Genomic DNA, 144,179 nt, shown 5'->3' with positions numbered 1-144,179 from the left:
CTTGCATTTGGAGCACTGCAAGTCCAACCGTATCACAGTTTTCTGCAAATCAGTCAGTCAACATGTCAGCATTAACGATCAAACAAAGAATCAAAACCTAAATCTCCCCCACATAGTTACTTACATATGTCATCTTCCCAACACTAGCGATGTAAGGACACTGTAATTCCTCTGCTGAGATCGATCTGATAAATAATATGAATGGACGGCTCGAAGAAGAAACGAAGAACACTATTGTAAAAATATAGTAAGTTTCTCCGACAATTTTTTTTTATAACTGAAGAAATTCAGTCTGGAATAATCTTGTCCAGGATTAGACCACAAAAACTATTAGAATCAAACTTCCCGAATTCAGTTAGACCACATCCATAAGACTGCCTGCCGCTCTGACCAACTTTATCTATGGCCACGAAGGATGGAGGAATGAATTGTTTTGCACAACAGAAAGTCAAGAAATCATCGGACTGACACAATCCCAGAACAACCTTATAAATCCAAAGCTCTGTTGGCATCTAATCCGTAATGATTATTGGAGTGTACATCTTCGCAATCTGGTAAGAGTTGGCATAAAATGAATCATTCCATGTGCATTGTACGAGATGAAAGCATCATGCCATTTGCATTGTACGAAATGTCCACTTTAAGGTTGGTTTTTGTCGCTGCTTTTTAAAGTTATTTGAAATTAAAAGTTTCTACGAAAGCTATCGAAAAGCTTTTTACTTATTTAAGTTGTTTCAGTGATTTTTATAAATTTATTTAATTTTTGATGTTTTTTTAAGTTGTTTCAGTGATTTTTATAAATTTATTAATTTTTGATTTTTTTTTAATTTAAATATATTTTGGAAATTTATGACATTTAGTTTTCAAATTAATAGTGAGATAGTTAATATTAAGTAGATAGTTATTTTATTTTTAAGTGTAATTTGATTTATTATTTTTATTCAAGTAACATAATTGGTAATATGTAAAGAGCAAGTTTTCACTAAGGTTAAATACTTTAAGGTGTTAGTATTTTTAAATGTAAGATTATTAACCAAATTTTTTTAAATATTAATCATTAACCAAAATTTCTAAATCAAAGAAAACAAATTTTTAACCAACCAAAATCAAAATTTGAACTCAAATTTTTAACTAAAAAATACAATTTTAAAACACTTTATACCCAATTTTTTAACTTATAATTATTTTTTGTTTTGCATAATATTAGATTAATATTTATTTATTTATTTTAACAATTTTATAATATTAAATTAATATTTATTTATTTATTTTAACCATTAAATTACCATAAAAGAAAATCACAATAAATTATTTTTTTATTGAATAGATTTAAAAAACTAAAATTTAAAATTCGCGTACAAGTCATCCAATAGCCTACGAAACATAACCAAACCCTTATCAAAGAATTCATTGCATCGTGCAAACGAATTCATGGGTTAAATTCCACAGTTTTTTAATGAGTGCGTATATCAGTCAAAAAAAAATGGACAACAGCTTTAAACTTGAATTGAAAATTGATCTCTGTATTCAGATTCTGGTGATGTTTAATTCAATATTTACTTTATACAAATGGGGCCTCGAAGGCGGCATCATTATCGTCGTTACAGTGTTACTGGCTCGGTGTCCGTATAGCATAATTAAACACAGAAGACTAAACACTTGACGTCAACCGAACAACAGATGGCAGCTTGCTAAAGGGTACCGACAGACCATGACAGATTCCCAGAGAACTTCCTCGGAAAAAAACAAGTTGGCGTAAAATTATAAAAGAAGTAAACTGTGATTATTAAATGTCGATGCCCTAAAGTCACGAATTTGCCCGGAAATTTTTTATTTTTTTTATAAAAAAGACGGATTATATTAGTGTTTGTATTGTTATCCAAATTTTTTAAAATTTAACAGAGGTAATTTAAATTTTCCAAAATATCTATCAGATTTTAGAAAAAATCTTGCTATAATTTCCATTATTTTCGAAGAATTTCTGACCCTCTTAGACTACTCCACTGCCTTATACTGTGCCTATTCAATGGGCTTTTCTTAACTCAAATAACTTATACTGCAGGGTAGTGTAATTAATTAATCAGAAAAAGTTTTAGTTCTTAGTTTTGAAAAAGATTAAATTTAAATATAATAATAAAAAAAATTTAAAATAATTTTTTTTTAATAAGAATTAGCTGAATCATATTCATAAAGGTTGATATCTGTTTATCTATGTTATTTTCATTTGTCTTTTTAAATTATCCACATAACATATGAAAGGTGGAAAATGATGTTTATGGACAACTTTATTGCTATGTTATTTGACAATGAATATCAACCACTTTATCAGTGTTATTTGAAAGCGAATATCAGCCACTTTATTATTGTGTTATTTGAAAGCAAATATCAACCACTGTACTGATGTGCTATTTGACAGCACACACTCATTCCCCATAAACTAGCAACCAACAATTTGACATCAAGCACTTTATTGGTGTGCTATTTGACAGCACACACTCATTCCCCATAAACTATCAACCAACAATTTGACATCAAGCACTTTATTATTATGTTATTTGAAACCATATATCAACCACTTTATTCATGTGCTATTTGACAGCACACACTCATTCCCCATAACACACACTCATTCCCCATAAACATGGAACAACAAATATTCTTCTTACTCATTCCCCATAAACATGGAACAACAGATATTCTTCTTACTGTAGCTTAACCTCTTTCCTTATAAATTTTTAGATTTATACGTAGACATTTTGGAATACTATTTCGTTTTGGATTTTATTAATATGTAATTTTTCTTTTTAATATATCAATTGATTCAATTCTTAAAAACTTGCTAAATTTTTCAAACTTTTTAAGTTCTTGGTAAACTACACCACCAAAACTTATTATTTCGAAATTAGTTTTAAAAAACAAAAAATATTTAAAATATAAAACAATCGCACTACGTTTATTACACTAAGACCATCAAACTACGTTTATTACACTACTCCAGTCCCCCTAGACTGCTCCATTGCCTTTAACTATTCCACTAACCCATACTGAATACAGTTATTCAGTGTCCTTTCCTGGACTCAATTAACATACATGGTATTTGTCATTAAATGATGGGAAACTGTTTCAAGTTTTAATTTGGAAAAGGAAGCAAGCTGAATTTAATTACGGTAATAAATTTTCAAATTAGAATAAAAATTATTAAAATAATTATTATAAATATATTTATAAAATGATTGATATATATTTATTTATGTTAATTCTTTTTTGATATAATATATGAAAGTAGAAAATAATGCATATAATTATATATTAATCTCTTTATTATTATGCTATTTGATATGGAACAACAATTAACATAATTAATAAGTGTGAACTAATAAGTGTGGGGCATAATAATTATAATTACACTAAAAGTATTCATTTCAAGTTTTCTATCATGAACCTTAAAGCACTTTGCAACTTAATAGCCCACTCAGATTTGTCCCTCCAATTTTATCTGAGTTGCATTCCTCATATGGTATTACTTTGAGATTTAGCATAATAGCCCACTTAGATTTGTCCCTCCTCCCAGTTGTATTCCTCATATGGTATTACTTTGAGATTTAGCATTGTAATTAGAGCGTGGATAGGTTTACAGTAAATATCAGAAAAAATTGATGAAAGTAGCCCCAAATTTTCAGCTTTATAAATTTTTCCTTAAATATATACACAAAATTTACATCAATAAATATATAATAACAAAATACAACAACATTAAATATGTCTTAAACATAAACTTTTCAAAAATGTGGGACAAAAATGTTTTATTGATCTTTTAAATTTTTAAATTTTTTAAATTCTTAAATTTTTAAACATTTTATTCCTAAGAGTATTTCACTATGCCTTGAGTAGTCTTGTTCCGAAGACAACTTAACCCCTCAAAATCACCCTAAGATAGCATATGTCTTGAGCCACAGGAAACTTTACCATGGTTGCATATTTCCCATAAAATTTTGAACCAGTCACATTTATACCAAAAAATAGCTTAACAAAACACTCTTTTCAATTTTTTCCTATCACCTTCTAAACTCCAAAGTAATGTTAGTAAATAGGTAAAAACAATAGGAGTTGTCTATGAGGCCTTCCTTCACTGTGCTTTTCATGCATTTTTACCCTCCTGTTTTGCTATGTTTAAGGTCCAATGTGATATTGACTTAACAAATCAGAGGTCGTTGTGCATTCAATGGCAAAATATGGTTGCCCAAAAGATTTTGTAAGATTGTTAAGGCAATGTCTTTATTTCTGTTTTCGACTGTGGCTACCCTTTGTTTGTTGCAGGAGCTTTGGTATATTTCCACCATTCATAGTAGCGGTCCTTTTATATCCCGCCGCTGGGCTAGGGTCGGGCATTGGATGTATTTCCACCAATGGTATTCATTGACAAATCATATAATAACTTTGCGTTTAGTTTTCAGTAGTGTCCTGTATAAAATGTTTTGAACCATCGATGAATAATTTAATGGGGGAAATGAAAAATACAAGAAATGAAAACTAATGCAGGCTCAGCGTAATGATCATCACAGACAGCTTCTTTTGTACAACCTTGAAAGCTAAACTTCATTTTTTGCTAGCATGAGTTGGGTTCTCTTATGGACGTAGTTCCAGCAATGGTCTTCATTCATAGATCATATAACATTGATGCAAGTAGGAAACTAGAGAATGCCATTTTCTAGTGGCTATTCTTTGCTGGATTTCAATTTTCTTGGAAGTTTGACATTTTTGAATTGTAGGTACCCAGATCCTTACCCTTTACCGAATCCTTACAAAGTGGTTTGGCTTAAACCTTACAAATGATTTTTCATATTAGATTATCACATGCATGATAGATTTTGATATTTGAGCTGTATATTTGTTTAGTTGTATCTTTTAGATGTTATATGGTGCAATTCAATTGGTTTGGATTTTGATTATCTGGTCCTTGATTATTCTGTATGTATATTGAACAGTGGCCAGTAAAGTAGCTGCGAAAGATTTGGACCATATAGATATCTTGTTTGGGAAATATGCGGACAAGGATGCAGAAGGCATAATAGGGTTAGTGATTATGATATTTGTTAAAACTTAATAGTAAATACATTGTGATTTTCTTAAATTATTAGTGATACTTGCTTCAACTGGTTATTGCTTTATACAGTTGCTAGCTCTCTCAAATGTCTATTTAATGAATTTAGATTTTGGTTTGCAATTGCTAGGACTGGAAAATATATTTCATCAGGCCTTTTATCCAAACCAAAGTATAATTCAGTGGTTTAGCAAGAGCTAGACGCTGTCGTGTTTCACAAGTCCTTTCATAGTCTCGCGAAAATAACAAAGGAGCAGTAGGGCTTCCAATGCATTGTTGGAATGTTTATATTGAGATGACAGTTTTGCAGAAACATTAGTCTCCTTGGCTGTTAGGATATTCCGACACATAGGATATAGTTAAGTTCAACTTGGTCTAGTATAGAGTTAGGTAAAGTGTCTTTCTTTACCGTTGTACATTTTTTAACTTACAATCCGACGGTCACGATATGTAGTGATCCGACGGTTCACTCTCACCTCGGTATTACCGACACTTGATCCGTGGCTTGACACCCGATTGGTCCATGAGTTCTATTTAAAGCGCATGGAGGGTCATTGTTCGGGTAATCCGTGCATGAGAGAAGCTTATGTAAATTTTCATTCTTTGATTAATAAATTGCCTGTAGTAGCCACGTTGGCGCAGGCCGTGGACTGTTTCCCTCCTTGCACTTTGAGGGTTTTAACCACGTCAAAAATACTGGTGTATTGATTTGAGATCTGGTTGTGAGCGGTGTCCTTTTGGTGTTCTTTCTGAGGAACTTACCCTGTAAATTCCTACATGGTATCAGAGCTATTTGAGGGCCGCGTCCGTTGGTGATCCAAATCTGAAGCCGGTAGAACTGCATGCGGCTGTCGTTTCCTAGATCTGCTGTTTCTGACTGCTTTCGGGCCGAGAGGACTGCTCTGTTGCGTTCGGAGCATCTGTTCCAGTGAGGAACCCCTTTCGTTTCACGCGAAAAGGTTTCCGGTAGCCCTAGCTGCGTCATTTTTCAGATCGGGAGGTATACAGTGTTTTTTTTGCAGTTTACTGTTATTTTCTCTCTGCTTATTTCGGTCTCAGTTTATTTAGCCTTTTTTTTTAACCGGATCTATACCTTTCATTTCTGCGTATGCTCTTTGCCCTGCGACTCTGTGCGATCTGGGCAAATCAGAAACAGAAAGGAAGGATTTTTCTCATGCGTATGCTCTTTTCCCTGCACCTTAGTGTGATCTCGGAAAATCAGAAACATTGAGAAAAATATTTAGTTTTTCGGCTAAAGCTAACTTTGAGATTTTTTTAAAATTTCTAGTTTTTTGGCTAAAGCTAACTTCGAGCCGCAAGGTTCGTTTTTCTTTGCATATTCGTGTTGGGTTTTGTGTTTTGTGTTTTGTAGGGAAAAAGAGCTTTCTCAAGGCAAGCACGCAAACCAAGCCCCCCCCCCCCCCCCCCCCCTCTCTCTCTCTCTCTCTCTCAAATTTTTTGTATAGATCAATTGGTTCAAAGCTATTTTAAGAGAGTAGAGGTCTTGGGTTCAAGTCTCCATTTTGTGGGGGCGGATTTTTTTCATTCCCGCACATTCGCGCACTTTGCCGGCAACGTCAACAATTTTTTTTAAAAAGCCATAACTTCTTCATCCGGAAGCCTTTTTCAGAGCCGTTTTTTTTTAAACCGCCTATTTTTTCGAGATCTATCCATTGGAACACTTACTTTCAGCATCTTCAGCTTCAGTTTTTTTTTTTTAAATGGAAAGTCCATGCCAAGTCATTCTTGACAGCACTAACTACTTCCAATGGGTAGCCTACATGGAAGATTTACTTAGAAGTAAAGGTCTCTTCAGAATAGCCACAGACCAAGAGAAGAAACCAAAAGATGAAGACAAGGCTGCAAAATGGGAAAATAGACAAGATCAAGCACGTGGTTTGATAGGGATGTCTATTTCTCCTGATCTTAGATTCCACATTGCAGAACTTGAGACTCCTCATGAAGCATTAGAAAAACTCGCTAAAGTTTTTGGGATTAAAAATGAAATTAGAGCCCATCAACTTGAAAATGAGTTGCTTACTTTGGATCCTAATAATTTTTCTTGCATTGAAGATTTCTTGTCCAAATTCAAGACCCTTAGATATCTCTTGGAAGGTGTTAAAGTTAAGAAAGAAGATGGTAACCTTATTTATTCCATCCTTACTAAGTTGGGACCAGCCTACTCTGTATTTGTTTCCACTTTCCATTCTACAAGGGAAGCTTTCATTTGTCAAGGAAAAGACTACAAGGCCCCTTCCTTTGACTCCTTTTGTGATTCCTTAATAAGAGAACAAGAAAAACTCTTACACCTTGGTCTTCTTAATCTTGGAAACTCTTCCACGAAAGCGTTAGCCGCCCAGCAGCAACCAAATTCAAAGAATCCTAAGAAGTCATATCCTCAAAAGAATGGTCCTAAACCATCTCAGCCTCAAAATGAAAGATCATTTCAGCAAAATGATAAGACCAATAAAAACAAATGGAAGAAGACTGATAGACATTGTAACTTTTGTAATCGAGATGGCCACTTAGAATCTAAATGCTTTAAGAAGATGGAAGCCTTGGAAGCCGCAATGAAGAAACATAACATCCATGTGGAGCCTACTTCAACTTCAACTTCCGGAATGGCACTTTCTGCATGTCATTGTCAATCATCTCAGTCTGGTTATGCATTAAATGTATCTTCTTCTTCTTCTCATTCTCATGAGTGGCTCATTGATTCTGGAGCCTCTTGTCACATGGCCAAAAACCAAGCCATGTTTTCTTCTTTAAATGATTGTAACACCAAAAATATATATGTTGGTGATGATAGATCTCTTAATGTTGTAGGGACTGGAACTGTTCATCTAGACAATGGTCAGTTTAATGATGTATTATGTGTTCCAACCTTATCCTGCAACCTTCTATCTGTCTATCAGATAACTCATTCAGGTGAAGGTAAAATTGTTGAATTTTCACCTCATGATGTTGTAATCAAGGATCTAAAAGATCCTAAACAGATTCTAGCTACTGGTCTTGCTGATGATTCCAAAAGGTTGTATAAGTTTCACAACTTTGGGTCATCAAATCTTCCCTCAGTATTTGTTGCTCATAATGATGAAGTGAGCAAACTTTGGCATGAGCGATTTGGTCACTTAAACTATCGCTCCCTTCAGCATCTATGTAAAGAAAATATGGTGACAGGTCTTCCTATGGTATCTTGCAGAGATGGTGTTTGTTCCGGATGTGTACTCGGAAAACATCATCGGGACAGTTTTGACAAACGTGCCTCTTGGCACGCCTCAGCCCCTTTACAGCTTGTGCACAGTGATTTATGTGGTCCTCTTCCTGTTGCTTCATTCTCTGGCTGCAAGTACTTCTTAACTTTCATTGATGATTTCTCCAGACGCACTTGGGTATACTTCTTAAAACTCAAGAGCGAAGTATTTAACACCTTTTTGGCCTTCAAAGCCTTTGTTGAAAAACAATCTGGACATCAAATTCTTAAGCTAAGAACTGATAATGGTGGAGAATATGTTAAAAACACATTCATCAACTTTTGCACCGAAAATGGAATTCAAATGCAACATACTGTTCCATACACTCCACAACAAAATGGTGTAGCTGAAAGGAAAAATCGCACCTTAAAGGAAATGGCTAATTGTATGCTGCAATCTAAAGGACTCAGTCTTAGTTTTTGGGCCGAAGCAATTAATTGTGCAAATTATATAATCAATCGCACTCCTACTAAGGTTCTAGAGAATATCACTCCAGAAGAAGCTTGGAGTTCCATTAAACCAGATGTAAGTCACTTTCGTGTGTTTGGAAGTGAAGCATGGGCCCATATTCCAGATGAAAAGCATAAAGCTTTAGAACCTAAGAGTGAGAAATGTACTTTTGTTGGATATTCTGAAGATGTAAAAGGTTATAGACTTATTCCATTTAAGTCCAAAAATGTTATCATTAGAAGAGATGTAAAATTTGATGAAAATAAATCGGCCTGCGAGCCTAGTCCGGCGGATGTGCCACCTCTTCCTATCTCTTCTACTTTTGAAAACATTTCTTCTTCAGATGATGAAAGCGAGGATGATAATCCTCCCCCACCTTCTCAGGATCCTCAACTTCCAAGATGGGTCCGTGCTACTCGGGATGCAGCAGGTGATCTTGCCGGTGATCCTACAGATCAGCGACGTACACGTTCTCAGTTTGAAAGAGCCTCTTCTTTACTGGCTCAAGCTCCAGTAAATCATGATCCTGACACTTTTGCAGAAGCTTCAGGCCATCCACATTGGGAAGCAGCTATGAATGAAGAATATCATTCATTGATGACAAATGATACATGGGATCTTGTTCCTCTACCAAAGGGACGCAAACTTGTTAGATGTAAATGGGTTTACAGAACCAAGTATGGACCAGATGGGAAAGTTGATAAACATAAAGCTCGTCTCGTTGCTAAGGGCTTTTCACAGGTTGAAGGCATTGACTACACTGAAACCTTCTCCCCTGTTGCCAAAATGAACTCTATCCGCCTTGTTCTTTCCCTTGCTGCCTCTTTAAAATGGGAAGTCCATCAGATGGATGTTAAATCTGCCTTCTTGCATGGGGACTTGCAGGAAGAAATCTATATGGAACAACCCATTGGCTTCATACAAACAGACTCCAGCCTTGTTTGTCGACTTAAGAAATCCCTTTATGGCCTCAAGCAAGCTCCTCGGGCTTGGTATGCCAAAATGGATAGCTTTCTTTTAGAATCTGGCTTTTCTAGGTGTCATTCTGACAATACTGTCTACACCAAGAAAGTGGGCAACTCTCTTATCATCCTTGTTCTTTATGTTGATGATCTTATTCTTACTGGTAGTGATCCCAACCTTATAAACCATGTGAAGTCCAGCCTTAAAAAGAAATTTGAAATGACAGACTTAGGACACTTACACTATTTTCTCGGTCTTCAAGTCTTGCAATCCCAGGAGGGTATTTTCCTTTCCCAGTCCAAGTATGCTTGTGATATTCTTCGTCATTTTCACATGGAAGACTGTAAGCCAGCCCCTTCTCCCTTTCAGTCTGGAGTCAAACTTTCAGTCTCTTGTACTTCTCCTGAAGTTGATGCTACCTTATACCGTCAACTTGTCGGAAAACTCTTGTATTTAACCCATACTCGTCCTGATCTTTCCTTTGTTGTTGGCCTTGTTGCTCGTTTTATGCAAAACCCCCGTGAAAGTCATTGGAAAGCAGCTAAAAGAATACTTCGTTATGTTCGAGGTACAGTACAGTTTGGGATTCATTACAGTGCCAAAGCAGCTCCTCTGTTAGTTGGTTTCACTGATTCTGATTGGGCTGGTGACCCTGATGATCGGAAGTCTACTGCCGGTTATGTCTTCACTCTTGGTTCAGGACCTATTACATGGGCTTGTAAGAAACAGGCTGCCATTTCTCTTTCGTCAGCAGAAGCAGAGTATCGTGGTGCCGTGGAAGCTAGTAAGGAAGCCTTGTGGCTTCGTCAGATCCTATCAGAGTTTGGCTTTGAGCAGCAGCATCCAACCACACTTTGGTGTGATAATCAAAGTGCCATTCAGCTATGCAAAGATCCAGTCCAGCATCAGCGCAGCAAACACATTGAACTACACATGCACTTCATCAGAAAGCTCATTCATGACCATGTTCTTGAAGTGCAATATTGTCCAACAGATGATCAGGTTGCAGACATCTTCACAAAGGCTCTCACAGAGGCGAAGTTCACTAAACTTCGATATATGCTTGGAGTTCAGGAAGTTGTCACTAAGGGGGGATAGGCTCTAGTGCCTCCTTCCTTCTCCTATTGTGTCATATTTGTAAATCCTTCAATCCTATCCCAAGTTGTTCTTAAGGGGGGATGTTAGGATATTCCGACACATAGGATATAGTTAAGTTCAACTTGGTCTAGTATAGAGTTAGGTATAGAGTTAGGTAAAGTGTGTTTCTTTACCGTTGTACATTTTGTAACTTACAATCCGACGGTCACGATATGTAGTGATCCGACGGTTCACTCTCACCTCGGTATTACCGACACTTGATCCGTGGCTTGACACCCGATTGGTCCATGAGTTCTATTTAAAGCGCATGGAGGGTCATTGTTCGGGTAATCCGTGCATGAGAGAAGCTTATGTAAATTTTCATTCTTTGATTAATAAATTGCCTGTAGTAGCCACGTTGGTGCAGGCCGTGGACTGTTTCCCTCCTTGCACTTTGAGGGTTTTAACCACGTCAAAAATACTGGTGTATTGATTTGAGATCTGGTTGTGAGCGGTGTCCTTTTGGTGTTCTTTCTAAGGAACTTACCCTGTAAATTCCTACATTGGCCACAAGAACCCATCGCTGCAGAGGAAAATAGTTAGGGTGTACAATATGGCCTAGGCTGACAAAGCCTACTGGTAAGTTAGTAGGCTTATAGAAAGTGGATCCCTGATCACACTACCCTCCATCATAGCAACTCCACACCTTTTCAAATGTGGATACTTGAACAACTTCAATCTCCCCCAAATAGATACTACCCTTTGCAAATCTCGTGCCTACAAAATCAAGGCATTGTATGTGGTTATTGCAAAAGTGAAAGTACATTCCAATTTGGAAGAGGGTTTTATCAGAAGACATAGATTTATGCACAGCTACAAAGGCTAAAATTGACATAGCACATGAAGCTTAAATTGAACATATGTGCTCTCCTTTCGGAAACACTACAGATGTAAAAGCAAAATTTGAAAGCACTAGAATTTGAAAAAGGGTCTTTCTGTGAGGATAGAATTTTATTAACACAATGTACTTTCCTTTCTGATTTTTACTAGAATGCCATTTTCTGGTGGCTATTCTTTGCTGGATTTCAATTTTCTTGGAAGTTTGACATTTTTGAATTGCAGGTACCCAGATCCTTACCCTTTACGGGATCCTTAAACAGTGGTTTGGCTTAAGCCTTACAAATGATTTTGCATACTAGATTATCACATGCATGATAGATTTTGATATTTGAGCTGTATATTTGTTTAGTTGTATCTTTTAGATGTTACATGGTGCAATTCAGTTGCTTTGGATTTTGATTATCTGGTCCTGGCTTATTCTGTATGTATATTGAAAAGCGGCCAGCAGAGTAGCTGCAAAAGAGTTGGAACGTATAGATAGCTTGTTTGGGCAATATGCGGACAAGGATGCAGAAGGCATAATAGGGTTAGTGATTATAATATTTGTTAAAACTTAATAGTAAATACATTGTGATTTTCTTAAATTATTAGTGATAATTGTTTCAACTGATTATTTCTTTATTCAATTGCTAGCTCTCTAAAAAGTATATTTAATGAATTTAGATTTTGGTTTGCAATTGCTAGGACTAGAAAATATATTTCATTAGGCTTTTTATCCTATCTTACAGAGCCCTACCATGAATGTCTATTCTGAGAAAAGAGTGAGAGCCCTTTCAGTTTGGCAATCTCATTTTCCCAACTTCTATCTGTAGTCTACATTCATTATCGTCTGATTAGCCAAAGCCAGAGATTCATATCAAAGAGAGCCTCCAGTTCCCACTGTTGGTTTTCTTGGATTATTTTATATTAAGATATTTCAAAAAGAAGATATGCTAATTACCAAATGCCACAGAATGTCAATAGCCTACTATTGGCCAGAGGCAATATTTTTTAGGAACCTCCCATGTATGTCTTGCATGCATTCCTGCTAAGCAGGACAACACCGTGAAGCTGTATTTTCGTGTTTGATTTTGTATTTCATGTAATATAGGGAGGCTACTCCCAATTAGCATGCCAAAAGTTGGGGGTGACTTGTCATTTTCCACCACTCCATAACTTTTATTTGCAGAAAACTAAATTTAAACAATGGGTCATAAACCATTTTTGGATTCAAAACCATTTTCACAATGCAGCCATTGATTTTAGTTTTCACTGCTTTTCTTGTTCTCTCGAGAAGGCATTTTAAGGCAATCATCAAATTTTTGGATTCAAATTCATCTTCAAAATGCAGATATTGATTTTAGTTCTACTGGCTTTTCTTGTTCATCTCATAAAGTCATTTAAGACAGCGGTGAGGTTGCAGAAGGTCTTAGTTGAAGGTCGTGTTCTCGCTAGCCCAGGTACCAAAGGTTAGTGCTACTACAAGTATCCTTCTCTGCCATCAAATGCTAATGGTAAGCTAAAGGAAAACATGATATTCTCCTAGTAAGAGAATGTCCCAAGCCATTAAATCAAGGGCACCAGTGTCTACTTCTATTCAAACTCTCAGAGTTTGAAACATCACAATCTGAAAAGTAAAGCTCATGTTGACCAGTAGACTGTCTGAAATCACATAAAATTTTCAGTTGTTTATTCCTAGCAAATATTGGTCTTTCCAGAACATCTTGAGAAAAGGTAATTTCTCCTTTGTAATGGTTTCAAGCAAGTCAGTTGTTCTTATAGTCTCCATGAACGATTTCTCTGTGTATGATACATCTCTTTGTTCAATGAAAGATGCATGTGCTATTTCTACTTTGTTATGATAAGGTTTATTTTGGCAACCCTCTGACCATAGAATCAATCAAAAGGAGTGTCATCCACATTTCTTACTAAGAAGCAACCACCACTGGCTTCTATTAGAAGAAGATAGTCCCACTGGCTGAACATACTCCCTCAACTCATACACAGATAGCAAGTTGGTGAGAGTCAGATTGCTGAATGGTCTCTTTGACAACAGTCATGGGTGCAACGCATTGAGATGCTACTTACACATATATGCAGATATAGATATCAGGGTCTAAATAGTGGAGACATGTAGAGCCAGAATACTGAGCCCCCTCTGATGAAGAGTTTACCGTGTGATGAAGAGTTTACCATTTTGAGGGCTCATGTTTACCATGCCTTATCCTTCAATAGTTTCCTTAATAAATACTGAGCAGTGACAATAACATGCTCCATCGATGGTATCACTAAAGGCGAAAGACTGCAGGTACTTTCTTCCTGGACCAAGAATGGATTTAGGTTATGTATCAAAGTCCTTCCTATTTGTCATGTACAATCATGAGAAAGAACCCAAGATGGGTGTTGAAAGTTTCCATCTATATCCTCCTCAGACATCAGTAACATGGGAGAGATAGCCATAATTTGATGAGAGAAGGTGAGAATAGGTCTCTTCTGCTGAGCATGCATTTGCTCTTGAAAATAGAACAAAATCATGCATGAAATACCAAAATATCTTGGATAAGCAAGTTGAAAAACTCTATGGAAAGTGCCATATCCTAACTATATAATATGTTGTAATCATTCATCAAAGCATCCCTTGAAATCTTGGAAAAGTAAACTGAAAACAACTCTACAAAAGGTACCATTTCCCAGCCATGCAATCATTCATCATGATTACACTTGAATGAGGTTAGGGTTAGATTCTATAATTGGTAAAAATATCCCTCAAGTACTTAGCACGAGGCCAAGTTCTATGTATATGTGTAACCATATATCATTGTCAGATTTCAGGTGTACCTTGCATTACAGAGCAGAAATAGCAACTCTACCAGTACAACCAGCTATTTGAAGTAACATATCATACTCAAATTTGAGGTAAAACCCGTGTAAAGATGCATGACAGGGTAGCACAGAGTAGGGAATAATTCTAATCAAAGGAAACATTCCCGTTGTCATACAATAAACTGATAGGTCTCTTCTACTGAGCATGCATTTTCTCTTGAAAATAGAACAAAATCATGCCCGAAATACCAAAATATCTTGGATAAGCAAGCTGAAAAACTCTATGGAAAGTGCCATATCCTAACCATTTAATATGCTATAATCATTCATCAAAACATCCCTTGAAATCTTGGAAAAGTAAACTGAAAACAACTCTACAGAAGGTATCATTTCCCAGCCATGCAATCATTCATCATGATTACACTTGAATGAGGTTAGGGTTAGATTCCATAATTGGTAAAAATATCCCTCAAGTACTTAGCACGAGGCCAAGTTCTATGTATATGTGTAACCATATATCATTGTCAGATTTCAGGTGTACCTTACATTACAGAGCAGAAATAGCAACTCCGCCATTACAACCAGCTATTTGAAGTAACATATCATACTCAAATTTGAGGTAAAACCCGTGTAAAGATGCATGACAGGGTAGCACAGAGTAGGGAATAATTCTAATCAAAGGATAAGCTTCTCTGTATGTCTACAACTCTAAGTCTCCCTCTCGATTGGAAAAACCTCTCTCTTAGGTCTCTCTGCCGCTTTGATTGTCAGGTATTACTGCTATCCAATCTGTCCAATAGCCTATCTATAGATATAATTTGAAAACATGACTCTTCAAATTTGAGGGAAGAAAATAGGCTATAACGAATACTTCACTTTACTTATTTCCTTGGCTTGGCCTAGAAAGTATTTTCATGGCTCTTCCTTGACCATGTGGGCTATGGGACTGGATCTGTATCTACATCTGTAAGCTCTGCAATTGGACATCCATGGACTATGAAATTGAAGTCCTTGTACTTCTCCAATGGGTGCTCAAATTCCATGTTTGTGATCACAACATTTTAGTCCATCCACCATATCCACTCAGCTTCAGGGTGAGCCCCCATGGCTGCCCTAATCAAAGGAATTTTGGTCCAGAAAGTGTACATTTTCTGATTAAGGAGGACTATCTTGTAAAACATGTCCAAGCCATGGATCCTGTAACAATCCTGCTTGTTTTTGAAGCACATATGAAGCAGATGATGATGGGCCTTCAACCATTTTTGTCTCTTGAGGTAAAGTCAGAATCAACATAGAAATTGTCAAAACTTTTCTCCCACTCATCCATTGACCGATACAAGGATTCCTCTTCTTTGCCATTCATTTCATGGTCACTACTCTAATTCTGTTGAACAGTAAAACTCACATTTTTATTTTCTCCCACTCATCCATTGACCGATATAAGGATTCCTCTTCTTTGCCATTCATTTCATGTTCATTGCTCTGATTCTGTTGAACAGCAGAACTCACATTTTGATTTTCTTGAGTACCAACAGTCACATTGGTATCATCAAACCTCTGGATCCTGAAATTCCATTGTGCTGAAGATTGTTGTGCTTCAATTGTGACAGCTCTATAAGCAATTCCATAAGAGCAAATTCTCCATAAACTCCAACAGAGTACCAGAGCAACAATGACCAGTGCCCAAAACATGAAAAAATCACAAAGTTTCCTCTTCTGCACCATATTGGCAGACATAATTTCAAACTGTGAAGCTTTCACCATGAACCCTCTATCTCTGTAATAGGGTTTTGCTTCACATCTGCCACAGCTCATCCACTCATCTGTTCTACTCTGTAATATAAACAAATACAACCATGGGATGAATCGAAAGCCTCATTATTCTCTCCCTTGTGTAAGTTCTCATATCAATGCCAAAGTAATCATGATGGGGACTTGTGGCCAAATTATGCAAGAATTAAAATGACAGTTAAGAGAAGAATCTTTCACCGACTTGAAACTCAGCTCTCTATATGGTAGTCGATACCTTCTGCTGTTCACCTGTAACATCCATTCACTATGTGGCCAAACGCAGCCCATCTGTAAAAGTGGTTGTGCTTTTTTTGAGGTATGCTATTATATTTATTAAGGAATCATGACAAAACAAAAGTTCAGGTTGTGAAATCATTTTCACAGCGACACCTACTTCTTTGCAGGTCATGACAACATTTATGCCATCCCCACCTGCAGAATAACAGACCTTATTAGCTTCTTGTTAAAATATTATGCTTGTTCTTCTTAGTTTTAGCTTATTTCTATTTTAGTTATTGACTTCCTCTTTGAGTTTCCAGGAGACTGATATTGGTAGACAAGTGAATGGACTGCGAAAACATTCTTGTGCTGACATTCGAAAGCTAGTAAAAGAGCTCATAAGGTCAGTTCACTTTTGGTTCACGAAGGTTCTTGTTCGTTTTCTTGCATGACTTTGCAGAAGTGACAAATAGGAGCACCGATAATATTTCACTATATCTTAGTGGGTTTTGCAAATATTATTACATGGTCATCTGCTTTCATCATGAATGATCCAGGGTAGATACCTTGAGAGTTCATGATCTTCAGAATATCTAGTGTTTGCTAGTATGATTGCATATGGTCTCACCCCACTTCAGTACTAACATCACAGCCAGTTTGTTGTCATGCCTTGTGGGCTGCCTTTGGCTTGGGTTTATTTGCTTCATCTTACTTTGTTTAAACTATAATTTTATTGTGTATGATTTCACTGACACCTACTTCTTTGCAGGTCATGACAACATTTATGCCATCCCCACCTGCAGAATAACAGAGTTTCCAGGAGACTGATATTGGTAGACAAGTGAATGGACTGCGAAAAAAGAGCTCATAAGGTCAGTTCACTTTTGGTTCACGAAGGTCTGTCGTCCCAGGGGCCATGAGAAGAATGCTGCTTCCGAAATCTCGAGGTCTATGTGGGGAATGCCGCTTCAGCAGCCACTTCTCTCACTAACTCAGTCGGACTAGCGCAGAAAAGCATTCTACCCCACTCAATGCAGAGACTTGTTGCCTCGCAACTTCCCTTATTAATATGTAATTTTTCTTTTTAATATATCAATTGATTCAATTCTTAAAAACTTTCTATTTGTAAATTCTTCAAACTTTTTAAGTTCTTCGTAAATTACACCACCAAAACTTATTATTTCAAAATTAGCTTTAGAAGACAAAAAAAAATTAAAATATAAAACAATCAAACCACGTTTATTACACTAAATATAAAACAATCAAACTCCAGTCCCCCTAGACTGCTCCATTGCCTTTAACTATTCCACTAACCCATACTGAATACAGTTATTCAGTGTCCTTTCCTAGACTCAATTAACATACACGATATTTGTCATTAATTGATGGGAAATTGTTTCAAGTTTTAATTTGGAAAAGGAAGCTGAATTTAATTCAGTAATATGGTTGATATATATTTATTGTCCTTTCCTGGACTCAATTAACATACACGGTATTTGTCATTAATTGATGGGAAACTGTTTTAAGTTTTAATTTGGAAAAGGAAGCTGAATTTAATTCAGTAATATGGTTAATATATATTTAATTATGTTAATTTTTTTTTGGTATAATAGATGAAAGTAGAAAATAATGTTCATAAGTATGTATTAATCTTTTTATTATTATGCTATTTGATATGGAATATCAATCACTTTATTATTTTGTTATTTGAAAGAAAATGTGTAGACAACAATTAACGATAACTAATAAGTGTGGGGCATAATAATTATAATTATGCTGAAAGTATTCATTTCAAGTTTTCTGTCATGAACTTTAAAGCACTTCGTAACTTAAGCTAGCCCACTCAGATTTGTCCTCCCAATTTCATCCCTGAGTTGCATTCCTCATATGGTATTACTTTGCGATTTAGCATTGTAATTAGAGCGTTGATAAGTTTATCGTAAATATCCAATTTTATCCCTGAGTTGCATTCCTCATATGGTATTACTTCGAGATTTAGCATTGTAATTAGAGTGTTGATAAGTTTACGGTAAATATCAGAAAAAATTGATTAAAGTAGCCCCAAATTTTCAGCTTTATAAATTTTTCCTTAAATATATACACAAAAATAACATCAATAAATATACAATAACAAAATACAACAACATTAAATATGTCTTAAACATAAACTTTTCAAAAAATTTGGAAAAAATGTTTTATTGATCTTTTAAATTTTTAATTTTTTTTAAATTTTAAATTTTTAAACATTTTATTCTTTACTCATTATGAAATTATAATTGATAAGATAATTATATAAGAAAATTTGTTGGTTTGTGCAATAAAAGACTCTAAAAAAATTAGATATCCTTCTCATCAAAGTGAAAATTTCATAGTTATAATAATTGATTTATATGTAACTTAATTAAATTGATGTTCAAAGGCATTTTTTATTTTTAATTCTTTTGCTAGTTATGTAAGTCCTAAGAGTATTTCACTATGCCTTTAGTAGTCTTGTTCCGAAGACAACTTAACCCCTCAAAATCACCCCAAGATAGCATATGTCTTGAGCCATAGGAAACTTTACCATGGTTGCATTTTTGCCATAAAATTTTGAACCAGTCACATTTATACCAAAAAATAGCTTAACAAAGCACTCTTTTCATTTTTTTCCTATCACCTGCTAAACTCCAAAATAATGTTAGTAAATAGGTAAAAACAATAGGAGATGTCTGTGAGGAATTGCGGGGATGGCTAAAAGTGTCCAGAATCCTAGTAAAAAAATTCAAAATATCTTAGAGATGCAGTGTTTGAATTATGTTTTTAATGATGAAAATAAATTCAACCCCATCAAAAATATCTAAAACACTTCAAATTATAAAATTTAACAATTTTACTTAAATTTACAAAACTCCTTGCTATATTTTTTCAAAATATGACTGGAACATAATCGTTAGACTATGGCAAAAAAAATAAGACAGGAACATACAAAAAAGCATTTGTCTCATAAAAAGGTAGGTGAGCAGAAATAGGACGGTCGATTCAATTGTAGAGTGCCACTCATGGTTAATATAATATAAATGGCATTGCGCACGTGGAAGAATGGTCATTATGCCAAATTATTCATCCCTCGTGATTGGATGTGCATAAATAAAATGTTGATTAGGGAGTAATGTAAAAGTCACATAAGGATAAGGATTAGAATTTTTAAATGATTAATATAATGAAAAAATAAATAAAAACATTCTAAATAATGTTTAACCGTTATTCAAATTAAAGTTATCCACTGCATGACAAAATTGCGTTTTCATGCTTTTAATTAAATACCGTACAAGGAGAATGGTTACAATTTAAAAGGGGATGGAATTTATTATTAAAAAAGTAAAAGCTGTAGTTTAAATTCAATAAACGATTTGTAGAGAAAGTGGTATTGAATCAGCTGCAGGATTAAGGATTTTGGTTCGTAATATTTATATCTTTCAACTTGGGAAAACATATGGTAAATAATTTGGCTTTATGTGATTAAATTTGTAGATTATTTTAAGATATTTTTTAATTGGGGATTCTTTGCAACAATATATTTTATATGATTTCAATTTCAATATATTATTGGCCAGACTTGAATATGGATAAAGAAATAATATTAATTTTTTTAATTATTTGAAATAAATTTTATATATATATATATATAATTTTAAAAAATATTGTAAAGTAAATAAATATTTTTTATTAAATAATATAAAGTTAGTATTTAATATTAAAAAAATATATATCAATTATAAGTAAAATATTCTGTAATTTTAAAAAAAATATCTTGTAAAGTAAGTAAATATTTTTTTATTAAATAGTATAAAATTGATATTTAATATTAAAAATATATATATATCAATTATAAATAAAATATTCTGTAATTTTTACTTTGTGTAATAATATTTATAGTTCTTAATGTTGATTATCACTAGATAGATTTCACACCTTGAAATGTTTAACCCATAAAATTAGATTTGATAAACTCTCTTCAATAAAATTCTTTCTAGATTGATATGTGATTGAATATTAATTCTATTAATAAATTTTGTTAAAAGATAAAACAAAAAATAATATATATATATATATATATATATATATAAAAGTAAATTGTCTTAAAACATAAAACAAAAAAATAATTAGGCCGATAGGCCTTCCTATGCATCAAGAATTGTCAACACTTTTAATGTGAACCGTTTGATCAAGTTTGACAGTTTCAACAGTTGATTTGAAGTTGAGTGCTTTTTCCAAATATTTGAGTTGCCTTTTTTTCACGTCCAGTTCTGCTGTGCATTGAACCTGGCCCTTCGAGTTGCATTACTGTTTTTTCCAATTCTTTTGTCACTCTCGAAGATATGCATTACTGCTTTTTCCAATTCTTTTGTCACTCTCGAAGATGTTTTCACTGCTTTTTCCTTGTTAGGCCAATAGGCCTTCCTATGCATCAACAATTGTCAACACTTTTAATCTGAACCGTTTGATCAAGTTTGACAGTTTCAACGGTTGATTTGAAGTTGAGTGCTTTTTCCAAATATTTGAGTTGCCTTTTTTTCACGTCCAGTTCTGCTGTGCATTGAACCTGGCCCTTTGAGTTGCATTACTGTTTTTTCCAATTCTTTTGTCACTCTCGAAGATATGCATTACTGCTTTTTCCAATTCTTTTGTCACTCTCGAAGATATTTTCACTGCTTTTTCCTTGACAGTTGTTGTTGCTGTTCTTCAAATGAGTTTCGTTAATATTTCTCTTCTTAGATGCTTGAATGATAATATGTCTGATGATGGATTCAATCGAAAATATATAGTATCATGCACTGTGGAATCGAATTGCTCACGGGATTTTAAGGTTTCATGGAATTGTTCGTGTAGCATCTGTTAGCAAGAGAGAACACACCAGCCTAGCCTATTCTTGATTGCTCTACCTGCAAAAGGCGCAATTTTTTAGGGAAATTCTACTTTTGCCGGTTCACCTTAAATCCCTTATACAGATTGTGGGCGCCCAAAATGGAGGTCCTAAGTTCGCCCAAAGAAAGCTTCAGGGAGGTTGTGGTGGTACTGAGCAATTAGAGGAACCCATCCTCCTCCTCCCGTCGAGGATGGTAAGTCGGAGGCTCTGTGGCAGAGTAGGCAGCTCAGGCTGTTGAATCCTGTGCGTAGCACCGACGAGAAGAAAGTAGCTCTCGGTGATTCAAAATGAGATCGGGGCTTTAGTGAAGAGGAGAGCAGATTTCATTTCTGAAAATGTGCTAATTATCTTCATCCTCAAAAGGTATTTACACAGGTTAAATCTATTCATTAAATTACTTGTGGGTTTATTTTCTTTGGTTTTGTATATTGCTAAACCCTTCTATATTTGAAATGTGCAGAGAAGAGAAGTCTATTCCTACGAAGCAAAGTAAATTGTTGCTCCATGGCAGAGATGGTGATGGGTTTTTCGACTGAGTTGACCTCCACTGAGCTGCACTGATTCCTGTTTTATCTCTTTCTATTTCTTTGACTGATATTTGTTTTATAGATGTGTTCTTCTTTGTCTTTATCAAGCCCAAAGTCCTCGCGTGGTCATGCGTTTTTGTTTGGCCATTATATTGGTTTTATTTGATGGTTTATTTATTTATTATGGGGGAATTCGTTTACAGTTTTTTAATTGTTTGGATTTGGTTTGGTCGGGGAGATGAAAGGATAGTTGGTTCGGCTATAGCCTATAACCATGGCTGTGTCATACGAGTTTTTTTCATATCCTTTGCTCTCAACTTCTTCTGTGTTTTTGTTTGGCCGTTATATTGGTCTTATTTGATGATTTATTATTTATTATGGGGTATTCTTTTACAGTCTTTTAATTGTTTGGATTTGGTTTGGTCGGGGGAGATGAAATGATAGTTGGTTCGGCTAAACCTATAACCATGGCTGTGTCATACGTGGAGGTATGCACTAGCTTTATTTTGATTCCAATAATTTTGATTACAATTACATATGTGTTAATTTCAATTCTTAATATGTGTGCAGTGTATAAATATTGCGGTGGACCGTTGGCGTTTCTTATCAGATCAACTTTGAAGAATTATCATTCAGTTATTTCTCATTTATTCCATAGATCATTCTCATATCCCCGAAAAAAATTCTAGCTAAATTGACTCCTCTTAATTTTACATGACGTTGCCAATCTGAAAACATGTCAAATGTCAAAGTAAAATGCAAGCAATGTGTAGGACACTTGACTTTACATCACCTTACACATCTGAAGACATGTCAAATGTTGTCATTATATTCTTTGAGTAGTCCTACGTGGCTAACATTTAAAATAAAATGAAGTAATCCGTATTATATTGATCAAGTTTATTATCAAGATGTTTAGCTATACTAAGCTTCAAAATTCAACAACTATATTGTCGAGATGTTTGCCTAAGTGTGTGTTTTTTTTACTAATTATTTTATTTTCAATTTGCTTGGATAACAGTTAGTGTAAAGTGCTCTCTTTGTGCGGAACTGCGGCGACATAGATCACGATTGCACCGTATAATTTCAATATATTTAAATTATCCGTTTCTCTATGCACATTTTATTTTTAATTTGTGTTTTTTTCAAAATTATGCACAAATGTTAGAAGGATGCCATTTCCTCGAGGAAATGGCATTCCATAGTATAAACGATATGTTTATGTTTATATTGTGTATTATATTTGAATTATGTTCCTATATTTCTTTATTTTAAATAAATTATGTAATTAGGTCGATAGGTTTTCTTATGCATCAACAATTGTCAACACTTTTAATCTGAACCGTTTGATCAAGTTTGACAGTTTTAACCGTTGATTTGAAGTTGAGTGCTTTTTTCAAATATTTGAGTTGCCTTTTTTTCACCTCCAGTTCTGCTGTGCATTGAACCTGGCCCTTTGAGTTGCATTACTGTTTTTTCCAATTCTTTTGTCACTCTCGAAGATATGCATTACTGCTTTTCGCAATTCTTTTGTCACTCTCGAAGATATTTTCACTGCTTTTTCCTTGACAGTTGTTGTTGCTGTTCTTCAAATGAGTTTCGTTAATATTTCTCTTGTTAGATGCTTGAATGATAATACGTCTGATGATGGATTCAATCGAAAATATATAGTATCATGCACTGTGGAATCGAATTGCTCATGGGATTTTAAGGTTTCATGGAATTGTTCGTGTAGCATCTGTTAGCAAGAGAGAACACACCAACGCATTAGAAATTCATCTAACACTTTTTTTTCCCATTTTCCAAGTTAGTATTGCTTTGCTTTTTTTTTTTCATGAGGAGGTTTAATTTCTGGCTTTAAGCTCAGTGGTTTGATACTTTCTTGATTTGTATTATTTCCCGTTCCGTTACAGTGGTTGATATGATTTATTTCTTTCATAAATTCAGCGTTTAACGACAGAAAGATATTTCAGGTCCAATTCAATTTTTGTTTTCAGGATTTTATTTTTGAAATATAGCTAGTACTATTGAGGAGTTTATGAACAAAACAGATTTGAAATGTGGTTGGATATTTCTAAAGTTTTCTCTTTGACGCATCACATAAATATTGTATGTAATCGAACATGCTATTTTTTTTTGCTATTTCTAGTATTGTTGTCTTTACCTTGGTACTTTTGAAAAATATCTCCCTAAGTGTAGCCAGTTGTAATCATGAATTGGTCTGATTCCTTACATATATGTAACATTTTCCAAACCTGTCTAATGAATCGGGGAGAATATCGCTATTGATCATCCTGCAGTTTAGGTGATCCCTGGTCTATAAATGTGAGGCACAAAGTAGTGATTTGGGCCTGCAAAATGTATTCTCTTAAGGACTTGAGGGCTTTGACCAAGGCGTAGCCCTACTTCTCCATAATGGTATAATCTGGCTTTGCATATCGGAAACTATTTGAGGTTGTGTCCCAAGTCCCCTTTCTTAATGATAATGTTTGAAAGCCTTTATATCTTTTTCTATTTCATTAAAGAAATTCCTTCTAGAAATATTTGATTCCTTCTTGTAAAATACCCCAATAATAATTATAAAAAAAGAATATCTCTAACTATTTATTTCTTGATAATTATTTAATTTATATGTCTTTCCTATAATAAGGAATATGTATGCTCTTTTTTTTTTTTGGTTGTTGTTCATATTATAATATAAATTCATTGTGAATGTATCATGGTATTCAGTTTATTCCTTATGGTTTTTAGTATAACTTAAGAGTTACAATGATCTTGCCCTCATAATTTAAATATAGTTGATCTTAATGATCATTTGACTTGTGAGCTAGGGGTTATGTTAAGGTTTAAAACCTTATTCTATTGGGATATGTATTTTTGTTAGTGATTACCTTTACTTATATTCCACCAATGTTTACATGGCTATGGAAATTTTATGAAACTTTTTGAAAGGTGTCCTAAACCTTTGAGACGCACCAACAATGAGGCACTACAGGTTGTTGGAATTCATTCTACCTAGATATTCGTGAGAACCCTAGGATCTACAACCTAAGGTTTTCCATTGAAATCAATGGCGAATTTGGAGGTTGAGCAATTACATAACTAAAAGCCTCCCCTCTTTTGCACAACCTTGGCTCAGTTGTAGCCTCGCTCGTTGAGGATTTGCTCTACAATGGTGGAAAACCACTTATTCTAACTCACTTCGTTTATGAACATGAATATACACTAAGTTTTGACCTTTGCTATGGACTCACATTTATACTTATGTATCACTTATTAATTTATTTATTAGTAACAATTTTTTGTGCCTTATGAATTAATGGGACAACTCTTTTGTTGGAGGTTCACTCTTCTCAGGCACATGGAGTATAGTTCAACATATAGCACTTATTAGCCTTACCTACAGAGGATAAATGTTTAATTAAACTTTTGAATTTTGTTGTAGGTAAACCCAAGACTTTTTTTTTTTCCATTGAGTCACTTTATGAGGGAAAATAAAAAAAATTGTTAATTTGTTTTCAAAACTATTTTATGTGCAGGTAGAAGATTATTGGTGCCTTCATGTTTTAGTATAGGTAGGGTTTTAAACTCTAATGAGTTATGTGTTTTAGTATCCGCTACTTCTTGAAATATAAATGCTTTAATGCTTCTTTTCTATGACCCTAACATGTTTGAAAGCTGCACACCCTTGTGAATGGAAATGGGTTGTAACTATCATTTTTCATCTTGAGCAAAGGATTCTAGGTTTTCAATGATTCTTTATTAGTTGATTTATTGCAGGCTTTCAATCATTTTGAGGTCCATATGTGTAGTATGTATTTTAAAAGGAAAGTGTCAACCGACTCTAGGTTATCTTTTAATAAAGGGAATCATTGCTTGCATCAAAATATATGCAGGAGAATATACTCTAGCCAATCGTACAACCTGTTTTCAGAATTACCCACATGGTAAACACCACTTGCTGCAATAACCAAATTTCACATACATTTGCTTTATATTACATTTAACCTCGTATGATTTTATATTAGTTTGAAATCATTTATTTTATTTCAAATATTCAAACATAATATTTCCCGCCAAGAACAACAAGGTCTAGCATTCACTGTAATTTAGAAATTTCTTTAAAAAATCATTTATTTTACTTCAACGCTTTAAAAAACATGCTTTCGTCAAACACATCCATCGTCACTTACAATATTTTATTTTTTTATGGAAACAGGTATGGATACAGGCTATTTATGATTGTTGTATGAGTATTGCCAAGAAATTCAACATCCTGCCCCAGCAAACATTGCCTCTTTACGGTTTGCATCCAGCCATTGAATTTTTAAAGAAGGTAAAAGAAATACTCAAAATAACAATTCACATCCATGAAAGTGACACACACAGAAAAATGCAGCGTCAATTGCAGGAACAACTCTGTTGCCGATGCCATGCCCCATCATGCCTATATGATTACCTGCTCATTGTCAATTACATCTATATGTAATAAAACCCTCTTATTGTACATATGTTTAGAAGCCAAATAATACTTTCATTGTATATATGTTTAGTTATTAGCTACCAAACATGTCTCTATGTGTAGACCATATGTAAAATTTCAAAAAATACATTGCAAAGCATTTAACTATCTCCTGTATAATTGCTTGTGATAAACACAGAATACCAAGTAAAATATTTAGAAGTATTCAAGTGTAATAAGTTTACTATGTTCCACCAAACATGATGCATAGTTATGGAGTGTCATAAGTTTTTTTGTACCTACAATTTTAATAAAAACTAAGTTTACATAGATTTGGCTTTTGAGTGTGGTTTCTATTGTTCATGGAATGCTAGATGTTATGCTATTGACGTTAAGTTATCTTTGTTTTTTTTTTCAAAAAAGTTATATAGGTATATGTTTACCTTACATGGGCTTCTGCAATGACATTTATAGAGTGGTTACTTGTTTGTTTTTAAAATAAAATACATTTACATGAAATTTTCTAATTCTCTTCCTTTTTGTTTCAGTCATGTCAGCATTTTTAAATACATGTGAATGAATAGAAAGTCTTGTGGTTTTCTTTAGGTATTTCTGCTTTGACATGCTGCTTTGTTCTCTTTTTCACTTCGAGTATAAAAATCTTACATTCCGAGTCTGTTATGTCTCCTATATCTTTTACTCTATTTCATATTTAATAAACTGTACAATATCAATAGCAACCAAAAACGTGGCCCGACCTTTTATAAAAATTCAACAATTTCAATTTCATAAATCTATCTGCCTCTGTTTGTACCTTTTGGTACAATTGCTAGTATATTTATATATACGTTTTATTATATTGATGGAATGAATAAAGCACTGACCCTAATTTAGTTTATTTGCATTAATGTTTCACCTTGAGTAGGTATTGGTCTGACTTTGACTCCGTTAACAGGAGAGGAGGGCAGTAGGAACATAATGATAGTCGTGCAGCTTTGGCTGCTTTAGCCGTTTCTCTCCGTGATACCGATGGTTGATCACCATGGAGGGAATAGTGGACTGCTGCTTTTAATTTATTTTGAGGATATTCCAGGGATAGAAATTAGGTTAAACAAATAACTTTCCTTTTATCAATTGAATTTAAAGATGTTCCAAAACTAAATGCACTGTGAAGTCAGTGATATCTGCATCTCAAGAGGAAGAGGATGAGAATAATAGAGTGCGAAGTCAATTGAATTTAAAGATGCTCCAAAACTAAATGCAGTGTCAAATCAATGATATCTGCATGCTTCTCAAGAGCACGAGAATAATGGAGTTTGAAGTCAATGATATTGCATGTTTTTTAAGATTAGTTAAGATCTATTTTCTTATTAGTTTTTCAAAATGATAGATTTATTTATATATTTAAAAATGTTTAAAATTATATTTTAAATCACGCAAAATCACAATTTATTTAAAAAATCATGATCTATTTAGAATTTTTATTGTAAACTTAAAAAAACCATTACCTATTATGAAATTGCAAACCAATTCTTAACGACATTTCTAGTTATTTTTATCTAAGCTGATAAATCTGGAAACTTGGTATGATGATAAATCCAAGTGAAAATAATGACATACAGTTAAACAAATAAACAAACATGTAAGACTATTATTCAAAGTTTAATTAACTGTTTAAAATCTTGATATGATAAATCCAAGTTAATGACGATTCTATACTGTTCAATTAATGAACTAATGAGGACTGCTCCTCAAGTTTCTAGACGTGTTGCATTGCTGGAAGGGCATTCAAGCTCCAAAACGACCTGTCAACAAGGACCTGAGTATCAAGGAATGTCCTCTTAAACGATGTCATATCCCCGGATTAATGTAAATATTTTACTTACTACATTCCCAAAAGGAAAAAAAGACTATTAACTGTTGTATGAACTTATATTTTTGTTCAGTAAATGAAAATTTAAAAAACAATGATGATGATTTCCTAGTCAGAGGGATATCCTGTAACTTCTGTAGAGGGAAGTTAAGTCATGGATAAAATTTAAAAAAAAAACACGGTTGCAAACCCTATTGGCCTTTTCCCCAACCGTGGAAATGCTTTCCAGGAAAAGGAGGAAAAGGGAGCTGTGCTGTGGAGGACAGGCCGCAGGAAAAGGCTAGGGGTTTTACCAAGTCTGGTGAAGACCAGATGGTAAGTGCACAGAACGCATGCAATCTGCGTGCAATCTGAAAAGACGGTAGTCTTTGAGCCAGCTAGGGGGAGACTGGTATTGAAAGACAGTCTCAAAGTCAGGTGGATGACTAACTGCAAAAGCAGTGGTGACCAGATTCAAATACACAAAAAAAAGAGTGCTCCTACCTAAGGCGACACAGGTACGCGGCTTAACTAGAATCAAGGGAAGAAGAAAATTTGATTTCTGTAGTTTGCAGTACCTTAAAATGGAGAAGGGGTTCTAGGTATTAAGTGTTAACTGGTAGAAGTAGCTGTACGCTGTACATTTCTTTCTTTTAAAAAAAGGGGTCAAACTTGGGACTTCATGGTATCTGTCTCTGTTGGGTAGTACTTTTATTTCCTCAGAAGAAAAACTGAACATGCTCGACAGTATTTATTAAGAGCTGTCAAATAAAAATAGCAACGAAGAGATATATTTCATTCGATAACCCAATTATTCAAGAAAGTACCGTAGAAAACAAAAAGGGGTGCAGACAGCCGCCAAGGGTTCCCTGTGAAACAAATGAGCGGTACTGTGCAATGCGCAAGCCAACCCGCATGGCAACTCGACTAAAAATCAGTAACATTCTCTAGCAGTCGAAAAACCCTTGGATCCGGAAAGAGAGTAATAAAGACTTTCACAGGTTAACGCAAACGGGAGAGACAAAGAGAGCCGTCGTGAGGCACAAATTCTTGTTACCAGGATTTATTTATTTGCAAATATGCGAAACTGTGAGGACATTTCCAGAACCCAGAACTTCTGACAGTTCCCGGATTAAACCGGAAGGTGAAACCCTTTTCCTTATACCAGTATTAAAGTTCTGTTGAACGCATGAACACAGGGATCAAGCATAAGAAACAACTACAGTTCGGAGTAGTAACAAGACAAAGTAAGTAGGAGAGGGATAGTTAAGACCCAGGTAAGGGTTTGAGCTGTATTCGAAGCCCGTAGTCTCTGAGGAAGGGGCTCGACAGCGGAACCCTGTAACCATAACCCGCCTACAAAAAAAAAAAAAAAAACGCAAATCCTCCTGGCGGTGAAACCCTGGGGTGTTCAAGAGGGTAAACCCATGCAAGAATTTTAGAAAACTGAAGAGGATAAGTATTATGACCCTGTAACGCAAACCCAACTATTCACATTGAAAAGAAAACTCAGCAAGGATTTAGTCCAGAACCCCTCTGCGGATTAATGCCAGACCCTTGTAACAAATAATCAAGCTGCGAATAGTAAACGGAGCTCGGACTGTCCGTGACCACATATTCATCCGAATTTTTTTTTTCATGATGGAGACATTACAAACAACCCCTAGATATATTCAAAGCTCTCTGCTGGCATTTTGTAACTCGCTTTTCTGAAATGATAGGAAAATGATCCATACAAATGAAGAAAGAAGAAACTCATTTGATCAATCTCACATGTCACAATATGAAATAATAGAAAAGTGATCCCTACAAATGAAGAAGGAGGGAAACTCAGTTCACATTCAAAATAGAGAAAATTGATCCCTACAAATGAAGAAAGTGGGAAACTCAGTTCATATTTCGCAAGTGCAATTTAGATGGTAGCAGTCAACACCAGCAATAATAATAATAGTGCAGACACAGGATGTTGTCATAACCTCACATATAAATCATAATACACAACTATCATCTTGCCATTCTCATTTCTAGGCAGCAGCAACCACACTTCAATATACTATTGATATACAAACATAAACTTGAAATTCTTACTCCATTAACAAGCAGATCTTCTATTATAATTACATGATGGTGCAGGATTCCTGTTGGTCTTCGTTCCAAACATACCAAACCTCATCGGGAGCCAAAGGATTATGGTATTGTGGCCACATTATCTCAGATTTGTTTGGACAAGCACAGGATGTGGGGGAGCACTTTTCTAATCTGCATGAACAAGACAAGCGTGGAGGGCAACACTTGGGTGGCTTCCACGCTGGAGGACAATTATCGGGAGGAGGAGTACAGGTAAAAGTTGGTGGATGTGGACAATTACGGGGAGGAGTGGCACAGGGAGGAGGTGGACAATTACGGGGAAGAGTGGTACAGGGAGGAGGTGGTGGCGGTGGACAATTACGGGGAGGAGTGGTACACGGAGGAGGTGGTGGACGTCGACAACAGTTTCCTAGTCTGCATAAGCCAGGCGGGCAAGGAGGAATGCACTTACACGGAGGTGGTGGAGGTCGACAACAGTTTCCTAGTCTGCATGAGCCAGGCGGGCAAGGAGGAATGCACTTTGCCTTGCACGCCGCACAACATTTTTGCACCCCGAGCTCCAGACAACATTTCTCACATTTCGGGTTTGGAGGATGACAACATTTGTGTGCGCTGGACTCACAACATTGCTTTTCACATTTCGGTGCGTCGCACTCGCACTCCTTATTACATTGACATTTCGATGTGTCGCAATCATTACTACATTTCTTACATTTCGGTGCTTCGCACTCGCACTTGCACTCTTTACTACATTTCTCACAATTCGGTGCGTGGCACACCTTACAACATTTCCCACCCTTAGGTGCGTCGCATTTCTTACAACATTTCTTGCATTTCGGTGTGTCGCACTTCTTACAACATTTCTCACATTTTTCTATGTCGCACTTACATTTCTTAGTTTCATCGGGCAGCGGTCCGTACCAGACCAACTGGACGCAACAGAATTTTTTTTTCAGCAACTGGATCATGCAAACAGGATCCGCGTCTCCGATCACAATCAACGTACTCTCATGTATATTGATCGTCACAGATTCGATTCCTGTGATCAATGTAATATTCAAAAACTTGAATACCAAAAACAAATTAAATCATAAGAACCCAAATTGTTAATGACCTTCTACTTTCTTAACAGAATGTAAACCGACCAACATAAATACGGGAAACAAAGTTACAAACTAAATCCCAATAACCCAAATAATTGTTTACCTTTAATTTTTGTAACAGAATGTAAGGCGACCTTCTTGCATTTGGAGCATTGCAAGTCCAACCGTATCACAGTTTTCTGCAAATCAGTCAGTCAACATGTCAGCATTAACGATCAAACAATGAATCGAAACCCAAATCTCCCCCACATAGTTACTTACATATGTCATCTTCCCAACAATAACGATGTAAGGACACTGTAATTCCTCTGCTGAGATCGATCTGATAAATAATATGAATGGACGGCTCGAAGAAGAAACGAAGAACACTATTGTAAAAATATAGTAAGTTTCTCCGACAATTTTTTTTTTTATAACTGAAGAAATTGAGACTGGAATAATCTTGTCCAGGATTAGACCACAAAAACTATTAGAATCAAACTTCCCGAATTCAGTTAGACCACATCCATAAGACTGCCTGCCGCTCTGACCAACTTTATCTATGGCCACGAAGGATGGAGGAATGAATTGTTTTGCACAACAGAAAGTGAAGAAATCATCGGACTGACACAATCCCAGAACAACCTTATAAATCCAAAGCTCTGTTGGCATCTAATCCGTAATGATTACTGGAGTGTACATCTTCGCAATCTGGTAAGAGTCGGCATAAAATGAATCATTTCACGTGCATTACACGAGATAAAAGCATCGTGCAATTTGCATCGTACGAAATGACAAATTTGAGGTTGGTTTTTGTCGCTGATTTTTAAAAGTAATTGAAATTAAAAGTTTCTACGAAAGCTATCGAAAAGCTTTTTACTTATTTAAGTTGTTTCAGTGATTTTTATAAATTTATTTAATTTTTGATTTTGTTTTTTTTAATTTAAATATATTTTGGAAATTTATGATATTTAGTTTTCAAATTAATAGTGTGATAGTTAATATTAAGTAGATAGTTATTTTATTTTAAGTATAAGTTGATTTATTATTTTTATTGAAATAGAATAATTGGTAATGTGTAAAGAGCAAGTTTTCACTAAAGTTAAATACTTTAAGATGTTAGACCATTAATTTATTTTTAAATGTAAAATTATTAACGAAATATTTTTAAATATAAATCATTAACCAAAATTTCTAAATCAAAGAAAACAAATTTTTAACCAACCAAAATCAATATTTGAACTCAAATTTAAAAAAAAAATACATTTATAATTTTTTTTGTTTTACATAATATTAGATTAATATTTATTTATTTATTTTAACAATTTTATAATATTAAATTAATATTTATTTATTTGGGTATCGAATTCCTGTTGCATTCATTGCATCGTGCGAGAGCATTCATGGGTTAAATTCCACAGTTTTTTAATGAGTGCGTATATGAGTCAAAATAAATGGACAACCGCTTTAAACTTGAACTTGAATTGAAAATTGATCTCTGTATTTAGATTCTGGTGATGTTTAATTGAATATTTACTTTATACAAATGGGGCCTCGAAGGTGGCATCATTATCGTCGTTACAGTGTCACTGGCTCGGTGTCCGTTATAGAAGACTAAACACCTGACGTCAACCGAACAACAGATGGCAGCTTGCTAGAGGGTAACGACAGACCACGAAAGATTCCCAGAGAATGTTATCTTCTCTTAAATTTTCAGCTTGCTAGAGGGTACCGACAGACCACGAAAGATTCCCAGAGAAAGTTATTTTCTTTTAAATTATCCGCATAACATGTCAAAAGTGGAAAATGGTGTTTACGGACCACTTTATTGTTTGACAATGAAATAAACCACTTTATTGTTTGACAATGAATATCAATTACTTTATTAATCACTTTATTACTATGTTATTTGAAAACGAATATTAACCACTTTATTGGTATGTTATTTGACATCAGTTACTTTATTACTGTGTTATTTGAAAGCAAATATCAACCATTGTATTGATGTGCTATTTGACAGCACAAGTATGTAGTAAAATTAGTAGACCATAATTAACTATAATTAAATATGGTAAAAATTTACCATAACCAATTATTTAAAAACGATAATTTTTATTTAAAAAAAACATTTAAAAAAATTATCTTAACTTAAATAATAATAGATTGTTTATTCAATCAAAATATTATTTAATAAATATCATCAAAACATATATCATTTAATTTAAATAATTTTAAATCTATCCATATATACTATATCTATTTTATTATTATAAGGTGCATATTATCTACACTAAAATTATGCTGAAACATGAGTGACTTACACGTTCTATCTAATCTATATCTCACATGATTTAGCATATATTAATTATGGTTACAGTTTAATGTCATTTTCAAAAGATATCATATAAGGATAATTTTTAAGTGAATGACTCTATTCTCTATCAACTTTTTAGCACATTGGGGAAATAAGAGTTGGTTTTGATTTACTCAGGCCTGTATGGTTATGGTCTCTCTATGTGGAACTATACTCTTACTTTGTAGTAGAAGTAACTCTTCAAACTAGATATACTAATAACTTACCTTGACACAATGAGTGAAACATATCACTTGAAATTGAACTAATGTGAATAGGTTAACAAACCATGCTCCTAACCATTAAAGCTACTAATAATTTACAAATATTATATAGACAAATTTATAGAATAAGATAAAATTGTTGTCTTTCATTATTATTTTTTATAAAATTCAATAATATTATTCTATTACTCCTCTTTTGTAATTTTAACTTATTTATAATTTTAACCTGGATATAATCTATTTTAAATCATGGAATAATTTGTTATTATTTATTAATAATTCTAAATCGCCTAGTCTAACTAATAGATGAAATGATCATTTTCCAACTATTTTTTATGGTCAATTTTGTTCAAAATCTAGTACAAAGATTTAAAAATCATAAGTTTAAGTTTATGTTGTTTAATCTATTTGTGCATTCAAAAGTGAATTTTAATCGATAAAAAATCACAATCTTATTAGAAATTGTATTGATTCAAACCAAAAAACCATTTCCTCTATTAGCTACACCCCACCTTTTTTTTATTACATTAATGTATATTAAAACATTAATCTATATTAATCTATATGAAATTTAGGAGAAAGAAGAGATAAATAGGACAATGATGGAATAACATGATTATTTTTGTTTTTCAACTTTATAAGATGTTATATTGTGATTGTGAGTCTTGTATTCATGATTGATTTATTAAGTTATACTTTGTGTTTCTATATTAATATTTCATTATGTTTAGTTCTGAATTTATAAAGGTGAAACCATGATTATATTTTGTTATTATATTATTGTTGACGGTGCTCGAAATCCATCAAACAAGGGGTCTCCCCGAAGTGAAGTCCCAATTAGACCTCACACCGTTTGGAATAGGAGCCCCATCCGGAGTATCCACCTCATTACCATCGATTCTTATAGATTTTCCTTGGCTCTAACTGTCAGCAAGAGAGAGGAATGTGTGTGCACCTTCAAAAAGAAAGTATGTGTGTCTGGTAAGTGTCTGGTCGTAAGTGTGTCAAAGTTCTTCTACTTCGGAGGAAAATAGTAAAGTGAGCCTCTAAGAGAGAGCTAATAGTACCACCCAAGTAGAGACACATGAAAACAAGAAGGATCTGCCTGACATCCAACGGAATAGTCCACAAAATATGTGACAATGATTATAACCAATGAATGAGAAAGCTTTGCCTAGTATATTGTGGAATGGTCCACAAGGATGCGACAACAATAACAACCATTACAACACATTCTCAAAATGATAAGTACTAAAATAATCGAAATAGTTCAACTACTTTAGCACAGATGAAAGCAAGCATGAAATACAAACATCCACATAACAGTCTCACAAATATTCATAATCCATGCATACATGCATGAAGAATGTGTTGGCCATGAAGGATTATATTATTAAGTAAAAATTTCAAGACACAGGTATATAATGAAGATCACTAGCTCTCATAGTGGAGCATTATAGCCACTCCTTGCTCTTCAAAATAACTAGCTTATCTCTCTAATGCCTTGCAGGAGGAGCCAAGGTGAAAATTCCTTTGCTCATACAATCAGGCTCTATGTATAACCAAGAGGTGATGCTTCACCTTCCTTGTGACTCTTTGACTACCCTCATGATTGTTTGACTACCTATGACCTTTCAACTTGACATGACTCTTCATATTCTTTATGTGTCCTTTGTGCGTCCACTTTACAGTACATTTTGAATAGGTAATTACATAATACACAATAATGATGTGGCATATGATTACTTGTGATAGGACATGACATAACAATGATGAAATAGACTGCATGATGATGTGACAGTGCCAAGTCGTCCTTATTATTGCTTATTTCTTTGTGTCTTCTTTAAAAGATGGTACATGTTCTTCTTCTTCTTTCGCTTTATGGCTTGAAGATGAGGAATCTTCCATGTGATCTTGATCTTGATCTTTTGTTGTTGTCTGGTGTTCCTTCATCTTCTTGACTCATGATCATCTTATCTCTTCAACTCCATATGTGTCTTCTAGCATGCCCTCCTTATCCATCCCCTTCTTCATCATCTTTCCATAGCACGATAAAGTACCTGCATCTCCAATCAACTCATGAAAAGACAACATCAGTCTGTTAAACCCCTAGTCAAAGATGGTACATATTGATCTACTAAATAAGCCAGAACCAGGTGACAAGCTAGGAAAGAGGCTCAGTAACTGCACAATTGCGTAATTGAAGCAGTCTTAGGTGAAGCTTGGGCCTTGAGACTGTGCAATGCATAGTTTAGGTTGGACTGAGCAACAAAACTGCACAATCTGGGAGCTCATTATGACAGGCTGAGGGGATGGGCACTGGATCAGCCTATTGTGCAATTCTGGAGGATGGAGGAGCCTGGGTGATAATGAAATTATGTAGTTCAAGATCTCAGGGCTAAGGTTTGAGCCTTGATATTGTGCAATGCACAGTATTGACTAGGCAGGAGAGAGAATTGTTGATTTTTGGGAGGAAGTGAGCCAACCTGAAGGGAATTTGCACTATTTCAGGCAAATGTGCAGTTCTAGGAGGTAAAGAAAGCCTGGTGATTGCATAGTTATGCAGTTCAAGAGCTCAAGGTTTGAGCTTGAGCTCATCGATTGCATAATGCACAACTGAAGCCATGATGGAGGGTTGGATTGCGCAATTCTGGGAGTCAAAGGTTAGGCTTGAACACTGGAACTACGTAGTGCACAGTCCTGGGAAGAAGAAATTGCGCATTGCATAGTGTCAAGGGATAAGGATGCAGCTTGACGGCTGGAACTACGCAGTGCACAATTGTGAAAGATGAGATGATGCTAGGTTGCTGGGGAATTTCTAAAAATTGGCTAAGTGTGGGACCGAAGAGATTGATTTGAACAATGACATGAACTGATTATGATCAAACACATGAAACATTTTGATGACACAACAACATAGATCATCTAGAACCCATTAACAACATAATTCCCTCAATGAAAAAACTTTGTGATGACTTTACAACAAGTGCAAGAGTAAAGATACAGTTTGCAATGATCGTGAAGACACGTGTGCGACAATGCTTAAAACTTTGCGAATGAGTGCGACTGATGTTTGCATGTTTAGACCAACTCATTCACACAAATATAACCCCTTGAAACCACTAGAAGATGAGTGCATACAATGTGCGACAACTAACATGCAAAAAAACAAAATTGCTAAAATGCAAACGACTCTTGCGATATGTGAATGACAGTGAAAGTAACACATGCCAGAGAAAATATAACATGAAAACAACACTAATTAGAGTGAAAGCAAGTGAAAGAGACAACCGAAAACATGAAAAAGAAACCCGCAATGACAAAGGTGTGTGGGAGCGACAGTTTGCAAAACTCACCGAACTCGAAGTACAAACGCAACTAGAGTGTGAGAAACTATCATTTTCAGTGTGCACTGGCTGTCAGCATGGATTGGAAATTGCATAAGCACATTCTTGATGGAACATGTTATGTTTGTTCAAGCTTGAGTAAACGAATGTGCTCATGCACTTGTTACAGAATGAGCATGTGTGAGAAAGTAACTTCAGCACTTCCAATTGATGAAGAGACCTTAAAAAGCATCATTTGACCAAGAAGTGACTATAGAATGACCGATCACAAGATCCATACTAGGCTCCAAAATTTGAGCGTATGAAAAATTTTGGAGGGTGTTTGTCCCAATGACAACAATTATGCAATTGTGTAATTGAAATGCACAATTGAAACATAATTATTTTTTATAAAAAAAAAAATAATTTATCACTTTCATTTATAAATGTTAATTTATTACTTTAATTTATATTGAAGTTTGAGTACAATGTGTATCTAATAATGATTATGTGTAGTTTTACACTTTTCATTATGTTGAGAGGTAGCTTTACAACATAGATATGTAAAACATAATGTAATATTGGTGTCTCATACATTACTCAAATATTTTCATTCAAAAAATATGAAAAATGTTACATGAAATAGATTGTGTAGATATGTATGCAACCCAAATAAAACCATGTTTATAAAATCTAGATCATTTCTTTGTAGTTTGTGCAGTGTGTCCAATATAAGTCTATATCGAATATAAATACATCATCACTCATTATAGTGCATGGGGACATCAAGTGATGCAAGGAATAAATGAAATTAGCCCAAGGGATTGGCATTGAGACCTCTTGCATGAAGCTTAAATCTCTCAAATATGTGGGCTATACCATTAGGTGTGTGTGCACACACATGTAGTAGTAACTTTATAGGAAGAATGAGGCATTTTACAGAGGTGGTCATCCCAAGGTATTGATGTCACATTTTATTGCATGAAACTTAAATCATTTAGCAACTTTAGCTTGCCCATTGGGGTTGGTCCCTCCAATTTTTTGTTTGTTGCATTCCTCATTTGGTATCACTTTGAGATATAGCATTATAATTATAGTTTTGATGAGTTTACATTAGATATCATCAAAAAAAGGCTTGGAAGTGCCAAAATTTCCTCCAAAAAGTTTATCCTTAAATATATACACTAAATTTCATGAGTGAATATAGAATCAGAAAATACAACAACATTAAATATATCTTCTGTTAGAAAATCAGAAATGTAGAAGGATTCTCTTATATCGATAATTACTTACATTATTCTTATAGTGTTGTTAACCTTTCTTTATGTTTTAATTTTATCTTCTCTTCATCAAGAAATCATCAAATCAAAACATGAAGATTAACGATACGAGATATAAGCACTCCGTCAGGGCTAAAACCCCTCTATAGGGGAAAATAGAGTCAAACTCTTCCACTAGCAAATTCAAATAAAACTTGAAAAAATCCAAGACCTTATACTAGACGAAAATACCTCCCTCCTCCAACAAGTCAGCCTTCTAAGATGATTATGAAAACTTCCCAATAGTCTCTTATTGTTTAGCAGCTTCATCTGAGCAACACACTACAATTTCAGCCTCCTAACTTTAGAATTTTGGCCCTACTATAGCCCTACAACTTTGTCCCTGCTGTAGTTCCACAATTTCAAAAGTGTGAATCAACTCTATGGGTATGGATTTGTTATACCTTCATAGAATCAAGGTGGATTTCTTCGACAAGGCCATTGAGTGTGTGGATGATAGTGGTGAAAAGAGGACCTTAAAGGGAAAGAAGAAGCCTACATCAGTGAGGATGGTTACTGCTATGCAGGCTAAGCATAGTTGCAGAAAATTTTGTGTGATGTTTGTAGTACACATTTCTAGTAACAACAGTAAGGAGGTTGAGGATGTGGATGTGTTGAGAAGGTAGCGAGTTTTATAGAAGTTTCATGACATATTCGGTGAGGACATTACAAAGTTTCCACATCATATGGAGGTATACTTTTCTATTGAGTTAGTCCCAAGGGTTGCTCCAACATCAAAAGCACCTTATAGGATGAGCACACATGAGTTGGTAGAGTTGAAGTGGCAGTAAAAGGAGATGTTGGACAAAAGATACATTAGACCCATTGTATCACCTTGGGGGGCACCAGTGCTATTCGTAAAGAAGAAAGATGGTACTCTCAGATTGTGCATTGATTACAGGTAGATGAACAAGGTAACGATCAAGAAAAGGTACCCTTTGCCGACGATTGATGATTTCTTTAATGAGTGAAAGGGGGAAGCCATATTTTCTGAGATTGACTTGAGATCAAGATAACATTAGGTATGCATAAAGGAATAAGATATCTCCAAGACTGCGTTGAGGACTAGGTATGGGCATTATGAGTTTGCTGTTGTTCCATTCAATTTCCCTAATTCTCTAGCTACATTTATGTGTTTGATAAATAGGGTGTTGTGTCCTTATCTGGATAAGTTTTCTATTGTACTCATTGATGACATACTTGTATATTCTAGGAATGACGAGAAACATGTCGAGAATTTAGCAGTAGTGTTAATTTTGTTAAAAGAGAATCACTTGCATGCCAATATTATAAAGTCTAGCTTATTTCAAACTGAGGTACATTACTTGGGACATGTTGTCTCCAAGGAAGGCCTTGGAGTAGATCCAGAAAAGATAAGGTCTATCATGGAATGGTTGGCTCCTAAAAATGTGGATGAGGTGTGATCATTCATGGGATTGGCAGGTTACTACAAGAGATTCATTAGGAACTTCTCATGCATTTGAGACCTTATGACATCATTTCAGCTGGAAGGTAATAAGTTTTAATGGATAGAGGAATGTGAGGATTATTTTGAGTAGCCTAAGAATTTGTTGACACATGCACCAATGCTAAAGATTACGGATCTAGACCAGGATTTTGTAGTGTGTGTTGTAGGATTTTTGGTTTTGACAAGATAGAATCAATTAGTCAAAAAATGAAAATATTTTTCAAAAAATGTTAAGATAAGATATGGACAAAAAGAATATTGAATAAAAAATGTGAGGAAATATTGATGAATATGTCCATATCAAAGAAAATGTTAGAATAGATGCCCTAAAAAATGAAGGCAAAAATAAAATGTTAGGTTAGAGAGAAAAGAAGAAAGAAATAAACTCTGAAAGTGTGCAAGTCCAAGTGCGACTACTTTTCCTTTATTATGCAAAATAATGTTTGTGTGCAGCGTGTCATAAATGCCACAACCCATGATAGTCAAATAGTTTAATCTGGACTAGTTCATGCTTTAAATTTCATGTTTATAGTTAGAGAATAAAGATCTATCCAAATTGTTTAATCTTGGTAGATTAGTAGTTAGGTAGAGAATAATAAAGAGCTCATCAGTTTAATCTAAGCCCTTGGATGTTATAAGGTTAGAATTATATAGTTTTCTTTTCAAAAGAAAAAGGAAAGAAAAGGGTGTGCTAGCCTAAATGCACCCAATTAAGTGAAGAGGAAATGTTAGGGTAAGTAAATGGGTAGGTAGAAGAAAGGTTGCAGAAGTACAAAGTTGATTGATGCATAAGCACATTTATCATGCTTGATCATGTGTTGCAGTGCGCTGGAGTAGTTATGAAAGTGAAAAGATGTTCACAAGTTGTTTTCGTTAACTTCCCCTCATTTCATTTCACCCCCCGCTACATACTTTCTAATTTCCTCATTATCCCATCATTTCCTAAGAAAATACCCTTTTCCCTTCATTTTCACCTTTTCCCGTTGGTTTTACACGTTTTCATAGCAATTTACCCTCTAAACGCATTCCCCTATGTTGTACCTCTGAAATAGTAGTAGGTCAGCTACCAATGCCAGAGCATCTAAAATAATTGTTTTGGGGTTTTTGGTTTTAGTTTTGGAAGACCAATGAATGAAGACAAATGTAGAGTTTAAATACTTGATCCTTTGCGTTATATTAATATCTCAGCAAAGGGCTACTATAAAGCTTTACACAGTGATATAGATCAAAAATAGTGGTGAGAAGAAGACAAAAAATAATATGATTATCACAGTTTCCAGGCTGTAAAACAAAATAATCATAAGTGTGAAAACCTTTTGAACTACGTTCCAAAGCTTCAAGGCAATACACTTAAGCTTACAAAAGATGCTGATGATTTATTTATTAGATGGGATTAGATAAACAGACAATTCATTAATCCATTCTCTTAATAGATGATCACTTCAGGAGCTTATAGGAATAAATTGAGACACAATTATTCCTACCTAGATGTCTTTATAAGTCATAAGCATATGAAGAAAAACATAATGATTGATAACCGGAAAAACTTACAGGATAACACAAACTTTGTAAAACCAAATTCATAATCCTCTGCTTTGTAATAAGGTTCCAGCAAAATTGAGTACATCAAGTGTTTACAAAAGCCTCCTTCAAAAGTGCAACCAGGTTCAAAGTAGAATGAACAGTCACTACTTAACAAGCAATGAATAATGAACCTTGAAATTTGAACCAATAACAACTTGAGAAGAGAGTTATTTATACAATAATGAAACTAAGAAAATATCCTAAAACTTATTAAGATTTATTCTAGGAAAGGAAAGATCTTCATACAAGAAGATAGGGGCAGCTATTGAACTGCTTCTTGTTGTCCCTTTTATTCAGGTTGCGCTGGCTTTATTGTCTGATATTTTTCCCCTTTAAGCTGCTTGATTGTTTGTATCCTTTATGCTGGTTGATTCCTTCATTTGATCTTTCATCTAATACTCTTTAAACTCTATGAATGTCCTTTGACCCTGCTGAGTAATCTTTACTGTGTTACTTTTTACCTTTACTGTGCATTTCAGGTTTTTATTTTGTTTTTCAACAGTAAATCCTTTTAGATTTTATGTCACCTTGTAGAGTAATTTGATATGATCTTCGTATTTGTCTTCAAACTGTATGCAAGCTTCTTCTTTGTAAGCCTAGAACAAGGGTTTTTACCTGCAAAACATAGAAATTGTTAAGAAAAACATAGGTGACAGAGAAGGTCTTCAATGGCTTTATTGAGTTTGAAAGGATACTGGAAGGAGTCCAGAGTGCATGGAAGGTAAAACAATGGCTTTATTGGTTGCAGAGGCTTATGGAGAGTTTACTGTGAAAACAAGCGAAACAAAGGAAAAATGGTGATTTTTGCGTTTAAATTGAAAAACAGCTTTCCTTTTTAAATATAGGGCAAAGTGAACAATGGTCATTTTGTCGTTATGCGAGAGGTGGTTTTGGTTTTCATCGTACCACTTTATGGGGCATGGGTGGTTTTGGGAGGGGTCACGCGATATAATCTAAGCCTGACATGTAGCAAGGGGAGGTCAGTGGAATACCACTTTTTGAGCGGGTAATGCTCGTATAGAGAGCCAACCTGAAATTGTTGAGGGTCGTTGGATTTGAATGCCTTAGATCGGACAGTGGTGGAGGAAAAGAGCATTGTGGAGGGTCCCAACGATTAATTATGGTGGCAATGGCTTTATCATGGGTTAAAGACTGAGATTAGTGGTGTTTTATGTTTAAACCATAAAAACATTTTAACAAAGAAATCCTTCGCAAAACAGATATGGTGGACTTGAAATAATATGAATGCGGGTGGATAAATGGCATCGAGTCCGGGTTCCCATCGCAATCACAGATCTCAATGGCGGAGGGTATATGCTTTAGCCAGGACTTGCGATGGGGGCAGATGCAAAATGGCAATGGATTATAATTTATATTTGCATCGGGTTTGAGTTCCCATCGCAATTGAAGATCACAATGGTGCAGGGTATATGATTTAGCGGGGACTTGCGATGGAGGTGGATGCGAAATGGCATTGAATTATGATATATATTGTGTCAGGTCTGGGTCCATCGCAATTTCATATCGCAATGTGGGGAGAGTGCACTCATGTTGAAAGGCTTGCGATCCGCCGATGCGATGTTTTATTAAATACATAATTTTTATAATAAAACTAACGGTTCCGGGTTATTTAATAAAGGAAGCTAATATATACGGGAAAGAAAACTTTTAGGGGTTTAATACTATAAGTTAGAGTTAATATGGAATATAAGCGGAAAGGGGAAATACACTAAGTATAAAGCTTTTTCATAACTTATTTGCTTTTTACATATATGCATCAATGCTTAGGCTAAACAATTTTTTGTGGGTTTTTGGGTAAAATAGGATTTAGCATGGGGCTTTCACTTTTCCTAGGAAAAAGGGATTTCAAACTTAGGAAAAGGGTTTTTTTATGGAAAATGAATGAATATGAACCGCACGAAGGTCGGAAGGTGAAATTAGTATATATAGGGATGGATGAGGATGAGGGAAGTTAATTAATTTATCTTGTAGACCTTAATTTTGTTTGTGTAATTGCCTCATGGACATAGAAACATATAGTAAAACATGATAAATGTACATTTTGTCCAATCATTCATCATACTTCTGCAACTTTTCTTTACTTAACCTTTGCTTATCCTATCATTTTTTCTTCACTTAATGGGTGCATTTAAGCTAGCAAACCCTTTTCATTTCTGTTTATTTAAAAAGAAAACTATCTAATTCTAACCTTATAACCTCCAGGGGCTCAGATTAAACTGATGAGCACCTTATTGTTCTCTACCTAACTACTGATCTACCAAGATTAAACGGTTTGGCCATATCTTTATTCTCTAACTATAACATCAAATTTAAAGTATGAAGCAGTCAAGATTAAACTATTTGACTATCATGGGTTGTGGCATTTATGAAAAGTTGCACACAACCATTATTTTGCAGAAAAAATAGTTGTGGCATTTAGACCTACTCACTTTCAGAGTTTATTTGTTTTCTTTTCTTTCTAACCTAACATTTTCTTTTTGCCTTGATTTTTTAGGACATCTAACCTAACATTTTCTTTGATATGGACATCATCATCAAGATATTTTCAAAAACATTTTATTCAATATTGTTATGTACATATCCTAACTTAACATTTTTTCAAAATATCATTTTTTATTTTTTGACTATTTTATTATATCTCATCAAAACCAAAAAATGCTACAATATTGGCTCCATCTGGGGACTGCTTTCTCCTGTAGAATGCAGAGAACATGTAGATCCATGTGCCTTCTCCTCGGGCTATGGAGTCCTTATTGTAACAAAGATCACACTGACATCTTGAAAAGTAAAGAAAGCCTTAGTATTTACAATGAAAACTATTTCAAGTTCTTAGTAATGAATGTAATGTTTGAGAAACCTTCCATTTATAGGATAAGTGGAATATAACCCCTCAAGATTCTACAGCAAAAAAGTGTTGTTACCCTTCACTTCAGCAATTGCTAAAGGTCCAAACCATAGATTTTCAAATTTTCCATGCTTTCCTTTCTTTTCTCTCCTAGCATCCCATCTTAGAACTAGATCACCTTCCTTAAAGTCCCTCTCCCTGGCTCTTCTATCAAATAGGGCCTTCATATTATTCTGATATTTATTCAATTTGTATTAAACTTGATATATGTTTTCATTAAGTTCAATAATCTGATTTATTCTTTTTGAAGAATCATCAGGTTCATCTGTTGAATCCTGCAGGAATTTTAAAACAAGGAAGGCCATATTGGTAGGGAAAATTGCATCTTTCCCATAGACTAACTGAAATGGAGATTTACCAGTTGATCTCTTTGGAGTAATTCTGTTTGACCATACTACATAAATCAAATGTGAATCCCAGCTCTTCTTATGATCAGCTAGAGCATTTTTTATTACCTTTACCAGAATTTTGTTTGATGACTATGCAAGGCCATTACCTTGAGGGTAGTATGGAGATGAATGATGTAACAAAATCTGATATTTCTGGCAAAAGTCAATCATTCTAACACTACAAAAACTTGTTGCATTATCAGTGACAATTTGAGTTGGGCAACCAAATCTAGATAAGATATTCTCCTCAATAAACTTAATTACTTCTGAATCAGTAGCATTTCTGACTGGAATTTCTTCCACCCATTTAGGAAAGTAGTCTATTGCAGTGAGGATCTATCTATGCTGATTACTTGAAGTGGGGTGAATCTCTCTAAAAAAATCTAATCCCCATTGAGAAAAAGGTGCTGAAACTATTGATGGAACAAGTGGAAGAGCTGCTAATTTTTGTTTACTAGCAAACATTTGACAAGGAACATAACCTCTGACCTTTTCCCCTACTTGTAAGAACAATGCAGGCCAGCCAATAAAATCCTCCCCTCAGAATCTTGTATGATGTTTCTCTCCAAGCATAATGTCCCCCATAAAATCATGTATGAAACTTATCAATGATTCCTTCAGTTTCTGATTTTCTTAAACATAATAACAAAATATTCAATGGATCTTTCTAGTATAAATTTGAATTTATAATGCAGTACTTGACTGGTTTTAACTTAAGGGTTTTACACTAGGTTTTGGAGAATGATGCTGGACACTCAAAATGGATCAAGAAATTTACAATATCTTGATACCAGTTTGACAACAAGAATCTTTCATCAATGTGTATAGGACTGATCTGCTAAGAAGGTAGAGGTTCTTATGGATTCTCCCCTTTAAGATGAAGGGAAGGTTCTTGTGGATTCTCCCCTTTAGAATGAAGGAAGGTTCTTGTGGATTCTCCCCTTCTGCAAGGAAAAAAGGTTCTTTTGTATTCTTCCCTTGTATTTCTAAAACATAAAAGATTCCAAGTACTTTGCAGTTGGATTCAACTAGAAGCTTGGATAATCCTTGACCTTTTACTAGCTTGGTAGTTTTTATAGTTAGATCAAACTCCAGAATTTGGGTGATCCATCTACCTCTTTTCCCATCAGTTTCTGGTTGGGTTAGGAAAATTTTCACAACACTGTTAGGGACATAAACAGTAATAGGTGAATGTAAGACATACCTCCTGAATGATTTTAGGGCTTGAATGAGGGCATAGGCTTGCTTCTAAATGATTTCATACTTAAGCTCAAAATCTCTCATAACCTTGCTGAAAAAGGCTATGGGTTGGTCATGGGAATCTTCATTTTTCTGTAAAAGAATGGTAGCAAGGGTTGTTTCTGAGGCAAAAGATAAAATACTAAATGGCTTAGTATAATCAGGACTGGCTAAGGTGGGAGCTTCAGAGATAACGTTTTTAATTTGTTCAAATGCATGCCTAGAAGAGGGAGTCCATTTGACTTCATGGTCCTTTCGGAGCATGTCAGTTATATATTTTACAATCTCTATATAATTTCGAATAAACCTCCTTAGAAAATTAATCTTGCCTAGAAAAGATTAAATCTCCTTCTTGTTTCTAGGTAAGGTCAATGTTTCAATGGCATATACTCATTTGGGGTCAATTACTACTCCCTACTTTGAAATTATATGGCCCAACAATTTTCCTTCTTTGACAGCAAACAAGGACTTCTTAGGGTTCAGTGATATTCCAAATTTTCTACACCTGTCAAAAACCTTCATCAAGTGCTTTAGATGTTTCTGATCAGATTTAGAAAAAACCGTTATGTCATCAAGATAAATAACCACAAATTTATTTACTTGACCCATAAAATGCTATGTCCCTAGCTCTCTGAAATGTTACTCCAACAATGGTTAAGCCAAATGGCATCCTAGCATACATGAATGTACCTCAGGGTGTAGTAAAGGTTGTCTTGTCTCTATCTATTGTATCAACATTCACTTGATTGTAACTTGAAAAGCCATCAAGCATAGAAAGTCTTTGTGCTCCTGAAACCATTTGAAGTAACTGACCCATTTTGGGCAAAGGATAATTATCTTTTAATGATGCCTTGTTCAAATTTCTAAAATCCACACCAAGTCTTATTTCTCCATTTTTCTTTCTAAAAGGAACTAGATTTGCAACCTAATTAAAATATATAAGAGGGAGGACGATCTAAGCATCTAGAATTTTATTAATCTCCCTTTCTACAGTTGGTAGAAGGGTTGGATTTATCCTTCTAAGTTTCTGTTCATAAGGTTTTGCTTCTGGCTTTAAAGGATTCTTATGTTGTATTAATGAAGTGTCATAGGTCTTTAGATCAGCATAAGTCCAAGAAAAAACATCCTTATAATTCTGCAGTAACTTAAGATATTGAGCCTTGATCTCAGGGTCTAGAGATGCCCATATTTTGATGTTTTTGATATCTTCATTAGTTCCAATGTTAATATCTTCTATGTCATCTTTTGAAGAAATGGACTGAGGGTTTCGGAGGCTATCATTTTGATCAAACAATTCTTCTAAAGGAATGAGTCCTTTTGGAGTAAAATTATTAGATATTTGAATAATGTCATGATTAGAAATTTGGGTTTTAAAATTTGTAGTATCATTTCCATCTGTATTTTCATTTATTTTAGTTCTATCTTCATCAATTTGTAGAAATGAAAAATCATCTATTACCTGTAGAAATTATTTCAAATGTTCATCATCTTCAAATATTTGCCAATGTTTCAAATTATCTGGGATAGATGGCCTATATTTGACTTGCATTTGATAGAGTACATCAGTATGATCAAGAATTTTGAAAGAGCTAGCAGAGACAGCTAAGGCATCTGCATGAATATTCTGATCTCTGCGAATATGAGTCAAATTAAAAGCATCAAAGAAGTTTTCCACTGAATCCCATACTTCATTTCGGAAAGACCTAAGTCTAGGGTGCTTGGTCTAGCAAACATTTATTACTTGCTTAACAATAAGTTCTGAATCAGTAAAAACACTTAAGTTTTGAACTTTTAAGCTTTTGGCTAATTGCAATCCTAAAAGGAAAGCTTCATATTCAGCCACATTATTTGTAACTTCGAAGTCTAATTTACATGATTGGGTTATATTTTATTTTTCAGGTGAAATTAAAACTGTTCCATCTCCTACCCCATCTTTCGTGCAAGATCCATTAAAGAATAGTTTCCAAATATTAGTTTGGTTTGGTTCAGGACTTTCAACTACCTCTTCAATTTTGACTTGAGTTTTATGTTGGTTTGAAGTGAGTTGAAAACAACCAAATTCTTGATCTATTGCATAAATTGGATGGTTCCTTAGCTAGTTAGTCTTACAAATAGTATGTACAAATCTTACCTCTCTATATAATCTTAATTTCTCTCCTCCATAAACAGGAATAGTAGCATATGACATATATATTTGAAGAGTTCCCCCTAATTTGGCACAAAAAGACCTAGAAAGGAGAATTCCAAACTTGGGAGGGATATCTGTGACAACAATATCAAGTACTACACTTTTCACTGGAATTTTGGCAAGGATAACCACTAGATCCTTGATCAATCCTAAACAAGGCACCCTTTTATAATCAAAGGTGTACAAGTCATGGTAGGATCTAGTTATGTCGAGCTTCAAATGGTCCATGATAGATTTTGGCATAAGGTTGTGTGATGCTCCTGAATCAAGCATACAATTATATAACATGGAATCATTTGTTTTAAGAGTTACATAGAAAGGAGGCACTATCTCATCTATCATGTCTGAACTAGGGCCAAAAACTACTGGTCATTTTTCATCTTGCAGACTTATGACATCACCTTCAGCATCAACCGAGGTATTTTGTATCCATTTTGTGACTTTGATTTTATAACCAGGGTTTTTAGAAATTTCTGACAGTGGAATTGGGATCTTTACCCTCTCTAATTATTTTTCAACACTAAATGTAGTCAAATGGCTTTTACCAGTTTGGGTAGTATCAATTGACTGATCTAAGCGCTGAATAAGGGTTGTTTGAGATTCAACAGTTTTGGTACGTGGTTCAATTATTGGAGTTTCCTTAGGAGGTCTCCCAAGACCAGTCCTAAGCCTAAGATCATACCTCTTGTTTAACTCTACAATTAAAAATTCAGAGAAAGCGTGATATTTAGAGACCTCTGAAGCTTCCTGATCTTCTTGAACCTGATTCTGTTGTGAGAGAGGAATGATGGCTATTTGATTGGAAGAAGAATCCATACTTTTAATATCTTCAGTAATTGTCATAGTATTATCATCAAGTTTTTGGTCATCTATCAATAAAGTAGGAACCTGTTGATCATTGCTAGATCTCTGGAGAATTTGTGGTGGTGGATTTCTTTTATATTGACCTTGATTTTGATTTTGAGGTCTAGTAACTGTTTGTTGTATTGTCCTAGGTTGGGTCTCAATCTTTGAAATCCTATTTGATAGGTTTCTAAGAAGAGATGTTATTTCATCTATTTTTGAGTCTTCTGATTTAGTCTTAGAGGAACTGGAGGCTTCTTGAATAGATTTGAGTTTTCTTTAGGCCTTTTCTTCCTTAAGTTTTAAAGAAGTTGAGGCTACCCTATTTGCTTCTACTTCTATAGCGTTTGTTTGCATATCTTCAAGAGTTCCTGAAATTCTCTCTCGTAGCATAACAACAAAGTCATCATCAAAAGCTTTAGAAAATCTAGACTTAACTGTTGCTACAAGGGGCTTACAGTCAACAGGCATTTTGTGCTAGAGTTTATTGTATCTTTTGATAAAATCTGATACTGGTTCACCAAAGTTCCTTTTAAGCTCTTCAAATTCTGTGAGTAAGTAAAGAGGATCCTTATTCACACCCCATTGATTTTTAAATATTGTTGTAAGCTCTTCCCAATTTCTAATGTATGCTGCTAGTAACTACCTAAACCAAATCCTCGCATTTCCTTCAAGTGAATGTACAAAAAATCTCATATAAATGTTTTCTTGTTAAATATTCATGTTGTCTACAAAGTCTAGGAAAGCTTGAAGATGAAGGTATTTTAAGTATCTAGTTGGGAATGCATCAAGGTTATTAGGTAAGACTTAGGAAACACATCTAGCCTGTACAATAGGTCAGAAAGCCATGACAACAGGTGGTGTATGAGGTTCTTGAGGTGTATGAGGTTGTTTAGGTGGAGTATGAGGTGTTTGTGTGTATGTTGAGGATGAAGAAGAAGTAGAGGAAGGAGATGGTGATTCAGGGGTTGATGAACTAGTTGGAGGTAAAGGAGGAGGAGATCTCTTGAAAGACTTCAAAGGAGTCCTAAGAACTAACTTTGGGACCTATAAAGGAATACCTTATTTTGTTTCAAAGAGAGGATTGGAATATATAGAAAAGGTCTCCTCAGGTTGTTCAAAAGAAGAAGCTTCAGGTCAGTCAAAAATGGAAGGAAAATGATAGGTGGTAGGGGATATAAAATATGTGTGTTTATATTCTGGTAGATTAACACCCAAATCAGATTTAGTTCTAGGTGATCCTGGTGGTAGTGTGGGTATTGGATGAGATTCTAATGAAAGAATAAGGTTGGCTGACTTAAAATCAACTCCTTTATCTAGAATTTCAGCAACCCTAGGTGATAAATGGGAGTAATCAGGATTAGATGGGATATTACTCTAGGGGTCAAATGATTGTAATTATTCAAACTGCAGGACTGAAGAGGAAGAAGAATATGGTTGGTGTCCCCTTTTAGACCTGGATTTTCTCAGAAGCCTTTCAGAATATGACAAAGGTTTAACTATTTCAGCTTTTGAACGAGATTTGGTATGTTTAAAAGGTGCTAGCTTGGGAGTGTGGAGTCACCTAGGTGAATGATTTTAAGCTTTCTAAACCCTTTAATCACATTTAAAGGAAATAATGAATGAATATCGTTGTCCCGAGGGAAAATTAAAAGAAATTTGAATCCTCGGTAGCAATGCCAGTTTGATGTTATACCTCTGAGATAGTAGTAGGTCAGCTACCAATGCCAGAGCATCTAAAATAATTGTTTTGGGGTTTTTGGTTTTAGTTTTGGAAGACCAATGAATGAACACAGATGTAGAATTGAAATACTTAATCCTTTGGGTTATATTAATATCTCAACAAAGGGTTGTTGTAAAGCTTTACACAGTGATATAGATCAAAAACAGTGGTGAGAAGAAGACAAAAAATAATATGATTATCACAGTTTCCAGACTGTAAAATAGAACAATCATAAGTGTGAAAACCTTCTGAACTAGGTTCCAAAGATTCAAGGCAGTATACTTAAGCTTACAAAAGATGCAGATGATTTATTGATTAAAGGGAATTAGCTAAACAGACAGTTCATTAATCCATTCTCTTAATAGATGATCACTTCAGGAGCTTATAGGAATAAATTGAGACACAATTATTCCTACCTATATGTCTCTATAAGTCATAAGCATATGAAGAAAAACATAATGACTGATAACTGGAAAAACTTACAAGATAACACAAACTTTGTAAAACCAAATTCAGAATCCTTTGCTTTGTATTAACATTCCATAAAAACTGAGTACATCAAGTGTTTACAAAAGCCTCCTTCAAAGATGCAACCAGGTTCAAAGTAGAATGAACAGTCACTACTTAACAAGCAATGAATAATGAACCTTCAACATCGAACCAATAACAACTCGAGAAGAGATTTATTTATACAATAATGAAACTAAGAAAATATCCTAAAACTGATTAAGATTTATTCTAGGAAAGGAAATATCGTCACACAAGAAGATAGGGGCAACTATTGAACTGCTTCTTGCTATCCCTTTTATTCAGGTTGTGCTGGCTTTGTTGTCTGATATTTTACCCCTTTAAGCTGCTCGACTATTTGTATCCTTTACGCTGGTTGATTCCTTCATTTGATATTTCATCTGATACTCTTTAAACTGTATTAATATCCTTTGACCCTGCTGAGTAATCTTTACTATGTTCCTCTTTACCTTTACTGTGCATTTTAGGTTTTTACTATGTTTTTCAACAGTAAATCCTTTTAGATTTTATGTCACCTGGTAAAGTAATTTGATATGATCTTCGTATTTGTCTTCTAATTGTATGCAAGCTTCTTCTTTGTAAGCCTGGAACAAGGGTTCTTACCTGCAAAACATAGAAATTGTTAAGAAAAACATAGGTGACAGAGAAGATCATTAATGGCTTTATTGAGTTTGAGAGGATATTGGAAGGAGTCCAGAGCGTATCAGAAGGTAAAACAATGGCTTTATTGCTTGCAGAGGCTTATGGAGGGTTTGTTGTAAAAATAGGTGAAACAAAAGAAAAATGGTGATTTTTGCGTTTAAATTGAAAAACAACTTTCTTTTTGAAATATGGGGCAAAGTGAAGAGTGGTCATTTTGTCGTTATGCAGGAGGTGGTTTTGGTTTTCATCGCACCGCTTTATGGGCCGTGGGTGGTTTTGGGAGGGGTCACCTGATATAATCTGAGACTGACATGTAGCAAGGGGAGGTCTGTGGAATACCGCTTTCCGGGTGGGTAATGCTCGTACAAAGAGCCAACCTGAAATTGCTGAGGGTCGTTGGATTTGAATGCCTTAGATCGGACAGTGGTGGAGTAAAAGAGCAATGCGCAGGGTCCCAATGATAAATTATGGTGGCAATGGATTTATCATGGGTTAAAGACTCACATTAGCACTGTTTTATGTTTAAACCATAAAACCATTTTAACAAAGAAATCCTTCGCAAAATAGATATGGTGGACTTGAAATGATATGAATGCGGGTGGATAAATGGTGTTAGGTCCGGGTTCACATCGCAATCGGAGATCGCAATGTTGGAGGGTATATGCATTAGCCAATACTTGCGATGGGGGCAGATGCAAAATGGCAATGGATTATAATTTATATTTGCATCGGGTCCGGGTTCCCATCCCAATCAGAGATCGCAATGGCGGAGGGTATATGCTTTCGTGAGAACTTGTGATGGAGGCGGATGAAAAATGGCATTGAATTATGATATATATTGCGTCGGGTTCGGGTCCATCACAATCGCATATTGCAATGTGGGGAGAGTGAATTCATGTTGGAAGGCTTGCGATCCGCTGATGCGATGTTTTATTAAATACATAGATTTTATAATTAAACTAATGGTTTCAGGTTATTTAATATAGGAAGTTAATATATACGGGAAAGGGAACATTTAGGGGTTTAATACTATAAGTTAGATTTAAAATGGAATATGGGTGGAAAGGGGAAATACGCTAAGTATAAAGCTTTTTCATAAGTTATTTGCTTTTTACATATATGCATCAATACTTAGGCTAAACAATTTTTTGTGGGTTTTTGGGTAAATGGGATTTAGCATGGGGCTTTCACTTTTCCTAGGCAAAAGGGATTTCAAACTTAGGAAAAGGGTTTTTTTATGGAAAATGAATGAATATGAACTGCACGAAGGTCGGAAGGTGAAATTAGTATATATAGGGATGAATGAGGATGAGGGAAGTTAATTAATTTATCTTGTATACCTTCATTTGCTTTGTGTAATATCCTCATGGACATAGAAACATATAGTAAAACATGATAAATGTACATTTTTTCCAATCAATCATCATACTTCTGCAACCTTTCTCTACTTACGCTTTTATTATCCTATCATTTTTTCTTCACTTAAGGGGTGCATTTAAGCTAGCAAACCCTTTTCCTTTTTGTTTATTTAAAAAGCAAACTATCTAATTCTAACCTTATAACCTCCAAGGGCTAGCAGATTAAACTGATGAGCACCTTATTATTCTCTACCTAACTACTGATCTACCAAGATTAAACAATTTGGCCAGATCTTTATTCTCTAACTATAGCATCAAATTTAAAGCATGAAGTAGCCAAGATTAAACTATTTGACTGTCATGGGTTGAGGCATTTATGACAAGCTACATGCAACCATTATTTTGCAGAAAAAATAGTTGTGGCATTTAACGCATATTTCATTAAATTGTGGATCTAGAATTTCAAAATAACCAAAAAACTCCATTCTAGTGATGTCCTTGTAATAAATTTTTTCCAATTTTAATGAAATATGTGTTATTTAGACTTGCTCACTTTCATAGTTTATTTGTTTTGTTTTCTTTCTAACCCAACATTTTCTTTTTGCCTTGATTTTTTAGGACATATAACCTAACATTTTCTTTGATATGGACATCATCATCAAGATATTTTCAAAAACATTTTATTCAATATTGTTATGTCCATATCCTAACTTAATGTTTTTTCAAAATATCATTTTCTATTTTTCGACTATTTTATTCTATCTTATCAAAACCAAAAAATGCTACAACACCCTACCTAAAAAACCCTTTTCCCTAATGTGAAACCCATTCCCCTGTGAAGAAATTACTTTCCCCTTGTTATTTTCCTATTTTTCCTAAAACCCCATAAAACCCCTTTAAGCCTAAGTTTGGTTTACCTCCACTTTCTAAAGTTAACTATGCCAATATACCCATTTAGCTCATATCCGCTATTTTTTAACCCCAATCCCACTTTATTAAACCCATCACATTATACTTTTAACCTGCACTTTATTCATTAGATTAATTACAAAACACTTGTAATTAATTCCCAGGTCTACTAATCTCCGTGCCTACTCCCTCCGTGCATCCTGACCGCACTATAGTCGTCTGATCACCTGCTCCCAGATCTAACCACACACAGCTATATTACGCTCTCCCGATCTCCGATATTTAAAGGCCTGAGAGCACACGAGATTCGTGGTTTTTCTCGGGCCCCTTGTGGTTACATGTCATTCCCACGTTAACTTGTGTGCCCTCGGAGAAAAACCACCCCATGACCAAAAGCGGTGCGATGAGCCTCTGAAACCGCTCCCCCACATACGGTAAAACCATCCATTATTCACTTTGCACCAAATTTTAAAAAGTTAGTCGTTTACCCATTTAAACGCGAAAACCCTCACTTACGCTCTTTTCTTCCGTTTACACAGTAAAACCTGTATAACCCTCCTACTCCACCCTAAGCCTCTGCAACCGATTTAATCACTATTTATGTCTTGAAAACACTCCGGAATCCATCCACAAACCTTTCAACTCCAATGAAGCCATTGTGGCCCTCCCTGTCAACCTATGTTTTTCTTAAGGATTGTTGTATTTCGCAGGTCATTAGCAGAAGACCATGAGACTGGCTAAACAATTTTTATGCCAATTAAAAACCTGTTTGTTCCAGATTCTTGAGAAATGAATTCAAATGATTTTCCCATACAAACAAAAATTAGGTCTAAACCAAAGACATAGCAGAAGAAATCATTTACACAACAAATGTTCAAACAAACAATTTACACAGTTAAAAAACAAAACAGAGGAGACAGATAAAACATACAGTTAAAAGACAAACAGATGATCAATATCCAAACTACCTCATGCTGAGACATAAAAAAACTAAATGATTTACTATTCAAATACACAGTAAAAGCTTGAAATGTATAGTAAAAGTAAAAAGGCATAGTAAAGGATATTGACAGGTCAATAAGGTCAAAAAGTATCAGATTAAAGTATATCAGATGAAAAGTCATAAGTTAATATGACTTCCAGTGTAAAGATCAAACAGACAAGCAGCTTAAAGGGAAAAATATAAAAAGGCCAAAGCCAACGGAACCTAAATAACAGGGACAACAAGCAGTAGTTCAATAGCTGCCTCTATTTCCTTGCAGGAGGATATTTCTTTTTCCTAGAATAAATGATTAAATAGTTTAGGATATTTTCTTAGTTCTACTATTGTATAAATAACTCTCTTCTTGAATTATTAAGGGTTCATTGTTCACCATTGAACTAGGTTGACCATTGAAAGAGAGTTCACCCTTGAAGAAGAATTTGTAAACATTGGATGTAATAGCTTTTCTGGACCCTTACTACAAAGAAAAGGATTCTGAATTTAGTTTTACACAGTTTGTGTTTCCTATAAGTTTTTTCCAGTATTACACATTATGTTTTTCTTCATATTATTATTTCTTATAGAGATACCTAGGTAGGAATAATTGTGTCTCATTCTATTCCTATAAGCTTATGAAGTGATAATCATTAAAGAGAATGGATTAATGAACCATCTCTTTAATTAATTCCCTCTGAATCAATAAATCACCAACATCTTATTGTAAGCATAAGCATATTCTCTTGAACCTTGTGAACATAGGTCAGAGGTTTTCATACTTATGATTGTTTAATTTTCTGTCTGAAAATTATAATAATCATATTATTTTTTGTTTCTGCTCACCACTATTCAAGCTTTATCACTGTGTGAAGTTTTATAGTAGCCCTCTACTTTGGGATTAATATTATTAAAAAGGTTAGGCATTACAGTTTTATATATGTTTCATCCATTGGTCCTCCAAAAATAAACAAAAACCCCAAAACAATTATCTTAGATGTTGTGGCTTGATAGTTGACCATTATCAACTCAGAGGTACAACAGTGTGTACAGATGCTTTCAAGAGAGGACTTTGTGGATTTTTCATGTAAGAAGGATAAGTAGTGTTCTATGAGTAATAGAAACTGAATGAGCATGAGAAGAACTACCCAAAACATGACCTTGAGTTAGCAATGATCATACATGCATTGAAGATGTGGAGGCACTATCTTCTTGGAAGGAGATTTGGACTGATGAGCGATCGTAATGGGTTGAGGTATTTGTTTGACCAACCGAATCTAAATGTCAGGAAAGCTAGATGGTTGGCCACCCTTACTGAGTTTGACATTGAGGTAAGGTACATCAAACGGAAGGAGAACTAGGTTGCAAATGCTCTTAGTAGGAAGGTACATGAAAATCATATAGCAGCTATGAGCTATTATGGGACAAAGTTATAGGATAGGATCTTGCAAGTAGGACAACGGGATGAAAAATACATGGAGATCATGCAGATGTTACAACAAAGTATAGGTATAGGTGAAGGTATATGTATAGGTGATCAGGATGCAGACTATCGTCTCACAATAGATGGTTGGGTGAGGTTTCGAGAGATGATCTATGTGTCGAATTGCAATGAGCTCAAAAATATTATCTTGAGGTAGTTTCACATCAAGCCATAATCAGGTCATCCAGGATATTAGAGGACAATGATGGCCATATAGAAGTTAAATCATTAGCCAAATCTGAAGAAGGAAGTGTTAGTGTTTGTGGCTAGATGTTTAGATTGTCAGTAGGTAAATGCAGAATGCAAACATCCAGGTGGTCTACTACAACCTATTGCAATTTCAGAATGGAAATGGGAGGTCATTTCCATGGATTTCATCACAATTCTTCCGAGGATAGTGAAGTAGAATGATTCTATTATGGTCATGGTTGAGAGGTTGAGCAAGGTAGCTCATTTCATTCCAGTGAAGACTACATATTCATCCAGTGAGGTAACATAGGTGTTCATCAGAGAGATAGTAAGACTGTGTGGTGTCCCAAAGAATATTTTGTTGGACAGGGATGTGAAGTTCACTTCCAAGTTTTGGAAGGAGCTATTTACAGGCATGGGTACATATCTGGCCTTTAGTATAGCTTATCATCCGCGAACAGATGGTCATACAAAGAGGGTCAGTAGGATTTTGGAGCATATGTTGAGGATGTACGTGATGCACCAATAGAGGAAATAGGAGGAGTATGTTCATTTGGTTGATTTCACATACAATAATGGTTATGAGGAGTCATTGAGGATGATTCCTTTCGAGGAATTGTATGGGCAGAGTTGTAATACTCCCATCAGCTGGAGTGATCTAGTGAACAGGGTGCTTATTGGACTAGATATGTTGGCATACATGGAGCAAGAATTGTAGGTTATAAAGAGAAATCTAAAGGAAACACGGAATAGGTAGAGGATTTATGTAGATTAGCATAGGGTATTCAAGGAGTTTTAGGTTGGGGAGTATGTGTATTTGCACATCAATCCCATGAAAATCTCTTTGAGGATTGGTTCATGTGCCAAGTTGGCACCACGGTATTGTGGGCCATTTGAGATCCTTGAGAGGATTGGACTAGTAGCATATCGACTTGCACCACCTCCAACAGTGAAATTGCATAATTTTTTCCATATTTCATTGCTTCAGAAGTATATAAAAGATTATTGTTCTGAGGCCTCTACGATCAGTCTTTTGTGTAGGGTTCCATTCCAAGATTATTGCATCCATAATTATTTAAATCGACATTTTGAGCCATCCACTGTGGCTCATCATCAGGATAGATGAAAACATTGATTTAAATAATCATGGATGCAATAATCCCAGAAGAAAACACTATATAAATGGTGTTTTTCATGTTATTGATTGGTTTGTATTGCACGTGGAGAAAGAAGGAGAGTTCTAGCCAAAGCCTTGGTGCATACTGCAGCGCAAACATCTCATGCTCAGGAAGAGAGCCATAGAGAATGTTAAAATGTGGTGGAAGAACTTTGAGCCTAAAAAAGCGACATGGGAGATGGTGGATCAGATGCGGGCCCTATATCCCTCATTGTTTGCCCGTTGAGGCAAAGCAGTTTTGGGTTGATGCTTGGTATATGTTTTGTTGATGACTTTGGTATATATCTATATATCTATATATATATATATATATATATATATATATATCTATATATATATATATATATATATATATATATATATTTATATATATATATATGGATGTAAATACCACCATATATATATTTATATATATATATATGGATGTAAATACGACCATGAGCTAAGTTATAAAGTTCCAATAAGCGGTATGGTTTTTATTTTGTCATGTTGTCATGATGTTTTCCTTTGAGCAGGTTTTTCATTGTAAACACTGCAATGAGCTAAGTTATAAAGCTCCATAGACAATATGTTTTCTTTTCAGTGGTTTTGTTGAGGTCATGGTGTGGTTTAATAGTGAGGACGGTGTTCCCCAAGGAGGGGGCGGGGGGGTTCTGTAATAGACCTAGTCAAAATTTCATGTAATAAAACTTAATAAAGGAAAAATAAGACCACGATTAAGGGAAAATTATCTGACACTGAAAATTGGGAAAATATATGCTAGTGGGCATCATTGGATGTGTGTTTTGGCTAAGGAAAATTGGCAAAGGCTAAGGAATTAAAAGGAAAAAAGGCATTTTTGCCACATTTATTTATGAAAATAAAGGAGATTAGGAGAAAAGCAAGGTGAAAGGTCACAAGTTGGATTTGGGGAGGAAAATGAAGGAAAATAATGGAAAATGAAGAAAATAGAGGCCTCATTAATAAAAAGGCTTATGAGGACCAATTCATGGTTTTTGTTAGTTCAAGTTTGGAGCTCTCTCATTTCACTCTCTCTCTCTCTCTCTCACACACACACACACACACTCTTGGTGACTTAGAGTTTTCTTGGAGGACTTTAGTTTGGATAAATTAAAGGAAAAGCAAGCAAAGGAAAGGTGAAGAAATCAAGAATCCAGTAAGAAGAGCAGGATCAAGCAGTTTCAGCAGGAATACTTTCAGGTAACCTTTTTCATGTTTAATTTCCTAGTTGGTTTGGACATGCATGGATTTGCATGTTGGTGTATGGTTCCCTTGCTGTGGTGGCATGGTTTTGCTAGTTTATGACAATGGTTTTCAGCCTAGCCTTTCATTTTCCCAGATGCCATGGTGTTGGGATGTTTATTTGGGTTTTGGGATTTGGGTTGCTGGATGGATTTCAGAAATTGGGGCAGAGGTGGTCTCAAGTTCCATTCCCAAAGGCTTAGGAATCCCTTGATCGATTTTTGCAGGATACACGGTAAAGCCATAGGGAGAAGTCTCGATTTAGGGCCTAGTGATCTAGGATTGGATTGCGGTAAATCCTAAGAGACTGGTCTCAGTTTAGGACATAGTGATATGGGATTGGATTGTAATAAAGCTTGAGAGACAAGGAGATGGAAAATTTCTCAAGGATAAAGATGGATTTTGGATGGCATTCCAAGTCTAGTTCGGTTGTGATCAGAGCACTAGTATTGGTTTGATCACAGTTTGGTGAGGATGGAGGTGGTTTAACCTCTCAATTCCCTTAGTTGTTCTTGGATTGGTTGTTCTATTAAATCCCACATTTATTCTTTGAATATGGCATGGGTGTGATTCGATGAAAGAGAGATTTGGTTCAGCATGTCTATGGTCGGGTGGTATGGGGAAGTCCCAAACCTCGTCGTATTTGCATATGATTAATAAAAGCTAAGTTGTCTTATTTTTGTAGTTGTTTATGTGTGGATTTAATGGCTATCAAATATATGATATTTATATGGTTTAATGTTGGTTATAAGCATGATTATGTGACTGGTTCATATCATGGTTATTTCATGTATTTACTTGTAATTGTTAAATGGATGGATGCAAGACCTAATTGATGATATAATAGTCCAATGGAGAACGAGGTGATCCTTCTGGTTATGTTTCATATGTTCTTTCTATCATTTATGCTCTGTGTTGTATCCTAGACCAGTACATTTCATTGATGCCAAGTGTTTGACATAATGTCAGTCTCGGTTGGGGATTCTCAGGCCTAATCGTAAGGTCAATTTTGAGTATTTAGTATTATTATCATGTTTTTGAATGATTCCGAAGGTTCTAATAAGTTCTTGGTAGAGGCCAGGATTCTGGACTAGAAAAGTGCTCAAATCTCAGGGTTGATGGCACAGGTCTGCTGAGAAATGTCCGCAGTCACTGGCGCAGAGGCCTATGAGAGCGAATTTGAGATGTTGGTCGTTTTCTTTCCGATGAGGGACTTTGGGTTAAAAGTCTTAAATTATCAATGGGATTATGGGACAGGCTATTTGAGTGCTTGTCATGTCTCTTGAGGGTGTAATTACTGATGAGTTCTGTCGATTCCATTTACTTAAGGTCACCAAGGGGATTGAATCACTTATAGTAACCTCTCTCATCACATGTTTTTCTGACTCGTTGGCTACTTGGGTGGACCTGGGAGGAGGGGGTGTTACATACTATGACCCAATATACTAGATCTCTCCTCAAAATTTCATTTTATCAATGGCAGGAAACAAGGCCACACACCTACCTTCATTGATGTTTCCCCTAGAGTCTATAAACATTCGATGTTTCTTGGCACTTATTATTCCCGTAACGTCTTCCCACTAAGCCTACCTCTTCAAGTGTATGCATGATTCAAGCATCACATATTTCCAACAAGCAGTCTAGTACGCCTTCCCAATAGTCAACTTCCCAAAACTTTATTTCTCAAGTCTCAGCTGGTCCTTGAGAAATAATTCCTCCAATCCATTGGAGGATTTCCTCTAGGACATCCTCTTAAAGGAGGAGCTCCTCTAAGTTAGTATCCCTTTGGTTAGGTACCTTTCTTTTTCCCACCATTAGTAATCTTTTATACTCCTATAATGGCTATGTTGAGTCTTCCTAACATGACTTTGGGGATCCTAGTTTGGTATATTGATCGTCCTACAAACACTCATCCTAACCAACTCAAAACTTACATGACTTTGAATCTAGTACAACCCATTGCTACCACTCGCTCCTTTTCTTCAGTTCCACAACAAGCACTCTTGTTGTGCAATCATTTGGTAAGAGGGGTAAAGCCTAGAAAAAGGGGGGCCAGGAGAAGGAAACTCAAGCGGAAACCACTCCTACCAAAGCACGAAAGCATACTCCTTCATGTGCTTTGTGTGATGTTCATGGTCCTCACACTAACAATTCCCCTAATCTTCCATATATTAAGAGCATGGTTTTAGAATCTCGCATTAAACCCAACCTTAATGTCCATAAGGTACAAGTCACCTTACCTAAGGAATAAATCATTATGCATGTTGGCTTGATGAGGCCTGACCCAGGTTCAACATTATCTGCACCAACTGACAAAACCCTAATTGGTTGCCCATTCAGGAAAAACCTGCATAGTGCAGGCTACAATCTCACCTAAAACAGTATTGGGGGACAACACAACCAGGTTTCTACATCTAGAGGCTTGCATGATAGGTTCTTGCAGTACTTATGGATTATATCTACCTTCGTGCACCTTTAACCCTTCTGAACAAACAATTACTATAAATGCACTTAAAAACGTGCATATCTTCATGAAGGTCCTTAATTTTCCTTAACATGCATAAGTATTATAGATATACTATTTTCATGCAACAAATAAACATTAATTCATGTAAATGATAACACAGAGCGAAGATGCATAAACTTGCAGAAGTAAGAAATAATACACATATACATCCAAATTGGCCCAAAACTGTCCTTATTGAGTATAATCTTTCAATTACAAACTTCTTTTCCCTATGCACTCAGCCTGCAGACTTACCAAGGTCTCCATGCACTTAGTTGTAGGAGCCTTCGCCTTTCTCCTAAGTATAGGAAACAAACCTTTCTTGCCTTAAATTCTTGCGCAATACAACGATTCTTACCAAAACGTTACTTCTCTATAATCACTATGACTCATCTATATATAGAATTTTTCTTACAATACCATGGTCTGATGACCATGGGCAGTCTCAAAATCCTCCTAACACCTACCCACCTAAGGGACTAAAGCCCCTTTGACTCATACTATTTCACACTCTGCTTCCACATTACGTGGAGACTTTACACTTTAGACAAAAAGATATTAACTTTTACTCAAAATTTGACCCTAAGGACCATATCCCAACACTTATCATTATGGTTCACACCTTCAAAGTGTGGCAATATTATTTGTTAGGAAAAAAATTCTTGTTGATTCTAGATCACAACAGTTTAACGAGCTTCTTTAGTCATCCCAACTTCAATGCACATCAAGCAAGGTTGATTGCATTTTTAAGTGAGCCTGACTTTGAAATCAAACATTTGAAGGGGAAGTAAAACCATGAATAAGATGTATTAAGTAGAAGATTGCATCATATCTATGAGATTTCATATAGTGGAATGGGGTTTCATTTTTCTGATCAAATTAAGGAAGCTGCCTTGAAAGACCCTGAATATGAATACCTTTGGCAACAATCTAAAATTGTGCAAAATTCTGGAAAACAAAATGTGTATAGGATGAATCATGAAAATTTGCTGATGTTTAGGGGAAGGATGTATGTTCTTAACTAGCTATCAATAAAATAATTTATATTGGAGGAATTCCACATAAGTCCTTATACCACTCACCCAGGTTATCCAAAACTATTTTTTGTGATTAAAAGACATTATTATTGACCTGGTATGAAGAAAGATAATATTTGGCTAAATGCCTAGAGTTTCAGCAGGTCAAAGTTGAGCATCAACATCCTGCTGGTTTGTTTCAGCCTTTATCCTTTCCTGAATGGAAGTGGGACACAATTACCTTCGATTTTATAACCGAGCTACCCTGATCATAAAGGGAAAATGAATCTATCATGGTAGTTGTAAATAAATTGAGAAAATCAGTTCATTTCATCCCCGTTAAGTCCACTTACCAAAAATATCAAGTAGAAGACATATTTATGAAAGAGATATTTAGGCTGCATGGAATGCCTCGAGTTATAATTTCTGACCGGGATGCTAAATTCACCTCTGCCTTTTGGAGAGATCTATTCACAGTATTGGGTACTCAAATTCACTTTAGTACCACCTATCACCCACACAAAATATGGGGAGACTGAGAGAGTCAATCAAGTGGTTGAATATATGCTATGTATGTACGTAATGCAACAACTAGGCAAATGGGAGGAATATCTTCACCTAGTGGAATTTACCTATAATAATCGTTACCATGAATTTACGAGAATCAGTCCTTTTGAGGTAATTGATGGACATAAATGTTGAATACCTAGAAACTGGAATATCCCCGAGAATAAAATGATGATAGAACCTGATATTTAGAGGAAATGGAAGGAACGATTTAAAATATTCAAAAAAGTCTGAAGAATACTTAGGATAGAAAAAAGGCTTATGTTGATAAGAAAAGAACATACCAAGAATTCCAAGTGGGTGATGATGTGTATGCGTGAGTTACGCCAAAAAAAACTACTCTTAGATGGGGAAACTGTGCCAAGCTAGCACCTCAGTTCTTTGGACCTTTTTAGATACTAGAAAGGGTAGGACGAGTTGCATATCAGCTCACACTACCCATTCACATTCAGGTTCATAACGTGCTTCATGTCACTATTTTAAATAAGTATTTATATGATTCCAGACACATTATAAATTGACAAGATATACAGGTAAAGGAATATTGAAAATTGTGAATACAATTTTATTTCATATACATATATGCCAAATTTATGAAAGTTGTGATTGTGGTAGGTCAAACTAGATAGAGATTATCTGGTATAACCTCTGCATATACTCGACTACAGAGAAATAATGTTGTGGAAGCGAGCTATCATGTAGGTTAAGGTGTAATGGAAGCACTTTATCTGGGAGGAAGTCACTTGGGAAGATAAATAATTTATGCAGGAGGCATATCCTGAGTTATTCCAAGAGCATCTAGAAGAATGCACATTGGGGATGGTGTGCCACTCAAGGGGGGGGGGTGACATGTGACATTCCCACATGTTGAAAATATTTATTAGTTATTTTACTTTTGTGGACATAGTAATTTGCTAAGTAGAGAAAAAATGGACTTCGTACTGGTTGAAATGGTAAGTAGTTACTTATGTTATTATTAAAAAAACACAATGTCCATATGCCTCAATAATTCTCTTTTTACTAGACATTTATCAGTTAGGAGAAGTTATCTCTTTTGTCCTCTTCCTTTCCCAGGAATGGGAAAGGAAGGGGCGAGATGGAAGGCAGAGGTTTCCAGAAGGAATTCCTTGAGTTGGTCTCGAACCACTGGGAAAGACTTTAGTAAATAGACTTCCCTGGTGGAAGGAAAGTAATTCTAGGCTAGACTTGGGGTCATAATGCTAGATAATTTAAAACTACTACCTCAGAATCTATTTTGAAATAATTGAGAGGATCAGGGGGAGAATATTGGATGTAATAGCCAATTCCTCATTCAAAGGGTGGCATGGCCTCACCTGTAAATTCCTGATTGTGAAATAGTAGATAAGTGTATAAATGATGAGTATATGGATTCTATTTTTAGTGTTCTTTTGAAAAAGAAAACTACTCTCTGTAATTGGCTTGGATGCCACTACTAAAAGCTATCACTAGAATAAAATCGATAATTAGTTACTAAAAAAATGACTAAAATTTGCATATAAATGACCATTTTCTAGTTGGTGACCAATAGTGGCTAATTTATAGTATATTATAATGCGACCAACTTTTAGTCGTATTTAGCTTAGTCATTAATTGGTTGTCTCAATTTGATCGTCTAGTAGTATATTTAGTCATAAATTTTTTCATTAATGTAGTCATTGGTTTAGTCATTAATTGTCACAATTAATGACCAAATAAACAACTAAATATACTACTACATGATAACCTGAGAAAAACAATAAATGACCAAATAAATATGACCAAAATGTTGGTCGCATTATAAGATATTGTAAATTAGCTATTTTTGGTCAAATATATGCAAATTTTAGTCATCATTTTGAAACCAATTAATGAGCAAAGAAATATGACTAAATTTTGGTCGTGTTATAATATACCATAAATTAGTTACCAATAGTCGTATATATGCGAAATATATTCATCATTTGTAATCACAAATTTGTTATTTACAATAGTCATTTATCTTTTTTTGGTAATTTCATATTCATTATATAAACCACTCATTTAGTAATTTATATTTATTTCATTTATTTTCATTAATAATCATAATAAATGACTAATTTAGTTGTGTTATATTCATTTTATCTGTGTTCATCATTAATCAATATAAACTACTAATTTAGTAGTTTTAGATTGATTTTATATGTTCATTATTAATCAACATAAATTAATTACTATTATTTTACAACTAAATTTAAAAAAAAAATGTCATGCAATGTGTATGTTCATTTAATATGAAAACACAAAATTACATATGTTAATTAAAACACTAAATAATATTAAGTACTGTTGTAAATAACTTCAACCACATAAATTATATTAAATGAAATGCCAAATATTACAATATGAGTTTCCAACTTAATATTGTTTGGACTGGAATTTACACATGAAATAATGTTTCATCACTTCAAAACATTATCGTTGTGTTGCAAAGATAATGTAGATGATTTCACCAACTCTAAAGGCTGCACCATTAGTCTGTATGTGTATGTCTCATGCGGGATATTGGCTTTAACGGTATCATTAGACTAGTTCTCTTCTCTCTCTCTTTTTGTATTTGTCACTCCAGTGCTATTATTCGCATATTTCTTCAATTTCTGCTTGGGTATTGTGTGCAGGAAGGGTCATGCTCTTGTTTTCTTTCATATTCCATAGCTCAATGACTACAATCAAACATAATAAAGATCAACAAATCAAATATCTCAATCACAATGTCTATCATTACCAACTCTTACAAGGAAAAAGCCCATATTAATAATTAATAGATTTGATGTCAAATACCGAATGTGACTACCTGATAGCATCCAATTACCAAAAGTTACTAACTCTTACAAGGAAAAAAGACCATATTAAATAAGTAATAGTTTTGAAGTCAAAGATTGAATGTGACTAACATGATAACATCCAATTACCAACAGTTTTGGATAGCTTAGATGAAAGACACATGAATGGAATTTATTTCCACTACAACTCAGTTCATGTACACATTCACCACCTTTTCCATAACGAAAATACCATGCCCTAACATAATCCTCACTTACAGGTGTAAAATATTCTCCACTTGTATCTCATCAAAATTGAGTGCACATGATTTGTATGCCTCCGAAATAATAAATATATTAGAGATACTAATCATTGCCAAGCCTTTCGTTATCTAAATCTGATAAATGTCTACAACCACTAAAGATATTTCTAGAAAATATTTAAAAAATTAGAAGATATGGGCATCACATGTGGAAACTACAAATACCTTAAGTAAACCAATTTAAGAAAAACTAAGAGAATAAAAAAAACTAAGAATCTTCATCCAATATTACTTAGAATTTTATTGTGCATAACAAAAGACTGAATGTGAATGCAAGATAACACAAAACATACTTTTAAAAATCCAAATTATACCTCCACCCATGAAGATGAATTTCTCCCCTCCTTTCCTCAACCAATATTTATTTGATTTTTCATTATTGATCCATTCATAGGGGACGTTCCTGTCCCAAAAAAGCATTTAAGAAGAAGTAAGTCTTGAAACAATTCTAATTTATTATCATAGATCCTCTACAACGTTTGGGTGAAAGAATATGCAGTTACCATTCCTTTAGAACTTCAAGATTTTTGTAATTTTTAAACATTGATGAAGAAAAAATAAATATGGATCAAGTATGTACCTATATAAATGCTCATGCTTTCTCTTTGGCTATCTAATAGGTATCTTGTAGCCTTCTAGAGGAGGGATTAAGCACTTCACTCTTTCGGAAAGTGGGGGGCAATGTCGCTCCCTAAATGCAAGCCTATGAGCATCATACTTCATCTATCTCTCGAAAGATGAGATTCGAACCATTTTAAAAGAATGAAATTGAATGACATAACTCAGAAGCCATACAAAACAACCTAAAAAAACTATTTCACTACAAACTAACAATGAAAAATAAGATTAAACATTTTTCAACAGTAATGCTTTTCCATGAAAAAATGATTGAGAAGACATGCCAAGTAGTTTATTGGACCTTGTCTCCGAAAAAAAGAGATTAATGTCCAAAAATTACCAAAATAGGTCAATGGGACTAGAAAATACAACACATCACAATATAGAGAATAAAATATGTACTGTGCATCCTATGCCCCAGCATGGGAAGACCTAACTAGTTCATCCAATGTGGTTCATTGGTAACAAACAAGAAGTTCTGATATATATTGTCTCATAAACATTAATTCATTTAGTATATTCACCAAGAAATACAAACTACTATTTTAGTTATATTTAGACCAAAAAGTAACGAAAATTGTGTATCGGTTACAAATCGAAAGGTTTATGTAATTCTAGCTCCTCAAAGGAGTCAAATGTCCAAATCAGGCAAGGTATGTTTCAAACTCTTAAAATTATTACAACACAATCTATCACAATATAAATACCTTTGGATCTATGCATGGAGTGAAATCTTGATAGTCACTGATGCACTCTTCAAAATCCATGGACTTCACTTTGGAAGCATTGCAACCAACTTGTAGATGGGCAAGTGATGTTTTATCTTCTAAAGTGAATATGTTCTTCTGAAAGCAAAAGATACCACCAAGGTGAAGTGAAATGGCACTTAAGGAGAGGAGCATCACAATTATAGGTACCAATCTCAAGGACTTGTCCACGTACATTGCTGGTTTAAAATATTCGTTATCCTTCATTTTTTTTATTCAGAAGTAGCTTGTGATTAAATATTTGTTGAAAATTGACACAAGAGATGAGAACCAGATAAAAACAAACATTTATACTATATGAGTAAGATTACTGAACAAAAGTATACTATATAGCAATTTACTATTTCAACAAAACATACCCCAATTCTTGATGAGCCTCATCATTGGGTAATTATATGGGCCTTAATTCACCTCCTAGCTTAGTCAAACCAACTATTCTCATAATTTATTGCATACTTTTGATTATATTTTCTTTATGAGATGAGTTAGAGTTGGATATTTTGCTTTGTGGTGTAATGTGCATTTAATGTAGGATTAAAGAATAAAAGCAAGGAAATTTTGGCAAAGACCAAGGTCAAAACTCGAATGGGACAAGGGAGAGGAATTATAGGAGGTAAATCCTCCTTGTTTACTACCCCTCCATTCAAATATTCCTCCATCAGCTTGGAGTGAAAATAGCCAAGTCATGAGGACTAGAAGGAAGCCGAGCAAGTGAAAGACAAAGCACCAGTTGATCTCGAGTTTGGGATTCAAGCCTCCCTTATTTTAAGGAAGTCATTGGAGACTTCAGATGTATAAGTAGAGAGGCCTAGGACCTCAGTAGGATTTAGACTTTTTATTGTAAAACTCTACTCTATTTTCGAGCTACAAGATTTGTGACAGTTTTGGATGTAATCCATTGTTTTAGTAATAAGAATGAGTTTTGTTTTGAGCCAGCACTAAGTTAACTCACGCGGCCGAAGCTCTTGGGTTAGGGCCCAACCCTAGCAACCAAGTCTCCTTTTTATTGTACATGTATGCTAGTATAGATTCATAGCTTAATTGTTCATTTCCTTAGTAGATGCATGTCCATTACAACAGTATAGATTAGATTGGTTGTGTGATAGTTTTCTTCCATTTGTGCCTTCTTTCAAGTAGCAGATTAGCAAGGAGAAAAAGGATCACTGCAAGTTTTCTAGTAGGTGTCTCGGCCTCCCTTCCTCCCTCTGGGACCATGACTTGAGGAAGGGACCCTTCAACAGCCCCAAAAACACAGATTTCTAGTTCTTGTATGAGATTTGGAGTTTGTTGTCATTGATTCAGTATTTGGTTCATGTTGCAAGGCAGATTTCATTGTCATCTCTTTCCATCTCTATTTCTACAATAAGATCTCACTCATGCTTTCATTCCCTTCAACAAATTTCTTCATGCATAATATAGGCAATTGATTCATGCTTTTCTAGTTTATGAAAATGTATCTTGTTGCATAGTTCTTGGAAGAAACACACGTTTTAAGCAGAGTAAGTACTTTAGGAGGAGACCCAGACTTCATCACTAGAAGCCACCTTCCACTTCATCCACCATAGCCATCTCTTGTTTCACCATCACCCTCACTAGTTTTTCATCACTTTTAATTGAAATTCCCTTAGATACATTGAGTGAATCTAGCCCTCTCTTATCTTAGATATTGACTACTGAGTGCTCCTAGACCTTCTAACACCCCATTCCACTCATCACACACCATTCCAAAGCTTCCCAACACCTCCAAAACCTCACAATTAGCTCTCGGCTGTATCTTGTAGGTTTCCTATAATTCCTAAACGATCATCCTGTAGATTTCTAGTACATCCTGTAGGTTCTCATGAAACGGCCTGTTTTGAGGCCGAATTGATAGGAAACGTCTAGGAAGTCATAAAAAGCCTCCTATGACCCTTCCACACCATCCAACCACTTCATAAACATTCTAGCCATCGTCAACCACCTTCCATCCACCTGTCACATCCACAAGAACAATTAGTTTGCATACTTGATTTTGCCTTAAAAAAACCAAAAAAGTGAAAACAGATTTAGTTTAGTTTTTGCTTGCACATTAGTATGGTTTGATACCCTTTACTTCTACAACTAAAATAGTAGCATTTGTTTAGTGTTGATTTGGCAATTTTACTTAGCATAGCTGCTTAAATGGTTAATTAGGGTATGGTGTGATTTAGAATTACATGTTGTTTTTTTCATTACTGTAGTATGGTAGCTCTCTTAGAGTAGATTTTCCCTTCTTCCATTAAAGAATCAAGCTTCTTCTGAATCTATAGAAGTCTGGCTTGGAACTCTCGTGGTCTCTCACCCACTGAACAGTGACAACAGGCAGGGCCATCACTTTTACTTGTGCATACAACACTATCAGCAACAAGTTTGTACGAACCCTGAGTTAATAAGTAAAGTTGCTAGCCCAGGAGTTGCAGCATCCTTGCTGCAATATTGGCGCTCATCACTTTTTTACGCCGTTGCCAGGGAGGTGTCTGAGTAGAATGTGATTACTGCTTTCTTTTCTTATATTTCTTGTCTTGAATATTCTTTCGTTAGTTTATTTCTACAAAAACTAATCTAGTTGCTTCCTTTCTTTCATTTTTCATTATCTGCTTTCCTTTCCATTCTGCAAGTAGGATTTCAATTCAGCAAGTAGCTTTTTCATTCTGTCAGTGATTTTCATTCAATCAGAAATTTCATTTCTGCAAGTACTTTCCAGGTTCAAAGAAAAGAAAAAAAATACAAAACCAACCCAAAAATAATTCCTTTCATGCCTCGTAAGAATATGGACAACTTAGGGAATTTTTTTCCAAATACCCCCATTGCATCCGCATCCAACAACCAACCTTCTCTCTTCTTCAGTGGTTGTGAACTGGAGGAACCTTTAGGTGGGAAACCTGGCATATTTGAAGAACCTACGGGGGAAGAAGAAGAAGAGAAACCCATTCCTATTGAATCAATGGATGAAAACTGAAATGACAGAGGTAATAGAGAGAGAGAGTTGAGGCTACCTTCCCCATTAGGGAAACCAACAGGGACACTGAGATGAAAAATATAAGCCCCTCTGTCGTACATCATTTCCATGGCCTGGCCACAGAGGACACCAACACTTTCCTATTTGATTTTTTTGTTATATGTCGAACCTATGACTATATAGATGATGAGAAAAAGTTAAAACTATTTCCATCTACCCTCAAGGATGCAGCATTGCGCTGGTTCATGGGCTTACCTGGAGATAGCATCACAACATGGGCTCAGATGCAGCACGCCTTTAACAACAAATATTAGGTCTATTGTCGGGAAAAGGATACTAAAGAAGAAATTTTAAGGATGACCATAGGCCATGATGAATCCTTAGAATACTACAAAGAAAGATTCCATCTCAGTGACAAAAGGGCCAGGTGCACCTGAGTCACTAAAGCTAGTCCTGCTCAGGGGAGTAAGAGAAGATCTTTTGGATACCTTACATTGGTTAGAAGGAGGAGATATCTACCAATTACCCTATGAGGATATCAAGACTGTCTTTAGAAATGATTCTAAGGCAGCCAAAAAAAAAAGGGTAGGGGTAGTCAACCTATGGCTAGTACATCATCTTCCAACTCATCCATCAAGGGTGAAATTGGAAACATGCTAGAAGATTTCAAAAGCAAGATGCTGCAAACCCTTGCCTTGCAAATGGACACCATGAATATTAAAAGGAAGCATGAGGAAGCAGAGAGAGCCTTGGCCATATTTTGTCGTAGATGCACCAAGAGGCATCCTAGGAACAAATTTCCATTGAACTGTATTGAAATTTGCTCGGTTTATGAAGAAAACCACTCCACAGACAAGTTCCCTTCTTTACCCAGACACAAAGTTATATATCAAGGAGCTAAAGGGGTCACTGAGCAGCTTTGCTACATTAACCAAAGGAGACCTCGTGGGCCTAGGCCATACCATGAGGGCATGCAAGGGTCATCCCATGCATATTACAACCCCAACCAAACCATAGCTATAACTTCTTGGAGAACCTGACTCATCCTTCCTTGTCTACACCCCCTCCTTGGTCCTATGGATCTCCAGATCATTCCCAGCTAGCAAGCCCGTCATTTCAAACTTACACTCCACCACAAACTCAGTGGAATACACCACTCTAGGGGTGGAGGCCCCAATACAACAATTCTCCAGCTCTATTGCCTCCACCACCTTCCCAACCACAACTCCTACACTCTGCTCCACCTAAGCAACCCCAGATTAGGGAAAATTTTAAGGATGGAAGTTTATCTTAATGTTTAGAAACCTTGGCAAATATTACTTGTCCCTAATATGTAAATTGTAAATTTTTTGTTGATATTTTTGTAGAAATATTTAGATTTCCAATGATTTTATATTAGTCAACATAATATTTTGGCGATTTTTAAGGTAAAATAATGGTGTAATATAAAATTTGGGAGAATCATTTTAGAAAAAAATGGAAATTGGAAAACATTTTTTTAGGAAAAAACATTGAAAATTAACCTAGTTGCAAATATTAGCCCCTAAAATTTTCCCTGCCCCAGATGCTTGCCCAGCGAGATCCGAACCCAAACAATAGGCAGGATCAACAAGTATACAGTGGAGAGACATCATATCCAGCTTATGATGTGGAAATCTAGGAGATTAACCTGAGATCTGGGAGAGTTCTCCTGGACAACCAAACTCCCTCGCCGCTTAGGGAGGTTGAGGAAGAAAGATATGAAACCACTCTTAAAGTAAATACACCCTTTCCTGAGAGATTAGCCCAACCACTCCAACCTACCGCAGAAGAGACTGAACTTCTGGGAGAATTGAAAAATCTATGTGTAAAGATCCCCCTTCTCAAGGCAATAAAAGATGTTCCCATTTACAATAATTTGATTAAGGGGAAATGCTTCAAGCATCCATGGAGGAAAAAAACAGATTCCCCTACCATTAATGTCATTGGGTAGCTATCTGACTTAATGCTGGGGTAGGTAATATGTCCAAAATATCTGGACCCTGGAAGCCCTGTAGTAGATGTGCACATTAATGGCACCATTGTCTCACACACTCTAATCGATCTTAGGGCTTCCATTAATGTGATGACCAAGGACACCATGCTCAAGCTCAACCTCCAAGGGTCATTAAGGAAGACCACAATAGTTCTGCAACTTGCAGACCGTTCCACAGTAACCCCTGAGGGAATAATGGAGGATGTGATGGTCTCCATTGACTCCTAGGAGTACCCTGTAGAATTCCTAGTTCTCCAGCCTAAGGCTAAGCATACTGGTTATCCTCGCATCCTTGGGAGGCCATGGTTGGCCATATCCTATGCTTACATTAGCTATAGAGCTAGGAATATGACCATCAAGAATGGGCATATGTCCAAGCATTTAGTCCTATACCCTCCTGCTCAACCGTCTCTAGAGCATGATTTACCTTTATGGTTGGAGGAGGAGGAAGAAGATGAGGTTTGTTCTGCCCAAATTTATGCTTTGGAAGAAACCTTTGGAGGTGGACAACAATATGAGGATGACTTGATTGAATACCTGCTCCAAAGTCCAGCTCCTGGTTCATTACCTTTTCCCCCTTTTTCTAAGACTGGTAGAAACTGTTGAAACTGAATTTTTTGTTTTGGATGGTGAGTGCATGGATGATGATGGTGGACAATGTGAGGTGTTAGATCATGCATAGGGTGAATTTTAGGGACCTAAAAAATCCATCATGTGCGTTTCGATTGCTTCTTGTAGGATTTCTGGGTCACTGTAATGATCCTGTAGGTTTTCAGTGGATCCTATAGAAAACACAGTCTTTACATAAATCGAAGCAATGGAGTGGGAAAATGATAGAAATGATGGAGGGATGCATGGTAAGGAGTGGAGGAGATGAATATGTGAGAGGCAGGGTTCCCTTTGGATCCTCTTTTGCTCCATGATTGTCTTTCTTGCCCACCTGCAAATGGAAATTTCATGACAATTATATATTTTTCTCTTCTTTTTTTTTGAAAAACAACTAGGCCACCTCAAGGAAGGTTTTCATCCAGGGTTCTTCTTATTCTCTTTTCCTTTTTGTTCTTTCTTTCTCTTTTTTCCTTTTTTTTCATCAATGGGATGCCTCACGAGGTTTTGAACCCAAAGATGGGACTCAGGCACCTCATGGAGGTTTTCAGCTGAATCCTTTTTTTTCTTTCCCTTTTTCAGTGATTGAATGGGGGAGGAGCTAGAACTTGCTCCACCATCATCACTGTTTTATTGGTATTATCAATGAACTCTTGTTTTGATAAAGGTCTCTTGTACATTTTCAATCGGTGTCCATTAACAAGCAAAGGAATGGCTTCTTCATCTATAGTTCTGATTTGCACTGAACCATTATCATGGAATCTTTCCACAACATAAGGTCTGAGCCATATTGTCCTTAAATTTCTCTTGAAGTATTTATACCTAGAGTCATATAACAATGCCCAATCACCCTCCTAAAATTGCTTCTCCTTAATATGTTTATCATGCCAGATCTTCCTCTGAAGTTGAACTATCTCTGTATGTAGGAGGGCCTGCATTCTGAATTCATCCAAGCCATTCAATTGGAACAATCTCTCTTTCTGTGCATTGCTGAGATCCAAATATAGTTGGGCTACCATCCTTAATGTGTTATATTCAAACTCAATGGACAAAAATGCCTTTTTTCCATAGACCAGCTCATAGGGTGTGAATCCAGTGGTGGTCTTCCATGTGGTATTATAGGCCCAGGTGGCCTCAACTAGTCTTTCTGCCCAATATTTCCTGTTGCTACTCACTACCTTGGTTAAGATGCCCTCCAGTGCCCTATTGGTCACCTCCACTTTCCCATTAGCTTGTGGATGATAGGGAGTGGAGGTCCTATGCTTGATCCTATGATGGCTAAGCAGGTCTTCAATCATGTTGGAGGTAAACTGGCTGCCTTAGTCTGTGACTAGCTCTCTAGGGTACCCAAATTTGTAGAATACATTCTCCCTTAGGAACTCAACCACCTTCTCTTATGTTCCTGCCTTAATTGCCTTGGTTGCATCCCACATAGTAAAATAATGAGTGCACACAATAATGTACTATTTTTTCTTTGAAGAAGGGTTGATAAGCCCAATGAAGTCCATTCCCCACTTGTCAAATGGCTCGAAATTCACTTGAGGGTGGAGGGGCATTTCATCTTTTGGAGTAGGCCTTCCCATCCTCTGGCACCGATCACACTGACTAATGTACATTTTCACATCCTGATGAAGAGTGGGCCAATAATAGCCTGATTGTAACACTTTGAATGCTGTCCTCTTTGCTACAAAGTTCCCTCCACAAGGCCCATCATGACAGGTCAGAAGGATGTCAAAGACTTCCTCTTCCCTGACACACCTTCTCAAGATGTGATCTGGTCCAAGTTTGAAAAGATTTCCCCCAATCCAAGTGAAGGGGGTGCTTTTCCAAACTATCTTGCTCTTTTCTTTAGAGGGAAAGTTTGGTGGGAACTGTGCTAATAACAAACAATTTTCTATATCAGCAAACCATGGAGAGAAAACTGAAATAACAAACAAGTGCTCATCTGGTAACTGGTCATCCACCATTCCTTCTTCACCTGCAATCACATTTACCCTAGATAAAAAGTTCGCAACAACATTTTCCTTACCAGGCTTATCAACAAGACAGATAAAACTGTTGTAATAAAAGCAACCATATTATAATTCGAGCATTCACATCTAGTTTTTTCATTAAATATTTGATTACGGCATGGTCAGTATGCACAAATGTTTTATAGACTGTAATGTAATGCTTGAATTTTTTTAATGAATACACAAGAACCAGGAGTTCCTTTTCAGTCACTGTATAATTTAGCTCATCCTTTGACAAGTTCTTATTGATAAAATAGATAGCATAAGGCATTTTTTCCTCTACCTAACCTATGGCTGCTGCTATGGCTTTGTGTTAGGCATTAGCATGAATATGAAAGGGGATGGCCCAGATTGGGCCTCAGAGAATTGGTGTAATGGTTAACTTACCATTTAGAATGTCTAAGGCCTCTTGACATATTTTCGACCATATAAACTTAGAATATTTGGCCAACAACCCATATAAAGGAGAGGCCAACTTGCTGAAGTCCTTTATGAACCTTCGGTAGTATCCACCTAACCCTAAGAAGCTTCTAACATCTCTCTACTTTTGATGAGGTGGGACACTTTGGATGATGGCTATTTTTTTTGGGTCTACCTGTAGTCCTTGCTGAGATATTGAATGACCTAACACGGTCCCTGTAGTCATTAAGAATTCACATTTTTCAGGACTAAGATACAGGTTCATTTCAATGCATTTGTGCAGTACTTTGCCTAGGTTAGTCAAGGCTTCTTGACAATCATAGCCATAATGTGTAAAATCATCCATATAAATCTCCACCGCATCATGGACTAATTTGGTGAAAATACTCAATACTCTTATCTGGAAAGTGGCAGGAGCATTGCATAGGCCAAAAGGAAGGACCCTATAGGAAAAATTACCCCAGGGACAGGTGAATATGGTCTTATCCTGGTCTTCCGGGCAGATTTAGATTTGGTTGTACCCACTGAATGCATCTAGGAAAGAGAAAAGCCTTATCCCTGCTAGGCCATCTAGCACTTGGTCAATGAAGGGTAGAGGAAAATCATCCTTCTTTGTGGCTTTTTTCAACTTCTTGTAATCAACACAAATCCTACATTTACCATCTTTCTTGGGAACTAACACCAAAGGGGAGACCCACTCACTGTCAGAGATAGGGTAAATGAATCTTGCATCTAGTAGTTTTTGCAGTTCTTCTTTGATAATATCTTTAAGAGTTGGATTCATCCTCCTTTGTGGTTTCCGAACTGGCTTGCAATCTTCTTTGATGTATATGTAGTGAGTACACACTAAGGGGTGTACTCCCTTCATTTCCTTGTAACTCCAAGTGAAGGCTTCTAGATTTCCCTTTAACATGTTCCATAGCTTCTCCTCTTTGAGAGCAGAAAGATATGGATTAATTTTCAAGGTCTTTTTTGGGCCGAATTCTATGGTTTTGACACGGAGTGGGTTGGAATTAGCCAAGCATAGGTCAATTGGATGATTGTTCTGGGTTTCCTTTATTGCTTCTATTAGAGGTAATGAACCAGGAGTTGGACTTTGGAGCAGGTGTTTAATCAATTCATCCTCATCTTGTTGTCCTCCTCCAATGGTTGCTTCCAAAGCATAAAGTTGGGTGGAACAAACCTCATCTTCTTCCTCCTCCTCCAACCATAAATATAAATAATGCTCTAGAGACGGTTGAGCAGGAGGGTATAGGACTAACTTCTTGGACATATGCCCATTCTTGGTGGTCATATTCCCAGCTCTACAACTAATGTAAGCATCGACTCTGGCAAACCATGGCCTCCCAAGGATGAGAGGATAACCAGTAAGCTTAGCCTTAGGTTGGAGAACTAGGAAATCTACAGGGTACTCCCAGGAGTCAATGGAGACCATCACATCCTCCACAATTCCCTCAAGGATTACTGTGAAACAGTCTGCAAGTTGTAGAACTATTGTGGTCTTCGTCAATGACCCTTGGAGGTTGAGCTTGAGCATGGTGTCCTTGGTCATCACATTAATAGCAGCCTCAAGATCGATTAGAGTGTGTGGGACAATGGTACCATTGATGTGCACATCTATTACAGGGCTTCTAGGGTCCAAATATTTTGGACATATTACCTACCCTAGCATTATGTCAGACAACTACCCAATGAGATTATTGGTAGGGGCATCCCTTTTTTTCCTCCCTGGATGCTTGAAGCATTTCTCCTTAACCAAGTTATTGTAAATGGGAACATCTTTTATTGCTTGGAGAAGGGGGATCTTTACACATAGATTTTTCAATTCTCCCAGAAGTTCAGTCTCTTATGTGGTAGGCTAGAGTGGTTAGGCTAATCTCTCAGGAAAGGGTGTATTTACTTTAAGTTTGCTTTCCTCTCTTTCTTCCCCAACCTCCCTAGGTGGAGGGGGAGGTTGGTTGTCCAGGAGAACTCTCTCATATCTCAGGTTAATCTCCTGGATTTCCACAGCATAAGCTAGATATGATGTCTCTCCATTGTAGACTTGCTGAGCCTACATATTGTTTGGGTTCGGATTTGGCTAGGTAGGCATCTGGGGTTGCTTGGGTGGAGCAGAGTGTAGGAGTTGTGGTTGGGCAGGTCGTGGTGGCAATAGAGCTAGATAATTTCTGTATTGGGGCCTCCACCCCTACAGTGGTGTATTCCATAGAGGTTGTGGCAGAGCGTAAGGTTGAAATGACGGGATGGCTGGCTGGGAATGATACAGAGATGCATAGGACCAAGGAGGGGGTGTAGACAAGGAAGGATGAGTGGGGGGTCCCCAAGAAGGTATAGTTGTGGTTTGGTTGGGGTTGTAATATGCATGGGATGACCCTTGCATGCCCTACTGGTATGGCCTAGGCCCAGGAGGTCTCCTTTGGTTAATGTAGAAAAGTTGCTCAGTGAACCCTTCAGCTCCTTGATATATAGCTTTGAGTCTTGGTAAAGAAGGGCACTTGTCTATGGAGTGGTTTTCTTCATAGACCGAGCAAATTTCAATACAATTCAATGGACATTTCTTCCTAGGATGCCTCCTGGTGCATCTGGGACAAAAGATGGCCAAGGCTCTCTCTGCTTCCTCTTGCTTCCTTTTAATGTTCATGGTGTCCATTTGCAAGGCAAGGGTTTGCAACATCTCACTTTTGAAATCTTCTAGCATGTTTCCAATTTCACCCTTGATGGATGAGATGGAAGATGATGTACTGGCAATAGGTTGACTACCCCTACCCTTTTTTCTGGCCGCCCTAGAATGGTTTCTAAAGACAATTTTGATATCCTCATAGGATAATTGGTAGATATCTCCTCCTGCTAACAAATGTAATGTATCTAGAAGATCCTATCTTACTCCCCTGAGGAGGACCAACTTTAGTGACTCAGGGTCAAGTGGGCACTTGGCCCTTTTGTAATTGAGATGGAATCTTTCTTCATAGTCTTCTAAGGATTCATCATGCCCTATGTTCATCTTGAAATATTTTTCTTTAGTATCCTTTTGACCGGCAGTAGTTTCGATATTTGGTGTTAAAGGGTTGTTGCATATAACCCCAAGTTGTGATTAAGCCCATGAAACAATGAAATGTTGCATCTTTGAGGGTAGATGCAAATAGTTCTAAATTTTTCTCATCATCTGTATAGTCATAGGTTTGGCATATAACAACAAAATAAAATAGGAAAGTTTCAGTGTCCTCTGTGGTTCGACCATGGAAATGAGGTAGGGTAGAGAGGCTTATATTTTTCATCTTAGTGTCCTCATTGGTTTCCCTGATGGGGAAGGCACCCTCAACTCTCTCTTTATTCCCTGTGTCATTTCGGTTTTCAACCATTGGTTCAGTAGGAATGGGTTCCTCCTCTTCTTCATGCCCTGTAGGTTCTTCAAATATGTCAGGTTGCTTACCTAAAGGTTCCTCCAGTTCACAGTGTAGGTTTTAACCCCATACAGAAATTACCTGCATACAAATTATAAACACAAAAAATAAACAATGCGAGAGCATAACACATAAAACACATATACACAGAGATTTCCCCTGGATCCCAAAACCGGGACTACTAGCTTGATTTTTCATTATGTTCCTTTCAATGTTACAATACATATGTATACATGCTGAAGCATCCAATACGATGGACCGAAAACCATCGCATCCAAAACCATGGATCGAAAACCATAGGTATGTCCGCTAGTCTTGGAAAGAATATAACACAACCCAACATTCTCCCACTTGTTGTTTTCTTTCCACAGGGGGCCACAGGAGAGCTCAGTCATTTATCCAGCCCTGAAATGCCCATTGTTTCTCTACACCAAGAGAACTTCTTAGAGCTCACAGATTTTGTCAATGCATCTTTACAATTCTTCAAAGTGCCCACCTTTACCGGTAACACCTTTTTGTCTTCTATCATATCCCTCACAGAGTGATACCAAACATCAATGTGCTTTGTCTTTGAATGATAAGCAGGGTTCTTTGCCAAGAAAATTGCACTTTGGTTGTCACAGTCTATCCTTATAGCTCCCTGTACTAATCCCATACTTAAGCACAATCTCTGCAACCAAACTGCTTCCTTGCTTGCATGAGTGGCTGCCATGTATTTTGCTTGTGTCGTTGATAGTGCCACTACAGATTGTTTCTTACACATCCAACTGACTGCACCTCCAAATAGGTTGAAAAAATACCCACTTGTAAATCTTCTCTAATCCAGATCTCTAGCCTAGTCTGCATCAACAAAGCCATGAATATCCAACACTCCGTCCAATCCTGGTCTTCCTTGGTATCACAAGCCATAATCACTAGTGCCACGCAAATACCTAAAAACCCGCTTCAGTGGTGTCCAATGCTACTTCCTGGTTTTGATATAAACCTGCTCAATACTCCCACTGCATGTGAAATGTTTGTTCTAGTACAAACCATCACATACAAATATGGAACACGGGACATGTCCTCTTCCTCTTCTTGTGTCTTGGGATATTGTTCAGCAGATAGCTTTACACCTACAGGAATAGTAACTTTCATTGGTTTACTATCCTGCATATTAAATCTCTGCAATATTGTCCCAACATACTTCCTCTGGTTTAACCAGAGCTTCCTCTTTGTCCAATCTCTTTTAATTTCCATACCCAAAATATAGTTTGCGGCACCAAGATATTTCATGTCGAATTTGGAGGACAAATGGGTCTTCAAATCCTGGATAATTTCTTTGTCATTTCCAACCAGCAACATATCATCCACATACAAGACCAGATAAATAACACGATCAAAAATTAATTTCAAATACACACAATGATCTGCTTTGCTTCTGGTGAAGTAAGGTCCCCGTATAAATATATCAAATTTCTAATACCACATCCTTGGTGACTGTTTTAACCCATACAGAGACTTCTTTCACTTGCATACCAGTTCTTCCTTAACCTTCACTGCAAAGCCTTCAGGTTGCTTCATGTAGATCGCCTCTTCTAGATCCCTGTGAAGAAATGATGTCTTCACATCCATATGTTCTACCTCAAAATCAAAAGTAGCAGCAACAGATAAAAGTAATGTAATAGAAGTTACCTTGGCAACATGAGAAAAAATATCACAAAAATTAATTCTCGACACCTGGGAATAACCTTTTGCTACCAACCGAGCTTTGTATTTCTCCACCTTTCCTTCTGCATTCGTCTTCTTCTTGAACACCCATTTGATGCCAATGGGTTTCCTTCCAGCTGGCAACTCCACCAGATCCCAAGCTTCATTTTTGTGCAAAGATGCCATTTCATCAATGATGGCCTGTTTCCAAAGTTTTCCATCCTTTGAATCTACTGCTTCCTTCACATTTCTAGGATTATAATCAATAATAGATAAAGCAAAATTTGAATAGAAAGTAGATGGACTATAACTTTCTAGCTGCATTCTTTCTCGAACTGATCTTCTCACACCCAGAGTTTGTGGCTCTTCATGTTCTGATTCCTCATCTACCTATAGAGTTTGATTCTTCCTCCTTTAGCTCAAACTCTATCTTCTTAAATTCCTTTGGTTGGACTTCATGTTTAATAACATCTTTCACCTCTCTGAACACCACATCTCGGTTGTACAAAACCTTCCGTATTACTGGGTTCCAAAGCTTATAACCCTTTAAACCATCCTTATACCCAATAAAGATGCACTTTTCAGATTTACTACCCAACTTAGTTCGTTTCTCCTTTGGAACATGTACATATGCATCACATCTAAATACCCTTAGATGTGAAAGAGAGGGTTTCTTAACAGTCCATACCTCTTGAAGAGTCTTATCCTCCAACACTGATGAAGGTGATCTATTGACTAGGTAACACGTTGTCTCCATTGCCTCTGCCCATAATTCTTGTACTAACCTAGCACCACTGAGCATGCTTCTTACCCTTTCCATCAATGTCTTGTTCATTCTTTCTGCAACTCCATTTTGTTGAGGTGTATATGGAGTAGTCTTCTGTTGTGCTATACCACAATTCTCACAAAATTCTTCAGATTCCTTACTGCAAAACTCTCCACCATTATTTGTCCTCAACACCTTTATCTTCTTCTCTGTCTAGTTTTCCACTAGAGCCTTAAATTCTTTATACCTGTCAAAGACTTCATATCTATTCTTAAGGAAGTATATCAATGTATTCCTTGACAAGTCATCTATAAATGATACATAGTACATATACTTACCCAATGATGGAACCTTCACAGGTCCAAACACATCAATGTACACAAGCTCTAATATCTGTTTCTCCCTCTTACCACCAGAGGGGAAACTCACTCGATTATGCTTCCCATATACACAATTTTCACAGAAATGAAAATCCAGAGAGATATTACTCATACCTTCTACCATACCTTTACCATGAACTATTCGAAGGTTGTTCTCTCCAATATGTCCAAGCCTTTGATGCCACAACATGGTCTTCTATCCAGAGACCACTAGATTTTCTGCTCCACTTTCAGGAACCACAGAATTGTTGCACCCATCAACAACAGTGCGGCCTTGCAACTTGTACAGAGTTCCAGTCCGAAATCCCCACATCAATACCAGTTCTCCCCGAACCATCTTACAGGTATCCCTCTCAAACACTGTTTTTACACCCGCATCATCTAGCTTGCTTACGGAAATTAGATTTCTGGCTAATGTAGGAACATGCAGAACACCCAGAAGTGTTCTAACCCTTCCACCTTGAAACTTCAACTTTACTTTTCCGCAACCAATGATTCTAGCCTTCCTATCATCCCCTAAGAAGACATCATCACCATTGTATTTATCATAGTCACAGAACCACTCTCTATGGGGAGTGAAGTGAAAGGATGCACCTAAGTCAATCAACCATGCCTCATGATCTACATGTGTACTTGAAGAACCCAAGTACACATCCCCATCTTCATCTGAGGTGGTTTTCGCCTCTACAGAAGAAGCATCATTAGATCACTTTCCTTTGTCAGGAGCTTTAGATTTACAATCCCTTTTGTAGTGCCCTTCCTTTCTGCATTTCCATCACACCACCTTTACAGGTTTTCCTAGAGATTTAGATCTCCCTCTAGATTTAGATGTCCCACTCGATGACATATTTTTTTTTTTGTTCTGGGACCGTCCTCGTACAGACAAGGCATCACCATTCTAGCTCTCCAAGATATCTAGGTGGAAGCTAAGGATAATTTGTAATCAAATTATGGATACTAATGAGGGCCATGGTATTTTATTGTTCAACTCTGATCAAATGAAGTTCAGTTTTCTCTCTGGCCAATATCCTTTTCATCTCTGCAACTCTTGACTCCTCATGGTTCATCCATGATGCCAAAGCCATTAATTGTAGATCTCCTAGCTTGGCATTAGAGTCCCAAACATTCATGTCTGTGAGGGCTATGTTGTGCAAATAAAACTCAGCCATTTTGGCCCTATCCTCTAGTGTACTTTGATCACAAAGATCAATAAACTGCCTATAGTCCTGAAATGGCATGGTTCCCCTATGTGTTAGTGTCTTAATCTGAAACTATAGCCATTGTTCTTTGAGGTAAAGAGAATAGGATTTAGCTAGCATCCTACACTAGATTTCCTCCAAGGAGAGGCTGGTCATACATGCTAGTTGGTTCTCTCTTTCCTACAACTATCCCCTCAGCCATGCATTTTCTCTCTCAAGTTGATTTCTCATTATAGCTTCTCTGTCCCTTAAGCCACTTAGCTCTCTGCCCATTTCTTTGAGTTTCTCTACCATGTGCCCAATGTCTTCCACCCCCTTTGATTTGGCTATCTGCATCCATTGGTGGATTCTAACCCTCTCCTTCTCAAGCTCAAGGAACAGTGGGATGGAAAATTTTTGAGGTATCACCCTGCCTCCTTTAATAAATTGGTAATAGGAGTCCAGGTTAGGTTGGGGGTTGGATTCCTTTGTCTCTGGGTCTTCCTCTTTAGCTTCCTTCTACTCCCCTTCCTTCCTTTCCAATTTTTGTGCCTCCCGTATATTCAACAGAGTATCCTGTAGGACTGTTTTTACTTCCTGTAGATTTTGTTGTGGATCCTATAGGATTGCCTTACCCTTTGAGGAAGTTGATCTAGTAGTAGGCCTCCTTACATAGCTGATAGGGGACTTAAGGGAAGGAATTTTGTCTTTTTTTGGAGTGGAATCCTCAATCTCAATAGGAATTTTTTTTGATGTTTTTGGCTTCCCCTATTTTATTCTTGTGCTCTTTCTTGTTCTAAAATATAGTGGGGTCTCCCTTTGCCTTTTTCCTTTTTTTTTGACTAGGGTGTTGAGAGAAGTGAGGTCAGTTGTTGCCCCTATCTTAGTGGATTTTGGAGACACCCTAGGTGAATCCTCCTTGTGTTCTTTCCCCTCTATTTTATTTCCATCTTCCTCTATGTTTTTCCTACCTTCTTCCTCTTGTAGATCTTCATCATCTCTATCATTTTCCTCCTTAATTTCGTCCTTTGTTTCTTCATCATCCTCCTTCTCTTCTCCCTCTTCTTCTTTAGCTTCATTATGTTCCTCTATGTCAGCTCCTTCTTCATCCATCTCATTCTTATCTTGCTTTGTATCTTCCTCTTCCTATTTTACCTCCTCTTCACTGATTGTAGGACTAACATCATAAGTGAGGGCTTTGATGTCATCCTCTGTTGGAAATTCTTTGAAGACTAACCATGTTAAAGGGGTTCTGAGGTTTTTGAGGGAATATTCAATGAGAATCCTAATCAACCCATGGTGAGCCAATTTTTGGGAATTTCCCTCCTTCACTTTGATGCTTGAGTTTATGAGTGATTGAAATAAGAAATACGGTATCCTAAGTATTTGGTGAGGTGGTGTTTCTACCCCAAATCTTAATTCCTCAAGGATCCTGAAATGATAGCCATAGACAACACTATATCTACCCTCAGATGAGATATATTTTATGAGTTGGTAGCCTACCTCACTCCATGGGTATGGCAGACTTTCCCTCCTTACTCCATTTTTGTCCTCACTGGGTTCTTCACCTTCTAAAAAGAATTTTCTTTTTGCCACCTCGTTGTCTCCTTTGTCTTCTTTTCTCCATGGGATTCCTAGGGTAAGTGTGGTGACCCTGTTGATGAGATCTGGGGTGAGATCTATAGTGAAGCCCCTTACTACAATAGTGGCATGGATTATGCTGTGTGGAGTGAGGGAGAGAGAAAATTCTTGAGCCACCTCATCATTATACCCTCTGAATTTTTCGAAAAATCCCATCTAGTTGTGTCTTGTAAAGATTTCAAGCACCTCGGGGTGTTGTTGGATTCTCATAATGTGTGTTGGCTCTCTCCTATTAAACCCTCTTGTCATCTTGCTGGTGAAGCTTGAGGAGAAAATAAGAGGGTTGACACAATTTTTCAAATGCAAGAGCAAAACAGATTTGACTGTGTATTTAATTCACTTCACATGGTTGCTAAATTCACTCAAATTTAGAGTATCCCTGGTTCATTTAATTGAAAAGGGGGATGAAATTGTAGAGCCTACCTCTTTACACTAGTTGTAGTGGCCAATTCCCGTGATATCCCTTCTGAACTCTTCTCTACCAATCCTGTAGATAGCATCTATTTATCTTGTAGACTATATCCTGTAGGAATTCCTGTGCATGCTCCTGTAGGAATTCTTGTGCAGAATGATGAATCTTTTCTTCTGATGGGTGGCCTGGGTTATGAGAGCAACTTGAGTGAGTGAGTTTCGAGGAGGTGAAATGCGTGAATGCATGGGAACGATGTTTTATTTTTTCTTATGGTGATTCAGGGTGAGGTGGTGTGCTAGCAGCAAAGGTACATTTCCAGTTTTGGACTATTGGTCCCCACTACCATCTCATAATTTCCCACTCCTCGTAATCAGCTCCCACCTCGTAGATCCATAGTTTAACCACTTTTTGTCCTACTCCTTCTCTGTCTTTGAGTTGACTATAGCCACGTGTGAGAGGACGCCTGATTGTGCACATGATGACTGAACGAATGTGGCCAAGTTAACTAGCCACCTTTTCACTTATAAACTAACTATCTCATAACACTTACAATTTTTGACTATATGATGCATATGAGTGAGCGAGCGGGATACTTACCTGTGGTTTCAATGCTATGCTGCAGTTGTCGAAGACCAGAGGTGTTGCGTTGTATATTTTTTGCATGCCATCCTTCTTCCTCCTCTTGTTTTCTGCTAATTGTTTCTTTGCTTTCGCAGGTGTTTGTGGCTGAAGATATGATGATGCTACTGCTGTGGAGCTTCTGGATGATCCTAGTGAAGACCTATTGCTGGTGTGATATGCATTCTTTGGGATAGGCTACTATAGGATTTCCTACAGGATGTCCTATAGCTGCTTCTCCCTTATAATTCTTTAATCAGATTGATGGCTGGGGCTATGAGTATGGTGACCTAGATGGAAAGAAGGAGTAGAAGTGTTGAGAGCAAATGAAACTAACATAATTCTCTTACTCCTCTCTGTTTCCCCTTTTTTTCTAAGACTCGCAAAAACTATTGAAACTGATTTCTTTTGTTTTGAATGGTGAGTGCAGGGATGATGATGGTGGGTGAGGTGAGGTGTTAGATCATGCATAGGGTGAATTTTATGGACCTAAAAAATCCATCATGTGCCTTCAGATTTCTTCCTATAGGATTTTTGGGTCACTGTAATTCCTACAGGATCATCTTGTAGGTTTTCAGGGGATCCTGTAGAAAACACAGTGTTTGCATAAATCGAAGCAATGGAGTGGAAAAATGAAAAAAATGATGGAGGGATGAATGGTAAGGGAGAAGATGAATATGTAAGAGGCATAGGACCTTAGTAGGATTCAAATTTTTTATTGTAAAACTCTACTCTATTTTCAAGTTGCAAGACTTGTGACAGTTTTTGATGTAATCCATTGTTTTGGTAATAAGAATGAGTTTTGTTTTGAGCCAGCACTAAGTTAACTTAGAGGGCTGAAGCCCTTGGGTTAGGGCCCAACCGTAGCAGCCAAGGCTCCTCTTTATGGTACATGTATGCTAGTATATATCCATAGCTTAATTGTTCATTTGCTCAGTAGATGCATTTCCATTACAACAGTATAGATTAGATTGGTTGTGTGATAGTTTGCTTCCATTTCTTCCTTCTTTCAAGCTAGAAGATTGGCAAGGAGAAAACGAATCACCAGAAGGTTTTCAGCAGGTTTCTCGGTCTCACTTCCTCCCTCTAGGACCATGACTTGAGGAAGGGACCCTTCAACAGCCACAAAAACACAGATTTCTAGTTCTTGTATGAGATTTGGAGTTTGTTGTCTTTGATTCAGTATTTGGTTCACGTTTGAAGGCATATTTCATTGTAATCTTTTTCCATCTCCATTTCTGCAATAAGATCTCACTCATTCTTTCATTACCTTCAACAACTTTCTTCATGCATAATATAGGCAATTCATTCATGCTTTTCTAGTTTATGAAAATGTATCTTGTTTCATAGTTTTTGGAAGACACACATGTTTTATGCATAGCAGGTACTTCAGGAGGAGACCTAGACTTCATCACCAGCAGCCACCTTCACTTCACCCACCTTAGCCATCTCTTGTTTCACCATCACTCTCACTAGTTTTTCATCATTTTTAATTGAAATTCACCTACATACATTGAGTGAATCTAGCCATCTCTTATCTTGCATATTGACTCTTGAGTGCTCCTAGACCTTCTAACACCCCATTCACCTCATCACACACCTTTCCCAACCTTCCCAACACCGCTAACACCTCACAATTATCTCTCGGTTGTATCTTGTAGGTTTCTTGTAATTCGTACAGGATCATCCTGTAGGTTTCTAGTACATCCTGTAGATTTTCCTGAAACGGCCTGTTTTGAGGCCGAATTAATGGGAAACCTCTAGGAAGTCACAAAAATCCTCCTAGGACCCCTCCACAGCATCCAACAACTTCATAAACCTTCTAGCCATCCTAAAACACCTTCCATCCACCTATCACATCCACAAGAACAATTAGTCTGCATACTTGATTTTTGATTGTAAAACTCTACTCTATTTTTGAGCTCCAAGACTTGTGACAATTATTGATGTAGTCCATTGTTTTGGTAATAAGAATGAGTTTTTTTTTAAGCCAACACTATGTAAACTCAAAGGGCTGGAGCTCTTGGGTTAGGGCCCAACCCTAGAAGCCAAGGCTCCTCTTTATTGTACACGTATGCTAGTATAGATCCATAGCTCAATTATTCATTTCCTTAGTAGATGCATTTCCATTACAGCAATATAGATTAGATTGGTTGTGTGATAGTTTGCTTCCATTTGTGACTTCTTTCAAGTAGCAGGTTAGCAAGGAGAAAAAGGATCACCACAAGGTTATCAACAGGTGTCTCGGCCTCACTTCCTCCCTCTGGGACCATGACTTGAGGAAGGGACCCTTCAGCAACCCCAAAAACATAGATTTCTAGTTCTTTGATTCAGTATTTGGTTCATGTTACAAGGCATATTTCATTGTCATCTTTTTCCATCTCCATTTCTGCAATAAGATCTGACTCATTCTTTCATTCCCTTCAACAAATTTCTTCATGAATAATATAGGTAATTGATTCATGCTTTTCTAGTTTATGAAAATGTATCTTGTTGCATAGTTCTTGGAAGACACACATGTTTTAAGCAGAGAAGGTACTTCAGGGGGAAACCCAAACTTCATCACCAACAACTACCTTCCAATTCATCCACCCTAGCCATCTCTTGTTTCACCATCACCCTCACTAGCTTTTCATCATTTTTCATTTAAATTCTCCTAGATACATTGAGTGAATCTAGACATCTCTTATCTTGGATATTGACTCCTGAGTGCTCCTAGACCTCCTAACACCCCATTCCACTCATCACACACCTTTCCCAAGATTCCCAACACCTCCAACACCTGACAATTATCTCTCGGTTGTATCTTGTAGGTTTCCTATAATTCGTATAGGATCATCCTATAGGTCTATAGTACACCTTGCAGGAGCATTGAGCAGGTTTATGTCAAAACCAGGGAAGGACCATTGGATAGTAGTGAAGCTGTTTTCAAGTATTTGCATGGCACTAGTGATTATGGTTTGTGCTACCAAGAAAGAATAGGTTTGGACAAAGTGTTAGATATTCATGGCTTTATTAATGTGGACTGGGCTAGAGATCTGGATCAGAGAAGATATACGCGTGGGTAAGTGTTTAACCTATTTGGAGGTGCAGTCAGTTGGATGAGTAAGAAGCAATCTGTAGTGGAATTATCAACTACAAAGGCAGAATACATGGAAGCCACTTAAGCAAGCAAGGAAGTAGTTTGGCTGCAAAGATTTTGTTCAAGTATGTGGTTAGTACAGGGAGCAATAAGGATAGATTGTGATAGCCAAAGTGCAATTTTCTTGGTGAAGAACCTTGCTTATCATTCAAAGACAAAGCACATTGATGTTCAGTATCACTTTGTGAGGGATATGTTAGAAGACAAAAATGTGTTGCTGGTAAAGGTGGACACTTTGAACAATACTGCAGCTGCATTGAAAAAATCTGTGAGCTCTGAGAAGTTCTCTTGGTGTAGAGAAACAATGGGCGTTGCAGGGCTGGATAAAGGACTAAGCTCTCCTATGGCCCCTTGTGGAAATAAAATAACAAGTGGGAGAATGTTGGGTTGTGTTATATTCTTTCCATGACTAGCCCACGTAGTTAACCAGGGAGATAGAGGGGGGGCGTAGCCCCCTCTTCGTAGCGCCGATTGCGCAACGGGGGGGTCACAGGGGGTTTGAGGGGGGTGGGTAGCCCCCCTCTATGGGGTCTGGGGTAGCGCCGTGGGAAATTTTTTTTTTGGACCCTATATGAGGTTGGGTGGACCTACCCATGGTTTTGTTCATGGTTTTTGCACATGGTTTCGGATGCGATGGTTTTCGATCCATGGTATTGGATGCTTCGGCATGTATAAATATGTATTATAACATTGAAAGGAAGATAATGAAAAATCAAACTGGTGGTCCTGGTTTTGGGATCTAGGGGAAAATATCTGTGTATATGTGTTTTATGTGTTATGCTCTCGCATTGTTTATTTTCTGTGTTTTAGAATTCGTATGCAGGTAATTTTTGCATGGGGTTAAAACCTACTTAAGAAAGATAAGCACCAATGAAAATATCTTATCTTTGTTCTAAGATAATGAACAAGAGAACAAGAGAGATAATGTTGTACTCGAAGGGGTTGAACCCATTCTAATTTATAGCTAAGGAACATGGAGAAAAGTAGTGACAGAGTCCTTGTCAAGAGTCCTTTGCATTTAAGCATGAAGTTCCCATGAGTTATCTACTCTCAAGAAGTGGAACACTATGAGTGAAAATATCCTAATGGAAAAAAAGGGAGAGATCCATTGGAAGCAAGATGATATGGAAGGATGATATAGAGACAAATTTTGGATGATTCTCCCATACCATAGGTTTGGCATGTAGTGGAAGTTAGAGTAGTTTGTTGCATATGAGCAGTTTTGGCAACATCAGAAATTGGAAATACAGTTTCTTCTAGACAATACTAGGCATAAGAGAGATGCACTGGAAGCAAGATGACCTGAAGGGTATGATCTACAGAAAAATAATGGACGATTCTCCCACACCATATGATTTCCATGCAATGGAATTTTGAATAGTCTGATGCATCTCAGCAGTTTTGGAAACTTTAAAACTTGGAAATAAAGATGTCCATAGAAAATAGTAGGCATGAGAATGAACTATTATTGTAATTTCCATGGCTCATAAGCTTCTTCGTTCATGTTGGCCTATGTAAAATAAGAGTCACATGAGGCAAAAACGTGTTGGGGAAAGATGATGAAAATGGACAAGTATAATAGGTGTAGATATTGCTCCAAGAGGAGAAACAGATGTCAAAGGGGTAAAAACACCTTGACTATATGTTAGGCCCCTATACTACTAGTGTAAACCCTTATTGTTATTAGTACAACCCACTTATTATATTGATGTACCCATGTAGTGCCCATATGGTTACTATTGTGCCCCATAGAAGCCCACTATTGTTATTATTGTGCCATTACATTATTATTGTTATGCCGGCTATGATTATGTTATGACCCCTTAGACTCTTATATATAGAAAGGAGGTCTTTTCATTTGTATCATCCAAGAATTGTTCATTTATGTAATGTAAAGGAGGTTGCCCCCTTGAAGAGGCTGAATTCTAAGGTGTTGATCTATCTTTTCTATCTTTTCTTGAGCTGGTTTCATAACATTTGGTATCAGAGCTTTTGATTCTAGGGTTTCTCTGCTCCAAACAGGTCATCGTGGAATTTTCGCTCTAACATTTTTTCTACGACGTTTCAAAAGTTGCAAAGAAAACCCATTTGAGAAGAAATCGCGTCGAACCTCGGATCCGAATTTCAGAGTTGTTCGTGCTATATTTGCGGAGATATGATCTGAGGAAGTTGGTCTTTTTACATACTCCTGAATTACATTCCAAACAGGTGACCTGGGGAAAAGCGTCATAACTATCCCTCTGGGGATCAGATTGAAATTTTGTAATAAGGTACAGAAAGAGGACGGACAATAGTTTCTGTTATGCATTTTTTAGATCCAAAGGTCGAAATAGTGACTCGTGGCACGTCGTACAAGTTCGCTCTACTGAACTAGTCTATAATCAAGTCACTGTGGGAGATTTCACATAACTCTTTCTTGGAGAATCCAATTTGGATCAGACTGGTGGCATTGGAAAGAGGACACAGAGGGCTACTACAAATCACAATTTCAGAACTTAAAGATCTGAAAGTACAGAGTTACAATCGTTTCAAGATCGAGCTCCTAAAATCAAGAAAAAGCAAGATGAGGAAGTTTGATGGCAAGGATCCGGTAAATTGGATACTTCAGATGGAGCAATATTTTGATCTACATGGTGTACCACTATTACAAAAGGTATGTATTGCATCTTCATATTTAGAACCTGATCAATTTTTATGGTATGAAGGGCTTTGTTCTTGTAAACGACTTGTTACGTGGTCAATTTTCACGGAGGAAATGATAGCACATTATGAGGATACAAAGAGCAACACCTTCTTTAGAGCAACACCACAACAATTGGAAAGAGTAAAAGGGCTTTGTGACATAGTGGAAAGAAAAATCATGGAAACCATGAAGCATACCCCTCACAACTATAAAGATGGAAGTGTTGTTTCTCCTAGCCTTCCACAACCTACAAGGGTTACACCACAACAATTGGAAGAAAAAACAGAAAAAGGGCTTTGTTACAATTGTGATAGAAAATGCACTAAAGGTCATAAGTGTGTTGAGAAGAAATTATTTTACATAGAAATGAAGAGGAGGAAGAAAAGGATAAAAAAACATCAACAGAAGAGGATCTATGCCAGTACCCCACACGAAGGAAAGAAGAAATGAATTAGAACATATCTTGTAAAGCATTGGCAAGAATTACCACTCCTCAATCTCTCAAGATAGAAGGACATGTCAAGAAGAAAAAGGTGCAAGAAGTGAAAGATCACATCGAGAAAGAAGAAATTAATCCAACCATATCTTGTAATTCATTGGTCAAAATTACCACTCCTCAAACTATCAAGATAGAAGGACATATCAAGAAGAAAAATGTTCAAGAAGTGAAAGATCACATCGAGCATCGAGAAATGAATCCGACCATATCTTGTAGAGGATTGGAAGAAATTGCCACTCCTCAAACTCTAGGGATAGAAGGACATATCAAGAAGAAAAAGGTTCAAGCAGTGAAAGATCACATCGAGCATCAACAAGAAGTTCTCCAACTTTTAAAGCATAACACCACTTCGGTGCAAAATCAAACGAAGCAACATGTAGATCAACATCGTAGTGAAAAATGTTTTGATGTAGGTGATTGGGTATTTTTATTGCTACATCTCAAGCAAGCTATTTATGAGAAGGAAATGTTGGCAATACTACATGCACTTAAAAAATGGCAACCTTACCGAATGGGAAGACTCTTCAAGGATGAGGATGTGGAAGCATTGTTTTGTGCTATTTATATTATCCAACCAGATTGGATAAACGAAGCAAGGGATGAATGGAAGAAGGAGGAAGAAGTATGGCCACTTATTCAAAAGTTGCAAAAGATCCCAATTCAAACAATATTGCCAGAAATTGAAGAGGAAGGAAAAATCATATTGTAACCTGGAGCAGTCATAGAAACAAGAACCCAACAACTACGAAATTGATCAATTTCAGAGTTTCTCATCAAGTGGAAGAACTTACCCGTTGAAGATTCCACAAGGGAGGACAAGAATTTTATACAAAAGCATCAAGAAATACTCAAGCATTGAGGACAACGCTTTTTGAAGGAGAGGGGCATGTTAGGCCCCTATACTACTAGTGTAACCCCTTATGGTTATTAGTACAACCCACTTATTATATTTATGTACCCATGTAGTGCCTATATTGTTACTATTGTGCCCCATAGAAGCCCACTATTGTTATTATTGTGCCCTTACATTATTATTGTTATGTCGGCTATGATTATGTTATGACCCCTTAGACTCCTATATATAGAAAGGAGGTATTTTCATTTGTATCATCCAAGAATTGTTCATTTATGTAATGTATATGAGGTTTCCCCCTCGAAGAGGCTGAATTCTAAGGCATTGATCTATCTTTTCTATCTTTTCTTGAGCTGGTTTCATAACACTATAGCCCAAGGGTTTCTTGAGAATATATTACAGACCCTAAAACATGGCACTCATGTCTGCAATATAATATAATAAAAAAGGTGAATGGTCAATTTGAACCAAGTCACCCAAAAGTACAAAAGTGCACTATGTACAACAATAATACTTGTTCACTAGATGTCTTATTAGTATAGCATGCCACTGGATGAAGATTCAAATGATGCAATTGAATCTTCTCAATATTCCCTTGTAAAATACGATTTCCCATCAGATTTTAATTATGAGATATTGATGTTCCCATTTTGTGACTTGTTATATAAATTATTCTTTCACAATGTAGCAACATTTTTCTTCAGTCCAACCAAATAATCTTGAGAGAAAGGGATGGGTTTCCTAAAAAGTTACAAACCCCAATTGAATGCCTCATCAAATAAATGCAGCTGGATAAACATGCAAATGAGAAATTTGAATGATTTTTTATGTCAATTCCATTCCTTTGATTTATTTTTTCATTTTCCCTTTCAAAAGAAGTTGTTCAAGAAGGATTGAATTATGAGATATTCCCTTTATGTGTACTATTTTTGGACTTTTTAAATAAATCATTCTTTCATGGTTTGAAAACATTTCTCAATTTCTTGAGAGGAAAGGAAGGGATTTGTTGAAACGTACGAACTCCATTTGAGGTCAAGGGGAAAGAAATAATGGGTCTTAAAAAATTTCAAAGAAGAAAACTAAAATAGGAAAAGAGGCTATCCCCTTTCTCTCCAATTCCCCTATCTAGGCTGGCCATGGAATTTATATTGTTCAAATCAGGAAATATGATCACTTATTACTTAGTCATTACCCATAAAATCCATCTTGGCTTCTACATTCATTCATGGAAGTGAAACTATAGTAGCATAGTCAACCTTGGCACAATACATTCTAAGCACTAGCATACCCAACCACAGCTGAACCATCAAAATGTGAATGATTTTCCCAAAGGTGGAACAAATTCCTTCCCCGAGCCTTCAATGAAGATTACGCATCCACCCATAATAATCTTGTGAAAATAATATAGAGTCATAGAATACAAAAGGAAGAGGAAATAATTTAGTAATGGCCCTTGCCAACCAATAAAATATTATTAATTTATGACTCCCTACTTCCCCACTCATTGGTTCATTGCCCCAATGGATTTTTTTAGGAGTTCTAGTAAGTGCACATTTTATTCTTATGTTATTATTATTTTATGAAAAAACCAATATAACAAAATGGTAAATCACTTACCAAATTACCACATACTCATTACTCTCAGGCTCAGAGGAGACATTACATTCATTCTAATTTGCAGTTGTTTGAGTCGCTTTGTATACTTCCAGTGACAAGACTTGTTTTTCTAAATTATAAAATTACCTAAACAAGGGATGATCATTGTTTTAGTGTTGGAATTTGATGCTGAGTATTTTTTCCCGAAATTTGATTTTCTCCTTACCTTGACTCGCTTCATTTTCTCTAAGGGTTCCAACCATAAGGCTAGATGGTAGCTATATCTTGCATGTCACAAAACTACTCAAGCTCTTAAACCCAACTATCAATGCATCCGAACTCAACCTCTCTATAAATTTTGATTCATCTAACTTCACTGGTGCTCCTTATGTTGATATAGCTTCTAGGAACATCTTCATTAAGTCATGTTCTCTAGTTCGAATAGTTTCAAAAATCACTTCTCCATCATCAAAATCATCAAGATCTTAATCTCCTCTCTATGGCCAATAACCCTTTATAAAACTTATGGGCCATACAAATTTTGTCTCCAATGATCCACATCCATCATCTTCTCCAACCAAAAACAAACCCTATTAGCCACACCAATTATTTTCATGATACCAACCTGATTTAGAAACAACTAAATTTCCTTCATGTCTTTCCATAGATGAATTTTCCCTACTCTTTCACTTGCAATGAGCAACAAACATACAAACATTTTGTTCTACACAAATAATGATAGAGAGCTATGGAAAGTTGAAAAAATAAGGTAGCGATTGTAGAAAGATCAAAAACTCTAATTCCTTATCATATTGCACAAAAAAAATATAAAAAAATTCAAAATAAAATAAATTTACCCTAATATTGATGCATTGGATCCAAAAATCATGCTACATATGAGAACATTACATTGAAGGTTATAGCGGAAAGAATCTGCCCATTTGGGTTTAAATCAAAAGCTTGCCTTTGTTGTGATTTTAAGGAGAACTATTTACATATAGCAATGTTTTCTAATGAAACAAAATGTCTACATATAAATATGGTTTATATGATATTCTAACAATGGTTGGATTTCATGAATCGATTGCTAAAAAGTACATTGAAACTTGAAACTCCATTTCCATGGGAATAAGATCCATTTAACCTGACAAGATATAATAATCCTCAAATTTATCCCTAAACAAAGCACTGACTTGTAAAATCAAATCATCTAGAAAAATGGTTTTCCCTTAATGTCTATCCACATCTTCACAATATCTAGCTTGTATGGGACAACATAGCACAAAGTACAAGACATATACATGACCCCTAATATCAAAGAGCTGGTGGAAAAGGTCTGACTGAACCATTTACTCAAAATTCGTCTTATTTTGAACCTTTTTTGCATTTTCTATGAGCGCCTAAGGAACATGTCTGATATATCCAACTTCCTTGCATGATTCATCTTCGCTAAAAGTTCTTAAAATATATCATGTCTACCTACTCTTGAAAAACCCGTGAGGAATTTGTTGTAATCAAAATACGGAGCCTTCATACCTTTGTCAATCATGATTTCTATATAGGAACAAGCCTCCTCACATATTCCGTCCTTGATTAGCCCTCCAATGAACAATGTAAGAATTAACATCAAGACAAAAACCGTTCCGAGCCATTTGATCCCATATAGTGAAACCCATCTTAGGGTTCCTTGCATGGAAATACAATTTCATCATCATGGTGTAGGTGTGAATGGTAGGTTGAAACCCACATTGAATCATTTCCTCAAAAAGTTTAGTGGCTTCATTTGGTTTGTTCAGAACCATCATCACTTTGATTAGAACATTAGAATTCCAACAGTCATGACGAATCCCATTCTCTTTCATTTCCTGTAACAACCCATATACCTTATCCATCTTTTTCTTAGTTCCATAACCAATTCTTAAATAGATGTAAACAATAGCATGAAGTGGGGAGCCATGTTCCTGCATTTCAACAAAGAATTTTGAGGCTTCGTCTATCCTCTGTAATTTGGAAAGGGCACGAATAAAAATAGTGTAGCTTTTAGAATTAGGATAAGGACCATTTTTTCATTAATTAGAAGAGCTTTAGGGCCTCCTCCTTCTTTCAACCCTTAAAGAGACCCCCCAACATAATCTTGTGGGTGACAAGATCGGGTTTGAATCCTTTATCAACCATCTCATTCCAGAGTTTGCCTACCTCTATCTGATTCTTTGCCTCGCACCATCCTGATATAAGTATGGTATAAGTATTTTCATTGGGACGAAATCTTCCCCTCATTTTTTCAAACAACATTTGGGCTTCCTTTGCTAGTTTTTATACCAAATTCCAAATAAACCAAGTAGACTCACTGCTTCCTTTTGGGATTTTTATTCTCAAACAAATATTGATTTTTTTATACCAAATTCCAAATAAACCATAGACACTATTAAATTTATTGAAATGCTACAAGTAACCGACATCAAAACAATACCCAAATACATCCAAAATTAAACATTTGGCCTCATAAAAACACCTCGACATTACATCAATAATGGAAAAAATCTAAATAATAATAAACTTCTAGTGGGGACTCTAATTTCTATTTGATTATGGTCAAGAAGCTTCAACATTAACTCCAATTGAAATTTGATTAGAAGGATGAATCATTGTCAGCCATGCAATCAAACGTCGACATAGATTTAGGAGTTTCTTTTGCACTCCTACTTTGTATAACATTGGTTACAATATAGTCCCATCGAGCTAGTTTTGTGTTTATTTGTTGTACACGAACATAATTACCTATCTCACCCCATGGGTGGGAACAAACTATTAAATTTAATATTTCAAACTAATTATTTTGATAAATTGTAATAATATGAAAATTCTATTCACATCCATGCATTTCAATAGTCTATTCTACAAAGTGGCAACATCATAAGAAGGAAACAAGGTCATTCTGTCACAAGGCAAATACATATATACATATATAAAACAAATAAAAAATACCTTATGGCCTTATTAATTGTATCAGATTGTAAAGAAGCTGAAATGTATTTTCTAACAAAAGCCTATGGAAATCTGAAAACAAATAACCATAGTGAGCTTTATAGCATAAGAATTTGAGAAGTAAGGAACAATTTGAAACTCTAATTCTATTAGTAAGGCACCACATTTTGTCCTAGAAGTTGTTATTGGCCCAAACTCTAGATTTCGAGATGGACTCTTGAAAACTTACACCAACTATTGTATAATATCCATAAGAAAATTGACAAAATATTGTGGTCTTAGCACATTCTTGATCTAGATAAGATGCAAGTTCACTTTTCTCTTGACCATTATTTGAACATGGAGAACCACCCCCTTAAGAACATGGAGTTCCTTGAGTAATAGTCGAATCTTGAGTTCCTATGGATACCCAATATTTTGACAATGATTGATCATTACCTGGTTGAGGTCAATTACCTAGCATACAAATAAAGAACATGAAAAAACAAGATGCAAACCTCTCCAAAAGATGAATGAGTTTTAGAAATAAAATGGACATTAAAATTCGTTTCATCCATGCCTAATGTGTGCAACACATTACTAACGCACCCAAACCCAAATCTTTCATCGCATCCATGCCCAACATGCACCATTAGTAATGCAGTTGTATTACTTGGTGTGTTAAAAAAAAGAAAATATAAGCATGCATCTATTATTATTAATCCATGTCACTAATTTTTCCATCACAATATAGACACTTCCTTCTATTGAGCATTGGTTTTACATTACTGTTTAAAAAGAACTTACTCCTGCATTTTCCAAAGCAATGGACATCACTATTGCAACTTCCATGACCAATGATAATTAATATTTTCCTCTCATTGAATTTGGTGATCTGTCTCAACTCATCACTGTGATAGTGTAATCACAAATGGAAGGGGAATCCTATGGCCATATGACAAATGTTGTTGTGGGTAGTCTAGACAAAGAATGAAACTGTCAACAATTTGCAAGAACTTCTTAACCTAAAATACCATAATAGACATGAGAGGTTGTTGGGATGAAACCCACTTGATATGCATGAACTACGAATAGATGTCTTCTCCCATTGACTCATCGATTTCCCCCTTTGAGGTGAAATATTTGGAGGGCTTCCAGTGAAAACTTAGCCTAGGAACATGAAAATAGGTTGAGGTGTGGAAGTAACTTTAATGTAACCAAAGAATTTTAAGTGGTCAGCACATTAGGCTTGCAAGGCTAAATTTTGTAATTATTAATAAAACAAAGATAGATCAGTGGAACCTTTATCTTGGGAAAATAAATTTCAAGACCATTGGGGAGATTGGAAGTAATTGCCAACTTGCAATATTCAATTTCTAAGAATTCAATAGGAGGAACAGAAAAAAAAATGTCTAGATCTGAAAAAATTTCAGATCACTTTTAACAATAGCATTTAAAGAATCATCCCCCTTGTAACAACACATTTTTTCACCTTTGAGACCCCAGAAAAAATCACCATTTTGTGAGTTGGAAGATCTTGTTCCTATCCAAGAAGAAAAACTTCCAGTCACATAAATTGTCATTTAAGTGAAGGGTGTTGTAAGACTATTACTTTTCTTAAAGATGTTGTTGGAGACAAAATGAAGATATAATGAAGATCCCTTTTAAGATAGGAATTGGTAGAATTAACCCCCATCTAACAGGGCATTATTTTACCAATTTGAGACCTTAAAAACTTAACGTGTGATCATGATGAGGTAAAATATTTTTCCTGACAAGAAATTTATGCTTCTAGTGACATGGATTGACATTGAAGTAGCATAATATAGTTACTACCTCAAACTTGTTCATTTAGAGGTGTTTTTGGAGAAAAATGCAAGAAATAATTAGAAACTACAAGACAGTGGATGCTAGAAATCTTAACTATGTGTTTTTGTGCCTTCACCTAGCCTTCATTTGCATCAATTGACATTACAAAGCTAGAAAGCTTGGGAATTTGGAGATTTTTATATCATTGCACATATTTCATGAAATGTTGAAGTATGCTTAAAAATGAATAATTCCAATTAAGTAAGTAAGAATATTTATTAATGTCCAATGGATGACCATGTAAGAGTATAGTCATCTATGACTACAATGTGGGAGTGCAAGCCCATCTCGAAAAATAATGCTCAAATATAACATATAGAGAGAAAGAAAGCAATGGTAGTGTTGTCGTGAAACATATATAAGAGACCATGGTATAATACAAAATACTGAATAGTTTGTTGCACAATACAGAATAATAATGGCCTGCTAAAAAGGAATGAGTGAGATGGTAAGGTCTTGGAATGGAGCTAGAGATGTCGGAGGAAACTTCCAAATATTTATACTAAAGGTAGCACAAATTTTTGAATATACATTTGATCACTAAAAAAGGTATATAGAAAGCCTACGTCAAATGTATTGAAAAATAGATTTGAGATTTTAATTAACGATAAGAAATGTCAAAAGGTGCAACTTCAAAACATCCATCTTAAGCCAGGTCAAATTTTTAAATAAGCATTTAATCATTGAAAAATGTATACAGAAAAGTTAAAAAAATATCTAGTTTACTGAAAACTAGATTTTTATTTTCATATTTTGTAAGAGATTATCATAAATTGCAATGTCAAATCCCCCACCCCTGCAAAGCACTTATAAGCCTTGGCCCTCTAGTTAATGTGTTTTCCTAGAAGTCATTTGGGGTCAATAGGGAAGGAGGGAATTTCTTAACAATGTACTTCATGTTTGGTAAGGATTCTAAAATCCATTCTTCAAAGATCTTAATCCCCAAATTAATTTGCCAAAATTTGGATTCTACCTCCAATTGTTGGTTAAATTGTTCACCAATGTTATAAAACTTGTCTTCTAAGTTTCCTAAAATTTATCCAGAATATTTTTCCTCATCATGCAACATCTCTCTCATTCTAGAATGTACTCAAACCTTTTCACTAGATGACAACTAGAGAAATTTTGAACTGGAATGTGATGATTTTAAGCCACAATCCAAAGGCAAGAATATTTTTTTTACCACTCAATTTGTAAGACTGTTGGTGAAACGTTTTGCTCTTAAATATTAGGTAAACATGTTCTTTCCTTAGGACAATTACTTCATTTTTCTTCATTAGCCCATATAACAATTCAAGTTTACTTCCATTAGAAATTCATAATCACATTGACAACCACTGAGGAAAGAACATAGACGGTAGATGAGGAGAACAAGCAAAGATAATAGAACACAATGATATGGCTCAAACCAGGGAAAATCCCCAAGATGGGGAAAACCTTGATCAATCTTCATATTATTATCATCAAGTGTTCAACAGAGATAGAGTACAATAATTCAGAGTCAAAATTGACTTGCCAAAAATGGCCACGATATTCAAGGCTGATGACTTACTATTGTAGTAACTTGACCTGGTTAGGGTTATATTCAGACCACCATTGTCTCACATAGTAGCTCCAAAATGCCTCCTATCAACCGATCCAATATATTTGTTCTCATGTACAAGCCTTTGTTGTCCTACACATGGTTATAGGCCTTGGAATACTTCACAGGACACCCTACATCAGTCTGCTTGCAATAGAAAAGATAATCAACATTATAGTCAGGAGACAAACTCTTTTGATCATTGCACTGCTACTGAATGTTACTACGGTTAGGGTAGAGGAGTCTACCTAGCCCTCTCAGCCCATACATACAGTCCTCCATATGACTATTACCCACAGAAAATGGTTGCGGCCTCCTTTTTGTAATTGCGGCTTAGAGAGTAGGCCCTAAATTAGATCTTTCATTAATCAAACAAATCTGCCAGAAGATGTAGGTACAACTGCTACCTACGGCCTTAGGACAAGGAAAAAATCCTCAGAATTAATACTTGTCTCTACACTGCCCAATTGATCAGTAAGACTGTGGCCTGCTTGAATAGGATTCTATGAGGTTTCCACATGCTTAATAGAGAGACCTCATATCATAAAAACATATCCATGCAATTTAGGTCTACCCTTATGCCTGCATTCAACCTGGATATAACTCAAACCTACAATGGAAGAAGAGAGATATCCCAAGAACAACCCTTTCCTCTCCTCCAACCAACTTGGCCGCCACACAGAGGAATTATCACAAGAAAGATACACAATAATTGTGTCTAATGAAGGTGAAGACCACCTCTATCTATATAAATTGTAGGGAGGTCAACAGATACAACCATTGGGCTTAAGGAGCTGACATAGATGAAAGGTCAACCTTGATAATGTACATGTGAGAAAACATAAATTCAAAAACACATTTATTCTTGTCTAAATTTGATGATCTTTAGGTCAATTTTGGTCCTCATGAGAAGAGGAATTTAACGAAAAAATCATCTCCATCCAATGTGATGTCGAATGGGGAGTTTGGCCTTATTTTCCAATTTTAATGCTCCCTCCCAACTAGGGAGAATTCCACCTACCAATCTATCAATCATCATAACGTCCTGTCATCATGAACCATCTCTACATCTCGTCTCATCTCGGGATATCATCTCTTCTCTACTTTGATGAACACTGATAAGAATAATGAAGAAGAATTGATCAAGGGTGAGTCACAAGACCTTACCACTCTGTACTGAAAAAATTCACTCGAGAGGTAAAACCTCAATCAGACTTGATCCGAGATCAAGTTGGTGAGAACCAAACATCCTAGACATAGGGAGTACGATAGTGCACGATGCATCCATTGGTGGTGATATGATCACTATACAATTTTCCCCACTCATTAGCCAAATGAGAGGTACTTCCTATGTGTCTCGAACTGCATGGGTAGGATGATACTGAATCAATAACAGACAAAGAATGTATCACATCCTGGTCATAACCACACATAGGGAAAGGATGAACCACATCCTACAAAAACAATTCAGAATCACATGTAGGGAAACGATAAACCACATCCTACAAACACAAGTCACAATCACATATAGGGAAAGGATAAATCACATCCTACAAGCACAAGTCACAACAATCAATTGTAGGAAGGATCCTACATGTGGGGAAAGGATGAACCACATCCCACCGACATGTCAACCACCAATCATAGGGAATGAGAATCCTACACGCGAGGAAAGGATGAACTATGCCCACTAACATGTCAATAGATTCCTATATGCATCTCTTACTGGGGCATCCATGGGAGAAGGTGAACCACTCATCCCATCTATATGCTATGAACAGTGGGGAAAGGTGAACCACTCACCCTAGGTTCACATAGATCAATAGATACCCTAAGCCCCTAGGAGCTCTAGAGCTCAATATTCAACCAAGAATCCCTTCATATATGGAATAGGGTAAAGTTACTTTGTGAAATATAAATATTATATCTTGACAATGATATTGATAATTAGATCATAAATGAGAGCCTCATAGCTCTACCCAGCAGCATATAGACGAATACAGATATTTTTATAGAAATATTGATTTTTAGTAGAGATTGTAGAAGCACTTAGCAATCCTCTACTTATAGCATATCTTGATGAAGAAAATATTTGACTGATCTTACTCCTTCTTACTAGTATTTTAGAGTTCAATGTATAGTTGAGACCCTCATAGTAGGGTCTATCCACAACTCTGAGTCTCTTTCTCAAGGAAGATAAATATTCCAAGAAGTTTTGTGAAGATGATGATAACATGTACATGCATCTTGAAATGATGGATTTTGATTGCTCCCAGTAGTACCATATCCAAAATAAATGGGTACTAGAGGCCAAAATGCTCGAAGCAGTCATAGAACATAGGGTTCTTAAAGAGGAGTGAACCTCATTCTAAAAATATACAATGAAGGTGTGCTCAAATGGCTCACTAAAGAGATTATTCAATTGGCTTCTCAATAAGCCATGCTTACTTCTTTACACATCCAGTCTCAATAGAGCTCCCATACTTCAATCTTTGATTCATCCATGAAATAAGGTGGATTATAGAACCTTACTATTCACCATACTACCACTCAAAAAAATTTGGTAGTGTACCTTAGACTTTCCACAAGATGTTTGAATCTGGACGAACAACTTTTCTATTTTATGAGACCTTTAAGCTAAGGAAGAATTCAACTCCCTCTGAATCATAGCTCTCCCTTAATATTAGGATATTTGATGATATGGTAGGAAAGGCTGGAGGAATTATGACATCAACCATTGCTCAGATTCAGCGACATCAACATAGAGAAAGGAAAAAGGAATTGCATCCATCCCTTTTTCTCAGTTAATCCTATCATGGAGATAAAAATAGTGGTGATGGCTCATATAATGGTTGTTGAAGCCACATCATCAGTAGATTTTATTCTTTTCATTCCTTAGAAACTTGGATACATATTTACTCACCAGATGGTAGAGATATTTGCCATCACATATGTTTTTGTACTTTATGATCAAAGGCCTGAAATGGCATGCCAAGATCTTGTAACTATTCATCAAGAATGAAGACCCCTAAGGACCAAGGTGCTTCACCCCTTATCCAATATTCCAAAGTTGAAGGTACTGCACTAGCATGTGCAAAAAAGAACTATCAATCTAATAGAGTTCTAGATGATTGATAGAACATATTGATTCATGGAGATTGATGCACAAAATTCAATCATATTAGAACTTAGACATGCCGAGAACTATTACTCTTGATACTATGAAAATTCTAAGGTGTCAATCTAGTTTACTTTAAATAGTACCATCCAGGTCACAGATATTATTATTATTAGTAAATTCCTTTCATTTGCAACTACGATTTTTCTCTGGACAACTTGAAGTGACAAACTGGAGATTTTCTTGATAACTTGGAATATATTCAAATGTCAACTAGGTAATTTTATGAAGATACCAACAAACCCTCCTCACAATGATGATAGGGCTATGAGACAATTTTGACTTGCAGACATTGATTCGCACATCTATGTTTAACAAGAAATAAAACGATATAAATACCGAAGTTATAATTTAAAGTATGTTGTCCAATGTCCAACATTTTCACCATTGTTGTCAGTATAATCAGGATTATTTGAACATCAATATAGTTTTGTTCTCTTCTGTACTCAAAAATAATAAATGAAGAGTTGCATATAAATGTACTGATAGGTTGTTGCAATGATCATCATTAGGATACCCAAACGATGTTGGAAGAGAATCTTTGAATCAGAATTCCACATTCTATGCGAAGTTCATCTCTTCACTTACAGTCATAACCTAGGGAGCTTTAATCACATTATACCACAATGACACACACATGTACTAATATTTTTCCTTGTTTTCAAGAGATTCATGCTCAGGATTGTGACGTAGGATGGTTCAAGCAAAAGTAATATATCAATGGTGGTTGCAACTTGAGTAACCATATTGTCACAAGACTTTAGGTTCATCGTGACACAACCTTGATGTGACCACAATATTCTCAGGACCAAAAATTCATTCTTCAACCATAGACTTTAACTTCAAACACATACTTTGTGATGCATGCTTCAGCTAGATCCAATTCCCAACAATGAATAACCAAGGATCCAAGCCCTACTGTGACATGGAGTTTGAAGATTTACATTGTCTCTAACTCGTTTACAACTTTGACTACTACAAAAGCCTGTCTTGATGAAGGTCTAGTGCAAATCATAATTCAGAGCTTCATTGATTTGTAATAACCTTCTTCTAGTGCCAAAAACCTTTAGAGATCTGAAATGGATCCAAGCCTCAAAATTAGGTTCTTAACATAAGCTAAACGTTTATTGATGTCTGCAATAAAAATGAATCCCTTTATCTTGAAATAATTAAGAATTCTTGCTCTTATGTTAGACTCAAAAATAGCTAATGAATTCCCTTCTCTTTACTTCAGGATTCCACTTTAGATTTGATAATAGAAATTGGGAGTTCATAACTTGAAGATGACAGAGTTAAAGGATATAATATTGAGCAAGGGTTATGACTTCAGATGATTGCAGTTTTCACCTTCAGATGTCCAGATGAAGAAGATCATTGAGACTTTTACAAAGGATTGTTCTTTCTTTGACTTGGGCATGTCCTCACCTAAGCTTTTATTCCATGTTATTTAATGTTATGATGTTCTTTTCTTAGGAAAATTACTTCAATGTTCTTCATTAGCTTATATATCAATTCAAGTTTACTTCCATTAGGAATTCATAATCACATTGACACCGACTAAAGAAAGAACATAGACGGTTAATGAGGAGAACAAGCGAAAACAATAGAACACAATGATATGGCTCAAGCCAGGGGAAAATCCCAAGATAGGGAAAACCCTTGATCAAATCTTCATATTATTATTATGAAGTGTTTAGCAGAGAGAGAGTACAAGAATTCAGAGTGAAAACTGACTTGCAAAAAATTTCCACAATATGTAAGGCTGATGACTTACTATTGTTGTAGCTTAACATGGATAGGGATATATTCAAACCATCACTATCTAACATAGTAGCTCCAAAACGACTCCTATCAACTGCTTCAATCTCTTTGTTCTCATGTCCAAATCTTTGTTGTCCTACACACGGTTATAGGCCTTGGAATAATTCACAGGGAACCCTACATCAGTCTGCTTGCAGGAACAAAGATAATCAACCATCTAGTTATGATACAAACTCTTCTGATCATTGCACTACTACTAAGAGTAACTGCAGCTACGGTAGAGGAGTCTGCCTAGCCCTCTCAGCCCATACAAACAATCCTCTATATGACTGTAACCCACAAAAAAGGGTTGCGACCTCCTTTTTGTAACTGCACTTAGAGAGGAGGCCTTGAATTAGGTCTTTCATTAATCAAACACCTCTGCCAAAATATGTAGGTATAGCTCCTACCTGCGGCCTTAGGATTGGGAAAAAAACCTCACAAATACTTTCCTCTACACTACCCAATTGATCAATAAGACTGCGGCCTGATTGAATAGGATTCCATGAGGTTGCAAAATACTTAATAAAGAGACCTCATCTCATAAGAAACATACACATTCATTTCACGTCTACCGTTTTGCCTGCATTTAGCCTGAAGATAACTTAAACCTGTAATGGAAGAAGAGAGATACGCCCTAAAAAACCATATCTTCTTCTCCAACCAACTTTGCTGCCACAGAGAAGAATTATCACAAGAATGATACACAAGAAATGTATCTAATGAGGTTGAGGACCACCTCTATTTATACAAATAATAGGCAGGTCAAGATACACAACCATTGGGCTTAATGAGCTGACATAGATGAGAGGTTGACCTTGATAATGTACATGTGAGAAAACATAAATTCAAAAAAACATTTCTTCTTGTCCAAATTTGATGATATTTAGGTCAATTTTGGTCCTCTCAAGAAGAGGAATTTCATGCAAAAATCATCTCCATCCAATGGGATGTATAAAATGGAATTTGGCCCTATTTTCCAAGTTTAACATTTTCCCTTATTCTTAATTTTCTAAGGAAAATTATGAAGCACCATCTTGATTTGAAGTTCCTTTGTAGAATCATTTACTGCTTTCCTATCTATTTCTTGGAATAATTTCCCAGGTCCATATTATTGTGAGACTTGCAAGTTAAGTGCGAGTCATGAGCCAAACAAGTCAAAATGACTCAAAGGCAAGTCATACTTTCATTGACAAAATTTGACTCAGTTCAAATGAGTTTGAGTCAATGCATCTATGACTCACGAACCTGCTTAAAATAACTAGAAAGTACAACATTTTGTCCAAAAGATTTGTTAAGCTTTTCCCAACCCTCTTCAACCTCTTAACTCTTTCGCCTTGCTAAGCTCCTACCTAAGAAAATTCTGGTAACATTGCTACATATATAAGGGATTATGCACCATTTAGAGGGTGATTCAAATGGTGAAATGTTTCCGTAAACACCAAAATATTATGGGTGTCACTGAGAATTATTGGACTTTCTATTTTCCTATGATTTACATTCTATTAAGGTTGTGTTATTGCAACAAGAGGCACATTGCACAATGCATATGAGGAAGGAGGGAAGGAGACCATCAATTATTTGTAGTGTGTGTTCCCTTGTCTGTATTGCTTAAGAAATTAAATAAATAAAATAGTGACAGACATAAACACATGACTAATAGTACCACAACCTAAATTAATGATATCTTGAATTTTATTTAGGTACGCATCATATTCGTTACAAATGAAGGGAAAGAACTAAAATTTTGCAATCTTAGTTCCATAAAACAATCAATGCAGAGAGGAACATGATGTTTGGGTGGAGTGTTGAACTGAGATTTATCTGAAGAAAAGTCAAGCTCCTTCTGTTACAACCAATTTTCCCAACATCCAACTCTAACTTGTAGAGTCATCACTGTTGTGAAGCTTTATTAATGATATTTGAATCATTGTGCAAATCCTTTATGGTAGGTTGATAAAATTTATGGTTTTTCAAGAATTACAAAAAATATCCCACTGGTAGTGATTTTCTTAAGTTAAAAACAAAATTCCATATGCCTGATACTAAAGCTCTAAGAGCTCTAGGCCCATGGACGTCATTTGCAGAATAAAAAATTCCATGTGATAGGGATTTTAGTTGATATTTAACAACAGAGGGCTTGGCAATATAACAACTTGAGGAATTTGATAGCACTTAGCACATAACAGATCCAGGGTTAAGATGAATTTGTATTAATATAGAGTCGTACTCAAATGTGAATCTTGTTGGGAGGTAGATTAATAAAGAAAACAACAAGAAGATCTTACACAACCCATAATTTGGTGGTAGCAATAAGAAGACAATTTGACTTATCTTGACTTAGCATGGCAGTTAAATTATGAATTTGAATTTGTTCTCTTCTTGCCACTTTAAAAAAGGATATTCATCACAAACTGTTGTTCAGGACTTGTCTATATCACTAATTTATTTCCTTTTAAAATCTCAAATAATGAAACAAGTGACCACCTACGATCACAATCTCAACAAAAGACCTCAAAATCAGATTAGACATAGTAAATTCTGTTATTTTATGCCAAACAAATTTTAGATGGATCATCAGCTAGGGGTTCCCATGTGAGCTATTTTTGTAGTAAGATTCATGCAACAACAAAGGAAACATATTTTATTCCTATCATAAATAACTTTACGCGTGTTAAGACTTTGTTCAATATAACCATAATGGTTATTAACTAAGAAACGAATTGTAGTTGAAACATGTAGCTACTCTAACATGAATGACACTAGGTAGCTACAACTAAAGAGAAATGAACAACATCCCTTTCCTATTCACTTACATTTATGTATTATCCTTGAAACTCGCAGTGTTCCGCGGGTTGATCCTCTGCATTTGGAATCCTAGACTTCATATGGTTTTCATGATAGGATCACCTTGGAGTTCACATTGTTGTATATTGTGCCCACTTATAACTTTCTAAGGCTGACTAAGGGTGGGACCTCTTTAAAACATTGCTTGTTGATTGTTGGGTTGCATACTTGGGAACCCTAGCGGTTGGTTGTCAATTTCCATCCTCTCATAAATTAGAGGCTACGACAAACTGTGATTATTCACATGGATCTTCACTCTTCTAGCCCCTGGCTTGCCTGATTCTGTTCAAAGTCCATTTGTTGAGAAGCACGTTTCACTTCCTAGGAAGCTGATTCCTATGAAGATATATTTGAGGCATTACCTCAATGAGAATTTCATTGTTGTTGTGAGTAATGTGCCTCTCCATTAGTAGTTTGAACTTGATTTTGAAAGCCAACTTGCTGAGAAACACCTAGGAGTACCTGGCTAGATTACTTGCTAGAAAAGTTTGGCTTCATCAATTCTATTTGGAAGCCTTGTTGCTACCCATAGAGAGTCGACTGATTATCCCCTCCTTGAGACATCAAGTCTTGATTAGTTTGTTGTGGTATCCAAATATTTCATGAATATTTTGTGAACTTACCCACAGGTGCTTATCATATCCATACTACTGCTATTCTCCATCTTCCCAGCCTACGATAACTGTCCTTGGCTAATAGAACTTTGGCACTGGCTAGGGGAAGAACTCTAAAATGCATGTCATGATCTTTGAGCACTTGGTGTTGTATTTCTAGGCCACTCATCGGCAGGCATCAAAATATCATTATGCTTAACATCCCACTCCAACCCACTTGTCTTTAATAATGTCTTGGTTACACATATTGCATATGGGTTCTTACTAGTGTTACCAAGACATTATTAAAGACAAGCACCATATACCAATTAACGGTCCTATTTGTAGTAACACTCTAGTCCAATTTGAGTTAGATAATAATGACACTCGTCTAATTATTTGTAGCACCAAACTAAGCAATAAGATGAGAAAATATTAAAACAGAAACCCCAAACTAAAATAACTTAGTAGGCTGATAGCACAAAACCTGGACAAGAAACCTTGGACAAAACAAAGAGGAGAGCTCAGGAGAGGATGAAGCCATATACTTCAATCTCAGATGAATATTTTTAGTAATAGATGATTTGAAACAATGTATTAAATAGAAAAAATAACAAATCAAACAACTTTGTGCCCATCATCTTTACCATTACAGTGCAAAAATATCAAAGACAGAATTAAAAGAAAGCTCCATATGTTTACAGGTTATTGGTGGTCTCTACATCTGCAGAGATCAATGAGTATCATATTATAGTTTTGAAGAACAAGAAGGATGGGATGCGGTGATCCATACATGGAATTTGAGGACTGAAAGCCTTAAATGTGTTGCAAGGTTGAGCTGTGGCATCCCAACCTTATCGATGCAGATGCAGTGATCCATAAATAGAATTTGAGGTTTGAAAGCCTTGAATGTGTTGTAGGGACAATTAGTAGCATCCCAACCTGACCAATGCCATGGGCATCCAAAGATGGCTCTACGTACCCCATATTTCCAGATAAAAAAAATTAAGGTGGAACAATTTGTGGTGCCAAATTTTTGTCGAAATAATTTGATTTGTTTTAAACGTAGAGAATTTACCATAACATTGTGGTCCAAAAATTGTCAAAAAACTTTGAATTGGTTTAAATGCATAGAATTTATGGGGCAAATTTGGTTTGGTTTAAATGCAGAGCATTATGTAATTAGTGGTCATATGAAATAATATTTATGTGTGGTGAGAGTGAAGCTGGAGTTGATTATTTTCTAATATTTTTTCTGTTCTTATTCATATTACCACATTAATAATTCATATTACCATATTAATAATCTATAGTGTAAATTCTTCTTTTTTGGTTTGAGCATGATGGGTTGTGTAATCTTTAGAACTAAGGATTGAGGATTCTACATGTGTTTATTAGTGTTTCATTTTCATTACTTGGATTTTTGTTGGATGTTGGCATTGTTGTATTTTCCCATCAATATTATTAGATGGTGTGTAGAAGTGTGAGGTTGTTGTTAAAGTTGAGGGTTCATAGGGATGTCATGTACATGCACACTTGACAAATGATTTGAACTTAATTCTATGTGAATGTTATCAAAAGATATAACCTTGAAGATTCTAATCAACTCCCTAATTGTAATCATCCACTGATCCAATAAATAAGTGTTTAAGAAAGTATAACCTTTCAACAAATCCATAACAACCTTTCAATCCCCTATCACTTTTATGTTTTGATTGAAGAAGTGACACAATAAAATGACTAACATAAATGACTGATTTATATAATTCTAGTGATTTCTAGGTAGTCATATTTTTATTCGTAGACTAAATTAGTCATTCATGTTAGTCATTCTTACTTGTATTACTTATTAACTAGTTCTATATTTTAAATCGTGACAAAATTAGTCATTTATGTTAGTATTTTTTAGTTGGGTCAGTTGAAATTTATCAATTTCGGTAGTATTTCGCTTGGAAAAGCTACGATGACTAAGTTTTTTAGTCACCTAGTCACTAATTTCATTATTTTCTACTAGTGTATGAGAAATGTAGTTTAGGAAACAAAGTTATTGGTTGCAGGAATAAATTGTTAGTTGGAAATTAAGTTCCCTATTGAAATTACTGAGTGGATGTAATTAGGAATGGGCCTAGAAACTATAGTTATTATTTACCATTTTGTACATTGAAATTGTGGAAATGTTGATTGTTAGATTTCTAGGAAAAATAATACCAAGATTACATAATTTTGTATAAAACATATGGGTTATAGATTTAACCTTTGATACTTTCTATCATTGACTGGGAAGGTTTATGAATGGAAACTCTACACGATTAAAAAAAATGCATACGTTTTTATGAGCATAGTGGGTTCATTCAGATTTAACCTCATGGGTGACAAGCTGGGTCAGCCTGAAGGACAGTTCTAAAGGAAGACCACTAGGGTTCTAAACATAGAGAATAATCCAGAGTATATTCTTAGTTATGGAAAAACTGGAAAAATTGTAAGCTAATGCTATGTTGATAGCCACACACAAAACTACAACACATTTCGAACTGAACCGAAAGAAGATTTGACATTTGAATTTGGTAGGAAAACTTTCTTGAAAAATAAATAAATAAATACATAAGTAACCATTTCAAATTTCGATACTGAGTTTCAGTTCAAATTAATAAGAAGTCTAATCCTCTAGCCTGCAATGAGGGAGAGCAACTTTCTCAGTGCACAAATTAAAAAAAAATAGGGGGTTCAAATTACTGTTTGGTTCAGTCCATGAAGAAGGGGATAAAACCCCAAATTACACCTACATATGCCAATACAATCCCTGAATAAAAGCATAACCAACCTAAGAAATATCATTCACTTGAAAACCCTCTATTGTTACAAGCCATTTTAATAAAAACATAGAAGCATCATAGCGTGGTCTAGGGGTGTAATTTTACTCGGAAGATATTGCCTGAAGGCAATGTTACCTTTATCATCTGAGAGAAAATAGAGCAGAATGTGGAATTGAAATGTTGTATAGTTAGACAACTGAGGCACAACCTTGAATGATATCCATTCCAGAAACAAGGGTAACACTTCTTACCTGTGGCAGCCAAAAACTTGGGTGAATTCATGGGGTTCAAAATACAGTGAAGCTAATTGTTTAACTACTTATGCCTTCCCTCCTTCGGTTGCAGTATTGTGGAGTTAACCTTCAATAAACATTGGGATTTGATGAAAATACCTATTATATGGAAGTTGGGTTGCGGTCCTTGTTTTCTGAGGAAGCCCTGGTAAAAGAAAAAAAATGAGAAGGGTAAACCTTAAGAAGAGTCAAACCTCTTAGCGAAATACAACAAAGAAATTATCCCCTTCATTGACAATACCGTAATTGAAAAATGAAGTATCAGTTGAAGGAAAACAATCTAGAACCTTGGCTAGAGAACCTGCATGTAGGAATCAAGCCACTCAGATACTTGCCAAGGAGAGTCATTGAGTAAATCTATCCGACTGTAAACGTTGTTACCCGACAGGTGTGGGGATGTGAAGTTTACCTGAGATATATTTTGGGTGCTTCCCGCTCAACAAGGAACAAATGTTTCTCCATAACATAGGGAGATCATCTACACAAACAAGGTGAGAAACCCATAAACAAATAACCCTTTCTTAAGACACCATACAATGCGTAAACGATAATTGAGAGTCTTATCAATGAATTACCTGTGGAGAGAAGTTGTTACTACAAATTGAAACCTTCTTCTACCCTAAGAGTTGTAGAGCAACCTAACTCTAGAGGTGATGACAAAATGAGACATTTTTCCAGTACTAAGAACAAGAAGTAGTTACTCAACAACTTCCATTACTCATGACCATCAAATCTAGGCTAAATGATTGCACTGTGAGTAGGAGTCCAAGTGTCTGAGTTTGAAGAAATTTCTAGAATAATGTGTAATAGTTTTAATAAGGGTTAACGGAATTATGTGAACATATATGAGCGGTTCATTATCTTAGAGACATGAAACTCAATAAAAATTAATGTCATATCCTCTAGCACATAAAGGATTAATTAAGACCAAAGCCATGTGGAGAATCAATATCAACCCGGTACCTTGGAGTTTAATTAATGTAGATTACCCTATGGTGGGGAATTAATTACCTTAGGTATTGATCCATAGTGAACCTTGTAATTGATGCATGAAATAATATTAAAGAATCAAAACTTGAGTCTAAAAGTTGTTTAAAAGAATTAAGGTTCTTCATGTGTGACTAGTCAAGCTCAAGGATGCACTTAGTACATGTTCATTTCATATACAAGACCATGTGAAACCAAAACTTTATACATGTTAAATAGTAATTTAATTTTTATCCTTTTCTGGTTAGAAAATATTACAAATAGTTTTTTAAATTGAACTCTTGGATTATTTTGTCATATACAAAATTCCATAATTTTTTTTTATTTGAATTTAATTTTATTTACATTTTTTATTTCAAGTAGTATATGTCATTTTTTAAATAAACATTTTATATTTTGATGTAAATTATGTGAATATCATTGTTAAAAGAAAATTTTAAAACATTGATGTAATAAGTATGTGGTTCTACAGACATTTTTATTTTATTTTCACTTTAGTTTGTTTGTTTTATTTATTTTTTCTTGAAATTCAGCCAACCTTAGAAGTTCATAGTAATAATAATAATAAATAATTGTAGATTCTAAATATATGTGAATGATATAAAACTAATGATATGCACACAAATAAATTACAATTAGGAATGGTACTTTTTTGTATGAATCAAAGCTTTTGTTGAAGAACAATGATTTTTCCATTTTCATATATATATATATATATATATATATATATATATATATATATATATAGCTTTAATTGCTTCTATATATTTTTAGATTTACACATGAAAAATTCAAGAGATATAAAAAACAATTGAAACAAAATGCATTTAGTTCATGTATGCAAAAAAACAATTACATTCCATTAGGTGGCTCTTGTTTTTTCAAGTAGGAAAGCTTATCATAATTTAGTTCTCAAACCAATATTGTTGACAATCATCATTGGATATTATTCACTCATACAGTTTGACTCATAACTGTTATTTAAGGAAAACCATGCCATGTGTAATTATCCTTAAGGACAGGTTTTCATCCATGTGGGCCTTTAACATGTTTCCTTTATTTCGAAAAAGAACCTTTAGCCAAACGAAAAAAAATATAAGACACACTCTAAAACTTATTTTTAAATTTAAATTTTTGAAATTTCATAATTATTTTTTAACTATATTAAATTGATTATTACTTTTCTTTTTAATTAAATTATAATAAATTTTACCCTTTCTTAAATGGATTAAAAATTTATGTAGTCATCCAATAGTGTACCAAATACAACATCCGAAACCCAAAATATATTATCAACTTTCACATGGCCATAGGAGATTGCCATGGTCTTGTAAAGAAAACAAATTTTTTGAGAATGCAAACTTTTGTGATTCATAAGGTTATGAGAGAATACTTCTAGTAAATCACATATCAATTTTTCAATTTTTGTTGACGCCTTTCAAACCACTAAGTGTGGTTCAAGATTAGTACTTGGATGACAATATTGATCCAACACAACCATTTTATATATTATAAACAACTAAATATTTATCCAAACAAAATATGATTCATGTTTTGAGTTAATGTGAAAGATAATTACATTAAATGTATATTTTAAAAGTAAAGAGTTAGAGTATAAGATTTTTCATTAATAAGTATGAAGCACGTGATTGGAATTTAATAAATAAATAAATAAATTTTGAATTTAAAAATATAAAGATGTGATTAAATTTTAAAATCTAATAAAAAAAACCTAAATATTTGAATGATGTTATATCATTATCATGATGTGATGCCTTGGGCTCATAATAATGTTCATAAACATATATCAATTACTTTCAATGAAATTAGGTATGTGGATTATACAAATTATATATTTTAAGTTTATTATTTTAATTTTTATTCAAGTAAAATTGTCCAGAAAAAATATTCAAAGAGAGCCAAAATATCAAATAATTGGATTGTATTTCTAATGTAGTTGTAATACCTAGTAAATTGATATAATTAAATTGGACAAGTAAAAAATGCATTCATTATTAACCAATTTAAATTGATAAATAAAATATCCTCAAAACTAGGTAAAAGCCAAAATTTTAAATATTAATTAATCATATAAAAAATATCAAAACTTCATAAATAATATTTCATTAAAATATAAGTTGTGTTTTTTTCTATATATATATATTTGTTATTCAATTTTTATAAGTTATGTAAATGTGTATATAATTGTTTTTTTTTGTTGTTGTTGTTACTATGGGACAACTCTCTCCTAATACAATATAAAACATTGGGCAACCTAATCAACTTCAATAAAACATTGGGCAACATAATCAACTTTAATGAAGTAATTATTTTTATTTTTATTTTATTGATCATTAATAAAAATAATGTATTTTAAAACTGTTTTTAATTTATGAAAATAAATAAATATTTATTATTTATTTTATTATTTTATTATTTTATATTAAATTTTTATTTATTTTGTTATAATTTAATTTATGTATGTTTTAAAAGTTTTTAGAATATTTTTAAGGGTCTAATTTATTATAAATGAGAAATAATTTGTTGGAATCACAAATTTTAATTGGTAAATTCTTCATAATCAAATATTATAGGGTTTTTTCAGCGTCCTAAATCTACTTTTTTTTCTGTCATTTTTTATTTTAGCTTGGTTTATATTTTTATAGTTTTTCCCAAATGCCAAGTCACACAGGATGTGGAAATAAACTCCACATCCATTAAATACCCACTTTAGATACTTCTAAATAGACCCACATCGAAAAAAAATAGGCCAACAAAAGCATGAAGTTAATTGTACATTCAATCAACACTCAACACTTGGCAAATACTAGTAATTTTTTTTCTTGATTTCTCTCCAAAATATTTACCACGTAATTATCTTGAATCTTGTTGGTTTGAATTTTTTTAATTTTTCTCGTAAGCTTGGCAAGACTACATCTTCAATATGTCCAATATATTGTCCCATCAAACCGGAATTGAACTAGTAACTTCACATGAAGGGGTGCCTTAACAAAGCACCCGAAGAGTGTCTTCACAAAGCACGTGATCAACTTATATCCAAAACTCCCTTGACAATTTTTTATTTTTTATTTTGAAATCTATTCTTAACTTCCATTCTCATCTAAATCTTATTATAGTTATACCAACTTAATTTAAGATCATTTTTTCAGACTTGACATAACTATTGTAGTGCCTCATGTGAGGATGTAACCATTCTTTTTGTTTAATGTCAAAAATTAATCATCATTAGAGACTTATTTTTTGTGGTGTAACTTAAAATGGGTGGTTGTGATGTTACTTAAGACTAGTGAGATTACTGTAAATCGATTTTAAATATTTAACATTATTTTCTCGAACTTGACATAACTATTGTAGTGCCTCATGTGAGGATATAACCATTCTTTTTGTTTAATGTTGAAAATTAATCATCATTAGAGACTTATTTTTTGTGGCATAACTTAAAACCGGTGGTTGTGGTGTTACTTAAGACTAGTAAGATTACTGTAAATCGATTTTGAATATCAAATTCAAGAAACCCTTGTTGGTAATAAGACTTTCTTTTATATTACTTATATTTTCCTACTCTAAAAACCTATATATACTTGTATTTTCCTACTCTAAAAACCTATAAATACTTGTATTTTCCTACTCTAAAAATGTAGGACGCTTGTCTTGTGGAAAGTATGTAGATATGATGCTAATGGTCATGATCTTAGGGCATTCATTTATATATTGTAAATATTTTCCTATCACCTTGCATTGTATAAATATGATAAATATTTTGTGGTTATGCTGATGTACATGTTGAAGTTCCACTTACATGATTATGGGAAACACTTCTCAGTTATCCTTATGTGCATGGGGAAGATCATAATTACTCTATGCCCACAAATATAATAGTGAATAGTGTCTAACTGAATCAAAATCCTAACCATTGACTCAATCTCCATTGATTAGGCTTTAACCAATGGTCCTTCCTTAAGGTAACCACTTATAATTATTGATGGCACATTTTTCTAACTCAATGGAACTTGTATTAACGAGGGGGAGTTAGATGGAACCTCAATGACTTCAAGGTGAGTGTAATAACAAAAGCTGAACATATACCATAATAACCTATACATATGTCTTTATACCAGGGGCATGATACAAGTATAAACAACTCTACCAATGGGGGTGTTAAAGATCATGTAGCGCAACTCATATAGTTGGAAGAGAAAAAGTAATTTGACCCAAGACCAAAGAAGAGAATAACAAACACTCATATGCATAATATTTACAGGCCTTGATGCAGTCAATGAGGTTGGCGAGATATTTTGCAACCTATTAGTACGCATGAATGAATAAGAGTGTGTGAGAGGGATTTTCAATGAGTTCTAGGTGTGTTAAGGAGGGAGTGACAAGGTTATATGCTAGGCAATGCCAAGGTATGCTAAACTACCAAGGCATGTCAAGAAATGCCACGATGTGATAGGGAGTGTCAAAGCATACCAAGGAATGTAGGGGATGTTAATGCGTGCCACATAGTGCCAAGGAATTCTAAGACATGTCAGGTGCTATGGCATGTCAAGATGTAAATTGTGTTGCTTAACTATTTTAGACCATGGTTAGATGTGATGAGCCTTCTCTTGGTAACTTTTTAGGTGGGATGAGTTGAGATTGTACATGAGTACCCTAATATGAGATACGGGTAGTTCTTAGGTGAACAAGTCATATGTTGAATTTCCATGACACATGAGAATCTGGGTTTAGCCTTAGAATCTTTGATGCAAACACACTCAAGTGCCACAACACATCTACTATGCAGAAAGGAATCTGTCACGAAAGAAAAAGCAACAGATTGAATGCACAAAGTTTAGGGTGTGCCACATCTTCATATGTTAATTCTTATTATTGTGATATACAATAGCCATTTATATGTTTGGTGTAAGACTCCTCTGGAGATTTCTATCCAACACCAACATCTCTATGGTAAAAGGTGTATTGTCAGAGGTTTCTCCATCAAAAATAGAAACCAAAAGGGGTATCAAACCATAAACTATTTTGAATAGATTTGTCTAGTGGGTTGTCCACATAAATCAAACCACAAAAAATATCCTATATAGACAAATAGACAAACAATTGAACATTTTTTAATATCTAACTTCCCATAAATACAACATTTAAGTAATCTACAGGAAAATGATCCAACCATCCTTTGACATAGCATCCATTATACTAGAGAAATCCTTCACAATCGAAATTCAATAAACTAACAAATGATTATTCACAAACCGGGTGTTTATGATTTCAAGTACCCAACAAATTGACCAACCCCACCAAAACAGAGCATATATTTAAATGTTATCAAACCCTAGGTCTTAGTCCCAAAGATTTAGGGTGTCTTCATATACATGGTTATCGCAACACAAGTATCAATTTTGAAATTTTTTTCCAACTAGCCAAAAAGCAAAGAAAAGAGGCCGAAGATACAAGGGTAAGGGAAATATGGAAATCTTCCTGTGGTGCATTGATGAAGACATCAAATTATCAGGAGAGTTGAAAGGTTAAATCTTTATTACATTTGGTTTTTGTATCAACTGAAAGAAAAAATTAATAATTTCTGTAAAAGTGTGCAAACAACATATGATTGATCCTCTTACCTCCATTGAGAAGAGCTACTGAGGTGTATTTCCATGAAAGATTTGCAGAGAGCTTGCAATACTGTCACTCATATCCTTCAAATACTTCACTCATTATCCCCGCCTATTCAAACAGAAAATCCAAAACAAATTATGGATAAATCGGGAAGATCAATCGAACGAATCCGTCGATCTCCCTGAACATACCTGAGAAATATCCTTAGAACGTAATATCATGAAGTGCTCTACTCTGTTGGCCTTCTTTCACAAAAAATGGTGGGAAAGAACATGATAAATTATAATCTTAAACTCTTCTTTTACATTTTTTTACACTGATTTGTTCTCAAACTCTCCCATCCTTCCTCCAAACATATAGAAACCCAAGTAAAATAAAAATCTTATTTTGAACTTTTATTTATATCTGGTGGGCGGTATCGTGTCCAATTACATTGAAATAGAATAGAGAATCGGTCTTCTTGCCTAGTCGCAATGTCATCTACTAGCTGAGTGTTTAACTTTTCATTTTGGCATTTATTCAATTATATCACATTTTTTTATATTTAGTAATAGTGATATTAATTAATTGACTTAAATCTCATTCTCATCCTTGAGCACTTAAATAAAAGTAAGATTAATGATAATTTGATAAATGTGGACTCCGCTAAATATAGGTTATAATTTACTTTCTTTATATATCCAATAGCATTATTAATTGATATTATTAATTATAAATTTTATTTAGAGCGAATATATTTATCATATTATTTAAACAATAATATTTTGTGATTTACGGTGTTTTTAATCAATTTTGTTTAAAGAAGTTTTTCTATTTCAAAGACATGTAATGAGTTAACATGAGTGGTTGAGTGCTGTAGATTATGAGTAGGAGGTTGTGGTATTAAGTCCCTTGGATATCATCCTCATAGTTTAGATATTATTTTAGGAAAGAGAAAAATTATCCGGTGAATTTTCTATACATTTATATAGAAAAAAAGATATTATTATAAAGAGAACACTCTATTGATATGAAATTTATATTTTATTTATTATACTCAAAGGATATTATAAAATAATGGTTCCAATGTTTTTTGAGAAAATATGGAGATTCACTGCTTTCACACTTTTCTTTGAAAACAAGTAAAGTTTGTGTACTCTCTTTCTCTTTCCCAACGGTTTTCACTGTCTCGGCTGTCAGACAGTGGGTCCTGTAAACAATTAATTCTATCCCGCCATAGTTTCAAATGGAATTTGAATTAATTATATCCCACCACAATTTCAAATGGAAGTTGATATTGTTGATTATGAGCTCAATCATGTCCATAGGATGCATTCAAATCCCAGGATCAATTTACAAGTTACACTTCATTGTCTTGATAGATCATCTTGAACCAAATCACGACGTGTTTCCAAAATGGAAGGCATTCCAAGGTATATATTAAATCTGAGCATGAGTTGTCCAAGGTTGATTACGTTTCAAGAAAATATAGTAGTGCAAAAGAGCTAAGCTCTCATTCTAGCTTTGAGGTAGTAGTTATCCCTGAGTCTCAACCAAACTCCCTTTCATTCAATCCTTTTAAGCCTCTTTTGGTTCCCCATGGTTCGAGAGCTTTGCATAAGCCAAAGTTCTATGTTAGAGTGAAACAAGATAAGTTTTCAATGGTCATTGGTAAGGATATCAAGTTCAAGGACATCCCAAACTTGTTAGTAGCTACTTTGGTAGGAAGATTTTATGGTAAGACAATGCAAAAGGCATCTCTCATGGCATGGGTTTTGGACAATTGGATGTCAGCCATGGGTTATATGTCAATTTTCCATGGATTTTTTCATAATTGGATATTCTTTCAATTTTGGTTGAGGGGGGACAATAATAAGATCAACGAGGCAGAATGGGATTTGGGGCCATCGGGCCTAGTCCTAGAAACATGGGTGGTGGATTGTAATCTCGCTAATAAACATTTCTCAATGCAACAACTTTGGGCTATATTGTTGAGCCCTCTCCTTGTCTTATAGATAGAGGAGGCCCTTCACATTACTGACAAGAAGTTTGGTAGATTTATTTCTCTGGACCCTAATTGGTATGTTTCAATTGGAATTAGGCCTTAATTCTAGTCAAAATAGATATCAAAGATATTTTATTCAAGGCCATTGAATTTGTTTATGAGGAAAATGTTTAGACCCATAACATTGATTATTGGAAAATATCATTTCATTGTTTCTTTTGTTACAAATTTGGACATGTTTAGACCTAGTGGTTAGAGTTGAAGGCACTTTTCTCAGACAACAAGTAAAGTTTGTGTACTCTCTTTGTTTTTTCCAAGGGTTTTCATTCCCTTGGTTGTTGGACAGTGGGTCCTGTCAACAATTAATTACCTCCCTCCATAGTTTCAAATCGAAGTTGATATTGTTAATTATGAGCCCAATCATGTCCATGGGAGGCATTCAAATCTTAGTATGAATTTACAGGTGACACTTCATTGTCTTAGCAGATCATCTCCAACCAAATCATGAGGTGTTTCCAAGATGGATGGTGTTCCAAGGTAGATATTCAGTTTGAGCATGATTTGTCCAAGGTTGTTTTCATTTTAAGAAAGAATAGTAGTGCAAAAGAGCTAAGCTCTAATTCTAGCTTTGAGGTAGTAGTTATCCCTAAATCTAAGCCAAAATCCCTTTCATTTAAGCTTTTTAAGCCTCTATTAGTCCCCCATGGTTCCATAGAATTTTCTAAGCCAAACTCTATGTTAGAGTGAAAAAAGATAAGTTTTCAATGGTCATTGGTAAGGATATCAAGTAATGAATAAGCCTAAACATTCAAATTTCACCGACACTCTCAAGCCTAAGGTTAGACTAATGGAAAAATGTTTATCGAAAGGAGGATTAGCCTCAGAACCGCAAATCTCAAATGCATTAGGTTGAAAATCTCACCTTCTTAACACACAACAAAAATCATGACAAAATATTAAAAGAGGAAAGGAAAAGGAAAGTGAAAGACCTTCCAAAGAAGTTGGGAAAAAATAGGACTTGCAGGAGGGAAGCCTGCGATTGCAATAACGGGTTGGGAAAAAGCAGTTTCAGATAAAGGGAGTCTTTGGGCTATGCACAACACTATTTTTTCAATGACTTGGTTGGGTTCCCAAATCACAAAAAAAGTAAGGCTATCTATAAGGGCATGATAACTAGGGAGTGCCAAGGTGTGCTAGGGAATGACAAGAAGTGCTAACACATGTGAGACAGTTCCAAGACATGTTAGGCATAGCAATACATCCTAAGATGTGCTAGGTTATACAGTGTGGCACCAACGCATGTTAGGGAGTGCTAGGGAAACACAAGGGAACACTAGTTTCAATTGCATGGAAATGAATGAATAAGAGTGTGTGATAGGGAGTGTTAGCGAGTTCCAAGTGTGCTAAGGAGGATTGACCCCACCAAATTTAAGCACACTAACCAAAGGATAAACCAAGGATCCAGTGACCCAAATTGAAACTAGATACAAAATCCATTTCAAAATACTCAACCTAGATGATTTCTAAGGAAATACATGTGTCACATACTAAATTCAGCAAAACCCATTCCAAAAAAAGAAACAACCCAGTTTAATTCTAAGGAAAATATGCACTGGAGCTACAAACCTGTATTTCTATCGACCCCCGGCATAAACCTTCGCCTAGTACTTGGTCTTACATGTATCTAAGGGATACAGTATGGTAGTTCTGATGAGCCCTGTTATGGATCCTAAAGTTGTGTTTGTCAAAGATTCAAAATCAACCCCCATTCCATATAAATTCCACCGAATAAGATCTCTAATCTGCTATATATATATATGTCTATTGTGGGGGTACAAAATCAGGTATTTAGAACCCAAAGTGCCAATACAGAAAATTGATGATTGATGTTGGAAGTCTAGTAATAAGAAGTTCAGTTTCTCGCAACTGAGATTCCAAATCAAAAAAAAATATCCCCCCGAGGGATTAGAACAGATAAAAATCAGTTTGTTTAACTAATCCAATATATGGGAGTTTGATGCAAGTGATGACGCTGACTCTTGACTTACCAGGCTATCAGTTAAGAGGAAGTTCAGATTATATCCATTGTTGACGATTTTGATGTAGCATTGGATGTTTGGTGTCTCAATTAACGAAGCTGTGAAAAGTTCAATTGGATCTTTGTGCTGGTCTGGATTGAAGTTAGAGTTTTCTAATGAAGCTAATTTTAAAATTGGGTGGGAACATTTTATGTAACTACATGTAATGGTTCACAATGATATTGAATGAGCTAATGTGCACTAGTCGAGTGGACTTGGAATTGGAATTCAACATTGTTATTAGATTTATTTTAGATTTGGATTAATCAAGTATTCAAGAATTTAGATAGATACCTGTGCGCAACAAAGGGAAGAGGAAGATTGTCGATTGCATGGAGGAGGAGCAAAGCTGCAAGTTTTGAGCAGATCCACTTGTAGAACAAGTAGCTATGGCTATTCAGGCAAAGAGGAAGCAACACAACAAGCGAATTGCGCGAAGGTAGATGGATAAGAAGAGAATGGAAGAAGCAGAGGAGGAGATGCATGAGCTGAGAGAGCAACTCTAAAAAGAACAAGAGTTGTGCAAACAGGAGAGGGAAGTGTAGCAATAGTATATACAGTAGGGGGTGAAACATCTGCAAATAGAAAAAGCATCTCCCATACAAGTAGTTGATTCATATTAACAACTAGCATCAGGCAAACAGGGTGAACCATCATAGGAGTGAGACTTCACTCATGAGATAGAACAAGCACTTCAACAGTTGGATGCAAACATAGAGCAACAAGAGTTGGAATAGGACACCAAACTCATGCCTCACCACAAAGAGGTTGACTCACCTATTTCAATGCATCGAGATTATGAGAAAGTCTCAAATGACCAAGGAGGTACTGAGATCCTTGGTGGTCAACCGGAAGGAGAGATGCACAACATCACTTTTGACAAATCTCATCACAGAGATGTGCGGTCTCACAGAGTAACAACTTTGGGGGATCAAACATCTCCTGCACAAGTTTAGGAGTGAGTGATTGTGACTGATGTACACAAGAATCCAGTTTCCTTGGCCAATGCAACCAGAGTGTATGTCGAAGCCACTAGCTCAAGTGTTCACTTTCTGATAGCTAAGAATGAGCGAAAGGCGAAGGAACTATAAGTGGCCAAGCAAGGAGGAGACTTGGTGACAATGTCTGCTCGAGCTAAACTAAAGAAGGAAATACTAGATGAATTATTAACCCTTGACACAATTATGTGAGTATTGTACTCCATGTTTGGTACCGTGCACAAGGTAGTCGTCCATCTCAACGGATGGCAGAAGCGATGTGCTAGAAGAGCATGCATCTTGACAAACGTGCATGCTGCTATTGATAACATGCAAACATGGATGATGAAGTACAAGGGAGCCCCACTTCACTTTCCAAAGATGATGAGGGCCAATGTGGTCAAGCTGCAAGCACATATCTGGAGTCAGATCCATAACTATGAGGACCTCCCGCAACTCATCACTAGCATATAGTCTTCCCATGCACGAGTATTCAAGAGCATGGATGTTGTGGTGCTCACACATGCGATCCCATCACTTGGGACTCTCACCCACATGAAGACCAAGAAGCAGGTTCGACTAGAGCTTGACTCGTACTTTGATGAGTTGATGCACATCAACACTAGCCCAGACTTTCCTATCAGTCTAGACATGATGCGCAAGTATGTTGCTGGTCCATCCATATTGAAGACAATGATGTGCATGCTTTCAAACGAGTTGGATAGAGGAGCCTAAGCAATGTATCCAGATTCTATGGAGGAAAGGTTCAGGTTTTAGACAAATGTCACAGCTGAACACACGGACACTATCAAGGAATACAAATCTTGGCATCAATATGTTACTGTTGATCAGCATGAGGACGTCGAGCAGTTGGACTTCTATAGTTGTCTAAGTCAGAGTGATGTCTAGTTTGGCTTGCTCAAGCCATTTTTGTTCACATGGGTACATGTGCATTGTAATGTTAAGTCATTTCAAGTGTAAGTCAAGTGTTAATAGTGGATGTAATAGTCATAGAGTAGGTGAAGAGTCATGAGGGTAGTTGAATGGTCACAAAGGGGAATGTCAAGGGTCACCCCATCCTTTGCTATAAATGGTCCCTCATAACTCATTGTATAGGCTTTTGGTCAGCCAAGCTTCTGATAAGACTATCTTGGAAAGATCTTGGATAGTATTGTAACATGCCTTGGCTTCTCCACTGCACGAAGCTAGTTCATCTCTTTGGAGGAGCAGGTGAATGTGGCTGTAACATTCCACTGTTGGGGCTAGCAGGTTCACATGGATGTATTTTATGACTGGAACTTACACTTCTTTATATAATAACAGCCAGTATGTTTTCATGCATATGTTGTTATTGTAGTTGGATTGTTCTAGTTGTTGTAGCGATGTATGTTGTTTAACTTATGTATTTGTGTATGAACTACTTTGTATGAAATTATATGAATCTTGTTGTATATGTGTTGTTGGTTTGACCATCACTTTTGATTACCGGTTGACCTGATTTCTAGCTTGTGATGCATCTTCACTCATGTGTTCCCTTCCCAGCTGAGTATTGTTATAGGTTTCCAAGGGGCGCACTCATCCCAATCCACCTATGTTAGAACCTCTCATGAACCTTCCTTAACACACTGTAGTAGTCACACCCTTCCTACTAACAGAGTTATCTTACTTGCCTCTATGCAACATCACGGTCAAGGCATTGCTTTACGACCCACTCCTGAGACTCCTACACCAAACGGTCTAAGGTCTAATTGGAACTTCTTACCGGGGAGATCCCCTTGACATGTTGGCGGGTCCAACACCATTAACAGATTCCCTTGTTGAAAATTGAGTAGAAAATCCTCCTTAGCACACAGTCGCATGCCTTATTTGATAGGAGATTTTCCACTTGATTCTACTATCTATAGACATTATTAGAGGCCAGTCTCTGAAAGGTATTCATAAAAGATCTTATGCATTGCATCCAAAAATTAAGGGAAGGTGGTCCAAATTTTGTTCTCAATTGTACCCAATCTAGGATCATCTTGGAATCTCTAAACAGGTAAATCTTCAATTGCAAGCTAGTTAGAACATAGAAGAGCCCCCAAGAGTATGATTAGCTCAACTCTATTATTTGACCCTATGCCATTATACCAACTGAAATGGAAGGTGTTGTCTGGCTTCAAAACCAAATGTGTCCCACATCCACAAACCCCGTTGGTGGATGCTCCATAAAAAATAAAAATAAAAAAATAAAAGATAAAAAAATAAAGTATGACCATAGCTCCATGAGTCGAAAATGTCTTCTAGGTTGTTCCTCCTTCGTTAGCCATATCTCCATAAAATATGCAAATATCTTTAAATAGGAATCTCTAGTATCTGGTTCTGTTTGTTCAAAAATATTCTCATTCCTGCTTCTCCATATGCCCCACAAAATATAGAAAGGAAAGGAACAATATGTCTTGAAACCTTCAAACCATTGAGTGATACATCTCTAAATGGAAACCATGTTCTATATTACATGTATTTTAAGTGTTTGAAGAAGCCCACTCCATACCAAGATCACAAAAGGAGATGTTAGAAATAGATGTTCCATGTCTTCTAAATCTTCTTTGCATAAAGATAATCTTCCAAGATCCCGAAAGCCCCTTTTATGGATATTATCCCAAGTTAAAATATTATTATGGACCACCAGCCACATAAAACATTTTTATTTGAGAGGTATATCCCATCTCCACGTGTTATGAAACCAAAAAGCATTATCATTCAAGCCACGTCCATGACAAATATGTTTATAAATATCTTTAACCAAGATCTGCTCATTATACATTACACCTTCCCATTATAGCTTTTCTTTCTTCTCTATGAGTTCTAAACCTGTTACACTTAACTGTGTTATGAAACGTGCCCATTCCACAAATAGATCCTCTAGAAATCCAAGTTCAAATGCATTAAGCGGATAACTTGTAACAGAAGAATATCCTCAATCACAAGAGATTTAGTTCATAAAGTAAATCCTTTTCTTATGTAAATGCTCAAGGATGCGAAGAGAAAGAGTATGTATTCCCTCCACTCCTTGTTAGTAAATTATATATTATAGAGCAATGGAACATATAAAATATTGCATAAATATAAACACAAAAACTGCATAAAACAAGAGAGACATAGACATACGTGGTTCACCCAGTTTGGGATACGTCCATGGAGAAATAGCCAGTCCTTATTTTTATATTATCCACCAAACTGAAGAGATACAACCTACAGCAGATCCATTGTAACTCCCTCTTTGCTGTCAACCTTGTCTCTCTTCCTCACTCAAAATACAAATATAATTAGACGCAATACAGTTCCCTCATATATAGTGAGGGGTTGCCTTCTAGGGCAAGAAACCCTAAATTAAACACAACTTCTATCATTAGATCTCTGCCTAATGAACAACCCAGATTGACTACGAAATTACAACATTTTACAAGGAAATTTTACATCTATTCTTAGCTTCAAGGGTGCTGCCCCCGAAACCCCCCGCTAGGGGGGGCTCCCCAAAGGTCACAACTACTGCCTTTGGACCCCCTTGCAGCGAATATTTTATGGGTGGCGTTGTTGCCCCATTTTGAACTGGGGTCCAATGCGGTGATACCTTTATATACAAAAGATAATTAGGCTCCACACCCAACAATCTCCCACTTGGAGACTGATTATAGCAACTCCACCGCTACTTCATTTGCTAGACAATGACTCCACTTTAGACCTAGTTGTTTCTCATATTCCTCATCATACTTGAAGACCAATTGAAACTAAGTAGATTCTCAGTTTCTCCTAGGTTACAACTTTTGTTAACATATCTGTAGGATTCTGGCTAGTGTGTATCTTTTCTAGCTTCAACTGTCCATCTTCCATTTCTGACTGTATGAAATGCTACCTGAGCTGTATATGCTTAGTCTTGGAATGAAATGTAGAGTTCTTTGCAAGATGTATGGCACTATGGCTGTCACTGTATAACTTGCCCAACTCCTGCTTCTTACCCAATTCATCTAGAAACCTTGTAACCAAATCATTTCTTTACTAGCCTCTGTAGTAGCAACATACTCTACTTCTGTTGTTGAGAGTGCAACAACACTTTGCAGTTTTGAGACCCAACTGACAGGTATTCCACCTACAGTAAACACATACCCTGTTGTGCTTTGCTTGTTATCTCTATCACCTGCCATATCTACATCAACATATCCATGTAGAGCAATGTTTGAAGCACCAAAGCATAATGCTTGATTTGTGGTACCTCTCAAATACCTGAGAATCCACTTCACTGCCCTCCAATGTTCTTTTCTTGGATTGTTCATGTACCTGCTTACAACTCTTACTGCATGTGCAATAGCAGGCCTTGTGTAGACCATTACATACATTAGGCTTCCAACTGCTGATGCATATGGAACATTAGACATATAATCCATGTCTTCTTGGGTCTTTGGGTACATCTCCTTACGAAGTTTGAAATGGCTAGCAAAAGGTGTACTAACTGGTTTTGCATTGTGCATATTAAATCTTTTCAATACATTTTGTATGTACTCATTCTGAGACAATGTTAATTTGCGAATTTTTTGTCTCTAGTTATTCTCATATCAAGGATTTGTTTTTCATCTCCCAAATCCTTCATTGCAAATGAATTTTCCAATTTTCTTTCAAGCACATTTATTTCATGCATGTTAGAACCTACAACAAGCATGTCATCTACATACAATAACAATACAATATAGCTTCCATCATTTTTCTTTTTTAGATAAACACAATGATCAGAGTGACATCTAGTATAACCTTGTTCAGACATAAACTTTCAAATTTTAGATACCACTGCCTTGGACCTTGTTTTAAGCCATACAAGCTCTTCTTCAACTTGCACACCATTTTCTCCTTCCCTTTTACCTCATATCCTTGTGGTTGCTGCATATATATCTCTTCCTCCAAATCCCCATGGAGAAAGGTTGCCTTTACATCTAACTTCTCAAGATGTAAATCTTCAACTGCTACTAGACTTAAAATAGTTATGATTGAAGTCATTTTAACAACAAGGGAAAATATTTCATCAAAATCAATACCTTTCTTCTATGCAAACCCCTTCACCACAAGTCTAGGTTTGTACCTTTTTCTACCTCCATCTTCTTCCTTCAACTTGTAAACCCATTTATTCTGTAATGTTGTTTACTTGTAGGCAAACTGACTAAGTCCCGAGTCTGGTTATGTGCTAAGGAGTTCATCTCTTCTTTCATGGCTTGCTCCCACTTTTAATTGGTTTCTACCTACATTGCTTCTTCATAACATTCTGGTTCACCATAATAAGTTAACAATACATAGTATAATGAAGGAGAGTATCGCTCAGGGGGTCTACTCATCCTGGTAGATCTTCTAACACCACTTTCAGGTGTTTAAATTGCTTGTTGCTATTGTTGTTGTTGTTCTAGTTGTTGATCATTATGATTTTCAGGCACCATCACTTTTTCTGTCATCTCGTCAAGCACTGTGTATTCTCTTTTTTCTTTTTTCTATTTCTTTTCCTACAGTTGATCCTTATACAAAACCTTTTCATTGAATATTACATCTCTGATCCTAAAAATTTTGTGTTTTTCATAATCATAAAAGCGATAACCAAAATCATTAACACCATATCCAATAAAGGTACATTTCTTTGATTTTGCCTCAAGCTTTGTTCTATTTTCTTTGTTAATGTGGATAAAGGCTTCACAACCAAAAGTCTTTAAAAAAGAGTAGTTTACCTTTTTACCTGTCCATGCCTCCTCTAGAATACCACCATCCAAGGAACTTGAAGGCCCTTTTTTTATTAGATAAACAACAGTATCTACAACATCTACCCAAATTTGTAAAGGCGATCCTACATGTAATCTCATGCACCTTGCACACTCCATGATTGTCCTGTTCATCCTTTCGAAAACACCATTTTCTTGTGGTGTTCCTGGAACTGTCTTCTCTCTATGAATTCCGTTCTCTGAATAGTACCTATCAAACTCTTTGTTGCAATATACACCTCCAATGTCTTATCTAAGACACTTCAACTTTTTCCCTGTCTCATTTTCAACGAAAGCTTTCCATTTCTTGAAACTATCAAATATATCAGATTTATTTCGAATACAATAAATCTAGGTTTTTCTGGTTACATCATCAATAAAACTAACATAATAATGAGAGCCACCAAGAGCTAATACCTAAGTAGGTCCCCATACGTCTGTATGCACGAGATCTAATTTTTTTATCTTCTTTTCTTTCCCAACTCTAAGGAATCTGACTCTCTTCTGTTTTCCATAAACACAATTCTCACAAAATTTTAAATCAACATGCTTCAAACCTAGCAACATATTTCTTGAGTGAAGAATCTGCATCCCCTTCTCACTCATGTGCCCGAGCCTATGATGCCACAATGTCGTATCTTCTGCTGTAAAGGTTAAAGCATTAACAGAATTAGAAATACCATTGCATAAATACAATGTACCAACCTTTCCTCCATTCACTATTACCAGGGATCCTTTAGTGACCTTCCAGGTTTTATCCGTGAAAGTAGTTACGCAACCTTCACCTCCCAACTGCCCTATTGAAATAAATTTTTTCTTTAGATTTGCAACATGACTTACCTCCTTCAATAGCCACTAATTTCCATTTTGTTGTTTTATGAAAACTATACCCATTCCAATGATTTTACAGGGTGTATCATCACCCAATCGAACCTGTCCAAAATCTCCTTGAACATAATCATGAAAATGTTTCTTATCAAGTGTGGCATGGAATGAGGCCCCTGAATCTACCACCTAGGAATCAATAATATTTTCTGATGAAAGATTCAAAGCATCTTACAACACATCACCTGTTACATTCGCTTCATGACTAGTTTCTTGTTGCGCATCTCCTTCTTTTCCCTTCTGAGACTTGCAGTCTTTCTTCAAGTGTCCTTTCTTCCCGCATTTCCATCACACTATCCCCGATCTGGACATGGATCTGCCTTTTCTTGACTTACTGTGATATCCTGGGTTCTTTTCTCTTTCCATTTTTCTTCCCCTAGTCTCTGCAGTCAGAGCATTACCTGATGTCTCATCGGAGCTTTTTCGTCACATTTCTTCGCTAAGGATTGCATCGACAACATCATCAAACTTTAAAGTACTAGATCTAGAGACAGATTTACTAATGGCCATAGCTAAACCATTCCAACTTTCTGGCAATGAGCACAGAAATAACAGAGCCCTAACTTCATCATCAAAAGTTACCCCTACAAAACCTAACATACATGTAACTGTATTAAAATCATTTAAATTGTTTGCAACAGATCCACCTTTTGACATCTTCATATTAAATAAATGCTTCATAAGAAATACCTTATTTGAGGCTGAAGGTTTTTCATATAGTTTGGCCAATGTCAACATTAATCCCTCTGTTGTTGTTTCCTTTGAAATATTAAACGCAACTAATGCCGCTAGGCACAACCGTATTGTTCCAAGTGCCTTTCTATCGAGGATATTCCATTCTTTGTCTGTCATACTCATCGGCTTCTTTATCTTTCCACTCAATGGTAGGTACAAATCTCTCTGATATAGATAATATTCCATTTGCATCTTCCATAGCTAGTAGTTTTGGCATTAATGGATGTGCCAGAAGCTTCTGAAAAGAGATTGAGCAGGAGTTTGAAGGCAGAGGCTTCTTGCACTAACGGATGACCAAAAAGCATATTATCGTCAACAAACTATTGGTGAGTAATGGGGGATTGACCATGCAGCAAGATGCCCTTTAAAGAGTGAGAATTAGATGCAGAATGAAGAAGGTGGCTTAGCCCTTCAGCCATGAGAACAAAAAGGAATGGGGAAAGAGGGTCTCCTTGATGGATACCCCGAGAAGGATGAAATGGTGGGGAAGGGGAGCCATTTAGAAGGATGGAAAAGCAAGGGGAGGAAATGAGATTCATTATCCATCGCATCCAAGTAGCATTGAAGCCAAATGCTAGTAAGATGTGTTTAATATATGTCCAGCTGAGCTTGTCGAAAGCTTTGGAGAGATCTAGTTTGAGAATCATACCTGGTTTTTTCAATATCTTGAGGGAGTGGATCAATTCGTGGGAGAAAATGATACCATCTAGAATCTGGCATCCTTCTACATATCCTGTCTGCTCTGGCGAAATAAGGAGAGGGAGGAGAGGTTTGAGCTTGTTCAGCACGACTTTAGATATAAGCTTGTAGATTACATTGCATAGCGCAATCGGCCTGTATTTATCAGAGTTTTGGATTGTTCCATTTTAGGAACAAGCACTATAAAGGTCATATTTAGGGAATTAAGAACCCAGTGCATCCATCGAGATTCATCCACGAGCTCCCATACCTCTGTTTTGATGTGCTCCCAGAAAGCATGAAAGAAATTAGTTGTGAATTGTCAGGTCCACGCGCTTTACCATCCTTGAGTTGGGCCATTGCGTCCTCCACTTCCTACATGGAAATAGGCTGGAGAAGCCTATTGTTGTGATCCTCATTTATGATTTTAGGAATATGCTACACTATAGTTTGTATTGCTTGAATTCTGTTGCCTGGTGGTTCTTTAAGAATGTCTTGAAAGTAATCTTGGAATTCCTATGCCACATCTTCATGCTCCTCCAGACGTTCCCATCGCTAATTGTTGATGAAAGCGATGTTGTTGTGCATTCTTCTTTGAATGGTTGACCTATGAAAGAATTTAGTATTTTTCTCCCCATCCTTAAGCCATCTGATCTTGGATTTTTGTCACCAGAGAGTCTCTTCTCGCTACCTTCGTGTTTCAATCTAATTTAGGAGGGCCTGCTCCTGTTGTGCATAATCCTCTGTTCTCCCCTCTGAGATGATACATTGTTGCAGTGTGTGCATTTGTTGCTCCAGCACTTTTCGTTGATCAAATATGTTACCAAACTGAGTGCGATTCCAAGATTTCAGCACTTGTTTAAGGAATTTTAGCTTTTGTTGAAATTGAAACATCTTGGCTCTTGCGGGGGGAGAGAAGGATTTCCAAGCATCTATGACCACTTCTTTGATGTTAGGATGAGAAAACAAGAAGGATTCGAAGCGGAAAGGTCTGTTGCTCTTTGACTCTGGACGCGACCACTGTAGCATTATGGGCCAGTGATCCGAGCCTACTTGAGGCATGATGGATGCATGGAAGTCTCCACCAAGGTGAATGGCATTATCCGAAAGAAGGAATCGATCTAGTCTGGAAGCTATATGCTGGGATCCCCTTCGTTTATTGGTCTATATATACATACCATTCAAATTCTAAAGGTCCATGAGCTGATTCCTATGTATAATGTCTTTAAAGCCAATGTTGTCCCCTTCTAATCTTGCTCGACCTCTAAATTTTTCCTCTAGCATTGTAATGATATTGAAGTTGCCACCACTTATCCAGAGGGGATGGCTCCTGCTAAAGTTAAGAGCTGTGAGTGTGTTCAGCAAATCCAGCTTTTTTTGTAGATCTCGAGGAAAATACACATTAGTGAGAAGACCATGGATATTGGTACCAATTAGCTGGAAAGTAGTTTGAATGAAGAAGTGAGAGGCATGAAAATCTTGAAGGGAGAGAATTTGAGGGTTCCATAAGATTTCCAGCCCTCTAGAAGCACCTGATGCATCCACAGAGACTGAGCGACATCCTGTCCAAACTTTGTTTTGAATTTTCTCCAGTACAGCGATGTTGCCTTTGGTTTCTTCTAGAAAGACTAATGAAGTCTTTTCTTGCTAGATCATATTTTTTAACATTCGGTGCTTTGCAGGGTTGTTAAGCCCTCTCACATTCCATGAGATTAGCTTCATGAGGAACCATGGGGAAGATATTTAAAGAACTTGGTCAGCTTGGGGAATCTTCTAGAGTCCACCAGCATTTCTCCAATAATGATAGTCCTTTGCAGATCCATTTTATGCCCTTGTTTTTTCGAATCTTTCAATATCTTTTTACCATCCCAAGGACTGCCTGCCTGAATGCCAAGATATTTATTTTTCTGTGCTCTGATTAGAACTCCTTCAAGCCTTTCTATCTCCATTGGGGGTATGTCACTGAAATCTTTCTTTCGACATGCTACTTCCAGTTTGAGAATATCCAAACCTTCCAGATCTACACTTTCCGGTTCCTCCTCCATGTGTGTTAGTTTGTTCTGTTCCTCCTCATCTGACCTTTGATGAATGTTGAGAGCTAGAGATGCATCGATCTCCATGGTGGAAGATTGTAGGGTTGTATCTGAAGAGTTATTTTTGTCAGTGGAGATTGAGACATGGGTGCTGATTAGAGCGAACTTTGAGGACGAAGCTGAAGGATTTGGGGGAGGCGCAGGAGTGGAAGGGGAAGGATTTGAAGGTGGGATGAATGTGTGATCCTCCAAGATGTTTGGAGAGGACATGTTTCCAAAACTATTCCTCATTTCAGGTTTCTGCTGGAGCAACTGGGTGTTTCTTGGCATGCTTTCTGTGACTGGGAACCCTCGTAAATCCTTCTTCATCTTTGTTTGCCTCAGTTGCGGGAGCTTTAGACTGAAGATTCAAAGGGTAATCCCTGAAGAGATGGCCATGTTCATGGCACTTTCTGCAACGAAAAGGAATATGCTCGTAGTCTATTGTTTGGACCCATTCAAAATCGTCATGAAATAAACTTACCGAATCCGTGAGTTCTTTAGCCAGATGCATGTGTACACAGATCCTGGCATAGGAGGTGTATCTTTGGTATTTGGTTTCCTCAGCAACTTTGATGAAGACTCCCAGGCTATTGCTAATGTCCTTTAAGGTCTCCTCATTCCAGTATTCCGAGGGAAGAGAATACATGCGTATCCATACCGGAGCCTAGTTGAGATCCTTTTTGTCTGGATTGAACCTCGCTTTCCATTCATGAAGATATAGGCCTGCAGAGTTGAAGAAGTACGGACCTCCTTCAAAGATGTGAGTTTTGTCTTCTAGGCAAGTGAAGATAGCAGTGAAGAAACCTTTGGGACCTAGGTGCAGGGTGACTTGTCCTTTAGGCTTCCATTTGGAGGCTATCCATCCATGCAAGGCCTTTTTTGTTAGCTAGAATCTGAGGAACTTGCCTATGAGTGTATCATCACTCATATATTGGATTTGAGTGTTAATCCGGTCACTGGGAACATCTATTTTAATTCTCTCTGTAGACTTGGGAATGCATGTTACAGAAGATGCTTTTGGCTGTGACGTCGAGTTGTTCTGATCTGTACTTTTGTCGTTGGCTGCATCCTGGCCTGCAACAATGTCTCCATTGTCGTCATTGACCAGATCAGTGTGGGGGCCGTCAGTTGGGGCAGGGCCAAAACCGACTAAAGCTTTTGCGTTAACTGGATTGTCAGAGGAGGGATCTGATGCAGGAGGGGGGGCAGAGCCCACCCCTCTAGACGGTAGAACCATGATGGGATGATCAGCGGCGAAGAGTAACAGGAAAGTCGAGGGTGCAAAGGAGAAGGGCGACAGGTTTACTCAGAAACCCTAGCAAGGGCAGCATCACACCTCGGTAGCACTCTACAAGTTTTTCCCGAAAGCCGAATCAAAGCTTTTGATGAAGAACAATGATTTTTCCATTTTCATATATATATATATATATATATATATATATATATATATATATATATATATATATATATATATATAGCTTTAATTTCTTCTATAGATTTTTAGATTTACACATGCAAAATTCAAGAGATACAAAAAACAATTGAAACAAAATGCATTTAATTCATGTATGCAAAAAAACAATTACATGCCACTAGGTGGCTCTTGCTTTTTCAAGTAGGAAAGCTTATCATAATTTAGTTCTCAAACGAATATTGTTGACAATCATCATTGGATATTATTCACTCATACAGTTTAACTCATCACTGTTATTTAAGGAAAACCATGCCATGTGTAATTATCCTTAAGGACAGGTTTTCACCCATGTGGGCCTTTAACATGTTTCCTTTATTTCGAGAAAGAACCTTTAGCCAAACGAAAAAAAATATAAGACACACTCTAAAACTTAATTTTAAATTTAAATTTTTGAAATTTCATAATTATTTTTTAACTATATTAAATTAATTATTACTTTTCTTTTTAATTAAATTATTAAAAATTATACCCTTTCTTAAATGCATTAAAAATGTATGTAGTCATCCAATAGCCTACCAAATACAACATCCAAAACCCAAAATATATTATCAACTTTCACATGGCCATAGGAGATTGTCATGGTCTTGTGAAGACAACAAATTTTTTGAGAATGCAAACTTTTGTTATTCATAAGGTTATGAGAGAATACTTCTAGTAAATCACATATCAATTTTCCAATTTTTGTTGATGCTTTGAAACCACTAAGTGTGGTTCAAGATCAGTACTTGGATGACAATATTGATCCAACGCAACCATTATATATATTATAAACAACTAAATATTTATCCAAACAAAATATGATTCATGTTTTGAGTTAATGTGAAAGATAATTACATTAAATGTATATTTTGAAATTAAAGAGTTAGAGTATAAAATTTTTCATTAATAAGAATGAAGCACGTGATTGGAATTTAATAAATAAATAAATAAATTTTGAATTTAAAAATCTTTAAAATCTAATTAAAAAAACCTAAATATTTGAATGATGTTGTATCATTATCATGATGTGATGCCTTGGGCTCATAATAATGTTCATAAACATATATCAATTACTTTCAATGAAATTAGGCATGTGGATTGTACAAATTATATATTTTAAGTTTATTATTTTAATTTTTATTCAAGTAAAATTGTCTAGAAAAAATATTCAAAGAGAGCCAAAATATCAAATAATTAGATTGTATTTCTAATGTAGTTGTAATAACTAGTAATAATTGATATAATGAAATTGGACAAGTAAAAAATGCATTCATTATTAACCAATTTAAATTTGATAAATAAAATATCCTCAAAACTAGGTAAAAGTGAAAATTTTAAATATTAATTAATCATATAAAAAATATCAAAACTTCATAAATAATATTTCATTAAAATATAAGTTGTGCTTTTTTCTATATATATATATATATATATATATATATATATATATATATTTGTTATTCAATTTTTATAAGTTATGCAAATATGTATATAATTGTTTTTTTCGTTGTTGTTGTTACTATGCGACAACTCTCTCCTAATACAATATAAAACAATGGAAAACGTAATCAACTTTAATAAAACATTGGGCAACATAATCAACTTTAATAAAGTAATTATTTTTATTTTTATTTTATTGATCATTAATAAAAATAATGTAAATAATGTATTTTAAAACTGTTTTAATTTTATATTTATTTTGTTATAATTTAATTTATGTATGTTTTAAAAGTTTTTAGAATATTTTTAAGGGTCTAATTTATTATAAATTAGAAATAGTTTGTTGGAATCACAAATTTTAATTGGTAAATTCTTCATAATCAAATATTATAGGTTTTTTCAGTGTCTTAAATCTACCTTTTTTTTAGCTTGGTTTATATTAAATGCCAAGTTACACGGATGTGGAATTAAACTCCACATCGATTGAATACCCACTTTAGATACTTCTAAATAGACCCACATCGAAAAAAAAAATACGCCAACAAAAGCATGACGTTAATTCTACATTCAATCAACACTCAACACTTGGCAAATACTAGTAATTTTTTTTCCTGACTTTTCTCCAAAATATTTACCTCGTAATCATCTTGAATCTTGTTGGTTTGAATTTTTTTAATTTTTTTTGTAAGATTGGCAAGACTACATCTTCAATATGTCCAATATATTGTCCCATCAAGCCGGAATTGAACTAGTAACTTCACATGAAAGAGTGCCTTAACAAAGCACCCCGAAAATATCTTCACAAAATGTCTTCGCAAAGCAAGTGATCAACTTATATCCAAAACTCGCTTGAACATTTATTTTTTTTAATTTTGAAATCTATTCTTAACTTCCATTCTCATCTTAACTTTCATTCTCATCTAAATCTTATTATAGTTATACCAACTTAATTTAACATTATTTTTTCAGACTTGACATAACTATTGTAGTGCCTCATGTGAGGATATAACCATTCTTTTTGTTTAATGTCGAAAATTAATCATCATTAGTGACTTATTTTTTGTGGTGTAACTTAAAACGGGTGGTTGTGGTGTTACTTAAGATTAGTAAAATTACTGTAAATCGATTTTAAATATTTAACATTATTTTCTCGAACTTGACATAACTATTGTAGTGCCTCATGTGAGGATATAACCATTTTTTTTGTTTAATGTTGAAAATTAATCATCATTAGAGACTTATTTTTTGTGGTGTAACTTAAAACCGGTGGTTGTGGTGTTACTTAAGACCAGTAAGATTACTGTAAATCGATTTTGAATATCACATTCCAGAAACCCTTGTTGGTAATAAGACTTTCTTTTATATTACTTATATTTTCCACTCTAGAAACCTATAAATACTTGTATTTTCCTACCCTGAAAACCTATAAATAACACACTAAATGTAAGCGTGGTTAAGTGACTATGACCCTAAACCATAACCATAGCACGGCAATTGGGATTTTACGGCCGTCAATTCAAGAGGCATTGATAAGCCCTTTCAGCGGAGCGTAGTCTAAACGCTTTTCACCCCAATTTAACAACGAAGCTCCGCCGACAATGACGTGAGTTCCAATAGAATGGAGTCGTCTACCGAGGCAGGGATAGAATTGCATGGATGATTAAAAGTGACAGGAATTTAGGGTAAAAAAATTTCAAAAAATCTTGTAGAGACAGTGTTTTTGAATCATGTTTTTGATGGTGGAAATGGATTCAAAACTATTAAAAACCTCTAGGACATTTAAAATTTTAAAGTTTAACAATTATAACTTGGATTTAAAAAAAAATCCGCGATAAATTTTTTCTAAATATAACCAGAATTTCCATAACTTTTCAAACAATTCCTCAACCTCATTATACTACTACCAATTAAATTTTCGATTCATTGTAAATATGGTTTCAGGAAATTCTTATAGAAGTCCTACAAAATCCGCTTAGTCGCCCAAAACTCACAACCTGCCGCAGCCCCTTACTCAATAACATGAATCCACATCGAGCGATATATATTCTGTTAGTGTAGTTTAACCTCTCTTTCTAAAAAAATTTAGATTTACACGTGGACATTTGGATACTGTTTTGTTTTTTAATAATGCAATTTTTTTTAATATATAAATTGATTCAATTCTTAAAAACTTTCTAAAATTCTTCAAACTTTTTAAGTTCTTTGTAAACTACACAACCATAACTTATTATTTCAAAATTAACTTAAAAAACCAAATTTCCTCTAATATATAAAACAATTAAACTACGTTTATTACACTACTCCAGTCCCCGAGACTGCTCCATTGCTTTAACTATTCCACGACTCCATACTGCTATTCCACTACTCCCTACTCCATACTGCTATTGAAAAGTAAAAGCTGTAATGTAAATTTAATAAACGATTTGTAGAGAAAGTGTTATGGAATCAGCTGCCGGATTAAGGATAAATTTGTAGCTTATTTTAGGATTTTTTTTTAAGTGGGGATTTTTTCCAATAGGATTTTGGTGTGTAATATTTATATTTTTCAACTCGTAAAAACATATGGTAAATAATTTGGTTTTATATAATCAAATTTATAGATTATTTTAAAATATTTTTTAAGTGTGAATCTTTTGCAATAACATATTTGATAGGATTTCATATATATATATAGTGAAAGTTTGTTATTATTGACTTCTGTACGGTTGCAAAGTGAATTAAAGAAGATTCAAGACAATTACTGAATCCAATTATCAAAGACCAAAGATACTCCATGGTGGATGTTAACACTGAAATGGAGGTCAGTTGAAGCAGATGTGAGGTATAAGAAGTATATAGTGTTCTTGATGGTGGACCAACAAGTAGGTTCTAAAAGATCTGATTGAGGATTGGAGAATCGACTACATGGATCAATCTTTGTGTGCTATTTGTTGAAATACCAATATATTGCTTGATTTGTGTCCAAATTAGCATTCGAGGTCTTGGTGTGTCTGAGCCGTGATGGATAGTTTAATTGATGACTTGCATCAATATACTTTGGAAAGCAATTCTTGAGTTCGGTGGTGTAGCTAGAAGGGAGATATAGTTATAGGTTTTGTTGCATAAACCATTGGTTCAATGGTGCACTATAAATCTTCATGGGTAGGTGTGTAAAATGTGCAATCGTGATATATGTATTATTTAGATTTTTTTTATAGGTTAATTGGACAGATTAAATGTTGATGGGACAAGATTAAAAATACTATATATAATTTTGTTAGAAAAATTTATCAAACTGAACTATTGGAAATCTAAAAATTTATAAATAAAAATAAATTTAGAGAAATTTAAAATCTCAAAAAAAGTCGTTATAATATTTTTTCTCATTAATATTAAAATAAATTAATATATTATTAAATGTGTAGTCTAAATAATAAAAAAAATGGTTTTTTTTGGTATTTTTTTTCTGGTTAATTATGTTTCAAATTTTATATAGATTTTCATATGTTTAAATTGTTTATTGCTTGTCTAATTACTTATGCATTCAAAAATGTTCAAAAATACATTTTAAATCACAAAAAATAAAAAATCAATAAAACTTTCAATGAAACTTATTTCATCTAGAATCCACCTATTATGAAATTACAAACCAAATCTTAACAAAATTTCTAGTTATTTCTATCTAACCTGATAAATTTGGTAACTTGATATGATAAAATTTCTAGTCATTTCTATCTACCCTCATAAATCTTTTTCTTAATGCACAACACAATGTAAAAAAGGGAAGACCATTCACACACTTGAGGAAGGGTGCTCTCCTACATATGAAGGCAATCAAAAGAAGAACCAAAATTCACACACATGAGGAAGGGTGCTCTCCTATATATGAAGGCAATCAAAAGAAGAATCAAAATTGGCAAAATAGAAACTCTAAGCATGTAGAAAATGGAAAATAAAAAGATAAGGAGGATAAAATTTTGATGTAAATTTTTGTTTGAATGTAAAATTTGAGAAAAAAATAGTATTTCAAGATATTTAATTTTTTTTTACTCTTAGAAAATCTCAAGTTAAAATGGATTTAAGTTAATTTTGTTTGAGTACAAAATTTGAGAAAAGTTTGCAATGCAAGATTTGATTCCTCTTGACTTTTAGAAACTCTCAATTAAAATGAATCTAAATTAATTAATTTTTAGTAATATTTTATTTCACCAATTTCATACAATATTTATGATTCTCATTATTAACATTAAAATATCAATAAATATACACATATATGAACTTTTTTAATCTAAATTACTTTTTTCTCTCTATATAAATTTGATATAAAATGATAATAATTTTATATAAGTGCCCAAATATTTTATTTATGTGTAGCACTAAAATATATTATTTTTATTAATATATTTGTGTTTTAGACCTTACATGTAAATAAATGTAAAATAAATTATATATCATATCAATAATATTATTTTTATATATAACATGTCAAATTCATATTAAACCACTAAAAAATTATATACCTCTCACATAAATTAATTTTATTTTAATCACTTTATCTTTTTAAAAAGATTGATGTAAAATTAAAATAAAATTAATTTATTTTATTTATGATAAACATTAATTTCTTTATCTTTATTTATTAACCATTAAGCTCCCACATGCCGGACCGGATATTTTGTCGTAAACTGTGTTTTCCGACAAACTGTCCGGATTCAATAAAACGACAATGACGGCTGGAGAAGACGTCCGAGTCCCGACACAAATACAAAGAAACCGGACCAGAACTTAGTCCTCGCCTATCCACTCAAGGTGGTAATTATCAAACTATTGTTAGTGGTGTACCTTAACGCAATGCGCACTAGTTGTAACTGTGCTTAAATGACTAGGATTAAAATATTTAAAATATAAAAGAAAATATATTTAAAATATTTACCTGCATACCCCCGGAGCCGGTGAAAGGATCGCGGAAGAGATTACAAAGTGACTATGTTGTAAGAGGTATAGTAGAATAGCGTGTTGTATCAGGTTAATTTACATTAACCGTTTCAAGCTCTAATTATATTCCACGACATTTCGAAGTTTCTAACTATACTCCACTAGATTTTGAAGTCAAAATGTTCTATGGATATGATTTTATTTATGGTTTTTTAAGTTATTTTTTAATTATTTTTATTTTAGATTAAAGGAAAAAACATTAAAATAAAAACATTGTGTTACAAGCATCTCCAAATATGTGTAACTTGCAATTATCTAATAAATTATTGATTACAAATTTATATGTTAATTTTTAAAATATTATTAACCATGTCTTATAATATTTGTATATAATTATATTATTTAAAACATAGAATAATATACATGGGTAGTCTCTCCTTATAGTAGTATAGAATGATAATTAGTTAGGTAAGTGATAAAGAATATAGACTTGGTTTAGTCCTTAGATTTCATATTATTGTTTTTAGAGAATTGATGTCATTGGTTTCTTTACAATCTTGATTAGAAATATCTCCATCAATGAATGAAATAGTATGAATGTTATGATATGTGGTTTCTTTACAATCTTGATTAGAAATATCTCCATCAATGAATGAAATAGTATGAATGTTATGATATGTGGTTTCTTTACAATCTTGATTACAAATATCTCTATCAATGAATGCAATAGTATGAATGTTATGATATGATTCACTATTAGTAGTATGTGTGTATTTATGTTAGACAAGGCATTGATTTGTTTTGTATATTCTCCTTCACTCCATCAAAAACAATTTTTCCTCTTGATTTAATTTTCTTGCTTCGAAGCCTTACTTTCCTACCAGAAACACCATAATTTCACCAACTCAAGCGAAATATCCTAAACATAAAACTAAGAATCAAACACTACCATATTATATTGGGATTCCCTGTAAAACTAAATTATCTACACTTGGTTGATTTGTTACGTATAAATCAATACTCCATTGAAGGATAAGAGAAATTATTAGATAATTTGGAGACGACCCAAAGATAAGTATGAGTCTATAGTAATTCTCCAATACATAGACAAGATGTACCCCAATCCAAACTTTTTTTCCCTACATTAAATCCATTCATTTATGTCCTCATAGTCACAAGAATGTAACATAGAATAATAATTGGTCAAGCAAGTGACAAATAATATAGACCTAGTTTAGTCAGTAGATTCCATATTACTGTGTTTGGAGAATCAATTCCATTGGTTTCTTTACAACCTCAATTACAAATATCTCCATTAATGAGTGCAATAGTATGAATGTTATGATATGATTCACTATACGTAGTATGCATGTATTTATGTTGGACAAGGCATTGATTTTTTTTGTATCACATTCTTCTTCACTCCATCAAAAACTTCCTCTATGTATTTTTCCTCTTGATTTAATTTTTATGTTTCAAAGCCTTTTCCCACAAGAAACACCATAATTTCACAAACTCAAGCTAAATAGCCTAAACATAAAACTAAGGAGAATTAAACACTAGCACATTAAGCTGGGATTACGT

The 144,179-nt window shown here is 35.4% G+C and overlaps 1 protein-coding gene across 1 annotated transcript; it reads right to left on the bottom strand.

Annotated features, from left to right (window-relative positions):
* Positions 1-31,400: 31,400 nt before the first annotated feature.
* Positions 31,401-97,352, bottom strand: LOC149235616 (putative pentatricopeptide repeat-containing protein At1g26500; the record flags this gene model as incomplete). Its single annotated transcript, XM_089368608.1, has 5 exons — positions 31,401-31,456; positions 31,599-31,674; positions 96,526-96,655; positions 96,705-97,042; positions 97,188-97,352. Coding segments are annotated over 5 exons (765 nt in total), but the record flags the coding sequence as incomplete, so codon positions are not given.
* Positions 97,353-144,179: the final 46,827 nt, after the last annotated feature.

This window comes from Pinus tabuliformis, chromosome 8 (assembly GCF_031772625.1).
Source record: "Pinus tabuliformis cultivar Carrire ecotype Pingquan chromosome 8, CPIR1, whole genome shotgun sequence".
Classification (NCBI taxonomy): Eukaryota; Viridiplantae; Streptophyta; class Pinopsida; order Pinales; family Pinaceae; genus Pinus; species Pinus tabuliformis.
Note: the sequence above shows the minus strand (reverse complement) of the source record. Positions and strands in the feature narration are given on the sequence as shown.